Below are 114,668 nucleotides of genomic sequence, written 5' to 3' on the forward strand. Positions count from 1 at the left end.
AGGTCTTCTGCATGTGGCTAAAACAGTGATGCTCTATTATTTGTGGGCACATCTAGAGAAATTTTTTGGTAGTTTGAGTAGGAGAGAAGGACAGTTGCTTAAGTAGATAACGGTTGGTGGTATTATTTGCAAACTGGAAATTGTATGATTGTGGATATCTGGCTCTGGCTTTGGCTCTTGTCCGATTTATGGTTTGTGTTACTGTTTAAACATTGGATATGAGCTGTCTTGATTTGCACATAAGTTAGGGTGATGCTAATGTATTTCGTCATATGCCGAGCTTAGTTGTATTTTTTGTTTCATCATATGCTGTGATGTGATCCATTTTCCATTACCTTGTCCTCGGTCACTATTTGTTTCTGCTGTTTACATGAGTTCAATCTTCAACACAATTTTTTTGTGAGGTCCACCAGTTGACAAGTAAAGTCAGAAGCTTGTTGTAAGTATAAACTGTTTGGTGAAGTCTGGTTTGTAAATTGTTTTATATAATATACTGTCCCACTTGCATTAAAATCTTCCATTAAATTAGATGGTGAAATTGTGTTGTCAATTTCCTCAAGAATTATTCATGTTGCAGCGACTGAAGTTGCCATGTTTGAGCCGCAACAAGCTTTTTTGTGGAGGATAGAAAGATAGAAAGGAGAAGATTTGATTTGACTATTAGTCCTAATAATTTTAGTTGTTTTATTATCCTGCAATCTGTATCCAACTTGTCATCTTAAAGAAAAGGGCCTTTATTGGTCGTTAAATTCCAAAGAAACCATTATATTCTACCAACATTTTCCAACCCCATTAACCACTTATCAGGTACCCTCCCCCACGTGCTTCACTTTTTTTTTTCTTTTTTCATTTTACTACCGCATATTTAAAAAACATTCTTCATAGGACAATTTTCATGAGATTTTATTTATTTTAAATTATATGATTATTGATATTATTTTGTATTTTTAATATCTAAATATTAATTTAAGACTAAGTTCTTAATTTAAAACGTTGTTATATCACATTATCATGTTTCACAATTTTCTTGTAAAATGCTTGATATATTCACTTAGAGATACATTTGGCTAAATAATTTAATCACATATTGTTTTATAAATTTCATAAATGAAATATTATTTATAATATGATTGAGACTAGAATAAGTTTAAAAAGGTATTGTTTTTTTTTTCGAAAACATTGGAAAAAAAAATACTCCGTAAAGTTTATTTGTTCATAATACACTGTTAAAGACTACTTGAGATACAGTGTGAGCTTATGATATCTCTGTATAAAAAAATACACCTTTTGATGATTAATTTAAAGGAAATAAAAGCTTATGAAAATAGAATTTAAGAATTAATTCAAGATGCCGATTTTAAAAAGTAAATGAAGTTTTGGATAATGAGAAGATTCAGAAGTTTCCTTCAATATGGTTTCGACAAAGGACACTTAACCATGCTTCTATTTTTATATCTTGTTACAATAAAATTTGACATTATTATTAATCGAAATTCTATTTAAAATTAAAATACTAAATAACTTTCGACATTGGACTTTATCTTTATCTCAACCCCTGTATCTTTAATACAATAGAATGTATAGTTAGAAGTTACATACTCACCAATAATAAAACTAATTTAAAATGTATAGATAAGTGTAAATTTCATTTTTAAAATTAATTTAATAATATTAAATTAAGCTTCAAAATTCATTTTTTAACTTGTATTAAGAAGTTAAACATACTTTAAGATTATAATTTTTTTATTGACCAATTAGGAATTACTTTAAATATGAATTTTAAAAGGTTATTACAAAAACAAATTATTTTTAAGGCTTATGTACGTTTTTAATGATATAAAATAAGTGAATTTTTATTTTGTATCATGAATGTTTTTTTATAATTACACGAAACTTTATTATTAAATGAAAGTTAAAACCTTTACACTATTCGTATATCAAAATAAATTCAAATTTGGTAACAAAAATATTATTTCAAAAGTACACTCTAATCCTTCTCAAAGATGTGAAGGATAGTATGAAGTGAAAGAATATTTTAATATCAACCATTAAGTCTTACCTTATCAATAAATAAAAATCATATAATTTTTTTAGTGATATTGTAACTTTTAAATAATTAGAGTAACGATACATTAATACAGTTTTTTTTAACAATATTTTAATACGACACCAGTATAATAATAAATAAATAATAAATTATTAAAAAAATACACGTATATATATGCTGTATCAAATATTATAAAAAAAGCTATATCAAAATATTTTTTTCTAAATAATTATTGTTAACTGTTCATACGTATATTTCTACTCTCAAAATGTACAAGCCTATTATGCATATTCATTCGTTCATACACGTGAATTTCTAGGTTCTTCCCCTTTGATCCTCCAGGTTTCATACAAAATATTTCAACATTATAATGTCCGCAGGGACAACTGCACGCAAACAAAGTGTAAACATGCCAATATATATATTTTTTAACTCATATTTGAATTATTCTCAATATAAATCATTCATCACATGAAGATAAAAACCAGATAATGAGAAAAATTAATTTTCTATTGATGTATTTTACATGACAAGCTCACATTTATAGCTCTAATGATTGATGTATTTTACGAGAAAAAGAGGTGAAAATACTAACTCATCTAACAATTTACTCATTTATGTTATATATGAGAATATCTGACGTCTGGTAACTAGTATTGACATGCATAGTATGGATCTAAGGTAACCAATTTGGTTCATATATCATCTATTTCGAGATTAGCTTTGAGCTGTTGCAGAAATTCACGTAAGCTCGAATTGGTAAGGAAAAAAAGCCACGGCGTCATTAACCACAATTAATATAAGCCACTGTTAATGATAAATGTATGATTGGTGATGTCTGACTCTGGTTGAGTTTTGTAGTCAGTGCTACTGTTAGGTAGTTGGTTATTAGTTGTCATAGCTACCATGAATTATCCAAATACATAAGCATAGCAGCTTTGTTTTCGGAATTACAATCTTCAAAAAAATTGGGTAATTATATAAGAAGGTCACCAGCTTATCTTGTACTGCTAGATAGCTTTGAAAATATAATGATTTCGTTTAATCTTTTGGCAGCACTCACGTAGTTCCTTTATTTATTACCTTTATTTTTTCATGGAAAACAAAAGGTTACATGCGAGATGGTGATGGACGTGATTGTCAATATCCAACAGCAATATAACTTAGCTAGTCATTATGTATGAAGACAAAAACATGTTCCCACTTGAGGACAGGACTGCCCCATCTTATATACAGGTAAAAGCATCACCCATTTCGCATTCCTGATTCATTCGTTTGATTAAATGAACATTAGGTTGAATTGACAGATGTATGTATTTGAGATCACAGTTTCATTGGTTTATCTTTTAGTTTATATAACCATAGTTATTATTTGTTCATCTTGGATGCCTGATAACTATTTATTATTGCGGCGAAGCCTCAATGGGAAATATCTGTGTAGTCCAAGGACTTCTGAGGGAAAGAAAGAAGATAGAACAAGCCATATTCAAAAGTTTATGTTTGAGACAGACACATTATTTGTCTGATTAGGTCATGAGAATGAATATGGTAGTATATATAGACCATAGTTAACCAAAATCAGTAAATAAAAAAAGTTAACAGTGTATTAACAATATTCATGACTAAACTGATAATGCCTCGCTGCTCCTAATGTGAATATTAACAAGCTACGCAACTTACCCTTTTGAGCAACTAATTTGAATCCAGAAATTCACAATTGCATCAGATGTGTAAGGGAGAAGATTTTGCATCGAAGTAGCATTCAACTACAGAGAAATACAATATCATTTGTATGGTCAGTCTTGGTTTGATTCCCTTCTTGAGAGACAACAAAAGTTAACATTGACAGAAATCACACATAGATTCCAATCTCAAGGAAGCTGAGATCTTCCAGTTCCCCCATATCCCAACATCCTCATAATCTATTTTCCATGAAAACATACTGCAGCTCTACTTGATCCCCTCAGTTATTTGGTTCCAAATCAAATCCATATCAACAATTTGGATGGTTTATCAGTGATTGACAAATTTAGTATTTTCAAATAGAAATCAACTGCGTAAATTGCCTCTCTTGACTGTCAAACTTGAACTGCAAACCTCTGATTCAGCATTTATGACTATCCTTGATCCATCTTATGCTTTGTCATTGACTATCTTTGCCAATGAATGTGCCATGTCAAATCAGATACCGTGATTGGCATAAGATTTAATCGTGAAAGGGGTAAATTGACATGGCATCATTATGATTTCCCCTCTACTGAATTTCCTCATTGTATTTACCAGAAATCTCCGCAAGAACAGAAGCCATCCTTGAAATGGTGAAACCGATTTGAATCTCTCAGGATAATCTCCCTTCTGGTTGTCTTGGACATGAACTTCACCATCTCATGACAGTCACCACATACTCGTAAGTTCTTGGCGACCCTAATAGTCCTTCCAGGGGACAAATTTAATATACCAAAAGCCACAGCTAACTTCTCACTGTGCCCACACAAAGCCGCTTCCTTCTCCGTCTCGTCTGCATTAATCAACGCATACCTCATCTTTGGAGAATAACCTTCACTTTTCATCTTTATTCTCAAATTATTCAGCAATGAGACTATAGTTTTGGCTTGAGGATGTGCAGAATCTGCAGAAACAAAGGTGGTACTTTTTCCTTGGACCTCTATCCAACTACAGCCAGGGCTCTTTTTTAGTCCCAGCTTACTAATCCTCTCGCGTAACTTCTTTACTTCTTCCCACTTTTCTGCCTCTGCATAGACGTTGGCCAGAAGAACATAATATCCTGTGTTGTAAGGCTCTAGCTCAAAAACATGCTCCGCCACTTTTTCTGCTAGCTCCACATCATGATGGATCCTACACCCACAAAGCAAGGCACCCCAAACTGTAGCATCTGGTTTAATTGGCATTGTCTCAACGAAGTTGTACGCCTTAGATAGATTTCCAGTGCGGGCAAGGAGATCTACCATGCAAGCATAGTGCTCTAACTTGGGCTCAATGTTGCATTCACTCATGGCATTAAAAAATTCCCATCCCTCGTTCAGTAATCCAGAATGACTACAGGCATAGAGTATGGAAGTGAAGGTAACCTCATCAGGCTTAATACCTACAATCCTCATCTTCTGAAAAGTGGCAACTGCTTCATTTCCCAACCCATGCATGCCATACCCAGTAATCATTACAGTCCAAGAGATCAAATCCTTCTCAGATATCATATCGAAGAGCAACTGTGCATGAATTAGTGACCCACATTTTACATACATGTCCATGAGTGCATTGACTACATGCAAATCTGATGAATACCCATTTCTCAATATCCACCCATGAATCCCTCTGCCTACGTCAAGAGCAGCAAGGCTCCCACAAGCTGGAAGAACACAAGCCATTGTAAAGCCGTCAGGTCTTGATTCTTCTTGCATCTCAGAAAAAAGTTTAAGAGCCTCATTAGGGAGAGAGTTTTTTGAATAACCACCAATCATGATATTCCATGAGACAATGTCCTTAGTTGGAATTTGAGAGAAAACTAAATAAGCTTCTTCCATGCTTCCACATTTTGCATACATATCCATGAGAGCATTACACACCGGCAAACTCAAGGTCACGTTTTTCTTTCTAAAGTAATTGTGTAGATCTCTGCCTTTATCCAGTGAATTGCTATGAGCGCATGCATGAAGGACACTAGTCATAGAATAAACATCTGGACTAATGCCTTTGCATTCCATTTCATAGAATAATCTTATTGCATCATCATATAGACCTTCTCTTACATAAGCAGAAATTAATGAAGTCCAAGAGACAACAGTTTTTTGACCCATTTTCCCAAAAACTTGAATTGCTTCATTTAAATTACCACATTTTGAGTACATGTCTAATAAGGTATTGTTAAACCTACCCTCCCTGCCAAAACAAGCTTTCACTCCAAGACCATGAACTGCTCTCCCAAATGAAAGACTACCAGCATTTGCGCAAGCTACAAGAACATTAACCAAGGTAGCCAAATCCACACCAACCCTTAAAATAAGCATCTGAATGAAAAAATCAAGTGCAGTGTGGGAAAAACCATTCATCACGCAGCCACTTATCATCGAATTCCAGGACACAACATCTCTATCACTCAATTCATCAAACAACTTGTGTGCACTGTCAACTCCTCCACTTTTGAAATAAGTTGCAATTAAGGAGTTAACAACAGTATTATGAGAACCAAAGCCTAGTTTATAAATATACCCATGTATTCTTTTACACTCCTCTACCCTTCCCACAGTAGCAAAACACTTTAAGATGCATGAAAACGTATAAGAATTCCCTGTAATGCCAAGTTTCTGCATTTTCCTAAAAAGATATATACTTTCGCGATAATCACCAATCTTTGCGTATTCAGACATCATAAGATTCCACAGAAAAACCTTGTTATCACTGAGAGTATGATCGAATATACGTCTCCCTTCTCTTAAGTCTCCACAACTCACATACATGAACACTAGTTTTGGACCCAAAACCCCTTCAATTGGTATTCCATTGGAGGAGATAATTGAATGAACCATCTTACCCTCTTGCAGACGCCTACTTTCAGCACAAAGCTGCAAGATAGAAGCGTAAGTGTTCAAGTCAAGCTCGGAATTTTGGGACATTTTGAGCAATTCCATGGCATTCCGAAGATCACCCACCTCGCAGAATTTGCTAATTTTGGCGTTTTCATCCAACATGAAAGAGACACCCACCCTAGTACTACGAGGAACGTCCAAATTTGAAAATAATAAACATTTTCTTAAAGAATGTCTGAAGAAGATGAAACCTTTCAGAGGTCTGGGATAATTTGCTTCATTTGTATGACAGTTATAAGTTGAGCAGCTGCTGAAGTTGGTTATGATTTTCACCATTGTCAACATGGCTCTTCGCTCCTGCTACTCCTATATATCATCTATCAATTTATATATATATATATATATATATATATATATATATATATATATATATATATATATATATGGTTTCCTACCGCTTTCTCTTTCATTTTTCTCACTCTAATCTTTTCTCTGTCTTCCCTATTGAATCCCCAATTAAAAAAAAAAATCAGAAACGGTTAAATATAGTGAAAATTATATATGGGATTAATCTTCCTTGTGTTAAACACACGTAGGGTTTTCTATTTTCAAGAATGTGAGGCAAACAGAGATGGGTTATCACATGTCAATGAACAAACAGCAGTTTGTGAAACTTCAACTTCAAAAGTGGATGAAGGAGAGCAGTGGAGAAGGAGGCAATAAACACTTCAACCTCAAAAGTGGACGAAGGAGAGCAGCGGAGAGCAGCGGAGAGCAGCGGAGAGCAGCGGAGAAGGAGGCAATAAACACTTCAACTTCAGAAGTGGATGAAGGAGAGCAGCGGAGAAGGAGGCAATAAACACTTCAACTTCAAAAGTGGGTGAAGGAGAGCAGCGGAGAAGGAGGTAATAAACACTTCAACTTCAGAAGTGGGTGAAGGAGAGCAGCGTAGAAGGAGGCAATAAACACTTCAACTTCAGAAGTGGATGAAGAAGAGCAGCGGAGAAGGAGGCAATAAACACTTCAACTTCAGAAGTGGATGAAGGAGAACAGCGGAGAAGGAGACAATAAACACTTCAACTTCAGAAGTGGATGAAGAAGAGCAGCGGAGAAGGAGGCAATAAACGCAGCAGATCTGTGCGGCAGATACAATAAGAAAGGAAGAACAAGACAAGAACAGCAACTCAGAGGCGAAACCCTCTACAACAGTGAGGAAGCACAAAAAAACGCAGAAAGAAGAAGGAGGTCCGAAGATGCGGAAGCATGCGGCGAGAAGAAGACAGACGTCGATGGCAGCAATGGCTGCTCTGGAAGGTTTGAACAGAGAGAGGGAGGTTCGGTGAGATGACTGGCAGCGGCGCAGTTTGATACCGACGCCGAGAAGGCGGCGCATGATGAACACGCGTTCGAGATCTACTTCCGGAGAGTGGAGGCGCGTGACAGCGCATGCAAACGAGACAAAGACGGCGACGGCCAGGGTTAGGTCGCCCTTGAAGAGACGGTCCAGATCCACTAGTCACCGGTCGGAACTATGACGGTGGCCGGCGACATATGGTCGGTGGCAGCAGACAGTGGCGATCGATTGAGCGGAGACTGGTTCAGAGGAGGCAGTGGTTCCCAAGAGACTTCTCTCTTTGGTTCTGGGTGCTGAGATTTAAGAATTTAGGGGCTGCCGGCGGCCATGACGGCCGACCGCCGGCAGACAGCAAAGACCACCGGAAGAGATCAGAAAACCTGCTCTGATATCATGTTAAATATAGTGAAAATTATATATGAGATTAATCTCCCTTGTGTTAAACACACGTAGGGTTTTCTATTTATAATTGAAAAAATATGGGCTAAGCCCAAAATACAAATAAGAAATAATAACAAACTAACTGAAAGATAAAAGATAAAGATAAAAGATAAAGATAAAAGATAAAGATAAAAGATAAAGATAAAAGATATAATATTTCTAACAGAAACACTTGCCGTTAAATAATCTTACAAAAAAATGATTTTATAATGAGTTTTCATTTTATAATTTTATCCAATTTTCACGAGTAAAGGAATTCGTAATTGACCTGAAAAAAATCAGAAATACTCGCTGTTAAACAATTTCTTACAAAAAATGATTTTATAATGAGTTTTTATTTTATAATTTTTGTCTTATCTAATTTTATTTAATTTTCACAAGCATAATGATATCAAAGGAATTGGTAATTGGCCTGGAAAAAAATCAGAAACACTAGTCGTTAAACAATTTCTTACAAAAAATGACTTTATAATGAGTTTTCATTTCATAATTTTTGTATCCAAAAGAATTGGTAATTGGCCTGAAGGATTTTTTTAGAGATGATGATTCAACATATGCAGATGATGAAATTAGAGAAGTTAGTGAAGATGGTGAAATTAAAGAGATCTTGAATGAACCTTTGTTTGAAGGTGAATATGTCAATGACTCAACTCTTTACAAAGACAAATTTTTTAAAGGCAAGTGTTTCTGATTTTTTGAATTGGAGCTACAGTAGGGATGACAGAGAGGTTGGAGTGAGAAAGATGAAAGAGAAATGATTGAGAGGAATGATGTGAGTAAGGGTTTCGGGGGTTTTTTTTTTTTAAGTTTTGAGAATGAAAATTATTAAAATACCTTTAACCTTAAAACTTAGAATCCATGATATATAAGGATATTTTTATCTACTAAAATCTGATACACATTGCTAAAATGTACCAAGTAAAAAATAAGCGTACCCGGATTAGCAAACCCCATATATATATATATATATAAACATACTTTAAACTGTATTTTAATAATTTTATATTTAATTTAAAATAAAAAAATAAAAGTTAGTTATTTATCATCCTTATTAGTTATTATTTTTTGTTTTAAAAAAAACTACCTTTTATTTTATTTTTTATTTTGAAAACCAACTACCTTTTAAAAAATATATAATAAAAGGTAATAACTACTAATACACGTGACAGCAATCATGGATGATAAATAACTACGTGGCAACAATCATGATGTTAGTGTTTAGGGTTTATGGTTTATGGTTTAGGGTTTAGGGTTTATGGTTTAGGGTTTATAGTTTAGGGTTTATGGTTTAGTGTTTAGGGTTTATAGTTTAGGGTTTATGGTTTATGGTTTAGAGTTTAAGGTTTAGGGTTTAGGGTTTTTTTAAAATAAAAGAATAAAAGGTAATTATTATGTCATGGATTGTAAATAACTAACTTTTATTTTAAATCAAATATTAAAATTATTAAAATACCATTGGGTTTAAAGTATGTTTTTCTTTGAATGGGGATTTTTTTTTCATTAAAACTTTGTACACTTTGCTAAAATGTACCAACTAAAAAATACTCTTATTTAATTAACAACCCTAAAATATTATATATATATATATATATATATATATATATATATATATATATATATATATATATATATATATATATATATATATAAATGGAGTTTGCTAACTTCCGTAAGCTCTTTTTTTAATTGGTAGATTTTAGTACTATGTACTGGGTTTTAGTAGACAAAAATACCCTGATATTATACTATGAATTCTAAGTTTTAAGGTCCAAGGTATTTGAATAATTTTCATTCTAAAAAAAAAAAGCAGGAAACTCCCAAACTCTTACTCACCTCCCTCATTCTTCTCAATCCTTTTTCTTTCGTCTCTTTCACTCCAACATTTTCTCTGTCATCCTACTGTAGCCCCAACTGAGAAAATCATAAACACTCGACTAACCCTAATCCACCTTCCTCACTTTATCTAATTTGTTTCTTTCTTGTCTCCATACTCTCTCTCACCCACACAATTCCAATTGAAGTGAAATATTTCGGATAAATTAATGCAATTAGGAGGATTCGATGAAAGGACATCAATTCAAATCCTGGATTTTCGAATTGAGAGAGATATCGAGAGAAATCAAGAATTTTCGCTATTTCTTAGATTCATAGATAGGTTGGGAGCAACAATATCATAAAAAATACTTAAAAGAAACTAAAATACTAGCAATTTGAAACAAAATATAATTCCAAATCCATGTATTTTTTTTGTATTATTTCTTTTGTACTAGATTCAATTAAATTGGAACAAAATATTTCATCATTTTTCGAATTCTTCTTTTTTATCTTAGTTGTTTTCATCTTTTTCTTATATTTGAATCCGAAAAGAGTTATAAGTTAATTAAAAGCAATCCGCAACACCGCAATTTGTTGTTCTTGCTCTGTTCATTTTTTATTATTTTGTTATTAAAGTGGAAACAAATGAATTATGGTTAGATGAATGTTTCTGATTTTTTTCAACAGTAGGGATGACAGAGAAAATGTTGGAGTGAGAGAGACGAAAGAGAAATGGTTGAGAGGAATGAGGGAGGTGAGTAAGGATTTGGGTTTTTTTTTTCTTTAATTTTGAGAATGAAAATTATTCAAATATCTTTAACCATAAAACTTAGAATCCATAATATACAAGGATGTTTTTGTCTACTAAAATTCGGTATACATTGTTAAAATGTATTAACTCAAAATATATATATATATATATATATATATATATATATATATATATATATATATATATAATCATTTTCTCTATCATCTCTATTGTAACCCAGACTGAAAAAAAATAAAAAAACTTTAAAATTTTTATGAATTTGGGCGTCTGAAATTAAAAAAAGTGTCAAATAACTCTTTAAAATTAAAATATTAATATTTTAATTTTTAAAAAGTACATCTTATTATTATTATTATTTTAATTTTAATAATCATTATTATATGGAAAAGAATAACACAAAATCAATGTTAATTGCTTAAAATGTAAACATAAGCAAATATCAATTACTGGGAACTAGAAGCATTAATTTAAGGTTGCTTCTTCCTCTACCTTTATATGTTTTTCTCTGCATCTTCATACTAAAAAAGTCCCATTTTACAATTTGAAAATTAAAAATATTTCTGGTTTGAGAAATTTAGAGATTATTTCTTTTTTCTTAAATAGAGATTTTCTAGTTGTATAATTCATAAGTAAAAAATAATTGTAACATTTTGTAATTCATAAATTAAATATTTTTTGAATTTTTTTCTTAATCATTATTGATTACTAGATTATGTAATTTAAAAGTTACTTTTAAATTTCCATATTATAATTTAAAAGTTTAAGAAAAAAGTGATTTTTAGATTATGTATTTTAAAAGTAAAACATAGCTTGCAAATTATTATAAAAAAATATTTTTGACTTTTGAATTGTACAATTTTAAAAAAATAATGAAAAGTCTTTTTGTATGGAATGAACAAAAAAATGTACGGGGGTTGAAAGAAAAAACTGCCTGATTTAAATACTTGACTTGAAAAAAAAAGTCTGAAGGACAAAATGCAGTTTAAAGTAAAGTTCAGTTCCACAATTTGAAAAGGAAAACAAATTGCAAGAATGTTAATAGAAAAGCGATTTAAATGACTAAAAATGTTTTAAAAAAAATAAATAAAAAGGATTTCAAAAAGAAAACAAAAAGCAAGAAAAATTGCAGAAATGTAATGGATTTATTTAAAAGTTATGTAAGATATGAAAGATGTTACGTGATATTTTGTCTAATAGCTTACAACCACTAAAATTGATTTCCAGGTCTTATACACAGATTTTTGTTTTTAATGACCCAGAAATTGATAAAGACACATGTTATAATTGACTAGACAAATTTGATAAAATTATGACATTTATTTGGATATACATGACACTAATAATTATTGATAAGTTTCATTTTCAGCAATTGATTTCAAACTTCAGTTATTTGAGATATCAAAATGTACAACTCAGAGTATATTTTCAACACTTAAAAAGAAAATAAAAATAAAAATCAGAACAGCATAAATAAAACATGTATTGTATAATTTTTTTTTCTCCTAGTCAATGTCTTTTTTTATTTATTTTTTCTTATTCTCTTCTTCCCAGATGTATCAAATGATTATAATTTAAACATTTTTCACCATCTGCTCGCGTAACTTTCTCTGAATTTCTCAGTCTAAATACCATTGATTTTTAAAGGGAACAGCATTATAGTCATTACAATAATTAGGAAGAAGACTCAGAATTATTTTTTTTTAAAAAAAAGTTATATACTTGAGAATCAAGATCATTTATAAGCACATATTTCATCATCCAAAACTTGATTATTACTTGAAACTACACTAGAGGATGACACAGCCAAATAAATCCAAAACAAAAGAAAGAAAAGAAACAGAAAGAAATGAAACAAGTGAAAAGGGGGAAAGAACTTTAACTTGAGTGTTGTTTTGCAGCAAAATCTTTACAAATAAGATGTATTGCCCCCAAATGTAAAATACTGTGTTTGTGTGTGTAATATATATACCTCAGAACAACACCCTCTCCAAAAAAATGGAACTTGAGCTGGTAATTTCTTCACATGGAAGTTTCTCATCTTCATGGCACAAACCCTATGTCAGCTAGGACATGTGATTAAGCATTAACATCCCATTAAAATGTGATGATGCATCATACCATGTATGCCAGAAATCCACGCACCATATTTAGTGAGAATGAAGAATTGATTCACCAGCTAGAACACATTTACACGAAAAAACCATGGCAGAACAAATGCTATTACCAGGCATGCCATCAAGAAGTTACAAAATGGTTGTCCTCGCCAGCATCCACCAAACCTGCGGGATGAGTTGCCACCGTCTTCCATGAACCTTCTTTCATTCCACTTTTCCATAAATTCATAATTACTAACACCCGAAACATTTGTTGCAGTCTCACTACATATTTCACATAACCTGTCATTATAAAAGCTACCCAATATCAATTATTTATTTCATAATAGATTATATAACAAAAGACGCTCACTTGCAAGGGACCATCTTCAAATTTAGCACTATACAATAGAATTCATTGAGAAATTGATTAAATAAGCTCTTCTCTCTAAGTCTTCTCTATTAATGAATAAGTTTGCAAGTGATAAGCTCTTATTGAACAAGTGCTCAATGTAGCCGTTGGCCCAAACAAGTCGTTTATATATGATACAAGAATTAGGATTGACAATGATCAGTTAAACTAGATTTTAACAAATTGGTTTTCACTTGACATGGGACCAATCTCCATATTCGGTCACAGGCAATAAAACTGATTTAGAAAAAAGGAACCTAAAAATTATTCAATGAAAAAGCAGTTCACAGTTCTGTTCCGGGAAAATTGACGAACATGAGCCCATGATATCTGAAAAAAATTATGAAGATTCATTTTGTGGTGGTGATATAAGTATAAACTTACTTTTCTAGAGCATGCCCCATATGTCATCTGAACTGAGAAACATCAGATCCCAAAGAATCTTCACCAAGACAGTTACAAGAGGACTTTCTTTTCAAATATCAAGGACATGGACACGAATATCACGATCAAATGCAATAACTTGCTAATTTGCAAACGATATTATTTAACCTCAAGTTACAACCACTAGAAGCAATTTGCTAATCGTGTTTATCTCTAACCAATTATTACCTAAAGGTGGAAATCCACCGGCTGTCTAGACAAATTTGTCCAACTCACCCCTTTATAGAAATCCATTAACGATAGGAACTCCAAATTGGTTCATGGCTACTGATATGCACTGCATAGCTATGTGTGACTACAATAGATATTACGTTACAGTTTATATAAGTGGTAACAAACTTCCCCTTATTATTTAATTATGTGAGATTGAATTACGCTTAACACACTTTCTAAGAAATACCAACCGAAAGCAAATAGCACTACACTAAGCTAAGCCCTGGTATGATCCGGAAAGAATTTCAAGAAATGCTAATAATGGTATTGGAAAGTCAAGTTCTAATCAACGAACACAATCAACACACGTATAAGGATGCCAAAGACCTCAAGATTTCAAAAGACAAGTCATGGTAACACAAGAAAGATAAAACCTTCAGCATACTACTGCTGAAATTATTAATTTTCCTTGTTACCAAGGTACTGCGGCACGCACAAACATTAACCCACGAAAAGGGCAAGACGAATATTTGCTTCCAGAAATTATGCCAAATTTGATAAGCATGTAAAAGGAAACCTATGAACCCCAACATATTTAGGAAATCAAAAGCTAAAAAAGTGCTGATGTTATTGTTTTTCTACAACCTGGAATCAAAATTGGTATTTGGAAAAAATATATACCTGTTCCCCTTAAGCTTGAACCACGCCTCAGCACAATGAACATGTGCAATGCCTAGCTCATCTTTACATGCACAACCAAGCTGAATCAAATCTGAACACGTAGCACTACTAGCAGCAGGGCCAACAGTTGCTTCATTTTCATCTGATGGCTGCACAGAAGCCAGATGGCAAATCCTACAAATCTGTTCACCTTCAGAATTCTCAGAAAACCTTTTGCGGCTGCTGCATTTTATATCAATCACACATGAACTTTTATCAGTTTCAGACGCCCCTTCCGGTACTTTCATGGATGTAAAGTTCAACCCCGATTCATTAACTTCTGCTTCCAACTTTCTATTATTCTCATTGACATAGTCAGTCTCAAAAGACTCGATCACAACCACAGTTTCAATCACTTCCTGATTAACCAAATGGTTTGGTTTATAACTAGTTCCCTGATCAACCCCAGGCAATTTATTATCACTGATATTTTCTTGACCATGCTTGTCCTGATCCTTAACTTCCTCAAGCTCCTCCTTTAGCTCCTTTTCAGATCCCAAATCCTTACGCACCTCTCTTGAAGTTCCAGCTTCTCCTCTTGTACCAACTCTGCCACCCAAGTTGTTCCCGTCTACTGCATCAATAACTACCCCTTCAACCAAATGACTCAAATTCCCATCTACCCCTTCATGAACCGGACCCAGTATCTCACCTCTTTCTTCGCTTCTGTTTTGATCCATCGACAGTTAGTTCACTCCCAAACAATGCCACTGTACGAACCCCACCTAAAAACGCTCCCTTTATGAATTACAGAGGATGAACAATGTGATCAAATGGATGGTGGAAAATTTATATCTTCCAATGACCCATTTCCTGATTCGAGAAGATATTTTAAGAAATAATCAATTTAAAATAGAGGAAACTGGGACTGCCACCTCTGAGATGGATGACCTCACTCTCCAAGAAAACCAAGCCCCAAAATAGCCGCAAAGCGATGGGTTTTACCTCCAAATATTAAATTCCACAAACAAATTCAACTCCGATATGTTTCAAACAGACCCACGCCAGTTAAACCTGCGTGGCTTTCTTCATAGATTGGTTAAAGAACAAAAATGATTTTTTCTAAGTGGGAAATAAAATAGGAGCAGGGTTAAGTGAAGAAAGGAACTGGGGAAAAAAACAGTGAGAGAAAGAATTTTCAGTGCAATTGAATTATTAGAATAATTGGACAAGTAGACGAAACAAAGGAAACAGAAGGTTACTACTTTGTATCCACATATTTAATAACAGTAGCAAACGTAAAATTAATTATAGTTAATTATATCTATAATTATATATTAATTGAATTTGGATAAGAATATTAGCAAAAAAAAAAAACAACGTTCACATATAAAATTGTATATGTACGAAGGCCAAGGAGAGAAAAATTATTGAAATGTTTTTCTTTAGAAAATAACTGTTAAAAAAAATTATACAATTCAAATTTCGGAAAAATATTTTATAAATTTTAGTCATTGTTATTTCAATTTCCAATGCATGGTTATTGTTAGAAAAGTACAAATCAAGAGAATCTAAAGTATGAACTGAAAATTTACTGAAATTTAGAATTTTTAAAAAGAATTAACTAATAATGGAGTATTTGCCAAAAAGATTACATGAGAAATTAATATTTTGTTATACACATCAGCAAACAATTATTTTACCATAAAAACTGCTAAATTTGCCAAAATAATTTGCCCGAACATGGAGAGAGGAAAGGATAGATACAGATAAGTACATGATACAAAAGGTAAGATTTATTTATTATACTATATTGTATAAAAAATCATTTACTATTATTAATGGCATGAATTCCTGATTCAGTATTATCTGAAACTAAAGTATAATTAAAGTGGAAAATGTTTTTTTATCAACTTTCTTTTCATAATTATTTTACAATAACCTGTGATAATTTATGATTAATATATTTTAAATATATAAATCAATAAAATAATGACATATAATTTATTATAAAAAAAAATTTTAACCTACGAGTGAAGGGCTGTAAGGAGAGAAGTAGGTGTGTACGATGGCAGAAACCAGAACCTCAGAACTAGAAAAAAGAGTGTTGAAGTGCAAGAAATTTGCATGTCACTTAAAAAGTTGTAGTAATAGGAACCAAGTAACTAACTAACAGACAAGAATGCAGTTTTTGAATTCATCGGCCACCAATCTCTTCCCCCAAAGACACTATAACTATCCATTGATGTCTTCCCTTTATTTGTGTATGTTGTCAATTTGTCCTTTGTGTTATTTTTTTTATCATTGTTCATTTGTTCTTTTGTGCATGTGCCTCCTCTTCTCTTTTCTTGTGTGCATTTGTTGTTATTAGTTTGCCATTATTTGAATTGCAAACTTTTTACCATTTTTTGTATCCTTTGTCAATTAGTTTGTGGTTTATATTCTTTTTCTCTTGAGTGGCTTCACTTTAATTGTTGAGAATAGAAAATTTTCTTGAATTCTCTTTACTTGTGTTTGTCATTTTTATTTTAGTTTGATTGTAATGATATTGAATTATAAAGTCTGTATTTGGTATAAAAGTTAAACTTATATTAATTTAATGTCATTCGTGACTTTTTTTTTATTTATTTAAAATGTATGGAAGGGATCCACTTCTGGATATAAAGTATGTTTGTTTTGCTTATATATACCCTTCGATGAACGAAAAGCCAAATGTCATCTAAAGAAGATGAATGGAGTATTTTGCCCCTTTAACCTCTTGGTGTTTTTTCAATTAAAATGCAAGACTATTGTGTATAGTTGATTTTACAATGCCATTGCTATTTAAGGAGTTTAGAGTTCATTCCGATCAAGCTTAGATTAGAGGCTTAATGTAAATTATTAACTAAGGTGTTTAATTTTACCATGGTTAAGCTTTTATTTAATTTGGTTCAAATTTATTTTTATTAAAAATTTATCAAGGTATATAACTGTTAGGAATTGAACAAAATGTAAGTTTAAATCAAACATTAAATAAAAATAGAAAAAATAAATAATATATTAAAGAGAAAATTTATAAATTTATTGTTTTAAAACCTATTTAAACTATCTTAGATATTCATTCTTAAATTATGTAGGATTATTGGATATGATAAGGATATTGAATATTCTTTAAAAAATACTGATTGTATTTATAATATCCACGTCAACACGATGAATTTATATTATCATTAAAATAATATTTGTTTTAAATATATTCTTCCAAAAGATGTAGGCTTTGATATTTTAGGTTAGAGAGATTCAATAGAGGGGGTTAAACAATACTTTTTAATATTTTTATTGGACTGGATAAAAAAAATATTATTATATACTTAGTATATGATAATATAATAGTTAATATAATTTTTATTAATATTATATTTCTTTGATAAGTTTCTTTGAAAAAAAAATCATCAACACATAAATACTCTTCTACTATAAACTAACATTTCAAAAATATTTTAATCCTTTTAAGTTATTCATACTTCTCGAATATATATATATATATATATATATATATATATATATATATATATATATATATATATATATATATATATATATATATATATATATATATATATATATATATATATATATATATATATATATATAACAAATTATCACGTGACAATGTTTACAAATTATTAAGAAAAATGATTAGTAGTAAGATAACACAATACACTTTATTATACATCTTTTATTTATTTGTAATTATAAAAACATGTTATAAAATTATAAGAATAAATTAAACTGTGCTTCTTAAAAGTAATTTTATAAATTTTCTATAAAAAATTATTAAGAGAAAGAGTAAAAATCAACTTAAAAAAAATAAAAGATCACCAAAAATTTGTCTATACGCAAGTTTAATAAAACAGCATTTTATTCTTAAAAACATAATTTTACCATATCTACTCAGATTCAATAACTAAAGTAGTTTTTTTTTTAACTCTTCTCTCAAAATACCATGGTTAACTTTCTAAATATAAGAGAAATATAGTTACTGGCAATAAATACTAGATTAATGCTTATAAAGTATTTACAATGTTTCAGATATTATATTACAAATAACTTAGTCCTTATAAATGTAAATGTAAGAATTGGATATGTTTATATACGGTGAGATGAACGGTATTTTTAAGAACTTGTTTTGCTTAATGATCAGAAGTTTTAAACTAAACGCTTTTATTACATTGAATTCACCTTTACTAACTTTAATTTTTTTCTTATTAAGGATGCGTTCTTTAAGGTATTATAGATCCTTATTTATCTTTTTTTTTATCAAAGACAAACACTAAAATATGTAGTTTATACAATTTAAATTATATATTTTTAAGATGCTTGAATTTTATTTTATTTTTTTATCTTCTTATTGAACAAGACTTGGATGCGATATATGAAACGAGAAGCACTGAGTCATTTTTTTCTATAAATTACATAATTAAGATGATTTGTAGTACAATGTGACTTTTTGAAAATAAATTATAGGCTTAATTACCTACTTAGTCCCCATGTTCAGAGGTAATTTGCTGTTTAGTACCCGGTTTTAAAAATGTAGGCATTTGATACCTATGTTTTGAAATTTGTATCAATTGAATCCTACCCACTTAACGCCGTTATAAATCTAACGTTTTTCTGACTGTGTATGTGATTTGTGGACGAGCGGTTATGTGGGTAGGATTCAATTGATACAAATTTCAAAACATAGGTATCAAATGCCTACATTTTTAAAACCGGGTACTAAACAGCAAATTACCTCCGAACATGGGGACTAAGTAGGTAATTAAGCCTAAATTATATTAGAAACATTGTCACAACAAACCATACCTTTCCAAAGTAAAAAAAAATAAAAAAATGAAACATTGATTTATAATATTGTAAAAATTAAATATTTTAACTTAACTGACAGTCTTGATAGCATTATAATACATGGGCAACGGGTTGCGTGGAATATAGGAGAACGTGTAATGATTGGGACCTACGGAGAAATGGGCCCCTACGTACACAAAGGAGTTGAGTATACGAAATAGTATAGAAACAAGAAAGAGGTTTGAATTCTTAATGTTTGAAATTTAAGGCTTAAAACAATATCAAAATTATTTATAAGTTAATTAATTTCTTTTATGAAAATTTCTGTGTTCTTAATTTTATGAATATAACATCTGAAAATTATTGTAATACACTCATCTAGTAATAAGAAATATAGATAAACTTATTTTAGAGAAACAATTTATATATTAGAATAACATATTTGTTTTTTAAATGTACTTATATTCAGTAAAAATAAACTACACATAGTTTATTCTAAAATAATATATATAGTGACAAAAAAATAAACTTATGAGTTGTAGAGATTGAGTGAAGTTTGTTTAGATAATTAAGCTTGATAAGAAATAAAGGTTAATTTAATAATTAAATTTGAAGAAGTAATTAAGAAATCGAGTCCTTAGAATTTGGAGGTATGAGTGACGTCTAAAAGAATTGGCATGCCATAAAACCATTGGCAATTCAATCACATCTAACTTCAACTCCACTTTTTGAATTCTTCATTAATAATAAATTCACATTTTTCTTACAATCCCATTTTATGTCTTCTTCATGCAATTGCGGACCCAGCCAGAGAGGGTTGGTTATGATGTCCAAACTTTTACATATAGCTATTATAATACAAAATATACAGATAAGTATGTCTTTAATAAACAAAGGATACAGATAAGTATGTTTTTAATAATTGAATTTTGGTATGTTATTGTTTGAAATTTTATATATAAATATAATTTTTTTTAATTTAATAATTTAATTTTTTTAAGATATTAAATAGATTATAGGTTAGTATTTGAACTGTTTATTTCATTTGATATATTGTTATTGAAAAATTCAGTTGATGTCATAAAAAAATTTAACTTAATTAAATTAAAATGACTACGTTTATTTATTTTTTATGTTCAATGATTAAAATGTAATAAAATTTTACTGAAACAAATTTTAATTTGAGTCAAAGTTCAAAAACTAAAAATACAAAAATATTAAAATAAATATTAATTTCAAATGTCATAATCTTTATTTTTCTTTAATGAATTATGAATTATATTTGAAGTATTTGATAAATAAATTTAAATATTTTTTATTGAAGTTTTATTAAATTATTTTAGTTCAACCAATATTTAAAATCTTATATTTTTAATTATCAAGTTTTTATTATTTAATTTTTTATTCACTAGATCAGGTTACTCTTTATCTTATTATATAACTTTGTATACTTGTTAAAAGTATAAAAAATCATAATTAGTATAAATTTATATTATAGTTAAAATAAAATAACAAATAGCTTTTATTATTTTAATTAGAAACATATCAAATAATAAGATAATTTTATCATTATTTGCATTAAAACAACATTGTAAGGAATTAAAAAGTATGATGAATAATATTTTTTAATAAAAATAATAAAATTACTCTTTATTTTACATTAATAATATTATTTTATATTAATTACAAAAACGCTTATTTTTTTAATACATAAAAATAAATAGTGAAACAGGATAATAATTACGTTATTTTACTAAAAATTTAAATCATAAAAAGTTAATTAAAAATATAAAAAAAACTTAAATATCTTACAAAATATATTTTCTAATTAAAAATATTTAAATATATGAAACTAAAATTTAATTAAATCTTACATAGTAGTGTTTATGATATGTTGATCTTCCATTATAAACAACAACTTGTCGAAGACAATACACTAATTTACACGTAAGTGATTTATTGTTTTCCTATCAGTGCATTGCTTTGTTTAGGGTCAAGTGGACCTACTAGTAGGCCCTGAACAAGTCCTGCGTCAAAGGGAAAGGGAACCCCACAGTACAAGTTATCAGATTTGGACCACACTCCTCCTCACAAATTATATGTACTTATATGCCACCACCAAAATCCAGGTTTGACTTCTGTTTATTGGTACAACATTTCTGTTATTCAAATCCACATCATATTTGGTTTGAATTTTACATCCAAATGCTTGACTATCCCATAATTTCATAGACACATTCATACATATTGTAATTATCGCACTAAATAAAAAGGTTTACATGTCACATCCTTAAAACAAATGACATAAACACAACATCCTTTTACTTGTCGTGAGGTATAGGTTTCGTCCCTCTAAAGACTAAATAGAATGTAAGATTGAATACTGACATACATAATGTTGGTAATAATTATGCATAATTTTCTTCTCATTCTGCCCCAAACAAAATGCTATCATAATTTTTCACCATTTTCCATGGATAAACCCTTTTCAAGATTTTTTATTTACAACTTCACTGCCTAAAGGCAGATTCACAAATTACGAACTAGAGAAATGTCACAATTATAGATTGACTGAAAAGATGCCTAAATATTCTGGGGAATATAATCATTTAGAACTAAGTTAAACGTTGAAAAAACCTAAGGATAAAAGGAACTGAGGGAGAAATCAATATATTCCTATGGGTTTTCCGTGTTGATAAAAAGCAAAAAGACATGTACATGAAAGGACAAGACCTGGTGTCAGCGAGGTCCAGAGAGCTCAATGGCTTCGATAATAAAGGAAGGTTCTTCGTGAACATCACTGTAATTTTGTGAGAAACTGCAAGTCCTTTCACCGTACAGGTTAGTCACCCCTTGTGACTCCTCTGCCCGCATTGACTGTCCCACCAGACCTTCTAGAATCTTCAGAACTTCTGACATCTTTGGCCGCAAAGTGGGAAGTGACTGAGTACACTGTAGAGACAAATCCACTGCTTTCTCCAACTCTACAGGATCAAAACATCCCCTCAGATCCCTATCCACTAACACTTCCACCCGTTTCTCCTCATATAAGGTTCTAACCTGCAGGAATTCGGTAGCTTCCTCAATATTTATGATCAATGCAAACTCTAGAATATTTATTATCATGTAAATACCAAAGTGACAAAAAAGATATGATGTAAAAAAGTGAGCTCACAAATAATTTAAAGAAACTACTCACCCAATCAAGAATCATTCCCTTTTGGACCTGAGCATTTCCCGCATCAAGTGCCTTATGTCCTGTTATGAGCTCCAAAAGTAATATGCCAAATCCAAAAACATCTGTTTTTTCAGATGACTGTCCAGTGGAGAGATATTCTGGAGCAATGTGACCTACTGTCCCTCGTACTGCAGTGGTTACATGTGAATCCCTTTGATCTAAGAGCTTAGCAAGACCAAAATCCCCCACCACAGCTTCAAAACTTTCATCTAATAAAATGTTTGCAGCCTTAACATCCCTGTGGATTATTTTTGGATTGCATTGTTCATGCAAGTACAGAAGCCCGCGTGCTGTCCCAAGAGCAACGCGCATTCGCCTGTTCCAGTCCAATGATGGCTTTTCACGGCAAGTCTCTGTTTGATGACAAGGGAGAAGATAACTTCATTAAAATCAAGAGCCACTGGAATTTAATATATGAAAGAATGTATTAAAGGAATAAGCTGCATGAATTATGGTGCTATCACAAGATTTTTCTTGATACAGAAAGTAAACATTTTATTAGTTATTACAGATCATACGCTGCCATTTGAAAATGATTGAATGAATGGACATATACAGAATAGCACAAGTTTCTGACACCCTGAGTAACGAATCACTACATGTCACTGATTTGAATCTCCTAATTTCCACTGTAAGAGGCCTGTTAATAGCAGTTACATTACTTTACACAGCTTTAAGTACAGAAATGAATAATATGAAACAAACCTCTCAAGCGATCAGCAACACTGCCATTGGGCATGTAAGGATAAACAAGTAACCTTTCATCCGGTGTCATACAGAATCCATAAAGGCGCAAGAGGTTTCGATGCACTGCCAAGCCAATCATCTCAACTTCTGTTTGAAACTGTACTTCTCCAGTATAGTTGGGATCTTTCAACCTCTTTACTGCCACTAACATTTTATTCGCAAGGCATCCTTTGTAGACAACACCAAAACCGCCTTGCCCTAGGATGTTTTTTGAATTGAAACTTCCAGTAGCAATTTGCAATTCACGGAAGGAGAACCTCTTCAGATGGCCAATATCAAATTCACAATCTTGCTCCACTTCAAATGTCAAGTGTTCGTGTTCAAGAACGAGGAAAAAACCAGAGAGCAATATTTGCATATTGTTAGAATGTGTTACAGAGTGAAGAAAAAAGGTAGGAAGTTCATGTCAGGAAGTACCATAAGATGTGTACAGAATGTTTGATCTGTACCAATGCAACCAAAATACAAGAAGCACCACTGAAATTACAAATGTGCAACTGAAGCCAATAACAACAGCAAGCACCCTTTGGTGATGACCACCAGTCGACTGAGATGATCCTGTATCTGCAGTTGAATCATCCCTTATATGTACTTCGATTTACTGATTACTAGGGTTTTGATATATACATGTTAAATTTACATTACCATTAACTGGTTTTGAGAAGCCCATACAAATTTGAGAAGAAGAGGTGCAGAGGAAGTTGTTCCCTGAAATACTGCAATAAACAAGAAGGTTAAATATTTCGAAGAACGAAAAAAAAAGTTAAGCCAATAATTATTTTTAACATGGTAATAACCATAATCCTCAACAGTCTATAGCTGTGGCATCAGTTTTTTGCTTAGCATATCATGAGTAATTTGAAATTGTTTGATTTGATTTTAGTAACCACTACGGAGTTAACATCTGTGGGGTTCCAAAACATTGATGTATCAACCCAGTTTCCATCAAAATTTAAAAACAAAAACATCATATGCTGAACACAAAAGTTAATCCGTCTGGCTATATTATAATCTCGGGTTTTTATTTCAATTAAGCAGAGATTCTCTTTCCCTAACAATAAATTGATTAAATACTCCTCAAACGGGACTTTGTTAAGTAATGTTTAATGTATTAGCTGACTAAACCATTGCAAAATTTGGTAAGGAACGACTGAACGTGCAGCTAGTACAAGCATTTTTAAGTGTTTCCTTAAGAATAACAGACGGGGAAAATAATACAGCATTAGAAAACTCACCTATAACCTTTCGCTAAAATTTGTGGAGTGGGACCACTGAGATTATTGAATGACAAGTCCCTACAGCATTAGGAACAGTATAATGAAATGAACATTTTCGCTTTTGAGGATCTAAGACGTAAAAATACAACAAAATCGTGATACAGAGCATACAAGAATGAAAGGTCTGTGAGATTAGCAACAAGCTGAGGGATCTGTCCAGATAGTTTATTTTTGTTGAGCCGCCTGAAATACTTTGCGTGAATAAATTAGGAAGTAATCAATTAGAGAAAGGCTATTGAATTAGCCAAATAAGAAACAAGAATATCATAAACTATAAATTTATTTGTCAGACCACACTCACAGGTAACTAAGTTGAGTCAAAAAGCCCAATGAATTAGGAATTTCTCCATCTAGCTGGTTACCAGAAAGGTCAAGGGTTTGAAGCTCTAAAAGCTTTCCTATCTCAGTCGGAATAGGACCTGATAACTTATTGTTCTGCAATAACCTAAGATAATGCAATGGGAAAACAAAGTGATAAGCAAAGCTCGATAATATAAATGAATGTCTATTTTAGTTTTTGATGAAAAACATTTCTCCTTGCATATACAATATCAAATAAAAATGAAAGTATGGAAAAGAAAATCACAACGAGAAAATTAACATGGTAAGTTGTTAACAACAAGAGAAACTAAACAAGATATTTTACCCACTATCACGTTGTCTATCTTGTAACTCACAGTCTGGCTCGACCAGTCCCACCCAGCACATTCCTTACCTAAAGCTTAACTTTTCTATCTAACCCAAGAACCCCTATTATGGCACTAGCTACCAGCCTAATAGGTCAATGCAAATAACAGCTTAAAAAGACTCTGTTTCCAAAAATAGAAAATGGACTTTGTTCACAGACATTGGATTGACCCAAAGTGATCAAAGGGGAGGACTCAAATAACACATTTTACATCCTATATGCCAAAATATGCATCAATATCATTACCAGCTAAGTGAACTAAGCAAGAGTGCACATTCGAATAAACAAGTATCGACCATTCAAGTTGCAACTCACAATGTATGAAGGTGGCTCAAATTTCCAATTCCTGAGGAAATCGTCCCGGATAAACCCGCACTGGCCATTTCCCTGCCAACACCATCAAATTATTCCCAATTATCAATATCCTCGCTTGAGAAAGAATGCCACAAGTAACTCTTCAAAAATAAGAATTGTTGGCCTCTCTTCCGTGACTCAAAGATATATAATTTGTTGCATTAGTCACAACCAAAAGAAAGGAAGCAAGACAAAAAGACTTACAGGGAAATGACATAACCCTCGGCGGAGCAACCAACCATGTACCAAGTGCAGGGGTCAACTGAATTAATATCCCAATCATGCATAACATGAAACTCGTCATACATCTTACTCTTCATGGACATCAAAGCAGCCACTGATAACAACCAAACAAAAATCTCTCACTGAAACAAAGTTAGAAATGTGAGAAGTTAGGAAAATGAAGAAATGACAAACCTTCATAGTTGACACCCTTTGGAGAGAGAAGGCTATCAGTGCCCTCTACAAGAAGCACCCAATAACACAGAAAGAGGGAAGCTAGACAAGCAAGCACTTTGACATCTTCCATTAAAAAACAACTGATTCAGGTAGTGGGAAGTTCCAACTTTTCTATTAGGATCTTAGCTCCTACGCTCCTGAAAAGAAAAAAGAGCATAAAAACAAGCAAACCCTTTTGGAAAATCTCTCCGTGCTTGCTGCCGAGAGAAACTAAAGTGAAAAGAACCTACATATTTTTTTTTTAAAAAAGATAAAATAAAGTGAGAAAGAAAAAACGAACTAAAATGAACGAAGATGGTGAGGACAGAGAAGACAACTCGAGATTTGAGAATATGACAGTGATTGTCGCATGGTTTGTGAGGTACAACTACAGTGTTTAGCTTCAAGGCTATGATCCTGTGCAGACAGTCACGTGAACTTCATGTTCTGACACCATGCGTTGACTCTTTATTTGGTTAAAAGCTTTAGATTTTTTTGTTTAGGATTGTGATGATGAATGAACGAACGGTGAAGATGGAAGTAGTGGAAAGTGTTGATGATCAAGAGGAGTGTGAACGAACGTATGTTAGTGGAAACTGGAGGCGCGAAATTTGATGGTAGATGGTATTTTAGTATTTCGATGGTTTAGAAATTGCATGTCTCGGAGCTCAAGGAAGGAACACTTGTACAAATGGTTTGACTGTGGAACGTCAGTAACAGGTATTATAAGCATACTTTTTAACTGTTTGCATCATGGTACTTTCAATATTAACCCTTTGGATAGATCCTAGATACATCTGTTTATAACTACTATTATGTATGAAGTAAGGTTGATCCAGTTTTGGTATGAAGTCGGGTATCACTTTATTCTAAAATCAATCAATTTAAGGTTAATATGGTTTGTTTAAAACCTTTGAAGGGGCGGGATAATTTTAGCTACTCTTCTAATAAGCTGCATACCTTGAATAGAAATCCAAACATGCTAGTAGCTAAGTCTCATGAGATCAATAATTAAGACTGTTATAATTGATTTACTTAAGAATCCATGATTAGAGATGTTTGTGAACTAATTCAATTTAATGTCATTTATATAATAAACAAAATTTCAAAATATTTTTATTATACTTAAGGTAATTTAAAGACTTAATTCAATTCGTTATAAATTAAACTTCTTTAATATACATAATCTTTAAGAGTAGAGTCCATGGTCATTACAAAACGAAATAACTAGAGAACTTTTGTTCATTGGATTGAAAATACAAAAGTTACTGGTATATTTCTTTTTTTATAAAATTACAGAAGATCTAGTTTATTGTTACATTAAAATCTCATTTTTGCATATTTTAATTACAACTGGATAGTCTAAAACATTTATGGAATTACTTTTCAATCGAGATTAGGAAAAGAACAATTCATTCTTCTATGCATATCAAACAGTGTTCAAAAGTGATCGTTATGAACAAATATGCTTGGTGTTAAGTCCAATCCCCAGGAGGACTGTAAAGTATACAATTCAATTTTTCACCATTTATATTTAAGAAAATTCATCTGCAAAATCTTAGTCGTTACCACTTCAAAAACAACTCTGCTAGCAACTTGTTTTGTTCAACTTTAAATAAGGAATTAAAAGACAAACAGCATGTAATAATTTATCCCATCCTTCCATCAAATAATTATTATAAAATCAATATTATCATATAATTAGATATCAGTATACAATACTTTACCATAAGTAAATTATTTTCTCTTTGAAAAAGGAATAACATGGTATGGATTTGCAGCATCTAAGTAGATAACATTGGTCGAAGCGCAAAGTCTATAAACATTTTTAAAATATATTATATAATAAGATAAAAAATTATGACAACTGGTAGTATCAAATAGCTAAAACTTAAGAATTAAAAAAACTCAAGAAACAAAATGAAATGTGAAACATTATTAGAAAGCAGCATTAAAGAAAAGAAAACAGACAGATAGCAACATTACATTTCACAAAGAAAGAAACTGGTCAACAGCATTTATAAAAAGCACATTACATTAACAAGGAGGAAAATAAATTAAACCCAGCAACCCAAAAACCCATGTGGACCTTCCCTTCCCTCCTTCCAGCCAAGACTTTAGTTTTCTCCTTACATAAGTATTCTAAGTTCTGACCATTTCAGGCCAAGTATACTACTACTACACATACAGAAGTTTACAATAAACAAGGCTACTTGCCTCAGAAAATAAGATCCAACAGTGGCCAAAGAGAATCAAAAGGTGTATACATATGTGGATAGATCAAATGCAGCCATCCTGCACCCCAAATCTCAGTCCAGGTTCAGCTTGAGACTACACTGGCCAGGTAAAAAAAGATGGTAATTTAAACAAAAATAACAGTGCTACTTTCGTTTAACTTATCAACTAGTATACATTATGTCCCTGCTAGCTTATCATCACGATCCTATTGGATGAACAAATTGTATCCCTATTTGCCGCTTCACATGGTCAGGTATCAACTTGTTAATAAGCTCTGGAGATGCTCCGGTTAACTGTAAACAGAAGGATTACAATATAGTTGTCCATCATTTAGGATGTTTAGCTTGGACGTCAATGAGAGGAACAGTTTGTATATAGATATATTTCTCAATGCATTGCTTTGTGTACTCTAACAGACAAAACACGGAAAGACAGACACCTCAACACAACCAGACAGGTATATAAAGCTAAGAAAATGGATCTATGGATTATGCATATTTTCAGATTGAAAAATAGTATCAATTTATTCCTTTGAAATTGTCTCTACAAAAAATTTGCTCCCAGAACACATGTAAGACCAAGAAGGATATTTTAAGGACTTACTTCCTGTTTGAAGTTAAATAGAGGAGGAAATGAACGGCCATTTGGCAGGCGAGCAATGGGCTCTCGAAGTTCATCAAAGAAAGGATGTACACATGCTTCAAGCTACAAAACAAAATTAGATTCTTCTTAAATTGACAATTGAGTTTTCTAAAACGAAAATCATTAATTAATCAAATTCAGAAGAATTATAGGCAGGTGCACATAGTGGCAGCAAGGAATTAAGTAGAATATACAAAGAGGGGGAGAAAAAGGCAATCATACTAACCGCATTACACCGAAGACTTGGAGAGTATTGCAAAAGCCGAGATGCCAGATCAATAGCTTCTGGAGGCATCTTTTTGTGGAAAATCTACACAATTTTGATGTGTTAGCATGTCTAGGCCTTTCTCATATTAATTACATTTTATTCATCTAAAAATAAACAATTGTCTGAAAGGAGATAAAATTATAGACCTTGTGCCATGGGTGTGCTTTTATCTGTGGAAATCTAAAGTCATTGTAATTGGGATTCATGCAACGTACTTCCTCTCGAGTTGGTGTGCCAAGCACCTACAAAACAATTTTTGTAAAGATCACTTCTAACAAGGAAGGCATGACCAAGGAACATAAAATACATGTTGACACCAATTGTACCTTTATAATATGTACAAGCTGGTCTACTGCATTTTCTCCTGGGAATAATGGCTGCAAAAGTTTAAATTGTTTCAGATAACAGATAGGTGTATTGCATTTACTTCATTTAGTAGCTAATTCAAATTCATATAATAATATTATTCTAGTAATAATAATTAATAATCAATGAGATGAACCTGGCCCAGAAGAAGTTCAGCAAGGACACAGCCAGCTGACCAAATATCAATAGAAGTTGTATACTCTGTGGCACCAAATATAAGTTCTGGAGCACGATAGAATCGTGAACATATGTATGATATATTAGCTTCGCCTTTTACCTGACAAGACAAAAGAGAAGGTCAGAACAAGAAACACTTCATTGGAAAAATCAATTATTAGAGGAAAAAAGCAATCCTGGATATTGTAAGATGAGTAGTAGTCCCCCACTCCCACAAAAACACAAGTTGAATGAATAGAAGACATCATAAAAGCCTCCAAAAAAATAAAATATGTTGTGCTACACCACAAGTCAACAAAGAGTCCCACGTTTTGGTGTCAAGCACAGCAAGACATCAACACAAGATACTGAAATCAAAACATCGAAAAATTGGAACTGTTTCATATAAAGTACAATTTTTTTGGGCCGTGGATAGGTTATTGGTTGACATTCTAAGCTATTACTTAGTCAATATAAAAGATAATGGTGTGTGAAAAAGGTGGACAAAAACTAAGCATACCAAAGCAAAATAAGACCTACTAGAACTTTGGCACTTCCAAAATCACATAGCTTTACTTGGTGTGTAAGAGGATCCACCTGAAATATTCATAGAAACACATTAAAGTCAGAAATATTGACTATTTTTTTAAGAATGAATAAGACAAATATATATATATATATATATATATGTGTGTGTGTGTGTGCCATTTTTACTTCTCTCATTCTCACATATAAAGAAGTTCTCTCACAATATATACATATTAAAAAACATGTGAACAAACCAGAATATTTTGAGGCTTCAAGTCTCTGTGGCAAACTTTGGGAACAGTGTGAATATAAGCCAATCCCCTGAAAATCTGCTAGCATGCCACAAACTTTTATCAGACACCGCTTTAATAAATCAGAGATATTAATAAATCACCAAAAAGTATTAGGCATACCTGGTACATGTAAAGTTTCACATAGATGATCGGCATTCTTTGATTAGCATTGCTGTAGTGCTTTAAGACTCTATACATGGACTCTGGAACATATTCCATCACCAAATTTAGAAAAAGTTCATCTGTACTTGTAGTTGAGAAGAAACAATGCTTCAGTGAGATCACATTTGGATGATCCAAGACTCGCATTAACTGTAGTTCACGGTTCTTGTATCTTCTGTCCTGTAAAACCTTTTTAATGGCCACTGCCTCCCCAGTTTCCAAGCATTTTGCCTACAAGACAAAGAATTATCAACATATGTGACGAAGATAGCAAGAGTAATAAACCAAGTATTAAACAATTAGCATACCTGGAAAACAATTCCAAACGAGCCAGTTCCTACAACTCGTTCGGCCTTGTAACTAATAGTCTACGATGATGATTGTAGAAAGACATTAAATTTGCAGTCCAAGATAAATGTCATACGGCATTTTTAACAACCAAGCAACAAATCAACATAAGCCTAATATTATTAGCAGAAAGGAATTTACAAAGATGATACCTGTTTGGGCTCCCCGTTTTTGCCTCCGATAGTTGTGGATATGATGTGACCAGTGAGGGAATCATTGTCATTGACGACCGAGGAGGACATCTCCTTTAAATTGTAAAGGTATATAAAATATTAGAATCCTAACCTTCTTCACAAAATATTTTTGAATCATTTGCTAATGGTCTCAGAAGGAAGCTAAAAGTTGGAAGAATACACTTAAACAATAGGCAGACATTAAAAAACTAGGTGGAGACTACGATGATAAACAGCATGTAAAAGTTGGAAGAATGCATTTAACCAACTGGAAGCCATATAAAAAACACTAGTTGGAGGTTATGATGATAAAAAAATACCCAATTAGAACATCACATTTAATAACTCAAGTTTGAGAATAACATGAGAAAAAAAAACACCGGGTGAGAGCAACTTCAGAATGATATTTTGGAAACTTCAGTGGTGGAAATATTCTGCTAAGAAAATTATAGACATGGAACCAAGAACTATAACAGTACTATGTTAAGAGTACAAACTCCAATTGAAGTCGTTGAAAGTAAGAACAGAAGGGAACACAACCAGTAATGTAACTAAAATAAATAAAAATAAAGTAACGGCTAATGCAGATAACAGAAAACTGGATAACAGAGTCAGAAATAAAAGAAAATCTCGTGAACAACTAGAAAACGAAACTATCATAATAAGTTCAGGACAAACAAGAAAAACACAAATAGCTAAGAGTGCGACAATGACATAAGATTATAATATACAAGATCAGAGTACGATACAGGGGTCGGAAACAAACAAATCTCAACTAAGTATAAAACCCAGTTCAGGACCTCTTTCAAGAAAAAAAAAAATTGAAACTTCACGGAAAACCATAGATCAACTCCAAAAATAGCAAAACATGGCTTTCAGCCTTAAGCTCAAAGACAAAACTTTCAGCCAAAAGAAAAAAAGAATTTTCATCCCCAAATAACAAACCCCAACATCCCCTTTTTCCAACTGAAAGGAATAAACAAAAACTAAATAAATATAAAAACAAAAATTATGCATCCCATATGATTTCCGTTTCATCCACTAACCAACGAGAAAATCCCAAGAGACATTTTCAACTCTCCCATTTCTGGGTCACTACGCTTTCTCACCAACCATACAATAACAAGACTATCAAGAGAATTTTTTGAGCTGGAAAAGTACCTTATCCTCAGCCATGGCAGAGGGTAGAGAGAAAAGAGGAAGAATCTAGGAAAAAGAAGAAGAAGAAGAAGAGAATGGAAAGAGAGAAAGAGAGGGTATGAAAGAAAAGGTAGAATGAAGGAGCCAGTAAGGGAAAGACAAGTCCATGTGATCACAGCTCTCCCTTTTCCACTCTTTTCTTTCCTGTCTTCCTGTCATTTTTTATTTATTTGTTTTCGATTTTTCCCGCTTTTATTGACTATCTTTGCAGATTAGGAAGACCTGGCTGTTAATCACAATCATTAGATGTGCTTAACTGAAATGATAATGATAATAAAAATATAAACAAATTAAAGTAAAAAATTAAAAGGTACGTAATTAATAACCACCATGATGCTCGAGTTTCCTGTTTTTGGCTTTATTGTTTTAACGTCGGCAGAGCCTCTCAATGATTATGTCATTTAATCATATAATTAGGTCCACTCTAACACATCACCCATTCATTCTTTAATTTGGGGTAGTGTATACCATTTTAGTTATATTTTATATATTTTTAGTTCATGTAGAAATATTCTATTAAAAAATATATATTATTGGTTTCAATTTATTTTTATTATTTATGTTGTTTTGTTTATGTAGAATAGTTTTAAAAACCTAACCGTATGTTTATTTCCGGACGGAAAAAAAAAATAGGGAAATAAATGTTTTGAAAGTGTGAGAATTGAGGATTAAAAGAAATATTAAAACATAGAAAGCCATAATACTTTTACTCTTTGAACTTTCGTTGCAATGTTAAGAAAATTTGAAGGGAAAATATTATTTAAAAATTTTAATTAAATTACTAAAATTTTAAATTAATTTTATTATATATTTGTAAATTAAAATGGAAGATATAATATTTATGTTTTATTATTATAGTAAAATAAAATATTAAAATTCAATTCACTTTGAATATCTTGTTCGAACAACTGCAAACAACTTTCACACACCTTTGATGGTGAGAGAAAATGGAGATAATAGAATGAGAAAATAAGGGTTTTGCACAACTTTAATGTTTCAAAGTGTTCAAAGAAAGAAAGATGAAAGGTGAAGATTGTTTATTTACTTATTTAATATATATTTTGTAAGAGTAAAATGGAAATTGAAACAAAAGTTGGAGGTGCAAAAAGACAATAACGGGGTGCAGGAAGAAACCCCGGTTAAAAAACTTGTCTGCAACTTGTCCACGTGTTCGGACCAAACGGGGCTTCTAAAATGTATGAAATATTTAACCAATTTTAAAATGTATGAAATAATTTACTAATTAAACTTTTCTTTTATCAAGTCCACCTGCGTGGATAACTCCAGTTTTTTTTCGTATGATCAATGTAAATAATTTGAAGTATGACTTCTTTCATACATTAATTTATGTTCACTTTAGATGATTTAACTATTCACGAAAGAATAGAAACGTAGATTTACGAGACTAAGTGTGTTTATTGTAAGAAGTGATTGTATTGATTTGCGGGATAGGTATCTTTTCTATCGCTCGCTGATATTTTGGAGTGAATTGGTTTGTAATGTCATGTTTGCCCTTGTGAGGGTCGAGTATCCAATTCCAGATTTGATGTATCTGGTTCCCGTGTGTTAAAGAAAAATAACACAGTCTTGTATTTCGTTCTCAGTTTTTTGTATTCGGTTCCCGTGCATTCCAAATATAACACTACGTTGCCTTTGTATTCAATTCCACTTTTTCGTGACCATGGTGTATTGGATAGAATATCGTAGTAGTATTCGTGATGAATGATGAATGAAGTGAGGGATGTTAGGGGTAGGTCCTTAGAACATGCATGGAGATTTGGGCATAGGATGACACGCATATGCATAGGTTGACATGTGTTGAAATGAAGAATTGAGGTGGCGGAGGAGAATGAATACGTATACACGTGGTTGTGGTAATGATGAATTTTTTTACATTTACTAAATTATAATTTACTAAATAAAATAATTTCAATTTACTAAATTATAATTATTTTACATTTTTAAAATTAATTTTAATTTTTTCTCTTTATAAATATTTTTATAATTAAATATAACATTAACAATTATCATTTTATATTACCTTTATAACTAGAGATATTTTGGTAATTTCAATTTTTATCAATTACATAAAATATTTTTATCTATCACATCAATCAAATCGTACACTAATTCTTACAAACTTTGTTTCTAAATCTATTATCATTTACTTCCAAATCTATTCAAATAAACAACAAAAAATTTATCCTCAAATTTATCCATTCACTCTCCCCAAATCATCTCCTCCAAGTGAACAAAACCTAGATAAGAGCCACTTTGTTCTCATGCAGAGATTTATTTTAATTTTTCTTATTTTAGGAAACTAAAATAATTACGTCACATATTTTTGGAGGATTAATTTGGATATACATTCTTTAAAATTTTAATAAGTCTTTGTTTATTTCATTATTAATTTTATCATTGGAACGTGCATTGTATAAATATTAAAAGCCCGCCAAACCAAAAACTGCAAGTAGCGTAAACAAGCCAATGTTGTTGAAAGGAAAAACTATTCAGAGAAGAAATGAAAAGGATTAAGAAAAGTTGATGAAATGTTTGTTGTTATTGTTGTTGGTAGTGTCACTTCCTTGCTTGTCAAAGATGGAATTTGGAAGTGAGAAAGCTGAAAATGCTTCCCAACACCTGCTGTCAGTGTTGTGTTTGGTGGGAAGTTGTTGTTTCATATACATTAATTCTCATTCTTATTCCATAAGGTATGTTTTCAATGCACAGTTGAGTTTCCATCTTTCGCTTGGATTTCACTCATTCATCTACAACTTTCTCAGCTGCATATCTCCATCACCTACTTCTTCGCTTCACTTGGAAACATACCAGAAAGCTCCACTCTTTTGCTTAATTCCCTATTGCCCCACCAAACTTGAATTCTAATGGATTGGTGGTTCGGTTTTGGAATCCATAATAGTCAGCAAGACACCATAAACATACATTTTTTCATGCCTCTTAGAATTCTTTCTTCTTGTTTCAGTGACCATTTATCTTTGTATGGGGAAAAGGGAGGGGATGAGGCTTATGTGAATAGTTAAAGTCGTAAACTTTAGCTACTTTAAATTAAGCTGATAGGTGGTGGTGTAATGGGGAAACAAGGGTCTCATAAAAGTCTACGTTCTGAGTTTCAGGGTTGGCATTCCAAAACCTTGTTGCTTCAGGGGTTGAAAAGTGATTCTTCAAAATGCAATTCTTGTAGGGGGCTCTATGTAGGGAAAAAGCACATCAGGGCCATTGTTGTCATGTTTGGATTGTTGGGTTGCCTTTTTCTTCTTGACTCTCTTATCATCTCATTTTTTGAGTTTACCAATCTTCAACCCCGTACAGCTCCAAATAACTCAAGTGCGTTTCAGGTAGAAGTACAGAATCTCTTGCGTGCAAGCACCCTCCTCGAACTCATATATTCTTGAGTAAAATTGTTTTCTACATTTTAAATGTGATGTTTCAGAATATTTGAGCGTAAATTATGTTAACTAGGGGTGCACGTCTCAAGTCTGTATAATTGAAGTTGCCTTGTACTTAAAATTTATGTGATATTTTGCTGATTGGCATATATAACTAATGCATGTTTTAATGAAAAGGGTAGAGATTCCTACATCTACAGAAAACAATCGCCAGTATATATGTATGAACGACTTCTAAACTTGGCTTCCAGTGCTCTTGCAGAGGTTAGGATCAAACTTACAGATTGATGTGCATGTGTTTAGATACTTTTTCTTTTCAATATCTGAAGTTTATTTCTGTCTTTTGTTACCACAGAAGGAGTTCAAGCAAGAGTCGTCAAATTTATGGGTGGAACCATTTCGCCAGGCATCTTCATGGAAACCTTGTGCAGAAAGAAAAGTTCAATCCAATTCGGGTATGTAATAAAAACGTGCAGAAAACTTTACGACGTGTTTTTATTCTTATGCTTTTATATCAACAACTTGAAGTTTAAATTGTAACTTATTATCAGAAAATTATTTGCCTGGTATACTACTCTGTAACTAGTTTATAATCTGTGACAGGGAAGCCTGTGCAAAGTAATGGCTACATATTAATCAGCGCAAATGGTGGTCTTAATCAACAACGAGTTGCTGTAAGTACAAGAAGTTAATTCATATCTTTTCGGTCCTTCACATACTGGACGCATACAACCATTTTAGTTAATGGCTATCAACTTTCAAGCACGTAGTTAATTGCTATACTTGTGATCAAATATGATCTTTTATCCTTTCTTTTTGACATCCTGTTGGCATACCAATAATGGAAGTAATGAGACTACCGTAGTGATTACAGATTTGCAATGCTGTTGCTGTGGCATCTCTCCTGAATGCAACTTTAGTCATTCCAGAATTTCTTTACAGTAACGTATGGAAGGATCCAAGGTAAATGTGTTCGGTAGTAAAGTAAAAACTGAACTTTTCACTTGTACATGTTTTGTTTACTTGATTACAGCACGATTTGGTGTCATACACCTGCACTTACAGTATTTGATTTCAATTGAATGACTCAACAATTTATGTAATAATTAATTAAAAATTGCAGCCAGTTTGGTGACATATACCAGGAGGAGTATTTCATGAATACCTTGAAGGATGATATCAATATTGAGAAGGAACTTCCACCTCACATGAAATCCCTGGATGTAGAAGCGATTGGTAGCCAGGTTTGTAATCTTTCGTCTGATGTACTTAAGAAGACAGACTAAACCCGTTATAACAACAACTTCAATAAACACCTTGCTTTTTAGATTACAGACGCAGATCTTACCAAGGAAGCCACACCTGCTGACTATATCAAAGTTGTGCTTCCTATTCTTTTGAGAAATGGAGTTGTTCACTTCCTGGGATATGGAAATCGACTAGGTTTTGATCCATTGCCTTCTGATATTCAGGTCATACAGTTTTACCTTGGTTGTCTAGTTTTAAACAGGTTACTACTCTGTTGGAAGTTTACCTTTATCTACAATACTGTGTTGTCAATAGGACTGCCACTGGCTTACCGTATACAATTTAAACAAAAATATGTACCCCTTTTGTTACTATCAGATATATAATCATGGTCCAAAAAATTTTTAAGATTGTAAGCAAATCATTTTGCTTGTGCATTGGCATTATCTTTTCACACGGGTACTTTTTAATACAAGCTTCAAATTCCAACAGAGAAAAAATATGTACTTCTGTTCTTTCCTTTACCACCTGATGAGTAAGATTTGCTATCTGTTTTCCATGATCTGATTGATTATTTCTACTTATTTCACAAGTTCTTTTCCACCAACCTTTATCATTTGAAGAGTTTTTCTTCATTTTCATTACGCAGTAATCAGATCTGGCCACTTGAATAACTAAGTGTTATTTGCATCAGATCTGCACTCGTTTAGTGCACTTTTAAGGTTCAAATTTAGAATGAGTTTTTATATGTTTGCAACAATTCCATTTGCAGAGGTTAAGATGCAAATGCAATTTCCACGCTTTGAAATTCGCGCCAAAAATTCAACAACTTGGCTCGATATTGATCCAAAGGATTAGGAAATATGGTGCTCGACGAAGCATGTTAGACACTCAATTGGTGGGAAAGTTCATCCACAACAACAAATATCATGAAGGTAAAAGGGGCTCGGCAAAATATCTAGCTTTGCACTTGAGATTTGAAATAGACATGGTAGCCTATTCCTTATGCGAATTTGGAGGCGGGGAAGAAGAGAGGAAGGAACTTCATGCCTATAGAGAAAGACATTTCCCTCTGTTTCTTGAACGCTTGAAGAAGAATTCAACGTATGCATGTTTCTACCATATGCTTTGCTATATAATGTTTTGAATGGTAAATATCCTTGTCGTTTATCTAATCTGTTTGATGCACTTTCTGTTGATGTTTATAGCTCTATTTCTCCAATGAATTTGAGAAAATTGGGAAGATGTCCGTTGACACCAGAAGAAGCAGCACTTGTTCTAGCTGGTCTTGGTTTCAAACCCGAAACTTATATTTACTTGGCTGGTTCACACATTTATGGGGGAAACTCAAGAATGGAACCCTTCACTAGCCTCTATCCTAATGTGATCACAAAGGAAAACCTGCTTACAGACAGTGAACTGGCACCTTTCAGGAATTTTTCGTCGCAGGTAATTTCGTATTCTCTCCATTATCTTTGACAATAATGGTCTCACTCTACCATTTTTTTTAGTATCCACTCAGATTACTTCACTGTTCATGATGTTCTTGAAAATATATGTAAGATTTTAATGAAATATGAAGTTTACCCAAGTACATTTTAAGGTTCAGAATCAGACAAGAAATTATATCTGGGATAGCATTGTCAATACTGTTAATGTCAACTAAATATTTTCACAATACTAAATAATTATAGTTACTAATAACATTAACTTGATGTGAATGCAGTTGGCGGCTTTGGATTTCATTGCATGTGCAAGTGCTGATGTATTTGCTATGACTGACTCTGGTAGCCAACTTTCATCATTGGTTTCTGGATTCAGAACCTACTATGGTGGCGATCATGCTCCTACTTTGCGGCCAAACAAGACAAGGCTGGCCGCAATTTTGAGGGAGAACAACACCATAAAATGGAACAGGTTTGAAGTCAGAGTAAAGAAGATGATTCTGGAAGGTCAGAAGGCTGGCATTAGGAGTTATGGCCGAAGCATTTATAGAAATCCCCGGTGCGCTGAGTGCATGTGCAAACACCTTTAGCTACTAGCTAGTCTTTACATCAACACTTGTTAATAAAAAAACACTTCCTTGTTAGATTGAATTTCTTTAGCCATTGATTTTTTCCCCATGTATAGTATCTTACCCTCGATCCTATAAATTGCCTTCTTTTTTCAAAGAATAGATTCTATCAGCATTATTGTACTAATGTTGAAAAGAACATATCAAGCTCGACAAATTTTAATAAACAAAATACGATCCAAATGCATAAAATAAGAAAATAAGAAAACAATGAAGTGATTGAAATTGAACACATGATAATGTATTTAGTTCCCCTTAGTTATGGAGCTTGAGCATGTTATCGAGAAACTTCATCAATGACCTCACAATGAAAACTTGGGGCAGAGTCATCGTTCGTCTTTGTTTCTTTTCTTTTTTTCTTCCGCTTTTATTGAATTGGAAAAAGGAAAATATGATAGAATCATATAAACATTTGGTACAAAATCTTCCCTGACAGAAAAATGCATAAATTTTGTATTTCTCAGATGGGTGCATCTCCCACCCTTCCCAAAAAGACAGTAGTGGTGTAAATAAACCGAAAGGTTAACTGAAAACATTTTACATTTGAAATAGAAAAAAAAACAATCTTTAGTATTTTTAAATAATTGATCATTTGTGATTCTTTAAGGCGTGATAGCCTTGTGATTCTTAAGCCCTATAAATGAAGAGTTTCAAAATTTTCACACTTGGGAAAGAATATTTAACCCTCGTAAATTTTATCGTTTTTAAAATAGGTATTATAAACGTTAGATTTATTTTAATTAATACTTGAAATTTATTTTCTTTATAGATAGACATCTTAAACTTTAATTTTATTCTGATTCATCCTTAAAATTAACATGTAGTTATATTTTTTATCCTAGAAGAAAATGTATAAATAAACGCGTATATGCCCGTGTTTCCAGTATAGTATATAATATTTGAAATCTTACCTGACCTCTGTAACCAACTTTAGTGGAATCCAGCCACTGAGTTATTCATTTGCGGAAGGTCAAAAGTAAACTGCAACCCATGAATAAGTTTCAGAAAAATACTGAAGTGCCCAGAATGGCTGAATTTGTAGCATATTTGGAAACAGATGTGGTTGGTTGTAAAGCAAAAGCTAAAAAGAGCTCAAAAACTGAAGCATTCCACTTTTTTCAAATAATTGATCATTTGTAATTCTAAGGCGTGATAGCCTTGTAAGCACCTGAAATGATTAAATATAGGAATTTTCAAAGTATTAGTTTTGAATGATTCCATGTTCTATCGAAATAGTGGTAATTAGCGTAGAATGTTGACAATAAAGATTGTGTTACCTAATGAGATAAAAAGAGTGAAAATGAGAAGGGAGGAACCCATGTTGGTCGCCCCTTAGTTTCAATAAAACAAACACGTTATCTGTAGCAAGTGGAGATGCAAAAGCATAGGTGCATCTATCTCATCTACCCTCTTTGTTTCTTTCAGAAGATGTTCTATCCTAAACTAAAGAGAAATAAATTAACACTAGAATAAAGTAAAAGCAAACATAAATAAAAGGGATAAAAGTCCCTCTTAGAATAGACAATTAATAAGTGGGATTCTCTGCCCTTTGCAACATGTAATGTTTATGCATGCTCACTCACACGCTTCTTTTTCTCCACCTTTCTCCCTTTTACCTTTTTCTTTTCTTCCCAACTTTTTCGTATATACATTGCAATCATAGCCATAAATATACCTTATGATATATTTCATTCAAAGCAATTTCCAAAAACAACTGTTAGATGCTCCAAAACTCCATTGCCAGATGGCATGCAACCAGGAATCGAGTTGCTCATCCAGGTTTAGCGTGGAAAATGGAAAACCAATTCGTTGCCCGAGTGAACTCAGTCCAGTCCGTGACTCGGGTGAATATCTTTCAGCAGGCCCAATACCTGCTGCATGCTGGGCCTCTTCCCGGGTGACTCGGCCGTACACAAATACGCTACTCGGAGGCTCTCCACCATCTCACTCTCCGAGTCGCCGCCGCTGCCGAGTTTAAGCCTCTCATCCAGCGCCTTCACAGCGTGTCCCTCCCTTACCGCCTTCCTCACCCAAACCACCGTCTCCGCAGTGCCGCCCCTCCCCGTCAGAAGCTCCATAAGCACCACACCAAAGCAGTAAACATCCGTCTCCGTCGAGCAGTTCGTCGCGGCGGCAGCACCCTCCCTTCCAAACTTCCGGAACCCGAAATCCGCGATTCGCGGCTCGAAGTCGTCGCCGAGAAGGACATTGGAGGTCACGAGATGGCCGTGCACAACGGGCCTTGACCCCGCGTGGTGCAGAAACGCCAACCCACGCGCCACGCCCACCGCAATACGGTGGCGTATTGGCCAGCCCATCTTTTCCGGCGGCGAGGCTCGAGAAACGGCGCCGTTTTGAATAATCTCCCATGTGTCACCGCTCCAATCCTCGACGTTAGTCTCCCCTGCCGGTAGTTCCTGCAACCACCTACCCAAATCTCCGTTGGACATAAACTCGTACAGCACGAGCTTCTCCTTCCCTGATAATAACAGTAACAATATTTCAAATTTTCAAATTGTAAAAATTGCATGCATGAATTTCTACACGTAATGATAGCGAGTGGTAGAATTAGGTGGAAATAGTTACTGAATAGGTTAACTTAACGAGTGCTGACGTTACAAAAAATTAAAACCCGTGAGGCATTTAATGTGAGTAGGTTAAGTCAAAGGACACTGGTGTGCGCAGTTATAGATCAGAATTTTGGAACTGTATCAGAAAAGTAAAAACTTTGGCCCAATTCGTGAAAGTAGGGTCGCTACCTGCAATACAGTAACCGGAGAGGGGCAAAAGATTGGGGTGTTTGAGTTGGGAAAGGTCAACGAAGAGAGCGACAGCGTCATCATGATGGACGTCTCTGGCGTTTTCGATGACTTTGATTGCCACGTGGATGTCTCCGGTTAAGACAGCGCGGTACACGGGCCCACACCTGCCCTCAGCCAGGAGAGAGTCTTTGCCAAAGTGTGACGTGGCAGCGATGAGGTCCACGAAGGTGAGGTTCATGAGAGGCTTTTCGAACATGACCACGGGTGCGGAAGAGGGTTCCTTCAGGTCAGCCACCCAGGATGTCCCTGATTCTGTCTCGAATGCGAAGGGTCCCGATTTCTCCACTTTCACGTTCACTGGGACCGGTTTAGAGATCGCCCACTTGTTCCTTTTTGCCAGTTGCCTCTTCCTTCTGCAACGCCACACAACGCACATGCACAATCCGACAACCACGAGTGCCGAGGCACACGACAGGGCCGCAATCATGCTTCTTGGTTTCTGTTTTGACTTTTGCTTTTCTCTTGGCCTCTTCTTCTCCGCCTGGATGTGGTGGGACTGTTGGTGTGGTGGGGTTGAAGTTGAAGCTGATGTCGAGGTTGCACCTAGCTTTGGGGTTTTGGATGCGGTGAAGCTGAAGTTGTTACCAGCGTGAATGAACGCCGATTTGCCGAACTTTTTGAATCTGTCTAATGCGGTGGATGTTTTGAAGTTGTTGTGAGAGATGTTCAAGAATTTGATGGTCTTCAAGGGAGGGAAATCCGAGGGGAAGCTACCGTTCAAAGAGTTGTTCGAAAGGTCCAAGAAGGATAGTGAGGTTAAGGTGGAAATGGGTTTTACGCTGCCTTTGATGTTGCAGTTGGAGAGATTAAGGTGGTGTAGATTGGTGAGGTTTTGGAACCCCAAAGGTAAAGTTCTGAGGTTATTGTGTGAAAGGTCGAGGCTTTCAAGGTTTGAAAAAACAGAGAGGTGAAGCTGGTTGGTGAACCTGTTGTACGAGAGATTGAGATTTTTCAGCGATGAAAAGGAACCGTTTTGGTAAGTGGGGTTAATGCTCCCTCCGAAGCTGTTCTGGGAAAGGTTCACTACCAATAAGGATGAGCTTGTCCACAACCAGTTTGGTACCTGCCCTTGTAAGAAATTCCCAGACAGATCTAGAACCTCCAACTTGGACATGTTCCTCAGATACTTCCACGAAATGCTTCCCCTTAGGTTCCTGAACGAAAGATTTAGTCCTTTAATAAAATCAGCATTTGAACAATTAGAAGGGCTTTGGAACCAGGAAGAGTTGAATCCAGACACAGATTGAAACGCCTTTGACACAAGCTCCTGGTCTTCATTTTTGCATGAATAATATTTAGAGTCCACGAGCGCAACCAGTGAAAGGAGAATGAAGAACGTGGAAAACTGCTTCATTTTCTTAGCTCCACCGTCTCAATGTCGCGTCCCTATTATACCCTGATGGTTGGTGTGAAAGAGATAAAAGGAATGGAGAAAGGGGACCGAGGGTGGGCTATAGTTGTTGGCCAAGCCAAGTGGGACAGTTGGTGGTTATAGTGGTAGTGAAGTGGGAGCAACGGCGTCAAGTGTTTTTGACGGAGGAGTTAACGGGCACGTGAGCGTGGTTATTTGTGGATGGTGAAAAACCATTAAATGGAAAATGTACCATAGGTGTTGACTGCTGAAGAGGTTTGAGATCACCGCATGCCAGTCAATGTCGCTTTTTGTTTTACTTTCAAATGTTTTGCTCTCTGACATAATTTCTCACGGTGAATTTCTGTGACACCAATGCTGCCATGGAGACTAATGAGTGCGTTGTAATAAAAAGTGGAGGGTTCAGATATGCAGAAAGAAACAGTGAGTCTGTGGTGTATAAAAAAATACAATAGCCCTTAATTCAAATACATTGAAGGTGACTGAAAGGGATAGGGTCCCAGATCTTTAATTTCTGATTCAGAAGGTTAGAAAGATCAACAGGGAAGATGATGTAATGCTAAACATGCTCCCATGGCCATGCAATAAATTATCCAATCTCAGACCACACAGTTGACAACACCCACCACTGCCAGGGCCTGGCCCCTCACTTGACACTCTACCTCTCTAAAGTTTAAGATTAATTTGAATATATTTCACAATGTAATTTTAAAATAGTTTGTGTACATTACTTATCTAATGTCTAATGTTTCTTATTACTGACTATGATGGGAAAAACATGAAGGGAACGTTGCTATACTACATACCTTAACAGAATATATAGCAGATAGTTCAGGTGTATAAAGAAGCGAAGGATGAGCCATAATTAAAACTGTTGTAAATTAGTAATTTGTAGTAAACATACCGAGTCTTCTGAAGGATTTAAGGTTGTAGTATGTTTGGTTCTTTCGCGTAACATACAATTCAATTTTGTTTGATAGCAGTTGTTTACTTGTCCAATGCTAAGTGTAGGAAATTTACCACTCAAATTTATCAAAAGGTTCAGAGTGAGTCCAGACTTAAAGGAATGGGCTACAATCCTTATTGGGGTTAAAAATAAGTTGTTGTGATGGCAGAAGCAGAAGAAATTTAGTTTGATCGTTTTCATTCCATTTATGTTTTTGACAACCATTCCTACTTCAGCAGGTGCTCAATAATCAACAAGAGCCAAGTCTTCAATCCTGAGGGTTCCTTTTTACTAAGAATTAATAAATTATAGCAGTCGCAATTAACTTCCTGCAGCATACAATTCCCCCATAAATAAAAAAGTTACATTTATCTAAGAAGCGGTTGATAGAGTGACTCTTGGATCAGTCGTGGATGAAGAAAATACAATAACCATAAGAGAACAATTATTGTTTGATTGCATGAACTATTGCAGTCATGAATGCTTCATTTACCTTTTGACCAAGCTAGTTTTTCTGGTTTAAACCATGCCTAATCAATCTGATTGTCATAGCTATAAGACAAAAACAGATAGAGACTCAATTGATTGCTATGACTGAGAAAGTGGTACAAAATAGTATTGGCAAATTTGCGGAAGAGCCAAGCACAGTTTGAGATATTACTTCCATCATCTAACTATTTACTTGGAAGAAAAACAAACCACATGCAAATTACTAAACCCTTGTCACAACAATGCCCAGTCTTCTATTAACTTGCTATCATATGTCAACAAGGTTGTTTTTTATGCCTCCCTTGATTGGTAGAAATTACTTCCACAATTTATTTGCACATGTTATATGCAGAAATAACTATGTCTTCAAGTAAGAGAAAAGCACCAACCACAAATTAATACCCTGTTCCTACCCTATCTATTCAAGGAAAAAATAAACAAAAATAACAATTTGACCTACGCATGTTGGGTCGTTAGGGTGAGTAACATTTGGTGAGATGTTTTCTACTCAATTAATTCTGATAGTCAATTTTCAATATAGAAAATCAAATATGTACAGAATAGAAGAAAAATAAACGCCCTTGAAGTTACCTTCAACAAAGAAAAAGACAAAGGTTAAATTAGTTTTTTAGGACCACCTTGTAGACAAACTAATTCAAATTTTAAATTTTCTAAGTTTCCTACCTTTCAAAACTGAAACCTAAGTTGGAAAGAGAACTACAAAATGACACTTATTTCAAGAATTCATACCAATTTGGTAAAAAATATTAAATAGGAATTGAAAAAATAAACATAATACAGAATAAAACGAATAGATAGAAAGCATGATTTTTTCAGAAAATGACAAATTTGATGCCCATGATCCACTTGTGAAAGTAGGACAAAGTAAAAGATGTAAAGTAGTTCAAAATTGCCTTGTAGTGGATTTGGAAGTTGGCAAGGAGCTTGCTCCACAAATTCCAGATGCTAGTGGTTACCTCACCTGCTCTGGCACCTGGTTTTTGGCTTTTCTCTGTTACCATTATATATATGCAGATTAATTTTATGTTAATAAACTGTGCTTGGATCGATTATGGTGAACAAGTTAAGTGGATGGTATCACCTAATCCACAACCATCCAAATCAGAATTCCAAGAGAATGACAACTCAGACTTAGAATATAATATTAAATTCAGAGACTGAGATTTTGGGTTATTATAAATTACTATAACAACTTACACTCCTCCCTGAAAGCTGATTCATCATAGTGGGTCTCAAAATTAAGAATTTACTTATGAATCTATGTTTGTATCAGCATCTTGGCATGCTCCCAAAACTTCCTTTTGTTTGGGTTAAGAACTGAAAGTAAGAGAATAAAAAAAAGGTAAAAACTTGAATAATTTCTGAGAGCGTATATGATGAATATACACGTTGAGTTGAAGACTTTATGGGCATAATGGAGGGTTTCTACACCCTAAAATTAGTCTAAGGGACAATAGCTTCCACTATATCATAATTAAGGTCATATAATTTTGCAAAACAGAAGACTAAGGTGACATAATTCATGAGTGGGAATGGTTGAGAGTTAATTTTTACCATATTCTTTTAGTATTTTCATTTCACATGATTGTTACACAGATACTTAAAATCTTCTGGGTGGAGTTGTATTTACAGCGACCACGGTCATGGTATCGTATCGAATGTGTGCGATAAAAAAAAAGGAAAAGTTATAATAAATTATGAAAGAATTTTTCTTTAATTTTACCAATCTCTCACAACAGATTTATTTTTTAAGTAAGAATTTATAAAAAATAAATAAAGTTCAGATCAAGATTAATTATATTGCGGTACATGATTTTTATTTCAAAGAATTTTCTTTTTTTTTAATTAAATATCTTAGTTTATATAGTTATAACCGGTGTTATGTATCCAATAGTTCTGAATAGCTTAAGAACTGAGATCAATTAAAAATTTATATAAAAAATAAAGTTTTGAACAAGATGTGTTATTCCTTTCACATTAACTAGCATTGAAGCATTGAAGGTAACTTTTTTTATTGTCTGCACTGTATATAAGTGCTGGTGGCGCTCATTGTATGTTTCAGTTCCAAATAATTTGACAACATAATATTTTTTTTACAAACATGCTTAATTAATTTTCAACTTGTTTTCTTTCATCAAAATTATTTTCTATTAACTTATTTTATCCACTCGAAATGTAAATTAGAGATAAATAAACATACTAATTAAAACACAAAAAACATAAAAAAAAACACTCTATTTAAAGACAAAACAAAAACTATATGAAGAAATTGATTTATTTACAAAAATATAAACATAAAAACAATTATAATCAACTTTTATCATCTATATAAAAACAAATACTCTTCATGCAATTACATGTATTAAATGACGACTGAAAATTTAAATATATAATAATATGCAAGGGGAGTGAGTATGAGTTCCATGCCAGGTCTGGGAATCAGATGTTTGTTAAGTTTGTCACTGGTTATTGTATTAGTCTCCAACAGATTTTCTAATTCCTAAAGAAAATATTGGTATGGAACAGTCAACTAATTAATTTTTTTTAGGTTATTCCTTCACCCCAAATTGTTTCCTACACCACCATATTTTTTAAAAAAATTCCAAAACTATCATTTATATTTTAAAAAATCATACATTCCTACTTCTTTTGTCGACATCGGTTGAAAAAAAATTCTTCAACGGATATCTGTTGAAAAAAAAATTCTTCAATAGATATGCCACGTCCGCTCAAGATTTATGTTTTTTTTTTAATTTTTTTTAGTTTTTAGTTTATTAATTTATTGTATTTTAAATTAATATATAGATATTATTTAAATCTCTTTTAAATTTGTTACATAATTATATATAAATTAATTTTATTTTATTTGATGAAATAATTATTATTAATTTAATTTAATTATATTATTTTTTAATTAATTATAATCACATTTATTCAAGTTTTTCTTTTTTGTTTTAGCTTTTAGTTTATTAAAATATTATATTTTAAATTAATTTTTAGGTTACTTAAATCTCTTTTTTATAATATATCACATAAATTAATTTTATTTTATTTAATGAAATAATAATTATTAATTTAATTTAATTAAATTGACTTTTATTTTATTTAATCAATTTAAAGTAAAAACTAAAATAAAATATAAAGCTTGAACGGATGTGGTCACATCAGTTAATATTGAAGAATTTTTTTTTAACGAACATCGTTGAAGAAAAGAAATAGAGTGTAAGATTTTTTAAAATATAAAAGATAGTGTTAAAATTTTAAAAATATGTGGTGATGAAGAGAACAATTGAAGTAGTGTAGAGAGTAACCATAATTTTTTTTTGTGTCCAATTGATTTTTGGACTTTAAAAGGAGACTAGCCCAGCGGATCCAAAATAAAGGCCCATGGTCTTTTCTTGATGAGGAACAAATAAGGAAGTTGTACACTGTATTGATTGCATTATTATTATTATTATTATTATTATTATTATTATTATTATTATTACTATTTTAATTTCCTACCAAATATCCATTTTAATCTTCCTTGAAAAAACAAAATAGAAATTGTACTTTTCCTTTTCAAAATATGATTATGTATATCATTAATTATTTCAATTAAATTCAGTATCTTTTATGACCTTTTCTTTCTCCCACTACTGTTACCATCTAAAATAGTAATTGCTTTTTATTTTAAGACACCGTTTTTAATTCCTTTTTTACAGATTCAAAACGTAAAACATGGCCGATACATCTACATATGAAAACCATAAACTGAACTATTGTTCAAGCAAAGAAAATGATAAAATTACGTGAAAATAATCAAAAGATAAAGTGATAAAGGATACACCAAATTATTGTATTTGTAATTAATCACTTTATTGACATTTAAAAAATTTATTAAAAAAATTAAAAATTAAAACTCTTATTACCATTTGAGCGTCTTCCATAATCTCATAAAAGATTAATAACTTTGCAGTATACATACATATTTTTTTAGCATTTATGCCAACAGCACGTAGCTTAATTTAAATTGCTTAAACAAACAGAGTGCAAAAGTGATATAAATATTTTTCAGAACAAGTACCATGATTATGTTAATTGAAGCATATGATTTTGTTGCAATAAGGTTTTACATAAAAGTCGTTCAGTGTTTAATATAATCTTTTTTATACTGAATTTGATGTGTAAATTTAATGTTGCTCTAACTAAGCTAAACATGACATGAAAAAATATATGAATCCGAAACCGACAGTAACCTACAATATCAGCGAAAAGAAATTGGAGGCAAAATCAACTACTCAACTAATTAATTTCAAAACTTCATTCATTATATATTATAAGCTTACCCATTGCGTGTCATAACCATTTCTACCACCCACACAGAGTTGACTTTTCAACTCCTGCTTTATTCTATTCTTTCTTTCTCCATTCACTTCACAAAATTAATCATTTCCAAAATTCTCTTCTCATTATTTATTAAGACAAAACACATGTACCCATAATATGCAATAGAAAAAACAATATAAATAAACATAAAACTTATAATATATTCTACAATAATTATAGAAAACTTGCGAAAATAAATAAATAATATTTATGAACTTTTATAAATTTTGATTTTCATATTTTAAAATAAGTAAATATATCAAAATTAAAAAAAATCAATTTCATATTAGAATTTAAAAATTAAAAATACAATTAACCCTTAAAAATAAAGTTTTGTTTATGTGAATGTTTGAATTTCAAATATTCCACCACAAATTTATTCCAAAAATAATTTCAATAAATTAAAAGAAATGTTTATAGACGATTTTATCCTCGAAACGATGAAATTTTTTATTGTGACCGACCAAATAGAAAACTGAAAAGGAAAGGAAAGTTATGGTGCATAAAAATATAGGCAGAAGCTTAAATCAGAGGAAACACGTACAGTACATTGTTGCGTGAAGAAATAGTATAATTCTTGAAAAGTTGTTATCCTTCAGACCATGCTACGTGACAGCCTCAGTTTCTTGCAAGCCTTCTTCTTTGAGTTCCGAAACTACCACCCACTAAGTCTCGGTTTCTTTTCATGGAATTCTGGTCCAACACAAAACATAAATAACAACGAAACCCATGTTCTATAATAAGATTAATCCCAGAACATGGCATGTAACAAAATTCATATGTTACGTGTGTTTGTTAAATGATCATAGTAGGCTAATAACACCAACAGACGAAAACAAGTGCAACTTTTTAGAAAAATTAAAAAGATATTATAAATAAATTGTGTCACGATAATATATAATTTTATTGTAAAATAGTCATATTAAAATAACACGATATTAATTCAAAATATTTTTAAAATTAAAATCGTGTTAAAATTTAACTAAAACATTCTTAACTGAAAGAGTGTTATCTTGATATAATTATTATTTTTATCAAAATTAAATTAAAATAATATTATTTTTTATATAATTTTAGTTTAAAAATTTATACATTTAAAAATATTACACAGTTTACTCATAGTTATAATTTTCTAAAATTTATCAATTTCTTTCGCTAATTTAAAAAGAATGCAGCATAGTGTTTTCGCGAATCATACAGTAAAATTCAATATAACAAATTTAATACTTGTTAAACTCTTACAAGTAATTTATAATATTTTATATAGTACTATTTTAATTATTATCCATATCCTTTAATAGTATAAATACGATTATTATTTATGTTATCTTTGAATTGAAAATTTGCAACCGACTTGAATTGGTTAGCAATACATGATACGAAATTACAGGTGAGCAGTGACAGATACACGTGTTGGTGAAAAGGTGGCTGCACTAGCAGCCACCACTACATGTGTGAGTGCCAATGAAGAGGGAAAAGTAAGTACCCATAAGCTTGGAAGACCACAAAAACACATGTTGAGACCTAAAAGTCCAATAAATCTTCATTTTTCTCAATAAAAAATAATAATCATTTTAATCGACAGACCAAACTCAAATTATATAAACCAATTTATTAATAATTAATTAATAATAACACAAAATTTCATAATAATTAATTAATTAATTAATAATTATACGATAACACAAAATAATAATATATCATATATGTATACAATTACATATATCTTAAAGGTTGCTTTTATAAAATAAAATAGTATAATTGTTTAACTTAATTTGACTTTTGAATCTTCCATTTAGAAATTGGAGTAGAGGTAAGTTGAATCGAAATGTTTACTTTGTTTTAAATATATTTATTAAAATATGCTTAGCGAGAACTTTTTAAAAATACATATACCAAGAGTAATAATTTTATTTATTAGTCATTGGTTATTAATGTTATTATGATATTAAAATGTTATTAGTGAAATAATTATATATATATATATATATATATATATAATTATTGTAGTCTCTATCTAGTAAATATAAGTTTTGTATATATAAGTTATTCATAGAATATTTTTTTTTTTTTTGCTAATATAATTTAAAGAGTCTGGGGTTCTACGTGGTATTGCAATATCAAAATTTAAAATAAAAATTGAATCAACCCAATTTTAATTTTTTTAAAATTAAACTTATAAACTTATGGAATTAACGTCCATTTCTAATTTGTCACAAATAACTATTATAAAAATAAGTTTGAAATAAATTTTTTAATAATTATGTGATTACCTTTTTAAATCAAATTTAATAATACAAATGTTTATTTAATTTAAAAAACATAACAATAGAACCATAAAAATGCTTCAATCTTTCACTTTTTTCCTTTGACTAAAAACACAAAAACCCTAATTGGTGTAAGTTTTGGTAGTTCAGGATATTGTGGCACCGGAAAAGGTGTTCAATTTTGCTGGTTCGATTTTTGTGGCACAACAATTGGCTAATGTGAAATAAAACAATAAGAAAAGCGAAAGTATTAGCAGTACAAATTGCAAAAGCAAATAAATAAATAAAAAGGAAAAGATAAAAAAGCAAAAGAAAAATAGAAACGAATTAATGGTGGTATATACTCTTCCTTATATAAGCATCTCTCTCTCGTTCATTCCCTCACCTGTTGTTTGAATTTGAACCAAATACGATAAATTTATTTACACACATCATCACACTCTCTCTCTCACACATAGGAAACCTCAAACAAATCAAAACCACAACCTTGTTCCTTCCTCCATCCGTTCACTCTTTTCAACAACCTTCAATACAGGCCAATCCAGACACCAATCACCACCAACCACCTTCATTATTCTCTTCCTTCAACCAAAACAAAACAAAACTTTAGCCTCCAAATTTCAAATCCAAGGGCCATCCATGGCCGCCGCCACCCCCACGAGCCATCACAAGAGGGAGCCATCGAACCTTCTATTGGGTCGTTTCGAGATTGGGAAACTCCTTGGACATGGAACCTTCGCAAAGGTCTACTACGCGCGGAACCTCAAAACCGGCGAAGGCGTGGCCATCAAGGTAATCGACAAGGAGAAGATTCTGAAGGGAGGTTTGGTGGCACATATAAAGCGCGAGATCTCCATCCTCCGCCGCGTGCGCCACCCCAACATTGTCCAACTCTTCGAAGTAATGGCCACCAAGAGCAAGATCTATTTCGTAATGGAATACGTTCGCGGGGGCGAGCTTTTCAACAAGGTCGCGAAAGGAAGGCTCAAAGAAGAGGTTGCCAGGAAGTACTTTCAGCAGTTAATCTCCGCGGTGGGGTTCTGCCACGCCAGAGGGGTGTACCATAGAGATCTCAAACCTGAAAATCTCTTGCTTGATGAGAATGGTAATCTTAAGGTCTCGGATTTCGGGTTGAGTGCGGTTTCTGATCAAATCCGACAGGATGGGTTGTTCCATACTTTTTGTGGGACACCTGCGTATGTTGCTCCCGAAGTCTTGGCGAGGAAAGGATACGATGGTGCCAAGGTGGATCTCTGGTCTTGTGGGGTCGTGTTGTTTGTGTTGATGGCGGGGTATTTACCCTTCCACGACCAGAATGTTATGGCAATGTATAAGAAGATTTACAGAGGGGAGTTTCGGTGTCCCAGGTGGTTTTCTCCTGATTTGTCCAGGCTTCTCACGAGGCTTCTTGACACCAAGCCCGAAACCCGGATTGCGATTCCCGATATTATGGAGAACAAGTGGTTCAAGAAAGGGTTCAAGCAGATCAAGTTTTATGTTGAGGATGACAGGCTTTGCAATGTGGATGATGACGTGCTTTTGGACAATGATGACGATGTTGCTTCTGTTGCTTCTTTTTCGGATTACTCGATTTCGGAGTCTGATTCCGAGGTTGAAGTTAGGAGAAAGAATGCTCCTTTGCCTAGACCACCTAGTTTGAATGCTTTCGACATTATATCGTTTTCCCCTGGGTTTGATCTCTCTGGGTTGTTTGAGGAGAAGGAAGATGAAACCAGGTTCGTGACTGCTGCACCAGTTAACAGGATTATTTCCAAGTTGGAGGAGATTGCTCAGTTGGTGAGGTTTACAGTGAGGAAAAAGGATTGCAGGGTGAGTTTGGAGGGTACCCGAGAGGGGGTGAAAGGGCCTTTGACCATTGCTGCTGAGATTTTTGAGTTGACACCTAGTTTGGTTGTGGTGGAGGTGAAGAAAAAGGGAGGGGATAGAGCTGAATATGAGAGGTTTTGTAACAATGAATTGAAGCCAGGACTGCAGAATTTGATGGTGGAGGAGTCTTCAACTTCTTCAGGATTGTCTACACCTCAACCTTCCTTGCTACGTGGACTTTCTGAATCTGTTTCGGATATTTCTTCTGAAATCGGAAGCCCATGCTATATGCCTTCCGTTTAGTGAGGTAGAGAAGAGAAAAGGGTAAAACTAAAACCTTCTCTCCGTCTCTCACTTTCTCTTTTGCTTTATTTATTTTTTTATAGATTGTGTATGAAAATCGGTAAAAAATTTTGCCCACAGAATTCTCCTGCTTTTAGGTTTGCTTATTGACTGAAGCGCTAGGTGCCTACTGTGTTGGTATGCTTAAATTATATACGAGAAACAAATGGCTAATTGAATATAGTGAATGTGTATATGTGTATGTATTTCTACTTTTCTTCATTCGTTGTTGCTAAACTGTACATTACTTTGGCTTTGTACATCAACTAATCAGAAATAGCAAAACGGTTTAGTGCTAGTCCAGGTGGCAATCCACTGCCTCTTTGTCTCTTCAGAAATTCCTTTGAAATTGGAGATGTATCTCTTGATACATGTTAAATAAGTGGGGGACTGGTGAGAGAGATTGACGTAGAACGTGTCCATGGGCTAATGGCCTATAATATAAACGAGCATATCTTTTCCTTTGGAAGAGGAACATATCCTTTCGTGTTTGAAGGTGTAACTGATGAACACATTCAATGACCATTACAATATTAAAAAGGAAAATGATACTTGAACAACCATTTTTGACAACATTTAGACACGCGCACACGTGTCAAAATCTGAGTGGTGCAGTTGGAAAAATTAAATGAAAATGGACCACTCAGATTTTGACACGTGTGCACGTGTCTAAATGTTGTCAAAAATGGTTGTTCAAGTGTCATTTTCCTATTAAAAAACACCAGTAACTAAGAATATTCCTCCTGCTACAAATTGTTACTTTGTTTTTGCTCGATCAAATTCTGGCAATTTCAGTGCATAGCATGCTGAAGAAAATGGATGGAAACCTGGTTTAGTTGCACACTAAGTTAACATGTTGTATTTGTCAAAGGTTTCATACTTAAAAAATAAGTATCGTTTTGTCCAATCTAAAAGCTAGGGTATGGTTAAGCTGCAGGTATTATAAAGTATTATTGAAGTTTCTTATTTCTTAACCATGCACAAAGAAGCTCTCATTTACTTGAGAACAAAGTTGGGCTTTAACCCTGTAAAGTAATTGTTGTAAATTTCAACTAGTTAACGCAAAGTATTATTAAGACTCGTCTTCCCAAATGCGTGTTCAGTTTCCCTTTATAAGTTGATGTTTAGTCTTTGAAAACATAAATACACAGACGCTTATTATGTTATAAAAGTAACAAGTTAAGCAAATTGAAGAGAAAAAAAAAAAAGCGTACTTACATGGTCAAAGTCCATAAAAAGAGAGAGAGAAATTAAGCAGAGATCATTATCTAAATGGATGGCTTTTCTTCTACATGTGTTATCTTTGTAGTGGCACAATAAATTTCCAAAATTTATCTAAAAATAGAATCCACTATAATGCTATTTAAAATCTCATACACAAGTTTGGCACAAAAGGGTTCTGTAGGACAGAGGCAATAAATAGGAAAGCATTGGCTATTAATCTTGGAGATGGGACTGATACTGATTACTTATCAGTTCTGAAAGAAACATTGCATGACATCATGGTACGTCATCCATGTTTGGTTCTCTGTTCAAGTTGCATGACGTCATCAAAATCCATTTTTCTTAGTTCTCCGTTCAAAATTCTTCTGTTGGAGCAGAATTGCACACCTTAGGACAAAATTTGTAAACCTGGATACTAAGAAATAAAAAGAAAATATCTACTTTAATGTTTCAACATGATAAATCAGATTTAGTTTTGATCAACAACAAAGATATATTCTATATGATAATATTCTTTTTAGAGTTAAATATATATTTAGTTTTTTAAATTTTAAAAAATTAGAATTAGTTTTTTTTAAAGTTTTGGATTAATTTAGTTTTTGTTTTAGAATTGTACGAGTTTAATTTTTTTAATCAATTTTGTTAATTTTATTTGAAATTTTAAATATATTTTTCAGTTAACATTTAAAGAAAATGTCAAACTGTACAAACAATTTAGATATTATCATTAAATATATTTGAAATGTCAAATAAATTTGACAAAATTTAATTAAGAAAACTAAATCCATATATCTTATTGAAAGACTAAATTGAGTCAAAATTTTAAAAAGAAACTAATTCCAAATTTTATTGAAAATTAAGAAACTAAAACTATATTTAATCCTATTTTTACAAATCTTTTCATTATGTTATAAAAATTAAATACATTTAATATAAAATAAAGCTAATAGTAGGAGGAAAAGAAAACATAAAAAGTTTGCATATATAAATACAAAATGTAACTCAACTACAAATCAAATAATTAGTACAAATATTAAAATATCATAAAGGTTAATCAATCATATGATTAACTATAACAAATTAAGTAGTCACATGAGTAACTCTAACAATAAACAACAATTAATTCATAACACCACACCGTTAATTATATAATGTGTCTTGTTAAAATCTTAATAGTACAAATATTTTGGATAAAAACACAGTTAAAGATAAAAAGTATACATTTTTTAATTATTTAATACAATAATAATGTTCGTCACATTTTCTATTTTTTCTCTCACATAAATTCTATATTATTAAGATAGCTAAGTCCAATCTTGTAAACCAATTGTTAAAAAGTTTTACTTGGTAAAGATTTTGTAAATAGATCTATCAAAATTTTTTCACATAAATGAATCTTTTGGATCTCTATGTCACATTTTTAATTGACTGTTATCTTTATATATAATTGTAGAATCTATATATTTTTTCTATGATAGAGCACAAGTTTGTTGTAGATGTTAAATTATACACTTTAACCAAACACATTCCCGACTTATCTTATGTAATGCTAAATTTATACATGATTCGATAATATTATTGTTATAATTTATGTGATAAACCATTATAAATTTGTTTTGCCACAACATGTAAAACAAAAATCATGTTTATAATAAATCATTATGATGATATAATAAATAACTTTCATCATCTTTTTAACAATTTTAACTACATAAAGTTATTAGAGATCAAATAATTAATTATGTAAAATAAATATTTTGGAACTTTCAACTTTTTTTTTTATTAGGTCATCTTCCTTTTAGCTTTTTTTTTTTTTTTCATTCCATAGTTTTTATCTTTGAAATTAATAGGCTTATCATGCTTCCAGTGTCTTTTTGGAATCACCAAACCTCTTTAAATATGTTATGAATTAATATTAATTTTACTTAAATCATTAACAATGGATATATATATATATATATATATATATATATATATATATATATATATATATATGATTTAGTTACGTACTCTTTTTATTCAATAAAAACATATTATAATTGATTAACTAATTTTGTAAATAAAGTATTTTTTGAATTTTCTGCTTACATTTTTTTACGAGAATTAAGACAAAATAATAATAATTGATTCAAAACAATGTATTTCTCCAATTATTTTTTTTATTTTTTTAATATTGAAGAATTTATTCATCAAAATAACAATGGACAAATCAAACGATAAACAAGTGCCAATGTTCATGATTTAAGATATTTTATTATTGATGGTGAGATATTTATCATTATTAATAAAATAATTTTTAATTTTTGATAGTTAATATTTTAAAAATAATTTAAATGCTGTTACATTATTAAAATATTATTAAATAAGGATTTTATTTTAACCCAACAAAATTGTAACACGTATCATCTTCCTTGCTTGCTGCTCTCTGTGGTGGTGGTTTATATGGCCCACAGACCACAGGTTGGAGCATTTATTGAATTGCAGAGTGGCAAATTAAAGGAACCAACAGGAACAGGTGCCCTCAAAATAATTTATTTCTGTCTCCTCCCTCACTCTCATTTGTTATTTTCCAAGTCCTCTACACAAAAGAAAAATCCCAAGAGATTTAAATTACTCCCCTTTTCTCAATAATAAAATCCTTCTTCCATATAAGCCCACCACAAGATAAACTATAGCTTCATAAATTTTTTTACTTTAGTTAGGTTTTAAATTCAACCTTATAAAATTCCATTTTATTATCAATTGCACATTTCCTTTTATAATATTTATACCATTATGTAAACGAAATTCATCTTTTTATGTACACACTTTTTTTATAATTTTTATTTTTTAAATTAAAATAATTATCTCACTAATTTTATTTTTTAACTAACCGATCTTTTAAATTTAACTATTTTTTGGTTGACGGTTTGCTTTTCTACATTTAACTATTTTTTTTATCTAAAATAATTATATACAATAAAAAATTACTTAAAAGATAAATAAAAATTATTTATAATAAAATTATAAATTTTATTAATATTTATTTTTATAATTTTAATTTTATTATTTTCTTGTTATCATATATATATATATATATATAAATTCTTTTATATCATCAAAGTTTCTTAAAATAGACTCTAATCCATTATTTTCGTGTTATGAAATGAACTTTAAATCTAATTTAATTTTACAAATTTAAATTGTAAAGTAAAGTTTATACATATTTATATATTGTAAATTGATTTTATATATAATAGATTGATGACTTTCAATAATATATTAAATGATACTTTTAGTTATTTTATCCAAATAATATTAGGTGAAAAGTGGGATAATATTTTTATAAGTTAAATATGTTTTTAACTTTTAAACTTTGATACAAAATTAAAATTTGTATAAATTTGATATAGTTTAGTTCTCAAACTTTAAAAAATAATTAATATAATACTTTTAACTAAACTAAGTTAATTTTTTTATCTGTCAAACAAATTTTAAAATAACATTTGAATTATTTACATCATTTTAATACATTTTACTCAAATCTCAGTCTAAAACATTATTTAACAAACTGAAGAAAAAAACATCATTAACTTAAAATAATCATAGTTTTTTAAAGTTTGAAAAATAAAATGTAAACTAATTCTAATGTTATGTTGAAATTTAGAATTTAGAAACATATTTAATACTATTTAAAAAAAATCAGATGTTACATGTAACCTAATATTTTAATTGGGTAACAATTACTTAACCAAAATAATTTAACACTTTATTTTATTTTTTAATTTACAAAGTTTAAATCTAGATCTTGGAAAGGAAAAGAGTATGGATGTTGGAAGAAAGTTGCTCCCCTCTCTTGTTTGCCTTTGTCGACGTGTGTGGAAAGAAAATTTAAAGCAACTTTTCAAACCGACACAATTCATTTGTAAGGTAAACATATATATATATATATATATTTAAGTTAGATAGTCGATTATGTATCTAAAATATATGTAATTTTGTATTACTTAATTGGTTATATCATTTTTAATTCTTACAATAATAAATAATTCAAAATATATTAAAATAGGAAATAAAATAAAATATTTACTAAATAATTCAAAACATATAAGTGTAAACTTTTTAAGTAGATATTAAGATAATTTAAACATATATTTTTAAAATCTTTCAAAATATATTTTATAAATAAAACAATAATAAGAGTTTCAGACTTTAAAACAAGATAATGTTTTAGAATTTGAATACAATAATTATATTATTTTAATTTGTAATGTTTTCATACATTGGCATAACGACATGCTAATTGTATTGTTGTTAATAGTTTTGTTGCCATTGGAGTTTTGTTTGGAATAAGTTAAAGTTAAGAAGGACAGAAAAATACGTACTAATATAAATTTATGGATAAAATTTAATAAATGGTAAATAAGTTTTTTTAATGAATAGTTATTTGTAATCGATTTAATTATTTTAATAACACGTTTACAAATAAAGTGGGTTTATTAGCATTTGTTTTATTATCACAGTGAATAATTAAATTTTGTTTTAAACAGATTAATTTTTTTTAAACTTCCAGTTAGTAGTACAATTTTTTTAAATTCTTTTTTAGAAATATTAGTTTTATTTGTTTAATATATTACGATGTAATTTTATTTAAATTATCCTTTGAGATTAATCATTTATTGAACTTCATATTTTAAAGAATAACCTTTTACACAGTCTTATTCAAAATAAAAATAAAAATTGATGTTCTAAAACAAAACACAGTGTATTTAATATTTGTGACTAAATAATAAATTGTGACTAAATAATAAATAGACACGTCTCATAATAATAATAATAATAATAATAATATTAAATATTTTGTTTGAAGGATATGTATTTAGATGGGATAATTGGGATGTGGTGGTTTGAGTTGTGATGGTGATTTGATTTTTGGAGCATATGGTGTGAAAACAGGTGTTGAATGTCTCCATTATAAAAATCACATAACTTGTTAAAGTGTGGAAAAAGAAGTGGTTATCATAACACAAACCACCAATCAAATTTCAACTTTATATAAGCAGATAAGCTATCTTCGATTCACCTAAACCTGTCTTCCTATCATTTGTTCATATCTTGCCTAATTTTAATCAGTCATTTTCTGTTTCTGCGTTTCTTCCAAAGTCATGAAGACGCTAATAAATTACCTTAAACAAATCTTCCACTTACATATTTACCCTCCACGTTGCCCTAATTACGTTTCTTAATTGAGTAGTTAGAAGCCAGACAACACCAATTCATCTTACTCATAATCCATCTAGGTTACACCAGTTTGAAAAGAGAAGCAGAACATCATGAAACACGACAAGAAATAAAATACATTATTACTTTCTTTCAAGATAAATCTGACCTTAAAAAAGTGTCTCCTAGGTAGCATCTTCAAATTCGTTGGATTGTTGGAGTTGAGGCCTACAGGTGTTGTGTGACTGTGACATCACTCATAAGATCCATTGTAGGAAGCAACAATCACTATCTAACTTTAAAATTATACATAATATTTTTCATACATGTTATAAGTATATCATCATCGTTATCATTATTTGTTTCCCAATATTTTACACCAACAATCAAAATATATTATGTTGTAGAAATATAATATTAAACAATGATGGTAATGATCAGCCCAGAAAACGAGTAATTTGACTGAAATATGTTTTTAGAGGAGGAAATAATGTTTATTAAGGAATAAATTAATATTAATAATATTATTTGCCGACAAAATGGTCTACCAAGAATGTTTAGAAGAACTGGTTAGCGTGTTTATATTATTGGGTTTATTTTGTGTTGTATGTGGTTGGGATGTAACCGAGGATTCAAATATTCAACCACAAATCAGAGGCGATGATTTTGAAGTGAATAAAAAATAAGCAAGTATTTACAATGTCAATCATATCATGAATCACACATAAAGAGTCTTTGGCGTGCAACCTACTAATGTCACCTCCTGCTAATGTTGCACACTTTCAATTATATACTCAACTCATATTCAAATGTACTTTTTTTTATTATTTAAATTTACAGCTATCATTTATGTAAAAATCCAATTTAATACAAAATATAAATGGTTTTAAGATTTAAATTATTTTAAACTTAATTGCTTGATCCTTGGTATAGGACATACATTTAAAAAAACCTAATTAATATTTAAGAAAAAAAAAACTGTTATTGCATACACACTGAGATAACAACTCAAAATTTTTATTATTTCATGATTAAACATACCAACTGTGATATTTTTCTATTATATCTTCAATATTGATCCCAAGTAAAATTAAGATATTCTATCTCATTAATAACTCACTAAAACACATTCAACTTTTTTACAAGGATTATGCTTGAAATTAATTATTTTTTGCTTTTATTTTGTATTTTTCCAAAACATAAAGAAGTTGGTTGAAATGAAAATGTATCATCTATCAATTCATCAACAATAAGATTGTTTTTCCAACATCTATGAAATTTTTTAGTATCTTCCTCCTTTAGAATGGGTTTTTCAGAATATAAAAAGTGCATTCAGAAAAAGTTTATTAGAATAAAAAAAATGTGTTCAGAAATTTTAGTGAGATAAGAATGCCCAATAATAAATAGTATATTAAATTTCTGGACCATATAGAATATAGTGTCTCTCGGCCCAACAGAAGTTTACTAATATCAGATCTGGAGTCCAGCCACAACTGCGTATACACATTGCTAAATGTAATCCCTATTAGTTTACTTATCTGATACTTCACATTTAGGATAAAATATATTTTCCCTGTTCAAAATATTTCAGAATGATGGTTTTAATTTTATAAAAAAGGTTTTAGTTTCTATTTATCTTAAAAATGGGTTTTTATGTTTTTATGAAAAAATTAAAATTTAAATATGTTTTTAGTTCATGAAATATTGTTCGTCCTCTTAAATAAAAAAAATTGTATTTTTGACATTTTTTTTAAATATGATTAGGGTGTGTCACGTTTTTTTTTTTTTTGAAATCATATTAAGATTATTTTCCTTAAAAATAATTAGGGTTCTTAAAGTTATCTTACTTGAAAGAAGGAAGCAAGTAAGTGGTCGCTGCTGTGGCTGTGAAAGAAACATTCTAATTGATATCCATAATTTTTTTCTGGTTTTGTCCCTTTGCAGGCGGTGCTACACCTGCTGGTATGACTTGGGATGCTACTCCTAAGCTTTCTGGGATGGGATGAAATCCCTGCTACTATGGGAAGTGCTACTCCATTGCCTGGTGCTACTCCTGCTGTTGCTTATACTCCTGGTGTTACCCATGTTGATGGTATTGAATAGTACAATTTGTTGAGGTGGGAGAGGGATATTGAGGAGAGGAATCGTCAAGGGACGGATGAGGAACTTGATGCTATGTTTCCCCCAGAGGGGTATAAGATTTTGGAACCCCCTGCTTCCTATGTGTCCATTAGGACGCCTGCTAGGAAGTTTCTTATTACTCCTACTCCGTTGGGGACCCCTCTCTATCAAATTCTTGAAGAAAATCGTAGTCAACACTTTGATGTTCCAAAGGAGGTGTCTGGTGGATTGCCCTTTATAAATCTGAGGGTTATCAGTACTTTGGGGCACTGTTGAATGAAGAGAACGAAGAGGAGTTGTCCCCAGATGAGCAGAAGGAAAGGAAAACTAATTTTCTTTCAATTGATGAAAGATAACTAAAGAACCCTGATTATTTTCAAATAAAAATATTTCTAATTTAATTTCAGAAAAAAAAAAAAACCGTCCGATCTAATCTGATTTCACACAAAAGCTGACATCAGACAATCTTAGTCACCTAGCAGAAAACACCTTTCAGAAAATTTAATGTTACATTTTCAAAACTAAAAATACAAGTTTTCTAAATAACAGAATGAAAATGAACATTTAAAGAGAAACAAAACACAAAAAAACATGATCCTAAATATATTTAACAAAAAAATTAAATTTACATTACTCTTAGTAGAAACAGAGACTAAACCATATTAAGTAGTTATATAAACAAACTAGTTTGAGAAAGCAAAGACATATATTTTGGTGAACAAATTTCACACTAGGATGAAATTGCATAATCAAACTGGAAAAATAACTTTATTATCCATATCCATTAAATGTAGATATATCCTGTTTTATTGAAGAGAATTTATACCAAATATGACCTCTTAATGTCATGTAAGTACACAAAGTTAGGAAGAGAAAATTTAATTATTATAAAAAATAAGAACTTCAGGCAAGGATAGAATATAATTGAAAAAGGATCAATTCATTGATAAAATGAATTTAAACTTTTAAAATAAAATAAGGCATTATAAAATTGATTGAAACCATGTAATGATAAGGAAGTCCCAAAAAACATTCACAAAACATCATCTTCTTTAGATAAGGTTAATTATGTCTTAATACATATTTTTTTTACAACATTTTAATATTATATATATATATATTTATTAAATTAAAATTGGTAAGCATAATAAAAAAATAAATTAATAAAAAATAATATATATATATATATATATATATATATATATTATGTTTATAATTTTATTTTTCTTAAATAAGTCCCAGAAATATTAAGTTACCATTTTACTTGGTGTTATATGTTTTGGTTTTATAAAATATGCAATGTGGGACATTTACAAAATTATAAGGAATAGACGTAAAGGAAGCTTCTTCAGGTTTATAGTAGGAAAGTCTTCATATGATTTGCTTTGGACTTAAAAAATATAACCATGTGGAGTGAAAGCCCAGATATCAAAATCTAACCACTCTGAAAGACTTTCTTAGTACATTAAAAAACTTTTTGTTGCTGAGTTATGCTAAAAATCCTTTTTATCTTTAACGTTTTCTTAGCCCAAGAGGAGTTGTGGCCAGCCTAGATATACAGTGCTTAGTTCTTGTTTTCTGTTTTCTGAATTTTGTTTGTCTGTTGATGATGTTCAAAGCAATCAACTAGGTTGTCAATTGCAATACCCATTGAATATATAACTACCATGGTAGCAATTCAAATAATTCTGGCAGCAGTAGAAACCATATTTCTATAGACAAAAACATTGATATCTTGCCAAATTAATCCCATGCAAAAATGCGTGAAAGAACACCTTCTATCCAATAAAAAAGAGGTCTCTCAACAAACTTAAATAATTTCTTTTGTGGTGCTACCATTGCCACCGCTTATATCCTGACAGACTTAAATAATTTCTTTCAAAGAAGGTTTGAGGTACTGTTCCCTGAATTTTGAATATTCCAATGTGTTTCCAGCTACTTTTGTCACCTCAACAACATGCAAGGAAGATGTAACTTCAAAAATTTCTGCATGTAGGATGAGTTGGCCTTTTATTCCTGATTTGCATCCCTCCAATCTAACAATCCCATCTTTCTTCAAGACTTTAAATTTATCATCTATCTGTGCTATCTCTTCAAGCATTGATACAACAGTAGAAGGTCTTTCTCTGGTAGTAAATCTCGTCAGTTGTCTTTCATTCTGATCATTTTCAAACAAACCAGAAAGATCAAGACCTGATGAGAGTGATATCAAATCAAATGCATTGAATTGATATAGCTTCAAGGGGCTTTCTTTTTTTGTTGACATTGGACTGCCATCTGAATCTGATGAATCAAATACAACCTGAACATCCAAGATATCATCTCCATTTCTGGGGAACAAAGGTGGCAGCTGATATTCTACAGTCTGCACGTACCCCTTTCTAAACCAACGACTTTGCACAATCTTAGCAACACTAATTCTACTCGTTGGATTGGGATCAAGGATCCTATAAATAAGTCTTTTCACATCTATAGAGAACCATTTTGGGAATTGGCAATCTGCTTTGATAATCTTCTTATACATCTCCATCAAATTCCTGTCGTTGAAAGGAGCAAAACCTGCCAAAAGAACATAGAGAATCACTCCACAAGACCATATATCTGTCTTGGCTCCATCATATCCTTTATTCTTTATAACCTCAGGAGCAACATAGGCTGGAGTTCCACATATTGTGTGAAGAAGGCCATCCTTCTTTTTGGATTCAACCAATGCGCTCAAACCAAAATCCGTAATTTTGAGATCCCCATTTTCATCAAGAAGAAGATTCTCTGGCTTGAGATCACGATGACACACCCCTAAGCTGTGGCAGTAATCAACAGCATCAATCAGCTGCTGAAAATATTTTCTTGCTACATCCTCCTTCAACCTTCCTCGGGACACTTTATGAAAAAGTTCGCCACCTTTCACCAATTCCATTGCAAAATATATCTTTGTCTTGGTTGCCATGACCTCGTACAGCTGCACGATGTTGGGGTGCCTCACAAGGCGCATCACTGAGATTTCGCGCTTGATTTGATCCTTCATACCCTCCTTCATCATCATCATCTCTTTATTGATAACTTTCACGGCCACGCTCTGGCCTGTCTTCAAGTTCCTTGCATGGTAAACTTTGGCGAAATTGCCTTGTCCAAGGAAGCGTCCAATCTCGTACTTTTGCATCACAATTTTTTTCTCCATTCCTCCTGATTCCTGAAAGTGGAGGAACAAAAGGAATGATCTGAAAAAAGAGTGAGATCAAGAAGAAGTAACACATAAGATTGTCTTGCTCTTACGGTCCCCACTCTCCATTTTGTCAATGTGGAACACTTGGAAAAACCAAGACTGGTGTAGGGAAAACGTGAAGGCTTAGGAGGCTGTGTGGAGGAATCACCTTTGGCAGCGTGAGGGGTGTTCCTCTTGGTGCAAAGAGATGAAGATCTGACAAAATGGTTAGAGAGGAATTTAAGCTAACAAAACACCAAATCAAGACCCAACCAGTAGTGGCAATGTATAAAAATAGTGAAATGAATAAAAATATACGGGAATGGTTTGTTTGTGGTATTGTTTTAGCTGCATCTGCACTTCAGGGACATGACAGTATTTACCAAGATTGCTGACATTCACATCAGTTGAGACTAAAGCTTACTTTTCAGTCGTTTTATTTCAAATTCTACACCTGAATTTTAAACTCTAATTTCAGTATATACCATCAAAACACCAGCTCCTCCCAATGCACCATCTCAGGTATTGTAAATAAATGTTTGCTTTTTAATTTGTTTCCATTTTTAATTTGTTTTTATACATTTACCAATACGACTGAACTATATAGACCCGATTGGAGAATTCTGGATAGACACTTAAAAGAAACAAAAAATAAATAAAATCTAAATTTTATGTAAGCTAAAATAATTTATGTATGAACTTATTTATAAAATTCGTGATTAATTTCTTAAGAACAGGAAAAGTGAGTTTTCTTCTGTTTTAATACAAAATTAAAATGTTTAATTCTCTTAGAAGGAATTCATGCAATAAGTTAACATGGAACAAACTACAAAATATCCTTCAAAGGTCATCACATCAACATTTTAAATTGATTCTCCAACATGAAAATTACTTTTCACTAAGCTTACAGGACTTTATCCCAGAGGGAGCCCTTCCAGAAATTCTCAAAGGCCCAAGACAAGCCCAGGCCTAAGAGGGGGTTTGGAAATAGTTTTCAACCAGCAATAGACGCGCCTCGGTTAGAACCTCACTAGCTGCGTCATTGCCCCAAGCGCAAAGATGGTCGTTACAGGGTATTCTGTATCAATATATAGAACAACCTCAAATTAATGAGACACACATGATCGATGTGGAGCCCATTGTTTATTTTTACTCAGTAATCACCTGACCTTTTTCAGGGAAATGTAAACCGGGGAGGAGAGAAACAGAATTTGGAAGGTGGCAGGTAACCAAAACATATTAATTATTGTTCCATTATCATTGTTAAGTTTGAATATCTCATTACCCTTTTGGATAAAGTGCAGTACCTGTTCTCATATATCTGTTTCTTATCACAATTTCAGATTTACAGACTATTAATTCAAGACTCGTTCTCCCTCTACCTCACACCTTTCTTTATGTAATTCCAACTTTTTCTAAATTTCTAAAATACTTTCTTTATGTAATTCCAATGTTTTCTAAATATATTCTTCTGACAGAAAGCCGGTTAAGTCTGCATCGAATCTTGAAATCCATTTAAGTCTTTTACAGTTTCCAAAATCTACTTTTTTTTCTTTTTTAATTTTGAATGTGTGTGTTTCGAATTTTTTTTAGGTTTATTAATTAATTTTGTTATATTTTTTTGTTTTAAAAAATAATTTTAACTTTTTATTATATTTACTTGTTTATATATTGGTTGAAATATTAAAATATTTTATTATTTTTGTTGTTTGTATATTTAATTTTTGGATTAAATATATTTTTGTCTTTCAACTTTTAGTCAAAATTGAAATTAGTTTCTCTTAAAATTTTTGGCCCAATTTAATCCTTAAATCTTAAAAATGTATGAATTTAGTCCTTTTAACCAAATTTTGTTAAGTTTATTTAATATTTCAAACGTGTTTTATGATAACATTTGACTTGTTTACACCATTTGACGTATTTTCACTTCAATGTTAATTTAGAAACTCATTTGAAACTTTAAATAAACTAGACAAAATTTGATTAAAATGACTAAATCAACCTATTTTAATAGATGAGGGACTAAATTAGGTCAAGGTTTCAAAGATTAACTTATTTCAATTTGTACTGAAAAGTTAAGGGACAAAAAACATATTTAACCCTAAATTTTTTTAATGTATTTTGTTGTTTGTAAATTTTGGTTGCCCCATATATGGTTAAAACATGATATGCATCTACTATCATGGTGAAAGCTCACCACAAGGTGAAAGGAGAAAAAGACCTACGCTACCAGTCAAATTATGGTCTAATGCACGTAGTTAACAAGGGAATGCTTTTTGAAACGGTTAATCTTTTAAACGATTTTCGAAATTCGATGAACTCTTAACCCAATTTCAAAATCCAGTTAAGGGTTTGACGGATTTTGAAATTTATTAAACTCTTAATTAGATTTTGAAATTCAATTAAGAGTTTGTCATCTTTAGAAAATCGATTAAGGTTTTAAGAGTTTTCAAAAGCTGTTGAACTCTTAGTCAACTTTCGAAATCTGGTTAAGAACTCGTGCTTTGAACATGATTTCAAAAGTTGGTTAAGAGTTCAACGATTTTTAAAATGTGTAATAACATAATATAAGGGGTTTTGAATGAAGTTACTTTTATCTCATGTGTCACGCAATTCATAAACGTACTCGATGAACACCATAAACAATAATTAGATAAAAGACCACCACATAATCAACAATGACAAATCTCAACACAAATAAATAACACAAACACAAAAACCAACAAGGGAAAGTAGGGACCAATAAAGTAAAGGAAGCAAAAGAACCATCACAATTAATTAATGAAAGACTTAGGAAGAAATGAAGACCAACGAAGAAAGGCAAAAGAATACTTGAAGTAACTATAGGAGATACAAATAAATATAACATTTACGTGCATTAAATTTAGGACACTTGCTCCCTCCATCACCACCGAATGCTCCCTGCGCCACCCGATACCTATTTTGTCCTTACTCTAAAACGGTTTCACCTTCAACGGATGTTGACATCCGTTTACATATTTTATATTTTAGTTTATTGTTTTTATTTAAAAAAAAAGTCTTCAACGGATGTGGCACATCCGTTTTAATAATTTTTTTAAAAATATTTTGATTTATTTAAATAATAATACATAAATTAAATTAATAATAATTATTTTATTAAATAAAATAAAAGTAATTTATAAATAATTAAGTAATAATTTTAAAAATTAAATAATATTTATATATTAATTTAAAATATAATAAATTAAAAAACAAAAAACTAAAGAAAAAACTATAACTGATGTCACCACATGTGGCACATCCGCTTTAATAAATGTTTTAGAAATATTTTGATTATTATTTAAATAATAATACATAAATTAAATTAATAATAATTATTTTATTAAATAAAATAAAATTAATGTATACATAATTAAGTAATAATTTTAAAAAAATTAAATAATATTTATATATTAATTTAAAATATAATAAATTAGAAAACAAAAAACTAAAAAAAACTGCATCGGATGTCGCCACATCGGATGTGGCACATCCGTTTTAATAAAATTTTTAAATATATTTTAATTATTATTTAAATAATAATACATAAATTAAATTAATAATAATTATTTTATTAAATTAAATTAAATTATTTTATAAATAATTATTTAATAATTAAAAAAAATTAAATAATATTTATATATTAATTTAAAATACAATAAATTAAAATACTAAAAACTAAAAAGAAAAGAAAAAAACTCAACGGATGTCGCTAGAGCTGTCAAATGAGCCCCTTTAATAAGATTTGGCCCTAGCCCATGTGGGTTGGGGCCAAAAAAGCCCACAGGGCCAAAAAAATTCTTTATTAAAAAAGCCCACAGGGCTAAAAACCCCTAAAGCCCTATAGGCCAGGGCCAGCCCATGGGCTTTCCTTTTTACAAAATTTAACGTCTAGAAACATAATATCATCATACAAGTAATCACAAATCATATGTATTTTTTATCCAGCTCTCATTTTATCTTTGTTAGTAATAACTTATAACCATAATTGATTCATGTATAATTATATTTTTTTACCAATAAAATTAGTTTTCTACTTCATAACTGTTTCTATATTAATTAGTTTAATAATAATGCTTTTATACAATTATTTCTTAATTTTCAAATTTTGTTTTGATAATTTTTCATCTTAATTTTGGTTTCTTAATTTTGGTTTGTAAATTTGACGGTTCAGAGATATCCACGTAAAATAGGTTTAAAAGTTAAAAAATTTAATTTAATATATAAAATTTTGATGAACTAACGAATTTATTTATAGATGGTAATCTATTTTGTCACTAGTTTAAATCAATATCATTCGACTAAGATTTGTGATCAAAATTACATTATTTTTAATTGGTGTGAGCATGTTAAAATTTTGACTTAATAACTTTTTAACTTTTTTAATTTTCCAAATTTAATAAAATTAATATTTATTATTTACAAAGTTATATAATTCTTTTAAAAAAAAATTTATGAAACGTATTATTTAGTCATTTACATCAATTTATATATTTTTATGTCTTTTTCATATATTTTATATTATATTCATTTGTCTTTTTTATTAGTTTCTTATTAAGAGACATTGATGTAATTTATTTATTATTATAATTTTTATTTATTTTATATGTTAATAATTAAATACAATAATAATTTTAATTTTAGTATTATAAATTATAACATTATATTTATTTAAAAATATTGTATCTATTATTTAATTATTTTTTATTACAATCGGCTCAATTATGATAAATAATTCAATAAAAATGATATTTGTTGGATAAAGATAAGTATGATTTTAAAATATTAATTTAATCTAAAAGGTTAGAAAAAAAATATGATTTTATAACCACTAGGATTACATCTAGATCTTGTATACTAACATATATGATATTTATAAGAATTTTGCCTAACAAGGATTTTCACTAAAAAGTTAGTTTTTTTATTACGTGAAATTAATTTTAAACTTTACAAAGTTTGTGGTTTAATTTTTTAATGTATATATATCTATACAAAACATTCAACAAAAGAATTTTATATGACAAACTATAAAAAATAAAAATTTTACACCGATATTAAAAATTTATCCAATCAGTAGATTTGAATTTAAAATCTATCCATAATTAATATTTCAAATATTTATATAGATATTAGAATTCGATTATTGAAAAATCGAATTTTCAACTGTGTTACTTTTATAATTTATTTTTTGAATTTTTTTTCATTTTCTTTTAAATAAAAATAATAATAAAAATTTTCTTTTTTAACTTTCCAAAATAATAAAATTATATATTTAAAATATACTTATAATTAAAAAATTATTTTAAATAAGTTTTTATAAAATCAATATTTATACATTTATATTTAATTAAAAAGATATTAAATATCATGTAAATTTTGAAAATTATTGAACTTGTAAAGTAAATAAAAGAAATAACTAAAAAAACATTAAAAGTGAACTAATTTAGTTTGGGGGCTAGCCCCATCCTAACCCTACCCCAGCCCACTTTATGTGGGGCTTTAGGGGTTGGGGCTTTTAAAAAGCCCCCTATTAAGGAGGCTAGAAAATTGGGGCTTGATTTTAGAAGGGGTTAGGGTCAACCCATGGGCCAGGGGCTCAAATGACACCTCTAGATGTCGCACATCCAATTCTTTAACAGATGTCGACATCGGTTTAAGAAAAGAGGTGGGGATGTAAAATATTTTAAAATATGAAAGATGGTTTTAGAATTTTGAAAAAAATGTGGTGATGCAGGGAACAATGTGGGTGATGTAGGGAGTAACCTCTAAATTTAGTTGGTCAAAATTTAATATATTGGGTAACATTTAATTACCTTTTCCGTGTTTCTTTTTTTCATTTTATTTAAAGGGTAAAACTATTACTTTGGAGGTTCAGAAAGAAGAGGAAAAGGTGTAAGTAGAAGCTTCCTTAATTCACGCTCAAGCATTGGGCCAATGTTGGAAGACCAAGGGAGATGAACTGGTGATGGAACCCTGCAAATTAAGACTCATTATTGTTCAGTTATTCCCTTCTTAAATTTTTATTATCTCACGGTTCATAAAATGAGTTTAAGAACTATACAATCAATAAAATAGCTAATCTTCTCCTATAAAAGATAGTCACAATGGAAACTTCAACAAAAATTTATGGGACCGAATAATTAGAACCTATGAAAAAAAAATTAACATATGCCACTTCAGATATAAAGTACACTGCACTCTTTAGCTAGAGGCGAATATCACAGATAACATTTCATCTGGTCGTTTTTCCGATGTGGAAACTTTAAAACATGCATATACATTTGAATATATGACGATAAATTCTTAGTCCTCATTTATTTTTCTTCGTACATTACAAAATATTTATTTTCATTTTAACATATTTTGAAATTTGTTAAATTCATAACTAGATTTTGAGATCCAATTAAGAGCTAGCGAGCTGTTCGATTAAGGTTTTAATAGTTTTTAAAAATAGTTGAACTCTTAATCGACTTTAGAAATCTTGTTAAAAGCTCGTCAACTTTTTAAAGTATGTTAAGGTTTTAATGATTTTTGAAACTTGTTAAATCCTTAATCAGTTTTTGAAATTTAGTTAAGAATTCACGAACTTTCAAATGTTGGTCAAGGGTTAAACGATTTTAAAAAACTATTAAAATTTTAATCAATTTTTGAAAGCTGATGAGCTTCGAACTGGATTTTAAAAATCGGTTAAGAGTTCACGATTTTTTAAATATGTAGTAACATAATATAAAAGGGTTTTGAGTGAACTTACTTGCATCTCACGTATCATGCAACTCACAAACGTAGTCGACGAACACCACAAACAATAATTAAACAAAATACCACCACATAATCAAGAATGACATGTCTCAACATGAATAAATAACACAAATACAAGAACCAACGAAGGAAAACAAGGATCACTAGAGTGAACAAAACAAGATGACCATCATAGTTAACAAAGGAACCAAAAAGAAATGAATACCAATAAAAAAAGACAATGAAAAACAAGAAATGGACGTGGAAGGAACTGTAAGAGCTAAATATAGCATTTACATGTATTAAATTTAGTTGGTAAAAATATAATATATTTAGTAACATTTAATTCCCTTTTATGTTTGTTTTTTTTTCAAAGGGTAAAAGTATTACTTTAGAGGTGGAAAAAGAATTACATTAGCTTTGCAAGAACAGAAAAATGTGCATGGAGAAGCTTCATTGATTCACACTCAAGCATTTAGCATTGGGCCAACAATGTTGGAAGACCAAAGAAAATGAGTTGGTGATGGAACCCCTCAAATTAAATTTAGACTCATTATTGTTTAGTTTTTTCCTTCTTAAATTTTTATTATCTTATGAATTTAAGAATTTTACTATCAATAAAATAATTAATCTCTTCCTATAAAAGAGAGTCACAATGAAAACTTCACCTAAAATTTAAGAGACCCAATAATTGGAATCTATGAAAAAAAATAAGCATATACCACTTCAAATATAGAGTACATTATATTATTTAAGGCTAAAGAATAATTTGCACTGTACTTAATACATGGCTCCATAGTACCAACACACTTCTACTATTTTATATTAAAGACAACATTTCACTTGGTCCTTTTCTCGATGTAGGAATTTTAATCAAACATACATATACCATAACTTTGAATATCTGACCGATAAATTCTTAGTCCTTCTTTATTTTTTTTTGTACATTGAAAATATTTATCTTTCACCTAATTTTCTCATTACAATTTTTTATATAATATTTCAAAACAAATGAGTAATAAGGTTAGATTTATAGGAAATGGAATGTAAAATAACATTAGGTTAGTTATTCATTTTTTATTTCTCTATTTTCTAATACATAAGTTATTTAAAATAATTTTTTAAAACCTAAATTTATTGGTTATCCAGAGAGATTTATTTTGAAGATCAATCAGAACATTTAATAATTTTGTACATTCTATTAAAAAAAATTAAAAGTATTTTGAATTTCTTTCATATGTGTGGATAACATAAAATGTATAGTTTTCTCAAAATATGTACTTTTTTTTCTTCTCATGAATTAAATGAAGTTTTCTTTAGTTGATGAATTGAGTGGTGTTTTTCAGTCATGAGGTGATTGAATATAACAACATTATGCATAGGACTTATGGACTATGCATCCTCTCTTATACATTGTGTATCTTCTTTATATTAACTGTTTAAAATTTATATATTTCTTTCTTTTCTCTTTTATTATATTGATTTTATCTTATTACCGAACTCTACTTTATTGGAAAAAACTTCATGTATTTGAAAAAATTCAGAATGTAAAATTAGTTAGCTGAAACTCTATAACTCTATAACTCCTGAGAAACCTGTGTAATTTTAAATAAAAAGTACTTTAGAGAAGTTGATTAATGTATTAATTTTCTCCTTGATGAAATTATAGGCTTAAAAAAAGTTATTTAAGATGCCTTGTGCAAGGAATTATGCATATCAAATATTAAATTAAATTTATATACATATACAATTTATAATTATTTTTATTATGTGAGTTGTTTTTAGAAAAAGAAAAAATATAGATATTTTGGGAAAGAAAGAAGATTGGTACGCAAACAATTTTGCAGTAATGTCGATTAAAAAGAATTAAATTAAATATAATTAAGAAAAATAATAACAACAAAATTGTCATTTTCTTACTAGAAGAGGAGATACTCAATAAAAATGTAACTATTTATTTGGAAATGGGATTGGATACATTAAAATTAACTGATTACAGAGAGAGATTAATTTTGAACATGATAATTTTACACTTTCAATTAAAAACAGGATTTAAAGAAAAGAAAAAGGATTTAAAGAAAAAAATAAAAATATAATTTCTAAAACATGTCTAGTGATCATGCATCACATAAAATTTATATCTTTCTTAAAATATGTCAAAATTTTCTTTTTTTTTTGTCATGGATTGAAAGTATTCTATGGGACGTGACCATCAAATGTGAAAGACCATAATACATTTTCTCTTCTAAGTCATGTCTCTACCCTTGATTTATCCATCTTGCTAGTCATCACTGATACTAGTTTTTTTTTTTTTTATCTAACCTTTTTTTTTACAATATACCTTCTTCTGCACATATTATTTTTGTACTTCTTAATATTAATACATCAGTTTATTAAATTAGCAATGGAAAAGAAGTTATACTAAAATAACTTTTTTGTCATATTTTTTCTATTATATATAATTTTTATATTACTGTTATAATATTTTATTATTTAAATTAAAAGTAAGCATAAACAAATATTTTTATTTAATTTTTTTGAAGTCAACACAAAAGTATTTAGACACTTAACTACAAATAATATACAAAAACATATTTAGTATTTCAAATTTACCTAATTTATTTTTTAAGATACACTAATAAGGAAAACTATTTTTTTTATTCCATAATCATATATATTTTATGCACTTCCTTCCACAATTATGAAATTATAAATTGCAACATGAAATTTAATGTAATTAAACTCAAGTGATTATATAAAATTCTTTAAATTTTAATTTCAGTTTACATGTATTCAGTTCAAATTGGAGAGTTACATTATTAATTACAATAAATTGCTCCATATATTGTTTTGCTAAATGGGAGAAAATTTCAATAATGTGCATTATAATAAAACATAGTAATTTATTTAAAAAAATTATTTTATTAATCACATTTTATAGCATTATATAAATTTAAAGAAAAAATAATTTTTAAATATAATTTTATACTTCTATATATAACTTTAGTTTTTTATAAATATTTATTTTTAAGAAATAAAAATAATTAATATTTCAATAAAAATAACTGTATTTCAATTAAAATAAAAGAACTAAAAGTGAATAAACTTTCTGACTAAAAATAATAATGATTTTGATATATATATATATATATATATATATATATATATATATATATATATATATATATATACTTTTATGTGTCATTTTTTCATTAGATTTTAATTTTAGATCATATATCTAATGAAAGGTTGAATAGGACTTTTGTGTAAATCTATAAATTATATTGTATCAAATTACGCTTAGAAGACATTCACCTCCCATCTATAAAATTAAATCATATTATATACATTCAAATTATAATTGTAACATTAATTTAACAACTATGTATAACTTTCACTTTGATGCATGTACCAACAAAATTAAATCCTATTCCATGTATGTTTATTATAGAGGTAGGGTTGATTTTTGTAAATTTTCCCTCCTCTTTTCTGCTCATGATGTGGATGGACTAATATTTTCACCTTTCCTCTTTTTAATTATTCTTATTATTTTATAATTCCACACTTCATCCTTCATACTCCTTTACTGCATAAATGGATATAAGATGGAATGTTTAGAAACATTTTAGAATGTAGTAAAATAAAATGTTGTTTTTCAGTTATTTCTGATTTCACCATTAGGCAGTGGTGTTTTTCCCAGTTCATTTATTGAATTCTATTTGTATTGTGTTGTGCCAAAAGGCCTATAAGATTCTCTCTCTGTATATAAACAACAAACTTTTAAGAAAAGAAAACAACAATAAAAATCATATTTATTTGAAAAATAGTTTTATCATTAAAAAATGTAAAATAAAATATTTAATAAAATTATTTTTTGTCAAGAAATATATTGATATTGTAATTTATAAAAATAGTGGTTAATACTCTTGATATATGTGTACATATCTAATGGTATAGGAAATGTTTCAGAAAATATTTCTCACTAATAAACAGTAGGGTTTCCAACCCTAGCTATAAAAAGAAGAAATGTGTTCCCTATCCTAACCACCTGCAGATGTTTGAAACCAGTTTATATAACAGTTCAACAGTTCCAAAACATCAAAATTTAGAAGCAAAGGTGGATTTAATTTCTTTTTAACTGGAACTAAACACACATACAATCAATAGTCTCATCATTATTAAGAAGTAAATCTAATAAAATTGTTGTGAATGGGAGTATTTAACAAATAAAAAAAGTGTTTTAATATAAATCTTATACATTAAATATAAAAAATCATCTTAACTCCATAATTTTTAATACATAAGCTTTCGATAGCATCGAAGTAAAAAGATTGTATTGCAGAGAGGACTAGAAAGCTAGCTTAGCGAAGGAGGTGACCTGCATATGTAACAGTGTTCCTTGGATCCATTTGAAGCGAGAAATCTCAATCAGCACCTCTCCCTTTTTTGTTTTTCTTTTCACGAGACATCACTATTTTGTTTTTTCTTTTCACGAGATTCCTAAAGTTTTCTGTGATTTAAACATTTTTGTGCATGATCGTGTCGTTTGCTTCAGAGGGTGTGTCGTTTGCTTCACAATGTATTTGAAGGAATATTAGTATAATTGGAGTTGTTTTTAGATCAGCTTTTTATAAATAAAAATATTATTTTAATATAGATTATTTTATGGAAACAACATCAATTATTGAAGGGATAATTAGTTTTACTAAATACATCTATAAAAGCATTTGGTCCTTTGTATAAAGGTTGGTGAAGGATGTGGGCAGTGTATTGAAGAGTGTTCCTGAATCCATTTGAAAGAGAGCATCTCAATCAGACTTGAGCTTCCACGTTGAATCTGAGTTGCCAGTAGAAGGACACGTCTGAATTTTAATCACACCTCTCTAACACTGTCAAAGGCTCAAGCTCAGAAAGCTGAGCCACACCCTTCTCTTCCCTCTTCGCAAAGCGTCAAACTCTCCTTGAAACCACTAGTAAGCAATTGCTGCGCGTAAGCCATGCATCCAATCACTCTGCCACGCTTCCTCCTCTCCTTCTTTTTTTGTTTTTTCTTTTCACGAGACTCGTTAAGCTTTTTCATAGCATTGGAGGAAGAGGTGGTGCGTCTGTGGTTTTATATGTTATAGGTGCAGAGAATATGGCCATTTTCCCTACAGTCTAATTTCCTTCACAGTCTAATTTCCTTCACAGATTTGGAACAAACCGAAAAAGTCATTTTCACTTTGAGATGCGGGAGTTTGAGTTATTGAGTTGAAAGGAAGAGCATCAATTGCATGGTCCTAAGCTTTGGATCATATTGAATTATCTGTATATGTATACTTATTATATTTGCCCACCCTAGCAGTAGGTTTCTTCAACTCCCAATGTGATAGAGAAGTTAATTAGTATATCTTCATGGTGAATTTTCTCACCTCCTTACTTTGCAAACCAGAAAATGACATGTTAAGATGATAGTAATGCAACTCTTCCTATCTATTAAAAGATGTAGATGTTTTAGACAAAGAGTTTTTATAGGGATGAATATATTAAACTTTCATAACAAAAGGTCGCTGCCTAGAATTTGAGAGGTATAGAAGCATTGGCTAACTTTAAAAGACCTACCCAAGTGATATGCATATGTTTCCTTCCTCTCTTTCTCCTAAATATATAGGTAATTAAGCCTATTAATGATGTCATGACCTTTAAGCAAATTATAAAAGATAGTAAACTATTTACCACTAGTTTGTAAGTATGTAATTTGTAATATGTTCAACCATTTTCTCAAATTCTATAGAGCATGAAAGAGCATGAGATTTATACTACATTAGATATATTTATGTATATTTTGGAATATATGTCAATGTGATTGGAGAAGGTATCTATATATTTAAAGGAAAAGAAAAGATAGATTATAAGTTTTTTTTTTTTTATAATAAGATGTCTTGTAGAGCTTGAAAATAGAATTCTTAAAAATATAAACATGAACACATTCATAGTATGTGAAACAATCTTAAAATTTAAGTGACCTAATATATAATGTTATAACTTCTACAAACTTAAAATTTGAGAATTATTAGCCCTAGTCATTCATGTAACATAATTAGAAATAAAAAAACAACTTTTCATAGAATAAAAACATAGATATCATGTCTTAACTTTAGGAAGGAAGAAATTGATCAGTCTTACCATACCAGCTCACCCAAAAACATAGACCAGCACATGTATTATTTTTTATTGATTATTTATTTATTATAGTGTGCTGACGTTCAATCTAATAAAAAAAAGTTAATGTGTATTGGAAAAAATGTTTTATAAAAATTTACATCAAAATATATATCATTTCCTTGTAAATATTTGTGAGGATCCGGCTTTAATGTATTAGAAAGTCGTTTTTAAAACAAAGTTTCCATTTTATTTATAATCAAGGTGAAACTTCCAACCAAGTTATAAGTTCTAAGTAAAAAAGAAAAGAAAAACAGAAAAGTTGCATAGAAGAGAAATAGCATGGTGAAGGATGTGGCCAACATATGCAACAGTAGCTCTGGATGAATTTGAAGAGAAAGAGAATCCGATCAGCCTTGAGCTTCCACGTTGAATTTGGATTTCCTCCCAAAAAGACACGTCGACTATCCTTGAGGTGGGTTAAACTTTAACCGCGGCTCTCCAAGACGGTCAAAGACCCGAGGCTCAGAAAGCTGCGTCACACCCTTATACCTTCCCTCTCCCTCCTCGCAAAGCGTCAAACTCTCCTTGATACCACTAGTAGGCAATTGCTGCGCGTAAGCCATGCACCCAATTACCCCTCCACACTCTTTCCCTGCGTGTCCTCCTCTCCTCTCTCCATCTGGTCACCTCACCCATCTTCCCCCTCCTTATAAACACCCCTTCTCCCCTCCTTACATACACACATACACTCTTTCTATATTCACCTCTTCACTCACTCACTTTTCTTTCTAATGGCCAACCCTGGGGTGGAAAGATTCCCTGACTTCTTCCAGAGGTGGAATGGGAAGCTTGAGGATATTCTCCAACAGCTTATGCAGGTGTCCAACCAGAGAACCGAGGTGGTCAAGACTCAACAAGAGCTGCAAGCTTTGGTGTCAACAGTCACAACCCATTTGAAGTTATACTACACTACCAAATGGGCTGCTGCACATGGAAACGTTCTGATTTTCTTTTCTCCACCCTGGCTGAACCCTTTGGAGCATGCTCAGCTTTGGTTGTCGGGGTGGAAGCCGTCCACGGTGTTCAGGCAGGTGGAGAATCTGAAGAACAGGAATGTTTTGGTGTTGACGGAGGAGCAGAATAAGAAGATAGAGGAGCTGAAGATGAGGGTAAAGATGGAGGAGGAGAAGGTGGAGAGGGAGATGGAGAGGCAGCAGGTGGCCATGGCGGACCGCAAGATGGTGCAGTTGGCCAAAATCACGGGCCGCGCAAGTGCCAATGGTTCGGCGGATGCTGTTGCCGAAGTGGCAGTGAAGGAGGTTTTTGAAGGGTTGGAGACGGTCATGAAGGCTTCCGATTGCGTGAGGCTCAAGACACTCAAAGGGGTGTTGGATTTGCTTAGTCCAATGCAGAGTGTGGACTTCCTGGCGGCGAATATAACTACGCAGCTGCGATTCAGGCACTGGGGGGCGAAGAAGAAGGACACCGCTGGGGCCGTGCCCAGTGTGAATCAAGACAAGTGAAGTGTTATCCATGGAACTAGCTAGCCGAAGAAAGAATAAGACTAAAGTGGGTATCTCCTTTAGGGTCGGTTAGTTAGGTAATTTCCTCATCGTTGAAACAAAAAAATGTTGTTGTTTAGTTTGTGCTTGCTAGTACTCTTGTACTTGCAGCAAAGTTGTTTTCTTTTCTTTTCAATGTTGTAAGAAAAAGGAGGAGAAATGATTGATGAATATATATCATTATATTATTTCTGTTCCAAAAAACAGAAAATATGGTTGCTGTTTATACGTTTTTTTTTTCTTTTTTATAATTAATAATTGATAATTAAACAGAATCTCAGATGAAAGACATCCTTAGAGAACTCATAATGGACTGTGCCTCTTAAGAATGTGGTACGAAAAGGCAAAGTCAACCGCAACACAGCACCTGCTTAGGTTGTCACATGGTAGCGTAGTGATGCGTAGGATGGTTAGTGCTGAAGATGTGAGAGAGGAGTTCAAGGGAGAGAGTGGTAGAGGCATTTTTTTATTACATTTGTTTGCGTTGTGAAATGTCGGTGGGTGCATGAGCAGCACAACAAACGGAAATGGCTTGAGCGGCGGTGCAAGGTGGTGCGTGACTGAGGAGCCACGGCTAGCTACGCAAACATAAACATTCTGAAACAGGATAGAACAAAACAAAGTGTTCTTCAGTTTCTACACTAAAAATAAGTCCCTGTAATGCTTACTCTTACCTTCACGAGAAACTGACGTTGAAAACAGCATCCCGAGAAAGTGACGTCTCGGCTTGATGTCACCAAACCTTTTATTACATTTTTTCGAAATAAAAAATATTTATTTTAAGAATTTTTTTACATAGTCATTCTTAATTGGTCCCTTTTAACAACTTTTTAACAATAGATTATGTGTTATTATTTTATTGTTTCATATAAGTGTTATTATTTTATTGATTCGTATATTTAAAACGAATAAATCACGAACTATATATTGTAAAAAAACAAGTTCAACAAATCATGAAAGAGAAAACTGATCAAGAGAGAGAAAAAGTTGGACAACATAAGAGAGAAGAGAAAAAATACGGTCACTATCAGCATGGATTTAACGCAACTTAACGGATATGATGTTATTCGTACACTTTTCATAACATAACAAATGGACTCAATGTCTTCATTTTCAAAACCAGGTAATAAACAGAAATTCACCTTTTAACATGAAAACGAAGTAAACATTCAAGCCAAAATATTATTAAAAAAACATTTTCTACTTTAAATATATAAATCAATAAAATAATAACATATAATTTACTGTGAAAAAATTATTAAAAAAATTATTAACAAGCCTTAGTAGGAAAACAAAGGTTATGTTGAAGTGCATGACAAATCTAAATGGTTAGATATGTTATTTTTCACATAGAAGATTGGGATTTTTTGTTTTCTTTTTCTCTATCGTTTCGCAACCATTCTGGCTACGGTAGAAGATTTCGATTTTTCTTTTTCACTTTTCTCAATTCTTTTACCCCCAAATAATATATTAAAGTTATAAAATGTATCTATTAAAATACATATAATATATCAGGAAATTTATGCATTGTTTGGAATAGATAAATTTGTAGCTATATATAGGGTTTGATTTGAGAGATTTATAAAAATTGTGTGTATTTGATTATTTTGTAATGATCTACAACGAAAGTTTAAAATAAAGATTGAATATGAAACCTCAAGAAAGGAGTAGGTTTGTGTTAGTTATCTGATAAATTACCAATTTTTCTTTATATCTTATATTTGGTTTTTAAAATATTTTACTTGTTAGATTTTTTAATAATTATTATTTGAAATTAATGATAACATTTTTAAATTATTAATATCTTTTAAGAAATAATTTATTTTCAGTTTTTAACTAATTTTTTTAATTATAAATAATTATATTTAATAAAACAATTTTATCATTACATTAAAAAATAATCTATTAATCTTTATTTCTTTAATCAAATAAATAGTTTATACTAACAATTTTTCATTTAAATTAAATATCTTTCAATTTAATTAAATTACTTCACTTAGTAACGTGAAATGTGATAATCATGCTACTGATTTATTGATAATTTTTATTACAAACCACTAATCATTATGTTGAAAATTTAAGGGTGATTTTAAATCCCACATTATATAAAATAAAAATTTAAGGGTAACTTTAAATTCCACCTTATATAGAAATAACCTTATATAGAAATAAGAAAGTGAAACATCACACCTAAAGACCAAAACTTATTAATTTATTGTTTTTAAGATTAATTAGAAAGTGGTGTGTTTGTGATTGAATTCAAATTTGATTAATGTTAGTCTTTTTTTTAAGCTTAACATGTTCTTTTAAACCTAATAAGTGGATTAGGTTTAAATAAGTATAATAGATTCATATTTTATTGGTGTATATAGTGAATATTTATTTTTTTAAATTTAGTTTTTACTTCTTGTCGAATAGGAATATATAAAAATTATAATATTCGGATTGATATATAAATGTAATAGTGTAAAAACTTGAAGGATTAAAAGTGACATATAAGTGTTGTTGAGAGTTAGAGAGAAACGTGAGTCATAGGAACACGTGTTATTGAATTAGAAGTAGTTTATGTGGAGTAGCTTGCAGGGAGTGAGGAAGATTGAGGATTATTATGTTCATTTTGCAGATATACCATCTTCATACAACAAACAACAACGTTTGCTGATTGTCACTGTTCATGGATAAAGGTGAGCTTGTTGTTGAAAAGAAAATTATATGTTAACATATACTTTTTATCATTACACTTATTACTTTTTATTAGATTTGAAGTATGTTAATACAATAATAAGTAAATAATAAATCAGGAAAAAAATATGTAAATTATGTTAAAAAAAATTATATTAAAATATATATATATATATATTTTTTTTTTTTTATAAAAATGAGTATATCTTATATCTAGGTGTAGAGTAGTGAGTAGATGTACACTGAGTGTGTGTATTGTACAGTAAGTGTTTCATTAACAAATTTGGCCTTTTCATGTGATTTTTACTTTTTATCTTACACAGTTTATTTTTATTAACAATTTTGATCTTTTGGCATTATAATTTTTATCTTACATACTTCTTATCTTTGTTCTTTTATTATTACAAAATTTATATATTGTAATAAAAGTAATGATAGACATCTCTTGATTTTATCATACATCCTATAAATCTATCAATTTTATTTTCTGTGTAAATGTATAGTATAAGAGATTGCTAACTTTTTTGGTGAATATGGATAATTTTTTTATAATAATTAGCACAAGATCATGTACGTTTTCTGAATAAACATTAATATATAAACTTGTATGTTCATTGGGGGCTACTATGCCAACACATTTTGGAAGTTTTACACCTTACATTAACTCCTTCAACAAAAATACAATCTATTATACCTTTCTTGCAAAACAACATAATACAGTTTCCTTTGGACATAAGTATCTAAGGTGTTAATGATGAAGACTTAGAAAAGAACAAGAACGATGTGAAGGAAGTAAAAAATTGTTTGAGTAGATATCTTAACTTTCCACTCTGGTTGGTGATGGAGGTCAAAGAGAGAGACTTGAAGCACATAAAAGAGAGTAAAATGAAACTTAAGTCGTCTCCACTGACAGGATCTCCAATTCAGCCCACCAGAGTGGAGAAAGTCTTGGGACCACTTGCTCAGGTGACAAACCAAGCACTTCCCTTAATTTGGAAGTCACGTCCCTCATTGTTGGTCTTGACTTTACATCAGGTTTGATACAGTCTTGGATCACATCACAAATGCAATGAAGTTCGTTCTCCTTGAAACATTCGAGGCTGGGATCCACCAAATCTTTGAGGTTTGTTTTCTCGTTTATGTACTTAGCAGCCTATAATATTTATCACAATGCATCAATATTAACAATGTTACAGTTTAAACTGTTAGCAGACATATCAATTTCCAAACTTACCCAGTCCACTAGGTTGCCATGTTCTTCCGAGTAAGGTAATTTCCCTGAGATGATTTCCAGCAATAACTCTCCAAATTTGTAAACGTTGGTTTCAATATTCTTGTCGGATGGCCCATCATCAGATTTATTTGAATCACCCAAGCTCTCTGGTGACACAATATGTCTAAAAGTAACCTCTGCAATCTGAATGAACAATGGAATGGAGAACTGTTACTTGGATGTTAGCGTGTAATGAAAACAAACAAAAGAAGTGAAGATCATGTCTTTGCACCTTAGCAGAAAAATCATCTGTTAAAAATATCATATTTGAAGCTAGCTTGCTCTGTGCCATAGGCGGATTTAAGTCATGGTGCATGTATTGAAGGCAATACGCAACCCCCATGATAATCTTTACCCTTGCACTCCAATCAATACGTTCCAAATGCGAAACTAAAAATAACAACACATAAAACATACATAACTTTTAGTTGTAACAACACGGATGAAATCCATTTTTCTCTAGCAAAACTAAAACAAATAGTTGTACCATGTAAATGCTCAAATAAGTTTCCATTTGGAGCATACTCAAACACCAACATCCTAGTGAATGGTTCTTCTTCTTCGCAGTAGCCGATAAGATTAATAAAGTTCTTATGATTTATGCGAGACAAATTATCAATCTGGAGCACATAAGAAAAAAATAGCAAAAAAATGAAAACTAAATTCCTCTTAACGTTGCAATGGAATTGTTAATGCAACCCATTTATTTTTATGGACTCGATAAGTAGAAAACCTTTTTGCGGTATCTTATCTCCATGCTCTTTGACCAATTCTTAGAAGAAGTAATTAGAGTAGAAACTACAGCAATCTCAACTCCACTAGACAATGTTCCTTTGTAGATGGTGCACTCGGCATAAGAATCAATAACAATATTGCTAAAATCTTCACAGGCTGTCTCTAATTCTGCTCTATTCAACTTGGGAACCCCTACATTTCATGACAAGACATTACAATGTTGTCAGTCCTTGATTGAACTAATAACTCACTTAAGAAAGTTCAATTTTTTTTTTTATGGAAAAAAACTTCATACGGCATAATACAAATTGCTACTTTTTAAATCATGAAGGTTATGATATACAAAAGAAGAAGAAGGTAATTATTCAAGTAAGAGTTATACTTTGAATTAAAAAGAAAAAAACTATTTACCTGTTATAAATGCTTTCCGCAACTGTCCACTTATTCCTGTCTTCCAGGGGCCTATTACTTTTGCGGCTCGTTTTCGCATAATGTATAAAAGAATTATGATAATAATAGCCAGCAGAAGAAGAATAATAATTATCCACTTCCAGATAGAAGCACCATTATTTACATGTTGACTTTCTTGATTTCCATCGGAAGCATCTTGTGATTGATTTTCATCAGAAGCATCGTCAGGAGCATTAGGATCTGAGGATGCAGGCTGATTTTGTTTCTCAGTGGCATCTGGAACAGCAGGAATAGCTCCAGTACTGAAGGTAGTTGGAGCAGTGCTAAACTCTATTGGTGTTTTGTCATCGAAAGGTACAGCTGCAAGGTTATTACCACTAGACTGAAGTAACTTACGACGTGTAGAACTAACAATTTCTGGTACATTTTGGGCTATCTTTGGCACATCAGAACCTACATTGTCCGAGACATACTTTGAATGTCAATAAGGAGCATTTTCAAATTCTTAACATTGGCATAAATTTGGAAGGTTCTCCACTCACTGGGCAGAATGTCACAATAATCTTTTTCATTGCCATGAGAGCTAGTCTTCCCTAGTTTGAATCTACAAAGAAAAGAAAAATATTTAATTAGTGAGTCGAACATGATAACAGAACAAAAGGTGTGTTTACTAAGGTTAAGATGTTGCCATAAGTTATCTACGTACAGTGGCCAAGCAAAGGCATTGGCGAATTTCTTAAGTTTTGCTTTGGTTAGAATAATCAATGAATCTGATTTGTACCATTGGTTGAAGTTACGTTGCCACACACTGCATGTCATCCATAAAAAACATAGAGTTATAAATTAAAACCATCTACAGAATTTCTTAACGAACAAAATTTAAGTAATTGGGACTCATGTTACTCGGTTAAATGAGAATGTAAAAATTTTTGGTTCTACAAAAGGACAAGATTTAAAAGAGAGAAGAACACTTGTTGTCTCTCATTGACTGCTCTAGATTATTGATACAGATGGAAGGAAAACATGCAATGAAACTACTAAGGCCACTGGTTAGAAAAAAAAAAAAACATCTTGGAGAAATGCTTGCCAGTGTCCAAATTTCCTATTGATGCAGGAAAATAAAGTTGTCAGATGTGATGAACAACTTTCAACAAGTAGAGATTTCGAAGGAAATTTGAATTTTCCCCAATCTTCACCATCGCCTTCGATTTTATTGTCACAAAGCAACCTAGGGTAAAATAAATATTCATTGAAGAATACTATAAACCTAATAAAATATGTACACAAAATAGAGAATTAACTTACAAGTGTTTTAATAACGACATGTTGCCAATTTCTGCTGGGATGTTTCCTGACAAATTATTTTCCCTTAAATCTAATAACTCTAGCTTGGGTAAATCTCCAAGTTCTTTGGGAATGGCACCAGAAAAGTTATTCTTGCATAATACACTATTTTAAAGGAACAAAGTAAGCTTATCCGTATCAGAAAGATAATAAAATGAAAAGTTAGACATATTTTATTAGGTAATCAACATCAAAATGAAGTGAAATCAAGTAAGGAATTAAACTATAATCAAATAGAAATGCTTTACAATAATGTCATTAAAAACAAAGTAACCTTGTAGGCCTTCATTTTGATTTAAAAGATTTAAATTATTGCCTTTTAATTAAATTTTGGCTTGTTTGATGAGATAAAAGATGCTATGTGCAAGTTTGAAAAACGACATCACCTATAGAAGATTGAAGAGGACAAATACAAAACAATTATAACCAATCTTCGCCAACCCAATGCGTAAAATTATTGCACTACAAAAGGCATCTATGTTTTGACATTAAGAAATAAGAAGACAAAACCTGATCAAGGATTGGGAAAATGATACAAACACTTTAATAAGATAGATTAGGATAAAACACAGTAAACACTAGCAGGTATCGAACATTTGGTGATTATAACTCAGTGGATCATGCAAAACTCATCCTTTCATCATCTTGTCAATACTAATGGTAACTTGTATTATAAAATAGCTATTCACCAGCAAAAAAGATCAACTTTTAGTTAATGTAAATAGATTCCGGTTGCAAAGAATATTAAATCTTTTCGAAAGTGTAACAGAGTCAAACGTAATAACTTTTGTTTAAATAAGAAGATTTATTGGACACCTGATGAAAAAGGAAAAGAACATACCAAGAGTTACGGTAAAAAAAAAATACATTAGAGAGATTGTGAAGATCCATTACATAGAATTTAGATGATTAAGTCTGCCAAGCTCAGGAGCCAACGTCCCTTCCAATGATAACCCTTTTAAGTCCCTATAAAAATAGAAAGGCATAAATTTCAAAACAAAATTATGCAGCACATTGACTTAATAGAGTTTTGATTTATTTAACACGGGGCAATAAGAAAATATTTGCAGATAAAAATGAGAAAAATGGACTATTACAATAATTGAAAGGAAATGAAAAGGAATAACTTACAATACTTGCACTTTACCATCTACACAATGAACACCCAACCACCCGCAAGGGTCACAATCATTGGGATTCCAATTCACCAAAGCATTAAAGGGATCACTGGTTATTCTCGCTTGAAACGCTAACAAAGCCAGTCCTGAATTTTCCATTCGCAATAAAACCAACAAAACAGAATCAAGATACGAGGAAAGACACGCTTTTGTACAGAATGAAAACTTGAAAAGAACAATTCAAGAAAAAACCTTCATCGTTAACGGACCAACAATCTCGGATTCCCCACAGTGAGAACAAGAAAATATAAATTCTTAGACAAAATCCAAATGTGTTCCATCTTAGTTCCATTTCTTGGTGAAGCCGATGCCAAAATCTGATTAAGGTAGTATCTATATTCCTCGGTAGCCAGGACGCTATATTATATAATATCCAAAATTTCCAGGTATTTTATGCAGAGAAACCCTTCGATCTGCAAGGATTGGGATGAAGCAAAAGAAACTCACTAACTAGGGAAAGTTTTACGTTAAGGTGAAGTCATGAAAAACTAAGGTTTGGGTCTGAATATCAGATCAGGATCTCTCATTTCTTTTGTGATGCTATCTCTTTGTTACAAGTCTCTTCTCCACATAATACATAACCCGCTTAACTCAATATCTCTGGGTGGAGCTGAAAGAAATTTTATCAAAATAGAATGTTCAGAATTTCAAAAAGATTAAAAAAATAGGAATTATACCACTAGCAAGCGAACTTTTCTGGGGTTATCGAACAATAAAATATAAAGAAAAAGGTAGCATTAATGAAGCATTAACAGAGAAAGCGAATTACCATGCAAAAGAGACAAAAAGGTGCAAGAAAAGAACACTCCTTCTTGCGATAATTTTGTTGTGCATAAGAAGGAAATATAATGTTGGTTGAGAAGGGGTGACAGGTAGGGGCAAATTGAGACACAGATAAAAAGGCAGCAAAAGTTCAAAACAAATTAAAATTTGAAGTTCTTATTGTGTTTTCCTCTTTTTTCTTTTTTTTTTCTTCTATTGTTCTTCTATTGCTGCCTTTTCCGGATGATCTCAGAGGACCCTCTCTTCGACCATCTTCTTAGTTGAGACGCTTTTTTCCTTTCTCTCTCTTCTCTCGATTTCAGAATTTTTCTTTTTTTCTGTCTCGTTTCTTAGTTTCTCTCTCTTTCACCTCTGATCCCTCTCTCATCATCCCCACCACCAACCTCCCATCCAAATTTTCTTCTTTCTCCAAATTATTATTGTTTTTCTTATCATTATATTATATTCTTATTATTAATATTTCGATGTTTCTAAAATTATCTTTGAGGAGCTTTAGGTCCTGTTGGCTCCCACATCGAATAAAATAGGATACGGTTTTATTTTGTTACTAGACAGGTCCGTGAAGGTTGACATGTCTCAACACCTGTTATAAAATAAAATCTCAACTTCCAACTGTTTTTTTATTTCAAATATATGTGTAGTTTCTTCATTTTATACTTTGTTATGTCTCTGTTTGTATGGCATAAATGTGTTAATTGAGTGGATAATTGTCAACATATATGCATTCACAATATCACAACTAAATCATAATAGTCATTTTTAATTTTTAAATACATAATATAATTATTTTCAAAATAAAATATTTTACTTTATATAATTAAAACTCTTTTAAAGAGTTTTTAGTATAATAACTATAATTAAAGTTTATATTATGGATACAATTTACGAAAAATTATAGCTATTAATATAGATTAATAAAAAATATCTTTTTTTTATTTCATGACAAAGTATTTTTTATTGTTATGGAAGTTGATGGAGTAAAATTTGATTTTTATAAAATTTTTGAAACGGAAATGATTGATTAAAGAATTATCATTATTAAATATATGATTATTGAATTATCCACTAATAATTACTTATTTTTGTGTGTGAGAAATTCTGCATATCTAAATAATCGATTGTTAGTCCTAATATTCAATTATACGTGAATTTATAACTTTTAGTAAAGTTTAAGATACATACAATAATAAATATATTATTTTACAATTAATTGGATTGTTTATTATTTAAAAAATTTATAATTTTTAAACCATTTGTTGTAAGGATAAGAGATCAATAGAAAAGTAACTAGTATCTCTATTATAATAATTATAATAATGCATGACCCAGGTTTATGTAATTCAGAATAATTAACTTTACAAGATCTATTGATATTGATATGATCATAGAAAACACAATAAATAAAATTTGACTAATCAGTTTAACACGTAGTTTAATACATGCACAATTCAATCTAACTAAACTTAAACTAACTTCTCAAACTAACTTCTCAAAATAACTTTGTAGAAGTATAAATTCATGATTTAAGAATCTAAACTTAAAAGTATTATTCTTATTCTGGCATAAATATAAATATAGGTGTTATCGTTTTTCTCTGTATTTTTAAATATTTGTATTTTATTATAAGTAATAACTTAATAATATATGCAAATTAGTTAAGGTAATATATAAGAGGAAAATAATGAAAATAAGAAAAAGTAATTGAATATTAAATGTAAAAACTATAAATATAATAAAAATATATAAAAAGAAAAAATCAAATAAAAATTACAATTTTATATAAAATATTTCAAAGTGGTTATTTAAAAAAAAATAGTTAAAAAATATATTTTAAAAGAAATCAGTTAATAATTATATTATAAAAGATAAAATAAGAATACAAATTATATAAAAAAAATATTTATATATATATATATATATATATATATATATATATATATATATATATATATATATATAGATTCTATCAAATAATACTTGGATTAAATTAATTATTACTACGGAATTCTCAAGCAACTAAAATGTGGAGAAAATACAGTTAGGAACACATGTCTTTCTTGTGTCCTAAAACAAATCTCACCATAAGGATTTACACTGAGAATTGTAACATCTGAAAAGGTTACTTGCACGACCCAAGATAAAATATAAAGTAACAGTGGCATTGGTTAGTGGTATTTTTCTATCCTCATTCATTATTGCAGTCCAGTACATAGTCATTCGCTTATTTCTGCTGTGTTCATGAACCTGCCTCATTAAATGACCAAACATGTTCAGTTCATGAACCAAAATCTTAAACACTGCCAAAAATCATTTTCGATACTACTGTAAGTGACAAGAATCTAATGTCACTCTTTCTTACCATTATTGGGATATTTTCTTTTACAAGTATTTTATTACAAAACTTTCAATACATCTTTAAAAGATAAAGTAACAGGCGCACTTATTATTTCAGAATATAAGCAATTAAAGATAATGCAGGATATGTCCCCAATTTGTACCATACAATAACCTTCAAATGGAAAACAATGCACACATAATGAGATATGTTTACCAATTATTTAGTTTTAGCCTTCAATGAGTTTTTTTTTTAATCTAAGTTGACCCTAATTTTAAAAAAAAGGGATATCGTATCAAACTAATTACTTATAAAAATGATCTCAACACCATTTTTAAAGTGATATATCAATTATAGTATTGTATTTTTTAGTTTTTCTTTCACTCGCACTCTATTATATTACTGTCCCCAGTTTTACTTTTTTTTTCTTGTTTAGATGTTTTATGAGATTCAATCTAAATATAATCTTGAAAGTATAAGAAAAATGCTATCATGAAATTATTTAAAATTTGTCCCATCTAAGTACTCAACTAAAACTTTTTAACTAGTTTTTATAATATATTTTATGTGTCAAATGTTAATAATAATAAATATGATAGATAAAACATAAATTCTTTCCTCTCTTTTTTCTAAATGTTAAATCATCAAGAGATACTAGAAATGATATATATTAGAAAAAATGCCTACCATTTAAATAAGAAATAAATTAACAAGTTGGATGTAAATCTCACAAAAATGAACTATTGTGTAAGACACATTAATTATTTTTTTTTTACATTATAACTGGGGCTAAATTTATTTTAATCCAAAGCAACCACTCATTCACTGTATACATATTATATTTCATCAAGTGAACCACTTATAATTTGTTTATCAATGACCCGTTAATGAAAACATTAGGATTTATGAATAATTTGCATTGAAAAAACTTGTTTCTATAAAATAAGTAGGATTTCTATAAAATTTATTTATAGATTAAACAAAATATAACAAAAGAAAAAGATGTAAAAAATAAAATAAAAAGAATGATAACTCTTTTTTTTCAAATTATAACAAAATAAAATAAAATAAATTTGTTCAATAGTTTTGACACTCAAATTAAATAATTTTGGAAGGCCGTGCAAAGCAGTGTACCATACAATGTTTCCAATGCTGACTAAAGTGATGGTTCAATTTGCAAAACCTGATTTCAAAATCGTCATTTTTAACTTCCAACATGATCCAGTTATTGGAGTTAGACACTGTACAGACAAATTTTCTATTTTTCTTTTATAAGGGCATCTTATATTGTTTCTAATGTCTTGCTAGTATTTTCTACAAATCAAATCCAAGATAAGAAATTATTCTAATTTAAAACCTACTTCTTTACTTATCTTCAATGGTAGGGTTTGCAAATTATTTCCTACAATTCACTGTTCATTATTAATAAATACCAGTGAAAACACGTGTTACTTAATAAAAATAAACATGAAAAAAAATGTGTATACTAAAATGATTTTTTTCCCCTATAATATGTATGTTTGAGCTAATAACATGAGAAATAAAGGGTACAGCAAAAAATTACATTTCTAATAAGATCAATTTATTATATTCCTTAATTTCCGTGGATAAAAGAATTATGACACAGAAATAGAAGTTATTTTTTATTGAAAAGTGAAATAATACACTCTTTCATTAATTTTAATGCATCTAGTAATAAAATCAATAATACCTGTTAAAAAATAAAATATCCTAAAAAAAATACATCTTCTTTAACATCTTTTACAAAAAAGGTTAACCGCTATCAATAAACAATTAAATGAATAATTTTTATATGAAATATTATCAATATATTCCTATTGTGATTTTCGATTTAGTCTCACCTTAATTTTACACTATTATATTTCAAATAATTAGCTGTAAGATTTAAAAAAAGTCATTTTGCTTACAATATTAATAATAACGTTGTTTTTTGCTCTTTCACCTTATATAGTTCTTTCACTTTCTATCATTTTATCTTTTTCCTTGAAAAAAAAGGAAAACCATCAAAACATAGCTGGTGGTATTCTAAAAGCTACATCTGGTTTTGTGCAAGTGTCTTTTGTTGTCTGCTCTGTTCTGTTCTGGTCCCTCTTCAGTGCCCACCCCCATGTTGTCGTCAGGCCGAGGGAGAGCTGTTTCATGTATGACATTCATTCAAACCTTCTTCTCCCATCTCTATTTCCTCATCAAACCCATCTTTCCAAAATGGGTTTTCTCTCTTTCTATGATGTATTGTACCTCTTTACATTCCCCCTTGCACTTCATCACAGGCGTTATATGATATGCTTTGAACTCGTTTTATTCTGATTTTGTGGTAAATTTTTCCCTTGTCAAGGTGCTTGGGAATGGAGTTGAGCTGATCAGTTACGCAAATGTATTTTTGTTGCGTAGAAAGGAAGCTGTTTCTTTTACTTTTTCGATATAAAGTCAAGTGACCAAGTGCCGTTTTGGATCCAAGTTAACATTACATCCACCTCATCTTGCTTCATTAGATTCTTAAAATTCATCAAACACTGCATATTCAGATTGGTTTAGAAACATTGGCTGGCACTTGGTTGCTACATAATGCCAATTGTTCAGAAATTATATGATACTTGCAAGGCATCTTTGTCTCCTGAGGGACCCATCTCAGAAGAAGCTCTCGAAAAAGTTCGAGCCCTTTTAGGTACAATGACTATCTACCCTAGATAATGTTCCACTATAATTTTCTGTGAAATGTATAATGCAGCGCCTGATTTTAGATGCTTGTTAAATTGCTATCTGTTTCACAGTGAAGGGTGTGTCCTTGTTTAATCTTTATCGTTAATTTCACTTCCATGCCAGATGACTTGAAGCCTTCTAATGTGGGTCTTGAACAAGAGGCACAACTGGTGCGTGGATGGAAAGGTTCTTTGAATGGTACTAATGGCAAAAAGGGCCGTAACGTTAGTTATCCGTATCCACCTCCTATCAAGTACATCCACTTGCATGAATGTGACAAATTCTCTGTAAGCTTTTTATTTAGATCTTTTGACAGTCTTCTTATTAATCTGTTTGGAGTCTTCCTTTCTGAATTTAGATGTGGAGGTTGGATAAGGGTGTAGTTTTTCTTTTGCAGATGGGAATATTTTGTATGGCTCCAGGTTCTATTATCCCGCTTCATAATCATCCTGGAATGACTGTTTTGAGCAAGCTTCTTTATGGTTCTTTACATGTAAGGTCATATGACTGGCTGGATTTACCTGGGTCAGATGATCCATCTCAAGGTGATGAACACATGCTTCAGACTTTTATAAAGCAATAACAATTATTGGCCTAAGATGTAGTTGCATTAGAAAAGTTTTGCTTAAATATCATCTTTCAATGATTTGGCTGAATAAGTTTTGCCATCTGTTATGTGTTCAACCCAATGCTTTAAATTCTATATAACAGCAGACCCTGAAATAGCTAAAGCTGTGCAATATATATAGCGGGACACCAATTGTCTGTTTTTAATTCTTTTAATATAGTCCTATATAGCAGGGAATCTTCATATAGTCACACATTGGATGAATCAAATGTGTAACAACTTTATTCACAGAATCATACAAATATCACAGCAAGTCAGCAACTCCCTTTAACAGAAACAGAATCATAGATATGAGACTGACAGTCAGCAAAACTCCCTTAACAGAAATAGAATCATACATAATTACAAATATAAAGCAGCAAGTCAGCAACTCTATTTTAGCCAATGTATATCAGCAAAATGTCATAGGTGTCCGTCCATACATGATAGATGCCTTAAATAGAACATAGAAGTAAATATCAACCAAATACAAGTTTCCGAGTCTCCTAGACACTAGACGAGAAATAGAAATTGTCAATCATCTTCTAAATCCAAATCTTCTTCATTAACATCATAACTACTGTGACATCTGTAGATCGTTTCCTCTTTCTCGCTTTGGACAGTTTCATCAACTTACAATGCTTGGCTTGAAAGTGCAGCAGCACCTATCCCTTGTCTTTCTCCCTGCCTACTCTAAACCAAAGACTCATGCACATCAGCTAAATTGGCAATATCTTGACAAGTCCAATTGTTGTCATGTCATCATCAAAAAATCAAAACCTCTTTGGTATCCTTGCCATCTCCTCCCATTTCTCCCACTAGTCATTCATTACTACCATCAATATCATCTGAGAAGATGGTTCAATGACACCATGACTGTCAAAGTGTTGCTTAAGAGGTTGGCTATATTTAAATAAAAACCAAGTCTTGCAACTTTTGATACTCAAACTTCTATTCTTCAAATGAATATATGTTTTGATTCAAAAAATGTTAGTTTTCATTTGAAGTTGATTATAGACCTTTTATCTGTAATCTATTTCCTTATTTCTTTTTCCAGTGTCTACTATGCTTTCAACTTACATCGTTTATAAATTTGGCCTATCCTTTTGGTGAAGTTAATCTCTAAAATGTTGAAGCACACATTAATTGTAGTCTAACTATGATTTCATAATTTTAATAAAAGTATTTATAATTGTAAGCATTAGAAGGTAAATATATGGTGTGTTTTTTTTATGTAGTTTTTCCTATATATATTTATTTGAAATTGTTTGGCAATATTGCATTATAAAATTGTGCATAACCTAAGGATAAATGTTATCTGTAACTGTGTGCATTGTGAATATCCTTGGGCTAAAGAATGAGGTATAACTGTGTGCAATGAAATTTGATTTCACTCTCTGGACCCTTTTCTATATTACAATTCTCAATCACATTACTATTGTTTCTATTTTATAATATTCTCCCCGTTCAGATCTGGTGACATAATAACATGTTTTTTATGATTTATAGTGTGAATCAAAGATACGTAAGAGCGTAGGCGTTGCATTTGAGCCACCATTAGGTTGATCAAGGTTTAGAACATCTTTTTCTGAATTATTATAAAACTGTCTTTGTTAATCTATGGTGAATTTATTTGATTGGAATTTGTTATTCTCTAAGGATGAAAGTTTTTCTTAGTCATAATTTCAGTTGTTTAAGGTGTCCCTACGAGACAAACTGTTGAAGACAGCTGCAAACCTTTCACTTTTTTATGGCAATTGAAGGCTAGTATTGTCATTAATACTGTAGCAGATTATCAACTCTGTAATTTTCCCTGAAATTCCTATATATTAGGAGACATCACGTGGCATGGTTCGAGTGGACTATATAAATGTTATATAAATGTCATGCGCAAACTTTGTTTCTGATATGTGTTTTTCATTTTGCTGCATCTTTTGATGGATTTGATTTTGGCTTTTAGAGTTGAACATCGAGCTTCTAAAATTTTTTTAAATTACAAGTTTTCCTGACTGTATATTTGATGAGATGATCTTGAGACTTCTGAATGAAATTGGATAGCTTCATGCTGATATGCAATAGTGGACACTAGTCATAGACTGAATCAGAACAGGATACCCTAAGAACATTCTGACATTCTTGTTAATCTATAAGAGCAATGACGGGGATAGGAGTGTAAACAGAAAAAAGAGAACATACTTGGAGTTAAACCTTTTTCAGTGCTTATATAGGTAGTCAAACCCCCCAGGAGCTCTAAGAGTGGGTCGGGTGCATACCCATGGGCATGGGTATGTAAGCACCATAGATTGGTTTGGGCTCTTAAGGTTTAGTAGGTGGATGAGAGACCGATGCATGGTGTTTGAATGACCACAAGATAATTTTATCTAGGAAACCTGCTTTCAGAGTTCCATTGGTGGATGTTATTTTGAGGTTTTCAGTAAAAATGCTGTGACTGAGTTATTTGGTTGGCATGTAAAGATGCATGCTACCATAGTGAATTATGAATTTCCATATTGATGCATGCTAATTTAATATAGATGTTTGGTTTACTTTGCTGCTGCTTAGATGGTTTGATGGGTGATGTCTTTAATCCCAAGATACCCATTATGTTAGTTCAAGAAACAATTATTTTTTGCTGGATTCCTGTTCTTAAAGTATTTGCTAAACTAGAAAAGAGATTCAAGATTTCTGTACTTTTGCAGCAAGACCAGCAAAACTAGTGAAAGATTGTCAGATGAGTGCACCCTGTAACACAACAATTCTACATCCAAACAAGGGTGGCAACATTCATTGCTTTAAAGCCTTAACCCCATGTGCTCTCTTTGACATTCTTTCTCCTCCTTATTCATCAGAAGATGGAAGACACTGCTCATATTTCAGGAAGTCACCTAGGAAAGAACTTCCAGGTACTTGTCTTCCTTCTATTATCTTCTTCTTCCCACCCCATGTTTCAATCTTGCAATAATTTCTGAAGCATTGTGTTACTGTTAAAGGTGTTGACCTGGATGAGTGTTGTGGGGTAAAAGCATCTGAAGTGACCTGGTTAGAAGAGATTCAAGCACCTGAAAACCTGGTTGTCAGGAGAGGTCTGTACAGAGGCCCTACTATCAGACGATGAAGGATATAACTAATTAGTATTTATATAACTTTAGTCAGTCAGGCATGACTAGAAACTAAATATGATGGGGATATAAATTGCAGATGGTACATCTTGGAAATAATTAACCATCTCATCTGTATGGTTGATAACTGTACATACTATGATAAACGGTGGCAGTTAATGTTGGCTAAACCTATGTATCCCTGTTATAACTTACTTTTTTTGGATTAGAGGAATAGCACCAACATGAGAATCATTGGTGAAAATACGAACTTGCTTCGACATGCTTTAAGAGATTGAAAACAGTTTCCAACCTTTCTTTAGCCTGTGTGAAGAGATTCTATCAACTAAACCCTCTCACCAACAAGGGATAAATACTTGTCTTAAGAATTAATATACAAGGATAGAACTAATAATCTCGTTATCACCTACTCATATTATGATTTTCATCTTCATTATTGGATAAGACTCTGAAAATGAAGAGGCAAGGACAATGAAATTAAGATCTTAGTAAGTGAAAAATTAAGAGGAGAGTTTGTCTCATTACAAGTTAAAGTTAAACCTTGTTAATAATGAGATTTTTTTTTTAGTGTTTGAGAGATGTTGGATGGGGATGCAGGAACGCATGCGCTACTGGGCCTTACTCTGGATTGATGATATATTTGTTAGACTTTTTCAATTTACACATTTCAATTCATTATATCCTTTTTGTTTTTATTATAAAAATATGTTTTTATATAAATATAATAATATTTTTCCATATAAATATAATAATATTTTTCCGTACTTGCTTGTATATTTTTAAATCTTATTCTATTCCTTGATTACAGTGTTTTAAATTCGATATTGATAATGCATATTCGACAGTCACATGTACCACATTACTTGTTTTTCGTTGCTTAATAATGTGTGCATGACTTTAAAAAAAAATACTAATATGAAAATCCTTTTCTAAAATAGTACATAATTGATAGAATTTCCAAAAACAAGAAGAAATTTTGAGAAATAATTTTTTTTTAAATGTTTGACAAATAGACGAATTGGAAGACAAAAGAATCACATTCATAAAAAAAAATCGTAAACGAAGATAGTGTTTACAGAAGAAAACAAGTTTGAACAAGTATGAACTAACCAGACAAATAAATAAATAAGAAAGAAAGGATAGTTAAAGGAGGTATACTTAATAAATTGAAAAGTATAAATAGCAAAGGCTATTAGTTATTTTTATGTGATTACAGGTCACAGATCCAGATTCTTCTGGTAGTGATAGAAAAAGAATTTCATTCCTTTTGACACCTACATGTTAATCACATTTAAAACATGAAAACGAGTTTAACTATGTTAAACTATTAACGTAATTAATTAATAAGAAATTATTATAATTATAGTAATGATTTTGTTACGATATAATAATACAAGAACATGTTTTACTAATAATTATTATAAAATTAATAATATCATCATCATGTTACATTAAAAATAGAGGTTTGAAGTAACAAAGAAGACGAACTTTGATGTTTTATTTCTTTCCTTGCATTTCTCGTGTATTTTTTATTTTTTTTTAAAATCCATAAACACAGCTATTCTCTTCACTACTTAAAAAATATGTTTTCTTCACCAATCATATTTTACATTTTTATCCCTATCTTATAATGCTTAAATTATGACATTGTTGTGTTCTTTAGATACTTCTAGAATTTGTTATTTCTTTCTTATGTGGTGGATCAAACTGTGATTACCTTTTTTAAGATATAATTGATTGACTACATTCAAAGGACATCAATTCACCATTTATAAGATTTTAAATATTCAAACATGACAACCATAAAAGTCTTCATTTAAGGATTTCCTTAAACTCCTATCCACTTATCTTTTCGTCCACAAAATGTCACAGGAAGATCAGGTAAGTTGGAAACGTCAAATGTATTTCTCTAAAACTCCATCAATATTAATATAAAGTAATATAAGCATACAAAATTATAAAATTTGAATAACTGGTGGGTTGAGTCGAGGGATTTTGTATTAAATATGTAATGTTTAAGTGAGTTATTATATTATGATGACTCTGTATCTTGTTATGATGTTTGAATGTTTGTAGGTTAGTTCACACTTGTTATAATAATTTTATACAAGAGTAGATGATCATAAGATATCGAGAAATATGCATGATACTAAGAATAATAATCAATATTGAAAGACGTTTGAGGTAATATTTTAGTCTTAAAAATTTTCTTTTTAACAAAGTTCATAATTTTAAAATAATATCTTTTTTTATTGAAATTTTCAATAAAATAGGAATTAAATTTTATTTTAAATGATGTAATTTTTATTAATTATAGATTTTAATAAGGAAAATTTGAATGTTAGAATAAGTCCTAAACTAACTTTATATTTACACCGTCCTAACTTGACGTTGAATTTAAATCTTCTCTTACCAATAAAAATAACATCCTTAATATTATGATTCAAATATAACATTTTCAAATTCTTTTATTTTAAACTTATTTTTATTGAATTAAATATTACTAACAATAAAAAAATTCGCTTTAATGATATATTCATTAATTTATTTAAATTTAAAATAGTTACATATGCTTAAAGAAAACTGATATTTTTTATTTATTGTTGACTAGTTATACTTAGCCCCAGTCCTTGAATCTTAAGCATTATTGATGTACAACTGTGACTATAGTTACTTACCAACAACTCTATAATTTGATATATTTAATTGCTAACATTAATAGTACTTTAAAAAAATTAATGATAGTCCTTTTGTATTTTTTTTTATGTTAGCGGAGGGAAATTGTTCAGGTTAAGAACCAGTAAGATGGAATGAACTGTGTGTAAAAATGTAATTCTCATTTGTGAATTTTGAATCATTAGTAATATATTATTTTGTGTGTGAGAAATATGAAACTAAAACTACATAAATATTTGATGATTGTACATGATACTAGATATTAATTATATTTCAATAACAAATAATATAATAACAACAAGTGATAAATTTTATTAAAATTAGTTTTTTAAATTTTAGCATCATCTTAAAAAGTAATTTTAAACATAATTTAATTATATAAAATTAATTTATAAAGTAAAATTTACTCACATTATAAATTCATCGTATTTTTTTAGATAACGTGAAATCTCCAACCATCATAAAAGAAATAAAAAAAATAGAGTGAAAATTCAAAAAATGATTATTTTACATTTAATGGTAAGACGTTGTAAACTTTGTAAAAAACAAAATAAATAGACGAAGAGTAAATGGCTATGTATTTTTGGACAATTGCCATGCGCTAGGAAGGAGTGATAGTATAATATAATGAAGAATGTCAACTCTGTTGCACATGAAAGAGAAAACAAAACTTCTGTTTTTCAGTGCTTTAATAATAGGCCATTATATATTTTCGTCCCTTTTTACTTTATATCTTCCCATATCTGTCATCATTTAAGTCTCATCCTTAGCACAACCATACACTTCACAAGCAAATTTGTGGAGTTTGGTAGTGTTGTTTATGCTGTGCCAAAATCTAAGAGCAGTATACAGGTCCTCTTAGTGATAATGAGTCAAAGGGAAAGAGCCTTGGAAGCTTTTGAGTTGGAGGGAAAAACCATAAAAATATGCCCTATTTCATCACCACATGTTACCAGAGAGAGACAACTTTTCCTTCTTTCTTTATATAATATACATCTTCATTTTGAATTACCCAACTTGTATGCGTAAATGTTTACCTCACTTTGGTAACACTGTGCCTTATAACGTATCTGAATCAAATGATATGCTACATATACTTTGTTGCTGGGCTCAAATATGGACATCACACAATAGGCAAATAAGAACTAGTACTGTTTACTCTCTGTTATTGTGATGGGTGGTGTCCTTTCTGAAGCTTTTAAACATTAATTCTCACCTTTAACAGGGCGTGTATGGAATCTGAGATTGACAGAGACAGTGATAGATTAAACCATACATAGTCGAGGGTGTGTAATAACGATTGAAAGAGCCGAGTGCATTATCAGAAGTCAATAAAGAGGATGAAAATTTCAACTTTCTACCCTTTTTTAGATTGCTTTTGGAACAAAGTTAATTCAATTGTCAAACAATTGTTAACGAATCCTATTTCTCTCCCTTCTATAATTCATTCTTCTTACTACAATAGGTTAAAAAGTGAAGTGATATGACGTGGATAAATCATATAATTGGTTACCAAGTTACGTAAAGAAAGGTATATTTTGACCGATAATGCGTGTATATAGGAATAATTTTCTTCATTATTGGATGAGTTGATATAATAATCTCTCATGTTCCCTCTCCGTGCATGGAAGTCTAAAAGTTGTAGAGTCAAGATTCTAGTCATAGCTCATGCACTGATATTAAATTGTCGAATGTGCATCAATGATATTATATTGCAATCATCAGCTGTGGTTGAAAGTGCTACAAAACACTAAATTTTACACGTCCTTGTTTATGCACATTTCCCATCAAAATTTTCTGTTTTTATAATCCACGCATCCCCAAAGCACTGCATTATTTTGGCTGTTCAATTGCTAATTCCTTGCCAAAAGTCGGACGTCATAGTTACACATACATTGGAAGGGGCCTGTGGAAACATGTGTTATATTTGAAGAAAAATAAAACAGTGGTTCTGAAATAAGGGAAAAGTCTAAGTTTAGGTGAGAAAAAAATTGAAATATGTTGGTGAAGATTGGGCCCCACGATACTTGCACGAATATTGATGTTATAGCTATCATGGTGAATGTTTGACAAAATATTTCACCTAGCTAACAAAGCAAGGTCTTTAACACAGGTCAAACAATTAAGATAATCACGAGCCAGAAGAGAGAAGGGTGGTAGATTGTAACAACTGTCAAGGAAAAGAGTCTGAAGCAGAGAGAGATAGAGAGAAGGTGGTAGTTGTCACATGATTTCCAACAGTTCAAAAGGGACCAGCCGCGTCTGCTTCCATTATGTAGGTTTATTGCAATTTAAAGGGAACAAGTAGTCTGTCTGAATTTTGTTATTCTCAATATTTCCATTTTTCCTTTCCAAACCAATTAGTCTTTCTTTCTACCATCTTCAATTTGTTCAGTCTGAATTAATTATGTTGTGGAATCAATGATTTACCACAAAGACATCCCTAGCAAAAACCAGGCATCAATTTTCATTTCCTATCCCTTTCTTTCACACCCTACACCCATATGATTCAGGACTAATCCACTTCAATCCCTTCATGAATTATTCCTTAGTCTAGCTGGGCGATGGAGCTTTCCGAAGATGACTGATTTCAAGATATGTTTGGATATGCATCATCTTCTTCTTAGACTTGGGAGAGAAAGACATCATCTTCTTAGATGGTTAGTATTACAATTTAGGGGAGAAAATTTGGATAAACACCTAAACATTATGCAGTTTGCTATGCTTTTTGGTTATTTTTGTTTCTTTATCCTGTTAGTAGTGATTTAATCTATAAATTCTTCCCATCTCCCTTTAAGGATATTCTTAGGACCATGGATGTTCCTTAATTTCTTTTTCTTTTCTTGCCATAGCTCTTCTTGTCCTCCACTCGCTGCAGGTTGTTGAAGATTTCATAATCACTTGCCAACTTCTGCCCCAAAGATAATTTTTCGTTTTCTTTTCTTATAGAACTTTTTATCTAATCATGCAACATGCGTTTTGTGTATGATGAGTGCGACTGTACTTTGAAAATCTCTGATTTACTCATCATTTTGTGTGATCATATATCTTGCTGTTATATACAAGGGTTGTGTGTTATGGACACCTTGTTCTTATCCAGACTGTCCATTTCACAAAAAGCACATACATAGTTGACAACTAAGAACTTGCTTTGGTTTATGAACTTGCTATTTTTCAAATCATCTGAACTTGGATGGAACTTGGTGTTATCAGTGGTTAAATGAAAATCATTGAGTTTATTGACTTAAAGTTAAATGATACGTAAACGAATTCGTATTCCCACACAATTTTCATCTGTCTTGTTGTTCGGATTTCTTCTTCAAGCCTTAAATTAATTTCTAACCCCTTTCTACACGAGTCTTGAGTATTCCATAACTTGGTAAATTTTTTATTTTCATATAAAGGGCACTTACAAGATAAAATTCTTTAAATATGTTTATCTAAACCTGGCATTCATTAGATTTTCTTTCTCACCTAAGTTTGGTTGCATTATTTACTAGAGTCTTGATTTTCGAACCACTTCGATTTAATCAACAGTACATACACATGCATGTAATATTTGTCTGTAATGGGGATCCATCCAGTATAATAAATGTTTTTTGCCATAAATTTGTCACTTTAGTTACTTTACCATCAATTCATAGCATTTCCGTGCAGTTACTTGAACAGATTTAAAGCATAGTAATTGTTGTTGAGAAATTACAGCCTGTCCTCACAGGCTCACACATTCTTGTTCACGTTACTTTAATATGCTGCACATTAAAATATTTCCTGTTTGTTTCAGACCTGAAATTCCAACTTTGTAAAGAACGAGAAAAGTCGATTGGTTGGACGAAAAAACCCGTGCAACAACAAGTAAACATGTCAGAAGGACATGAGATTCATAACAATGAGGAAATTTCATCTGGATGTTCCCAGAAGTGCTCTTCATTTGACTTGAATGCAGAAGCTTGCAGTGACGATAACACTAATGGTAATACAGAAGATGGGTATGAGCTCACAACAAACGAGAATAATGTTGAGAAAGTCAACGACGAGGGAACTTCAGGAAATGGAAGTAGCATTTCTAGAGAAGGAAATGCCAGAAGAGGAACTGTGAGACAATATGTTAGATCCAAGATGCCTCGGCTTCGGTGGACTCCTGAACTTCATCATTCATTTGTGCATGTTGTTGAAAGACTTGGTGGTCAAGAGAGTAAGTACTTGTTACTTTCTGTATCTTCCAAAGCATCACTGCGCATATATATATATATATATATATATATATATATATATAATTATCCGACGAGTTCTACGAATTGTTTTGTGAAATGAAGCCTTTCTTATGAAAGAGTTAACACGTTTCATTGAACTCGGCATTTACTTGGTGCAGGAGCAACACCCAAGTTGGTGCTTCAGCTAATGAATGTGCAAGGACTCAGCATTGCTCACGTCAAGAGCCACTTGCAGGTAGCCCAAATTCAAGTTTCAGATAAATGCTCTCTTTAGTTATCTTTTTTCTTAAAGTGCGTTTTTACAAGTAATAAATGCGCAGGCTGATAAACTCGCTCGTCAAAATTTGTTCATTTCAGTTGATTTAGCGAGTATTTGAAAATGTTCTTCAAGCCTATCATATCATGACAGTTCTTTATTGAACTATTTTTCTTTAGTAGGGTTTATTTAGATGAACTAAAAATCATCGTGAGTTAAACTATGGGCTACTTTCGTAAGATTCTTTCAAAACAAAGTTACTAAATTAAATGTTTGTTTATTCAAAAGCATCTGTTGTTGATGCATATATAATCAATATTCAACTTTTTTTCAGATGTATCGAAGCAAGAAACTTGACGAGGCTGGGCAAGGTACTACTATACTATACTAATTTCTTGTAATTTGTAATGGTAATGAGTTCTAACTTGCTATTTAGTTTTGCTAAACTTAAACTGAACAAGGGATATCGACGGAAGGGGTTTTTCCAATAACTAATACTGAATTAACGAAAATGATGTAGCTAGTAAGGATTTAGGGTTAGGGTTTCTTTGTGTTAGTGAAACACATACCTTGAACATTTTACAATTCAGTTATGTTTACTTTGCAGTACTAAGTCAAACGTATAAGTGGAATCAAAACCAAAAGTTACGTAGGTCTGTGATACTGCATGAGTCCATGAATCCTCAACAACATCTAAAGATGGGGAATGGTGGAATCATTCTGGCAACTCAATTCAACAAACATTGTCATTTTCCAAGTCTCGTGGACACACCCTTTCCCTTGTCACCATCCCATACAAATGACACTGATTCAAGGTAACAGAACAAACTTTTAAATAACTTCTTCATTTGCTTCATCGGATTTGTTCAAGACAAAAGGGTTATATTATATATCTACGTTATAAAATATTTTTCGTTTTTTCGTTCGATTATAATTTATGTACAAGCTGTTAGTTTTTATAATTAAATACAATTTAATAACAATGTTGTATTTACCCTTTTCTCACCAATTCTTGTAAATTACATCTTAAAATTAATACTCTTTCCCTATAAATTTTGCTATTTTGAAATTTAATTTTTATTATTATCTTTAGTTTAACTCTTCACTTCTATTAATTAATATTCTCTCTTCATAAACTATTATTAGTTTATATTGTTACGGTTATTTTAGTAAAAAAATATGATAATAGTTAAATATTTATTAATTTATTTGCACTAACTTTAAATTTAAGATGGGGGACCCTTTCAAAAAGTTACTACAAAAAAAAACGTGGTCAGATAATTGCAATTCATGTTCAAGTTCTTGGTCTTGTTGCTTTCACGATTTTACAAAACAGAAAATTTAACAAAATTATTTTATAGTAACCCTTGTCTGCAATTCTCTCTAGGCAGCAGCAATGGTACATCAATCATCAAACTTTTAGAAAATCAATAGCTTCTGGCCATATTCAGGCAAAGGATACAACTACGAGACCAAGCAAATTGCTTGAAGAGAAAAGCTGGCTTCCGTTAGAAATTATAAGCAATCATCAATCCAAGTTCCAGAAGTTACCTGCCACTGTAGCTCCAAAAAATTATGGATCACAAGCAGTTCAGCTAGCTGAATGGAGCTTCGTGAACAAAACAAGCGTCACAGAATATTTATCGAACAAATCCAATGAACCTCGCAACTATTCCAACAGTTTAAAGCTACAATTTGATCCACCATTTCGGATTAAGGTAAATTAATTAACAAGGTTTTAACAAGAATAAGAACATTGTGCACTTTGTTTCTTCAACATAACGCGAAATTATTTGATTTGTTATGCAGAAAGACGAACAAGAATTACCTAATTTGCAACTGGGTTTGAGTTACACAATTGCAAGCGATGGTGACAAGATGGATCATTATAAAGAAACCCAAGAAATCAGCACCAAGCTTTCACTTTCTTAATGTTAATAACCCAGAGCCTAGCTAGCTAATTATATAAATAGAGAGACCATATATTCAAAAAAGAATAGATTCACAAGATCGACCAATGTCTGTACAAGACATGGGGGACATGTTAGTGCTTTTTAATTTGAATCTACATAGGATCTGCTTGTGAAAGGAATTGTTTCAGGATTGACCATGAGTTAGAATTATCCATTTTTGTGTCCAAATGATTGCTTACACTAGTAAAAAATCGGGTTTTTACAGCGCACATTATGCCACGGTTCAACGAAAACCGCAGCATAATGGTGCGCGGTGGCAATTTTGTAAATAAAACGAACATATATGCCGCGGTTCCCAGTAGAACCGCGGCATATACCCCAGTCAAACTTTGCCTTTGACGCCACGTATGAATAAAAAATTAAATAACAGAGTATATGCCGCGGTTCTCTGCACAACCGCGGCATATACCCTGCCAATTTATTGCAGGTGCTGACTGGGTCAGTGAATTTGAAAAGTTACAGGGGGTATATGCCGCGGTTCCCTGGGGAACCGCGGCATATACCCCCTGTAACGTCTTAACTTCTCTGCTAGTCAGAGAATTTCAGAAGTTACAGGGGGTATATGCCGCGGTTCCCCAGAGAACCGCGGCATATACCCCCTGTAACTTCTGAAATTCTCTGAAAGGCAGTTGGGGAGACAGTTGTGCTGAACACGTTTCAGGGGTATATGCCGCGGTTCCCCAGGGAACCGCGGCATATTCGCCTATATGAAATTAATTTAATATTTATTTGAAATATTTCGAGGTATATGCCGCGGTTGCCCGCTGAACCGCGGCATATAGTTTGAAAATAATTTCAAAAATGCCATTTCTGATAATTTTTTAAATTAGTATATGCCGCGGTTGGGGGTTAAACCGCGGCATATAACCCTTTTATACCGCGGTTAAGTAGTGAACCGCGGTAGATTCCCCTGTTCAGAGTTAAAAAACAAAACTTGGAACAGTGCATCGTCTTCCTCGCGCGTTCTCTCTGTTTTCGCGTTTCTTCTTCCTCCGAACCACCCTTCATCTCAGATTTTGCATTTTTAACCGTTTAAACTCAAAATTGTTCGGTCATTATTCGTTTTTGACGATAAAAACGAGTTTTAGCCGATCAAAATCGTGATTTCCTTGCGTTTTTCACCCTCTCCGCCGCCGCCGCCGTTGTGTTGCGTTTTTCACCCTCTCCGCCGCCGTTCCTCTTCCAGGTATTTATGTCCATTTGCATTTTTAACGTGATTTTTTCATTAATTTTTGCATAATGCTATAGTTTTGGTAATGTATGAAGTTTCTATAGTTTTGGTAATGTATTATGGTATAATTTTTGCTTTAATTTTGATAGTGCATGAAATTGTTATAGTTTATTAATTGTTTGATTGTATGATTGAATTGATTGTATGTTGAATATATTGTATAATTGTATGATTGTAATTTTGTAGAATATTTACGTATGGATCGAAATTGGATTAATTTACCACGCATTAGTGTTGAGTACGAGAGAGGGGTAGAGGAATTTATACAATTTGCGCAACGTAATGAGGGGAGAACTGATAATGAAGTGAAATTTAGATGTCCTTGTGTGAACTGTTTGAATGGGAGAAAGTTGAACGCAACTCAAATTAGAGAACATCTTATATGTGATGGTTTTCTAAGATGCTATACAACATGGATCTGGCACGGCGAAGAAATGGATTTTCCCACTGACTCTCAAAGTGTAAATGTTACTGATTCCACCATGGAAGAAGATCGACCGGATGAAGACAAATTGGAGGACATGATCCGCGATGTTGGAGCAGAAAATTTTGCCAAAGCTCATGTGTATGAGACGATGTCGACTGATGCAGAAACACCTTTGTATGTCGGTTCAACTAAGTTCACACGTTTGTCAGCGGTGTTAAGGCTCATGAATTTGAAGGCGAGCAATGGATGGACTGATAAGAGTTTTACAGAACTGTTGACGTTGTTGAATGAAATGTTGCCAGATGGAAATACACTGCCCACTCGTAATTATGATGCAAAGAAAATTCTTTGTCCAATGGGTATGGAGTATAAAAGGATACATGCTTGTCCTAATGACTGCATTTTGTATAGGAAAGAGTTTGAATTTTTGACAAAGTGTCCAAAATGTGGCTTATCACGATACAAGTCAAAAAACAATACTGAAGATAATGGTCAGATAGAAAAAAATGGATCTGCTTTGAAAGTAGTTTGGTACCTTCCAATAGTGCCCAGACTGAAGCGTTTGTTTGCGAATCCCAAAGATGCTAAAAACCTTAGATGGCATGCAGATGAGAGAAAAATTGACGGGCTGCTTGGTCATCCAGCTGATTCAACGCAATGGAAAAATATTGATCGACAATTCCCCGAATTTGGTAAAGAGTGTAGAAATCTTAGGCTTGGTTTAGCCACTGATGGAATGAACCCATTTGGTAATCTGAGTACCAATCACAGTTGTTGGCCAGTTATATTGATAATTTACAACTTATCTCCTGCATTGTGCATGAAGAGGAAGTACATGATGTTGTCTATGATGATATCTGGTCCAAAGCAGCCTGGAAATGACATAGATGTTTATCTAAGCCCACTAGTTGAAGACTTGAAGGTTTTGTGGGTTGACGGGGTTGAAATATTTGATGCATTCGCTTCAGAGACTTTTATGATGCGTGCAATGTTATTTTGCACCATTAATGACTTTCCTGCTTATGGTAATTTGTCAGGATACAGTGTCAAGGGTCATAAAGCGTGTCCTATATGTGAAGAAAACACTGCAGCTCATCAATTGAAACATGGAAGAAAGACGGTGTATCTGCGTCATCGGAGATTTCTAAAACGTAATCATCCATATCGAAGGTTAAAAAAAGCATTCAATGGAGATCAAGAGAGGGACGAAGCACCAAATCCACTTACTGGCCTTGAAGTTCTTCAAAAAGTTAATAAAATACATCATGTATTTGGGAAAACATCGAAGAAGTCATCTGTAACGACCCCTTGGAAGAAGAAATCAATATTCTTTGATCTTCCATATTGGTCAAAGTTAGATGTTCGACATTGCATAGATGTGATGCATGTAGAAAAGAATGTGTGTGATAGCTTGATTGGTACATTACTCAACATTCAGGGAAAGACAAAAGATGGAGTGAATGCTCGTTTGGATTTGGTTGACATGAATATCCGAGAAGAGTTGGCACCGAAGGAGATTGGTAAACGTACTTATTTGCCCCCTGCATGTTACACAATGTCTAGACAAGAGAAGATCAGTTTTTGTGTATGTTTAAAGAGTATCAAAGTACCACAAGGATACTCTTCAAATATCAAGAGTTTAGTGTCAATGCAGGACTTAAAGCTTGTTGGCATGAAGTCTCACGATTGTCACGTCTTAATGCAACAGTTGTTACCGGTGGCTATTCGTGGAATTTTGCCCAAAAATGTTAGGCACACCATAAACAGGTTGTGTTCATTTTTCTCGTCAATATGTAGTAAAGCCATCGATCCTACAAAGTTAGATGAACTTCAAGGCGAGATTGTTATCATCTTGTGTGAACTAGAGATGTTTTTCCCTCCATCTTTTTTTGACATCATGGTACATTTACTTGTTCATTTGGTTAGAGAAATCAAGTTGTGCGGACCGGTATACTTAAGATGGATGTATCCTATTGAGCGTTATATGAAGATTTTGAAAGGGTACGTTAAAAATCCATATCATCCTGAAGGTTCGATGATTGAAAGGTATATTGCTGAAGAAAGTATCGAGTTTTGTTCAGATTACATGACATCAACGAATCCAATAGGAGTTCCTCGCACAGCATGGTTGAATAAATTTTCTACAAGTAAAAGCATCCGAGGTGTCAATGTGGTGACAAAAGATCGCGAAGAATTGTTGCAAGCGCATCTTTATATATTGAACAACACAGATGAGGTGATCCCTTTTTTGGAAGCACACAAAACCATTGTTAAGAATAAAAATCCAAGACAATCAGAGAAATGGCAATTGATGGAGCATAACAAAACATTTATGTCTTGGTTCAAATCTGAAATTGACAAAGAGCCACATTCTTCTGAAACTTTATTGTGGCTTGCAAATGGTTTGAAGTTTGATGTCGTGTGTTGTACAGGTTATGAAGTCAATAATTGCACATTCTATACGAAGACTTTGGATGATAAAAGCACAGTACAAAATAGTGGAGTCAGTTTAGAAGCTGAGTCACTTCAATTTTCCACATCAAAAGATCAATCTCCTGTACTTGGATCAATTAGATATTATGGTATAATAGAAGAGATATGGGAGGTTGATTACACCAAGTTTTCCGTTCCATTGTTCAAGTGTAAGTGGTTTGACAATAAGAGTGGTGTGAAAATAGATGACTCGGGTATGACACTGGTTGATTTTCGCAAGGTGGGTTATCGAGACGAACCGTTTATCATGGTACATCAACCATCTCAAGTTTTTTATGTCAAAGATCCTTCGTCTGACCATTGGTATGTTGCTCTTCAAGGCAAAAAACAAATTGAAGTTAACGAAGACAATCTAATTAATATTGATATTGCTGACAACCATTCATTTCAAACTACAACAAAGTTGGATGACCAATCTGTAGTTGACGATGATGTACATGCAATTCGGTCAGATCATGATGAGGGAATATACATATGATGAATTGTTAGGTGTGAACTTCCTTCCCTGCTCCATCAGATCCTGCTTTTGTATCATGAATCCATATCTTTATGTATGAATTTTCAATTTGGATACTATTACATGTTTTGTTAATTTATATGATATTACATAAGTCTTGAAAGAAAATTTAATGTTGTTATTTATTTTGACAGATATATGGCTGATCATCCACATTCTTCAGGGGATGAGGCTCCCCCACCCAGATCCACTAGAGGACCCACTAGGATGAAACAACTATTAATCAGGAAAAATAGTGGTGAAAGAACTCCGGTGAATGTGAATGTCACCACGGGTGTGGCAACTGGCCCCTATGCAGATGACTTCCGATCATACCTTGGAGTAGTGGCACGTGATAAGATTAGCATTCTCATTCCATCTTTTGATCATGTGTCCGAGGGTGATCGGAACATTATTTGGCAAGATATATTGGTAAGTTAGTTAATAGCATTTGAATTATAATTTGTTTATATTGATAATTTTGTACTAATACAACTTTATTATGTTTTTTTCAGATGACATTTGACATTCCAAATGTCCCAACACTTAGAAATAAGTGTTTGTCAACTGTTGCAGAAAATTTCAGAAACTTTAAAAGCAAGTTGACATCAAGGTACATCTTTGGACACCTTAAACATAAAACTCCATGTAATGCATATAAGTCCATTGATGAGGAGACTTGGCGGGTTTTTAAAGAGAGTCGGATGTCAGAGGAATGGCAGGTTAGTGTAGTTCATATTATTCAATTCCTCATTAACAAATATATATCATATGAACTCATTAATTAATGTGTATGTGACAGGCAATTAGAAGCAAAGCACAAGGAACAAGTGCTAAGAACAAAAACCCCCACCTATTATCTCGTGGTGGGTATAGGAAGCTTGAGGAGAAAATCCTCAAGCAAAAGGCAGATGCTATACCACCATCTCAGAGTGGTAGCCCTCCTCAGCCTCCTTCTCCACCGTCTAGACACGAGAAATGGAAGTTGGCCCGTATGCGACCATCGGGCACCTACTCTTCCGACTCAGCACGAGAGATTTCTGAAAAAATTGTAAGTTATCACTGTTCCTAAAATAATAAATATTGTCATTATACATACTACATTAAACTATTTAACTGATAATGGTGTTTTGTAATGTTACAGGACGCCTTGGTTGAGCAGAGCTCCCAAGGCCAATTCACTCCAGAGGGTCGCCAGGATATTCTTGCTGCTGCAATTGGACGACCTGAGCACCCTGGACGTGTACGTGCTGCAGGTCCTGGAGTAGGAATTACGGATTATTTTGGGAGCTCTTCTCGTCAGCCTTCATATTCGTACAGCGATACACAAAGGATGACAGAAGAGATCACAAAAAAGGTCCGACAAGACCTTATGCAGGAGATCAGGGCCGAGGTGAGGGCTGAATTCCAGATGCTCTACCAGGAGCAGTTTCAGAGCATGCGCCCGATGCAGTCTCCTATAGAGGAACATGTGGTCCCTCCCCCTCCCACAGGTAAACTTAATAAACATTTATGTGCAATTATTTCTATCTCTTGTATAATCTAACATTTACTCTGACAGGGAGAAGCGGCAAAGGAAGTTGTTCCGCATCAGCCATCCCAGAGGATGACATGGACGATGGTAGTCCATGTCTGCTATACATTTTAGAAGAAGATCAGATGGTGCTGGTAGCTCGTGGAACAGAGTTTAGGTCAGCGACTGTATGTCATGGTATGCAACTATTAGAGGATGAGGTGAAGGTCTCAGTGGATGAAATGATCATGCCAGATGCCTCGGTTCCACTGTCCACGGAAGAGATTTTCACTGTGGAACAAGCATATAAGTCGTTTATCACTTGGCCTAAATTTTTGGTTAAACCAGTTTCTGACCCCTCGGTATGAAATTCTTCTTTACACTTCTCAATTTTAAAGGTTTTTGATTTCAAAACTTATCTTATCTTTTCATGTAACAACAGACGCAGGAACAACAGAAGATTCCTCTATCTGAGGATGACCCTCTTTCTTCATTGCATCTACTTGCTGACATCCTTGATGATAAGCCTTTGGAGGTTCAGTATGATGCTAATGTATTTGGGCATGGCTCTGAGGTCCCAATATACCTTAATAGCCAAGATGTCCGTGAGCTTGCGTCGGGAACACAAGAGTTGAATATTTCAATTATTCAACTATGGACGATGTAAGTCTATGACCAATTATTTATATATAAAATTGATTTATATATCAAGTATCCTTATATCAAAGTTAATTTTTGATTTCAGGTATATGTTTGGGGTCGCTAATAAGTTGGGGCGTTCTGATGATTATGGATTCATTGATCCCCAAGAAATTCATGAATCAAATGATTTTGACCATATCAACATGAGTCTGATAAGAAGTTTTGGAAGGGGCAAGAAAATATACTTTTTGCCTTATATATCCGGGTAAGTGAACTTTGTTAACATAATAATGTTCCATATGTGATTTTAATATTTAATAGTTACGTTATTATGAATTTCAGGCGCCATTGGCAACTTCTTGTTATGTCTGTGCAAGACAACTATGCTTTGTGGTTCTGCTCATTGCACAGGCCTCCTCCCACACAACTCAGACAAGCAATTGATTGGTAAGAACCTCAATGTTTGGACTTTCTTTGTTATATAACTGAATGCTAAAACATTTTTTTATATACAGTTCTATTCCAGCAAGTATGATGATGGACGGGAGATCAATTGCTAAGAGTAGAAAGATTGCTTGGATTTCTCTCAAGGTTTGACATATGCTAAAGTCATACTTTGTTATAATTGTTTTATAACAAATGTTATTCACTAACTATTATCAACTGTGATGATATATTGTAGTGTAACAGACAAAATGGGTCATATGAGTGTGGATACTATGTAATGTATTGGATGACCCATATTGTTCGTTCTCACATCACAAGAAGCTGGGAAACGGTAATATTTAACTTTAACAAATTTTGATTTTTTAACAAATGTTGAATTCATATACACTAATTAAAATGAATTGTCTTTTGCAGAGATTCAAGACTACTACACCAGTTCCTGAGAAGTCCCTACTATTCATTAGGAACGCTGCTGCGAAGTATATAGTTAGATTATACAATAGCTCTTAGATTTAGATTTAAACAATGCATTTGATTAGCTTTTGATTTCTTAGACTCTCTACTTTATTTGATGTTGAAATACATTTGAACATGTGTTTGTTATGTTGAAATTGCATTTCTGTAAATGTTTTTATATGCAGGTCTGTTTTTGTGGTAGTGGATATCACAAAAACAGACCTGCAATTTTAAAAAACTGCAGGGGAATATGCCGCGGTTCTAACCACAACCGCGGCATATTCCCCCTATATGCCGCGGTTCTAACCACAACCGCGGCATATAGTGCTTCGTTTTTTTTTTAAAAACGAGACATATGGCCGCGGTTTTGACACTAACCGCGGCATATTTGTCGGCCTATATGCCGCGGTTCAACCGCGAACCGCGGCATATAGTGCATTTTTTAATTATTTTTTTTGAATTTTTTTTTAAAAAAAATGAATTTAGGCAGCGGTTCCCTAGACAACCGCGGCATATTGCGCAGACTATATACCGCGGTTATGACCGCGGCATAAAGTGTCTGACTTACTACCGCGGCTGAATAT

General features: G+C 31.5%; 13 protein-coding genes, 1 long non-coding RNA gene and 1 other non-coding gene across 19 annotated transcripts; 7 read left to right on the forward strand and 8 right to left on the reverse strand.

The window, feature by feature from the left end:
• Nucleotides 1-3,814: 3,814 nt before the first annotated feature.
• Nucleotides 3,815-6,939, reverse strand: DOT4 (Pentatricopeptide repeat (PPR) superfamily protein). Its single transcript, XM_047298624.2, has one exon. It carries the CDS (start codon nucleotides 6,934-6,936, stop codon nucleotides 4,324-4,326), a length of 2,613 nt encoding a protein of 870 aa, XP_047154580.2. The 5' UTR covers nucleotides 6,937-6,939; the 3' UTR covers nucleotides 3,815-4,323.
• Nucleotides 6,940-12,820: 5,881 nt separating this feature from the next.
• On the reverse strand, nucleotides 12,821-15,928 carry LOC124825893 (uncharacterized). Of its 2 annotated transcripts, XM_088114979.1 has the most exons (3): nucleotides 14,757-15,928; nucleotides 13,197-13,369; nucleotides 12,821-13,116 (listed from the first exon to the last, which is right to left on the reverse strand). In XM_088114979.1, exons 1-3 carry the CDS (start codon nucleotides 15,473-15,475, stop codon nucleotides 13,037-13,039), a joined length of 972 nt encoding a protein of 323 aa, XP_087971105.1. In that variant the 5' UTR covers nucleotides 15,476-15,928; the 3' UTR covers nucleotides 12,821-13,036. The 2 variants fall into 2 exon arrangements, with proteins under 2 accessions (XP_087971105.1, XP_047154579.1); XM_047298623.2 differs by having other exon boundaries at nucleotides 12,821-13,369; nucleotides 14,757-15,919.
• A 6,032-nt stretch (nucleotides 15,929-21,960) lies between these two features.
• LOC124825889 (Leucine-rich repeat protein kinase family protein) lies at nucleotides 21,961-26,541 on the reverse strand. Of its 2 annotated transcripts, XM_047298619.2 has the most exons (11): nucleotides 26,284-26,541; nucleotides 26,071-26,203; nucleotides 25,828-25,899; nucleotides 25,126-25,269; nucleotides 24,936-25,007; nucleotides 24,783-24,842; nucleotides 24,193-24,263; nucleotides 23,965-24,111; nucleotides 23,506-23,844; nucleotides 22,762-23,153; nucleotides 21,961-22,622 (listed from the first exon to the last, which is right to left on the reverse strand). In XM_047298619.2, exons 1-11 carry the CDS (start codon nucleotides 26,393-26,395, stop codon nucleotides 22,302-22,304), a joined length of 1,863 nt encoding a protein of 620 aa, XP_047154575.2. In that variant the 5' UTR covers nucleotides 26,396-26,541; the 3' UTR covers nucleotides 21,961-22,301. The 2 variants fall into 2 exon arrangements, with proteins under 2 accessions (XP_047154575.2, XP_087971556.1); XM_088115430.1 differs by lacking the exon at nucleotides 25,126-25,269.
• Nucleotides 26,542-28,255: 1,714 nt separating this feature from the next.
• LOC124825892 (shaggy-related protein kinase eta-like) lies at nucleotides 28,256-32,701 on the reverse strand. Its single transcript, XM_047298622.2, has 12 exons — nucleotides 32,640-32,701; nucleotides 31,458-31,550; nucleotides 31,266-31,325; nucleotides 30,916-31,188; nucleotides 30,757-30,831; nucleotides 30,515-30,571; nucleotides 29,955-30,095; nucleotides 29,779-29,829; nucleotides 29,599-29,694; nucleotides 29,411-29,494; nucleotides 29,146-29,247; nucleotides 28,256-28,835 (listed from the first exon to the last, which is right to left on the reverse strand). Exons 1-12 carry the CDS (start codon nucleotides 32,652-32,654, stop codon nucleotides 28,740-28,742), a joined length of 1,143 nt encoding a protein of 380 aa, XP_047154578.1. The 5' UTR covers nucleotides 32,655-32,701; the 3' UTR covers nucleotides 28,256-28,739.
• Nucleotides 32,702-35,510: 2,809 nt separating this feature from the next.
• On the forward strand, nucleotides 35,511-39,618 carry LOC124825890 (O-fucosyltransferase family protein). Its single transcript, XM_047298621.2, has 10 exons — nucleotides 35,511-36,034; nucleotides 36,263-36,349; nucleotides 36,441-36,540; nucleotides 36,689-36,759; nucleotides 36,960-37,048; nucleotides 37,209-37,329; nucleotides 37,414-37,557; nucleotides 38,106-38,437; nucleotides 38,542-38,782; nucleotides 39,060-39,618. The coding sequence occupies exons 1-10, from the start codon at nucleotides 35,768-35,770 to the stop codon at nucleotides 39,366-39,368; spliced, it is 1,761 nt and encodes a 586-aa protein (XP_047154577.1). The 5' UTR covers nucleotides 35,511-35,767; the 3' UTR covers nucleotides 39,369-39,618.
• Nucleotides 39,619-40,708: 1,090 nt separating this feature from the next.
• MEE62 (Leucine-rich repeat protein kinase family protein) lies at nucleotides 40,709-44,225 on the reverse strand. The gene is made up of 2 exons (XM_047298618.2): nucleotides 42,167-44,225; nucleotides 40,709-41,886 (listed from the first exon to the last, which is right to left on the reverse strand). Exons 1-2 carry the CDS (start codon nucleotides 43,581-43,583, stop codon nucleotides 41,231-41,233), a joined length of 2,073 nt encoding a protein of 690 aa, XP_047154574.2. The 5' UTR covers nucleotides 43,584-44,225; the 3' UTR covers nucleotides 40,709-41,230.
• Nucleotides 44,226-51,904: 7,679 nt separating this feature from the next.
• On the forward strand, nucleotides 51,905-54,083 carry LOC124825887 (CBL-interacting serine/threonine-protein kinase 12-like). The gene has a single exon (XM_047298617.2). The coding sequence runs from the start codon at nucleotides 52,332-52,334 to the stop codon at nucleotides 53,820-53,822; it is 1,491 nt and encodes a 496-aa protein (XP_047154573.1). The 5' UTR covers nucleotides 51,905-52,331; the 3' UTR covers nucleotides 53,823-54,083.
• A 10,186-nt stretch (nucleotides 54,084-64,269) lies between these two features.
• LOC124825886 (CBL-interacting protein kinase 5-like) lies at nucleotides 64,270-65,787 on the reverse strand. The gene has a single exon (XM_047298616.2). It carries the CDS (start codon nucleotides 65,581-65,583, stop codon nucleotides 64,270-64,272), a length of 1,314 nt encoding a protein of 437 aa, XP_047154572.1. The 5' UTR covers nucleotides 65,584-65,787.
• Nucleotides 65,788-65,909: 122 nt separating this feature from the next.
• On the forward strand, nucleotides 65,910-66,653 carry LOC124825880 (syntaxin KNOLLE-like protein). The gene is made up of 2 exons (XM_047298608.1): nucleotides 65,910-65,982; nucleotides 66,518-66,653. The coding sequence occupies exons 1-2, from the start codon at nucleotides 65,910-65,912 to the stop codon at nucleotides 66,613-66,615; spliced, it is 171 nt and encodes a 56-aa protein (XP_047154564.1). The 3' UTR covers nucleotides 66,616-66,653.
• LOC124825985 (U4 spliceosomal RNA) lies at nucleotides 66,518-66,668 on the reverse strand. The gene has a single exon (XR_007027800.1). It is a non-coding gene; the product is annotated as a U4 spliceosomal RNA (small nuclear RNA).
• Nucleotides 66,669-79,258: 12,590 nt separating this feature from the next.
• Nucleotides 79,259-80,208, forward strand: LOC124825885 (protein DOG1-like 4). Its single transcript, XM_047298615.2, has one exon. It carries the CDS (start codon nucleotides 79,302-79,304, stop codon nucleotides 80,031-80,033), a length of 732 nt encoding a protein of 243 aa, XP_047154571.1. The 5' UTR covers nucleotides 79,259-79,301; the 3' UTR covers nucleotides 80,034-80,208.
• A 3,117-nt stretch (nucleotides 80,209-83,325) lies between these two features.
• On the reverse strand, nucleotides 83,326-88,908 carry LOC124825884 (protein MALE DISCOVERER 2-like). Of its 3 annotated transcripts, XM_088115429.1 has the most exons (14): nucleotides 88,465-88,908; nucleotides 87,888-88,305; nucleotides 87,649-87,781; nucleotides 87,412-87,483; nucleotides 86,479-86,622; nucleotides 86,261-86,401; nucleotides 85,880-85,981; nucleotides 85,716-85,777; nucleotides 85,174-85,626; nucleotides 84,761-84,954; nucleotides 84,515-84,647; nucleotides 84,260-84,417; nucleotides 83,989-84,171; nucleotides 83,326-83,907 (listed from the first exon to the last, which is right to left on the reverse strand). In XM_088115429.1, the coding sequence occupies exons 2-14, from the start codon at nucleotides 87,985-87,987 to the stop codon at nucleotides 83,647-83,649; spliced, it is 2,136 nt and encodes a 711-aa protein (XP_087971555.1). In that variant the 5' UTR covers nucleotides 87,988-88,305; nucleotides 88,465-88,908; the 3' UTR covers nucleotides 83,326-83,646. The 3 variants fall into 3 exon arrangements, with proteins under 3 accessions (XP_087971555.1, XP_047154568.1, XP_047154569.1); XM_047298612.2 differs by lacking the exon at nucleotides 86,261-86,401; XM_047298613.2 differs by lacking the exons at nucleotides 85,880-85,981; nucleotides 86,261-86,401.
• Nucleotides 88,909-92,827: 3,919 nt separating this feature from the next.
• Nucleotides 92,828-97,561, forward strand: LOC124825883 (plant cysteine oxidase 5-like). Its single transcript, XM_047298610.2, has 6 exons — nucleotides 92,828-92,975; nucleotides 93,170-93,499; nucleotides 93,658-93,821; nucleotides 93,932-94,079; nucleotides 96,841-97,044; nucleotides 97,132-97,561. Exons 2-6 carry the CDS (start codon nucleotides 93,400-93,402, stop codon nucleotides 97,254-97,256), a joined length of 741 nt encoding a protein of 246 aa, XP_047154566.1. The 5' UTR covers nucleotides 92,828-92,975; nucleotides 93,170-93,399; the 3' UTR covers nucleotides 97,257-97,561.
• A 4,644-nt stretch (nucleotides 97,562-102,205) lies between these two features.
• Nucleotides 102,206-106,720, forward strand: LOC124825860 (uncharacterized). The gene is made up of 7 exons (XM_047298584.2): nucleotides 102,206-102,596; nucleotides 103,721-104,131; nucleotides 104,309-104,385; nucleotides 104,741-104,777; nucleotides 105,014-105,221; nucleotides 105,794-106,124; nucleotides 106,216-106,720. The coding sequence occupies exons 2-7, from the start codon at nucleotides 103,798-103,800 to the stop codon at nucleotides 106,336-106,338; spliced, it is 1,110 nt and encodes a 369-aa protein (XP_047154540.1). The 5' UTR covers nucleotides 102,206-102,596; nucleotides 103,721-103,797; the 3' UTR covers nucleotides 106,339-106,720.
• Nucleotides 106,721-113,705: 6,985 nt separating this feature from the next.
• Nucleotides 113,706-114,218, forward strand: LOC148198834 (uncharacterized). The gene is made up of 3 exons (XR_015786823.1): nucleotides 113,706-113,772; nucleotides 113,864-113,959; nucleotides 114,043-114,218. It is a non-coding gene; the product is annotated as an uncharacterized LOC148198834 (long non-coding RNA).
• Nucleotides 114,219-114,668: the final 450 nt, after the last annotated feature.

Source organism: Vigna umbellata, chromosome 5, assembly GCF_029865625.1.
Source record: "Vigna umbellata cultivar VRB3 chromosome 5, Vumbellata_1.0, whole genome shotgun sequence".
Taxonomy (NCBI): Eukaryota; Viridiplantae; Streptophyta; class Magnoliopsida; order Fabales; family Fabaceae; genus Vigna; species Vigna umbellata.

Coding starts and splice junctions, on each gene's coding strand:
- LOC124825885 (XM_047298615.2), top strand. CDS start 79,302: ATGGCCAACCCTGGGGTGGAAAGATTCCCTGACTTCTTCCAGAGGTGG.
- LOC124825883 (XM_047298610.2), top strand. CDS start 93,400: ATGCCAATTGTTCAGAAATTATATGATACTTGCAAGGCATCTTTGTCT. Junction 93,500..93,657: donor AAAAGTTCGAGCCCTTTTAG/GTACAATGACTA, acceptor CTTCCATGCCAG/ATGACTTGAAGCCTTCTAAT. Junction 94,080..96,840: donor GTCAGATGATCCATCTCAAG/GTGATGAACACA, acceptor GTACTTTTGCAG/CAAGACCAGCAAAACTAGTG.
- LOC124825884 (XM_088115429.1), bottom strand. CDS start 87,987: ATGGAACTAAGATGGAACACATTTGGATTTTGTCTAAGAATTTATATT. Junction 87,782..87,887: donor TTGGTCCGTTAACGATGAAG/GTTTTTTCTTGA, acceptor TGGAAAATTCAG/GACTGGCTTTGTTAGCGTTT. Junction 84,418..84,514: donor CTTATTTGAGCATTTACATG/GTACAACTATTT, acceptor TGTTATTTTTAG/TTTCGCATTTGGAACGTATT.
- LOC124825880 (XM_047298608.1), top strand. CDS start 65,910: ATGAATAAAAATATACGGGAATGGTTTGTTTGTGGTATTGTTTTAGCT. Junction 65,983..66,517: donor TGCACTTCAGGGACATGACA/GTATTTACCAAG, acceptor CTAAGCTTACAG/GACTTTATCCCAGAGGGAGC.
- MEE62 (XM_047298618.2), bottom strand. CDS start 43,583: ATGAAGCAGTTTTCCACGTTCTTCATTCTCCTTTCACTGGTTGCGCTC. Junction 41,887..42,166: donor CTCCGGTTACTGTATTGCAG/GTAGCGACCCTA, acceptor TGTTATTATCAG/GGAAGGAGAAGCTCGTGCTG.
- LOC124825889 (XM_047298619.2), bottom strand. CDS start 26,395: ATGGAAGATGTCAAAGTGCTTGCTTGTCTAGCTTCCCTCTTTCTGTGT. Junction 25,900..26,070: donor GAGGGTTATGTCATTTCCCT/GTAAGTCTTTTT, acceptor TGGTGTTGGCAG/GGAAATGGCCAGTGCGGGTT. Junction 25,008..25,125: donor TTGACTCAACTTAGTTACCT/GTGAGTGTGGTC, acceptor AAAGTATTTCAG/GCGGCTCAACAAAAATAAAC.
- LOC124825860 (XM_047298584.2), top strand. CDS start 103,798: ATGTCAGAAGGACATGAGATTCATAACAATGAGGAAATTTCATCTGGA. Junction 104,778..105,013: donor ACTTGACGAGGCTGGGCAAG/GTACTACTATAC, acceptor TTTACTTTGCAG/TACTAAGTCAAACGTATAAG. Junction 106,125..106,215: donor ATCCACCATTTCGGATTAAG/GTAAATTAATTA, acceptor TTTGTTATGCAG/AAAGACGAACAAGAATTACC.
- LOC124825890 (XM_047298621.2), top strand. CDS start 35,768: ATGGGGAAACAAGGGTCTCATAAAAGTCTACGTTCTGAGTTTCAGGGT. Junction 36,350..36,440: donor CTTCCAGTGCTCTTGCAGAG/GTTAGGATCAAA, acceptor TTGTTACCACAG/AAGGAGTTCAAGCAAGAGTC. Junction 38,438..38,541: donor CGCTTGAAGAAGAATTCAAC/GTATGCATGTTT, acceptor TGATGTTTATAG/CTCTATTTCTCCAATGAATT.
- LOC124825887 (XM_047298617.2), top strand. CDS start 52,332: ATGGCCGCCGCCACCCCCACGAGCCATCACAAGAGGGAGCCATCGAAC.
- LOC124825892 (XM_047298622.2), bottom strand. Junction 31,189..31,265: donor CGTTTGGAATTGTTTTCCAG/GTATGCTAATTG, acceptor TTTGTCTTGTAG/GCAAAATGCTTGGAAACTGG. Junction 29,830..29,954: donor CTGAACTTCTTCTGGGCCAG/GTTCATCTCATT, acceptor AAACTTTTGCAG/CCATTATTCCCAGGAGAAAA.
- LOC124825893 (XM_088114979.1), bottom strand. CDS start 15,475: ATGGATCAAAACAGAAGCGAAGAAAGAGGTGAGATACTGGGTCCGGTT. Junction 13,370..14,756: donor TTCAAGCTTAAGGGGAACAG/GTATATATTTTT, acceptor TTATAATGACAG/GTTATGTGAAATATGTAGTG. Junction 13,117..13,196: donor CTTCTTGATGGCATGCCTGG/TAATAGCATTTG, acceptor CTCACTAAATAT/GGTGCGTGGATTTCTGGCAT.
- DOT4 (XM_047298624.2), bottom strand. CDS start 6,936: ATGTTGACAATGGTGAAAATCATAACCAACTTCAGCAGCTGCTCAACT.
- LOC124825886 (XM_047298616.2), bottom strand. CDS start 65,583: ATGGAGAAAAAAATTGTGATGCAAAAGTACGAGATTGGACGCTTCCTT.